The 119,157-nt window shown below is 38.4% G+C and overlaps 8 protein-coding genes, 2 long non-coding RNA genes and 1 pseudogene across 11 annotated transcripts; 6 read left to right on the top strand and 5 right to left on the bottom strand.

Annotated features, from left to right (window-relative positions):
* Positions 1–19,635: 19,635 nt before the first annotated feature.
* On the top strand, positions 19,636–23,079 carry LOC121764820 (annotated as a pseudogene).
* Positions 23,080–27,135: 4,056 nt separating this feature from the next.
* Positions 27,136–29,573, bottom strand: LOC121763552 (3-ketoacyl-CoA synthase 20-like). Its single transcript, XM_042159592.1, has 2 exons — positions 28,913–29,573; positions 27,136–28,033 (listed from the first exon to the last, which is right to left on the bottom strand). Exons 1-2 carry the CDS (start codon positions 29,570–29,572, stop codon positions 27,266–27,268), a joined length of 1,428 nt encoding a protein of 475 aa, XP_042015526.1. The 5' UTR covers position 29,573; the 3' UTR covers positions 27,136–27,265.
* Positions 29,574–32,393: 2,820 nt separating this feature from the next.
* Positions 32,394–32,984, bottom strand: LOC121764041 (aspartic proteinase CDR1-like). The gene has a single exon (XM_042160135.1). The coding sequence runs from the start codon at positions 32,982–32,984 to the stop codon at positions 32,394–32,396; it is 591 nt and encodes a 196-aa protein (XP_042016069.1).
* A 105-nt stretch (positions 32,985–33,089) lies between these two features.
* Positions 33,090–37,280, bottom strand: LOC121764970 (AUGMIN subunit 7-like). 2 transcript variants are annotated; one of them, XM_042161001.1, is made up of 9 exons: positions 36,873–37,280; positions 36,705–36,790; positions 36,311–36,372; positions 35,606–35,697; positions 35,374–35,514; positions 34,921–35,011; positions 34,688–34,795; positions 33,836–33,934; positions 33,090–33,534 (listed from the first exon to the last, which is right to left on the bottom strand). In XM_042161001.1, the coding sequence occupies exons 1-9, from the start codon at positions 37,004–37,006 to the stop codon at positions 33,337–33,339; spliced, it is 1,011 nt and encodes a 336-aa protein (XP_042016935.1). In that variant the 5' UTR covers positions 37,007–37,280; the 3' UTR covers positions 33,090–33,336. The 2 variants fall into 2 exon arrangements, with proteins under 2 accessions (XP_042016935.1, XP_042016937.1); XM_042161003.1 differs by having other exon boundaries at positions 35,374–35,499; positions 36,873–37,231.
* A 3,882-nt stretch (positions 37,281–41,162) lies between these two features.
* On the top strand, positions 41,163–42,791 carry LOC121765826 (xylulose 5-phosphate/phosphate translocator, chloroplastic-like). Its single transcript, XM_042162077.1, has one exon. It carries the CDS (start codon positions 41,345–41,347, stop codon positions 42,584–42,586), a length of 1,242 nt encoding a protein of 413 aa, XP_042018011.1. The 5' UTR covers positions 41,163–41,344; the 3' UTR covers positions 42,587–42,791.
* A 15,448-nt stretch (positions 42,792–58,239) lies between these two features.
* Positions 58,240–59,154, top strand: LOC121764040 (B3 domain-containing protein Os04g0386900-like). The gene is made up of 3 exons (XM_042160133.1): positions 58,240–58,373; positions 58,620–58,739; positions 58,846–59,154. The coding sequence occupies exons 1-3, from the start codon at positions 58,347–58,349 to the stop codon at positions 59,152–59,154; spliced, it is 456 nt and encodes a 151-aa protein (XP_042016067.1). The 5' UTR covers positions 58,240–58,346.
* A 1,882-nt stretch (positions 59,155–61,036) lies between these two features.
* On the top strand, positions 61,037–63,373 carry LOC121763680. The gene is made up of 4 exons (XR_006042462.1): positions 61,037–61,286; positions 61,363–61,423; positions 62,601–62,664; positions 63,129–63,373. It is a non-coding gene; the product is annotated as an uncharacterized LOC121763680 (long non-coding RNA).
* Positions 63,374–65,213: 1,840 nt separating this feature from the next.
* LOC121763873 lies at positions 65,214–66,383 on the top strand. The gene is made up of 2 exons (XR_006042510.1): positions 65,214–65,467; positions 65,544–66,383. It is a non-coding gene; the product is annotated as an uncharacterized LOC121763873 (long non-coding RNA).
* Positions 66,384–88,757: 22,374 nt separating this feature from the next.
* Positions 88,758–93,559, top strand: LOC121763370 (chromo domain protein LHP1-like). Its single transcript, XM_042159377.1, has 6 exons — positions 88,758–89,134; positions 89,241–89,266; positions 89,339–89,425; positions 91,614–92,396; positions 93,121–93,181; positions 93,270–93,559. Exons 1-6 carry the CDS (start codon positions 88,829–88,831, stop codon positions 93,321–93,323), a joined length of 1,317 nt encoding a protein of 438 aa, XP_042015311.1. The 5' UTR covers positions 88,758–88,828; the 3' UTR covers positions 93,324–93,559.
* A 668-nt stretch (positions 93,560–94,227) lies between these two features.
* LOC121763371 (non-specific lipid-transfer protein 8-like) lies at positions 94,228–95,023 on the bottom strand. The gene is made up of 2 exons (XM_042159378.1): positions 94,602–95,023; positions 94,228–94,488 (listed from the first exon to the last, which is right to left on the bottom strand). Exons 1-2 carry the CDS (start codon positions 94,934–94,936, stop codon positions 94,479–94,481), a joined length of 345 nt encoding a protein of 114 aa, XP_042015312.1. The 5' UTR covers positions 94,937–95,023; the 3' UTR covers positions 94,228–94,478.
* An 11,025-nt stretch (positions 95,024–106,048) lies between these two features.
* On the bottom strand, positions 106,049–112,208 carry LOC121765123. The gene is made up of 6 exons (XM_042161160.1): positions 112,099–112,208; positions 109,564–109,828; positions 108,526–109,041; positions 107,448–107,687; positions 107,268–107,359; positions 106,049–107,057 (listed from the first exon to the last, which is right to left on the bottom strand). Exons 2-6 carry the CDS (start codon positions 109,660–109,662, stop codon positions 106,286–106,288), a joined length of 1,719 nt encoding a protein of 572 aa, XP_042017094.1. The 5' UTR covers positions 109,663–109,828; positions 112,099–112,208; the 3' UTR covers positions 106,049–106,285.
* Between the last annotated feature and the right edge of the window lie 6,949 nt (positions 112,209–119,157).

Below are 119,157 nucleotides of genomic sequence, written 5' to 3'. Positions count from 1 at the left end.
AACTAGTTAGTCATGTCCTTAATGTTTACACTTGTACACTGTACACATCATGTCACATCAATAAATTTAAACATAAAGCATGCCCGCATTTTTTTTCTCATGGGTCAATCGATAAAAGTATCAAATTTATGATTTGATCGACTATTATTAAGATTGTGAAAAGGAATTTACTAAACTTGATGGTTTTTCAAAATTTGCAAAATATAAATTCATTTATCGACGGATATTTTTTTCTACGGTTTAATTTGTCCGTAAAAGAGTTTGTTAACTTAGAATTAGGTCTCTTACCAGCTTTTTGGTAATATATATATATTACATAGCCCATCATTTTTTAAACTTTATTATGTCTTTTTTTTCCTTTTCAGATCTATTTCAGTTAAATCAACTTGAGACCTTTAGCTTTAGGCATTAGTCAGTTTACAATTAAATCAACACGATCACACGCATTTGTCAATACTGGTCACATAATCATTTGTCTATGTTCTCAAACTCTTTCAGATGTGTAGAGAAAGTAATTAATGTCTAATGATTATAAATATATTCTCAATCCCATTATAGTGGTTCGATTTTATTTTTCATGCCAGAGAATAGAAAATAAATTTATTGTTCTTTTCCTTGAAGGAAAAGAATAGTTAAAAACGGATAATTTGACTCTCTGTTTTTTATTATCCAATTTGACCTTTTTTCTATTATCTCTTTTAACATAATTTGTGGGAGTGACAAATTTATTCATATATTTTAAACCCTTTTAAAATTACAGTTTGGTGGGCCCAGTAACAGGTAAGTATTCTGTCCACGCAATTTGGGCACTCTAACTAACTCAACTATAACAGCCATTAATTTTATAAAAATATACTCATAAATGACGGTTTTAAAGAAGTAGAAGATGAAGAAAACATACTCCGTATATCAATAAATTATTTCCGCTCCTCCAAAAACATTTCCGATTTAATCTGCAGACGTAAATCGTAAATGTGTTAACGCAAATACGCAATTAAGAAAATATAATAAAGTTCACTCACGCAAAGTTAGTGTGCAAGATTATCGTAAATTTTACCAAACCATTCACAAAAATTAGTCTTTGTAGTAGACGACACATATTTTAATGCAAATTAGTAAACTAGGAGAGAGAGACTAGAAGGGAAAAAATGGTTGAAACATTGTTAGTGAAAAATAGGTCGCGTCCAATTCGAGAAAATAACAAGAGTATCATAAATAGAAGGTAAATTGTCGAATAAATCACGAAATATGGTCAAATTCTAGTTTGTCCATACTTTTCAAAATTGGAATTACAAATCACCATGTTTCAAGATTTCGCAATTATCCATATGTCATTTTTTTGCGATGATGTGACAACTAGATTTAACTACGTGGACAAAACGACAATGACACATAACGATGCCGTGTGGTTTACAGTATACCTAGAAATGATGGTGAGATAGTCGCGTAATCTGGCAGTCATATCAACGCGGGCTTCATCGGAAAAATGACATATGAGATAGTTGCGAATTTTGGAAAACTTGGAGATTTATCATTCCAGTTTTGAAATGTACGAGGCAAATAAGAATTTGACTAATCATTGTGATTTTATTTAAACATTTGTTCTGATTAAATAGTGACAAACTATGGTACACAAACTAAAATGAAAAACACAAGATTATTTTTAGATTTAAATAGTATTGTTAACATCATAGCCTGATTACACATATAAAGTTCAAACCATATCAACATTACTATTATATCTTGATTTTTGATCACCAAAGATATCACCAAGTATGTTACTACAAAATAAATGTATACTCTAGCAAGTAGCAACTATATGTTCTTCTTTTAATCTAGGAAATAATAGTTGTGGTGATGAAATTCATTATAGAATTGACATTATTAGTTTTGGAATTGGTGTTATCATAATTTTGTTATTAGTTAGAACTGAAGCTTCTGCGATATATTTGGATAAGAAACGATCAATGATTGGATAAGGTTGTTCACACAAATGCTGTGGAGGCAAAACCAGCAGATTTGAAGGATTCTGTTTATCTCTAATCAAACATATACTATATGGTAGTAGTAATACTTTTTCTTTACGTTATTTCATTCATAATTTTATACTGCATCATTTTTACGACAGTGACTTTGTTTATACGTAATTTCTATACTTATTTAATTTATGATTTTTAGATGAATTGTATTCACATCAAATTTTGTATTGAGGGATTTTTTGATGAATTAGTATTCACATCAAATTTATGATTAAGATTCGCGTATTTTCGATGACCCGACTGGGTCACTTTGTGCCAAAAGTGACTTGGTCGAGCCTTGCTCTTTAAAGTCATTCGATTGGCCTCGTTGTCTCGACCTTGTTGCTTAGTAGCCTTCATTAACTTGGTCAAGTCACACTCTCAGTTCTCCAAAACTTGTCAAATGTGAATACTTCTTTTATTTCATCTATTTTGTTCTGTTTGTTGCTATAAAACTATGGTAAACTCGTTACAAACACTTTTTTTTCCCAAAAAATAGAAAGCAAACCAAGCTAAATTTTGACCTTAAAACACTAATTTATGAGGGCATAACCGGATCAGAGCGTCAGTATTTGATATGGGCTTAGAGTTTAGCAGTGATGGACCTACTTTGGCCTAATAGTCTCACACTTTTATACATAGAAACTAAATTTGATGAATAAGTGATACTACTTTTATAATTTGATGAATAACTGATACTATATATAAAAAAAACATATATATGAAATTATATAATATTTGCAGTGAGACCGTTTCTTGCAAGAGGTTGAGCAATGCTGAACATGCCTCCTAACCTAATTCAAGGTTGTTGGCTCTGAATCAATGGTTTAATTAGTTATAAAATCCAAATACGTAAAAGAAGAAATACTAATTAAAGCTATGTGAAATCATTATAGAAAATATGGTTTGTCTTTAAAACAATTTCCTTCCAAGAAAAAGGATCAACATCTCGTTTACAACTATAACACTAATTAAATTATAAGTGAGTTGTAATCAAAACATATCTTTGTTTTCTCTCTCATACTAAAATTGTTAAAACGATTGCTTAAGAAGGGGCATTGGAAGAGCTTCCACGCAGGTTTTGGGAAGTCTGATAGACAAAAGTTTTACAGTCTTGCATCAAACTGGACTCTTTTTAGGGAACAATATAATTGTGGGTTTCATCCATCTTTCTTCTACAACAATTAATCTCTCTCTCTCTTAGTCTCTATATATATATATATTGCGTGCAGCTTACTAATCAAAATTGCTAAAAATATGGGTAGTTTTGGGAGTACTAGATAAGGACTTGTAGGACACATCAGGTAATCAAGAAATACTACTAGCCATATATAATCTCACGAATAAAATAAAGATATGTTGTGGAAATCATGAGAAGCCATGACTCTTAAATCTTAATCATATAATTGGGATAGAGAAACAACTCTCGGTTGTTTTTCTAGAAAGTAATTCTTGTTTAATTTTTTATGGCAACGTTAGAATTTCCATATAATTTCACCTACTAAGTACAACTATTGTACAAATATTACATGCGTCTATTTCCTTACAAACTAAATGTTATTGCTACAATTTACTATAAAATATGTCCACAATCAAAGTGTAGTCAAAATTTGTAGCAATTATGTTGTTGGCAAAATTCTTTTTTGATAATATGGATCTAATAGGACGTGACAAAGCCAGTATTTTGACGTCAGAAGAAAAACTATGGGTCCACGTTAATTTTCCCAAAGTTAGAATTGTCATTGTTACAACGACTCATGCTGTTGAATATGAATATGAGTATGAGTATGAGTATGAACATGAATATGAATATGAATATGAATATGAATATGAATACATCATTCGTCCTCCTGTGCATGCATGCATGACAGAAGAAATCCTCCCGAATCAAATCGTATATATACATCAAAACACATACGTATATATACATCCAAAAATATAAATTTAAAAGAGACGGCGAGAGATAGGGAAAGGAGGGCAAAGGAAATTATTAAAGGAGGAGGAAGGAAAATAAATTAATGGAAGCAAATGAAGAAAGAAGTTTTATCATCCCATTGATCTGCACCTTCTTCTGCTTGTGCGTGACCATCGGCGGCCTTCTCCTCGTGGTCTACGTCTTTGTTCCGGACCTCTCTCGGCCGTGGCAGCCCGTTGCCGCCCTTGCCCTAATCTGCTCCACCTGGCTCTTTTGGCTCATGGCCTACATTTACGCCTGCATCAAGCACTGCCTCTTCCGCCCCAACGACAACGACCACAAGCACCCTGTCGCCGCCAGGAACGCTTCCATGTCTGTCTCCTCGGCCCACCAAGGCCGCTGCTCCGCATGATCATTTATACATACATATTTATATGATGATGACATGGTCAATCATTTAATTCCCTTTATTAATATTCATATAAATGTATGTATGTATGTGTTTTGATTAGAGAAAAAGATGATTTATCACTAATCGTAATACACATTTGTTGATGATCAAAGAGGGAAATTGAATTTAATCTAAGGAAAGGCATTTCTCTTTTTAATTTTGTTGGATTTTACTTTAATTTGAACACAAATTGAGCTTATACAAGCTATGCTATATATGTATCCAGTTTAACTTCAAGCTATGCTATATGTATATATGTATTGGCGGATCCAGGGAGTGGCAGGAGGGTGCGATTGCCCCTCCCTGGTGACCAGTTACCATGTTTCATAGCTGCTTCCTCCATTTGCTTCTGACGTCGCTCTGAAGAAAAGGGAAATCACCCGGTGCTATATTGGGTGACTTGTGGCAAGTCCAAGCCATATTAAATCTAAGCCTAGTACTTAAGAGCCCAAGTTTCCCAACTTGATATCCAAACCAAAATTCAAGCTCCGCATATTCTAAATATATAAAATGGACATCTATAATGGGACGGAGTGAGTACTATTTTAGAAAATATTTGGTTACAAATTGTGATTGAGTTGAATATAGTATATTGAAAAATGTCGTATATTTTAGTAGATACTGATAAGAATGTATAGCGAGATTGAGTGGTTTGGATGGAATATAGGGAGTATATAAAGTGCGGCACACATTTTCTTACATTTTTAACTTACATTTTTTTCACATTTCTTATATCTCGCGCTAAAAATTGGACTTTTGATTGTGGACGATGGGAGTATGATTTTATGTTAAAAATTGGACTTTTGATTGTGGACGATGGGAGTATGATTTTATGTTTTTACATAATATTATTTGAAGTATGTGTATTTATTTAATATTTTGATAATACTATTAATTTCATTGTTACTCTATTCAATTATCATATATACGAGTCATAAAAATGTGTCTTTCACTTCATTCCATTCTTATCTTATTTATTCCATTTTCAAATATACTTTTTCCCATCTAAACTAATTCATGCATATCAATTGTCACCTTATTAGTAGGATTAAATCTCACTTTAATAATAGCCAAATTCCAATCATAGACAGGTTGATTGTTTGAAGATCAAGTCAAATTAAGTAGTAGCAACAATTACTATGGTAAACAATCATCTATATACACGTGCTTTTTTTATTTTCCATCTATCATTAAATTAAATATTACCAAAATATATGCATTTTATTTTCTTATAAATTCTGAAAATGTTAAGCTTGAAGAAATCATAAACTGAAGGATCATAATTCTACACTTGGTTGAAGAAAACATAAATTGAAGGATCGTATTACTACACTCGATTGGTTGCAATGAAGAATATTTCTATTTTCATAACTCTCATGCTTTTTGTCATTCTTTTCGGTAAGTTCTCGACCATATGTTTATTATCAACCCTTATACTAGTAATATATTTTGTATAGCTTTCTCGATTTAAATTATTTTTCATAAGCCTATATCAAATTAAAAGTAATTATATCATGATTATGAAAAAAGTTCTAATTGCATATTTACGTATGAAGAAATCTGCACAATATAACTTGAATTATAACAATGTTCATTTTGTAATGAATATTATAATGCCTTAACTTATGCATATAGTGACATGAATTCAATGTTATAATGAAATATGTTTTCGAATTTGTAATTGTTGGGATTTACTCACACACAAGGCTTTCACACACTCAATAAGATCACACACACACTCACTGTTGTATGAGATCACACAATGCAGAAACACACACACTCACACTTTGAGTATTGAAGATGATAATCTTGGAGAGAAAAACTGGAAAACTCTTTTATTGATTAAACTCTATTCTAAACTACATACATGGTGAGCTATTTAAAGCTCTATAATCACGTAGCAACTGCTACTAACTAACTACAAGAAGAATCAAGAAAGCAAGAAGAATAACCGCTACATCTCAGCTAACTAACTGCTGCTCCAACGGCTAGTTCGGCTAGGTTGCTTCTATCTTCTCGGTTCAAGACCGAGCTCCTTCCTCGGCTCAATACCGAACTCATTCTCGGCTTACAACCGAACTCTTCCTTCTCGGCTCATTCCAGCTCAACGCCGAGCTTCCATACCGAGCTTCCATACCGAGCTTCCTTACCGCTGAGCTTACCGACTTCTGCCTTCTTCTTCTTCTTCTCGGCTAGTACCAGGCTAGTTCCAGCTCGGTAAGCCGAGCTTACCGAACTCCTTTCTAGCCGAGCTTCTTCCAACTGAAATGAGCACTCCATTATTACAATTCTCCACCTGAGGGCTCATCTCAGTTCTTGCACAAACATTGATCCATTTCTTGCAATGATCAAACTTGTCTCTACCTAGAGACTTTGTTAGCATGTCAGCCGGATTGTGCAAGGTGTTAATCTTAATCACCTTCACTCTCCCCTTTTCAATCTCATCTCTAATGAAATGCAACTTTATGTCTATGTGCTTGCTCCTTTCATGAAAGCCCGGATGTTTAGCCAAGCACATAGCTGAGCTGCTGTCACAATGAATCACCATTGTCTTTTGGTCAAAACCAAAGTCAGAAATCACTCCCTGAATCCAAAAACTCTCCTGTACAGCTGCAGTGAGAGCTATATACTCTGATTCTGTTGTTGAGAGAGCAACAACACTTTGCAACCCTGACTTCCAGCTGATTACAGTTCCAAACATGGTGAAAAGATAACCTGTTTGGGACTTTCTGTTGTCCAGGTTTGCAGCATAGTCTGCATCACAATAGCCCTGCACAACCTCCTCAGATTCACCTTCCCAGCCATTGAACACAATCCCCCAGTCCTTAGTTGACTTCATGTACCTCAATATCCACTTAAGAGCATTCCAATGCTCCTTCCCCGGGTCTGCCATGTATCTGCTAGTCACTGAGATAGCATGAGCCAAATCTGGTCTTGTACAAATCATAGTGTACATAACACTTCCAACCACACTAGCATAAGGGATAGCCTCCATCTCACCAGCCTCTTGCTTAGTTTTAGGGGCTTGTTCCTTTGATAGCTTAAAACTCTGGGACAGAGGAGTTGATGCAGCTTTTGCATTTTCCATTTTGAATCTCTGCAAAACTTTCTCAATATAGTCAGTTTGCAGCATCCACAGCTTCTTGCAGCCTCTATCTCTCTGAATATGTATGCCTAGGATCTTCCTTGACTCTCCTAGATCCTTCATTTCAAAGCTTGACTTCAGATCTTGTTTAACTTTCTGAATTTCTGTCATAGAAGGCCCTGCAAGTAGCATATCATCCACATAGAGTAATAGGTAGGCAACGGGAGTCCTGCCTGCCTTCTTGATGTAGATGCAATCATCATATTCTGACTTGGAGAAGCCAATCTTTTTCATCTGTGCATCAAACTTCTTATTCCACTGTCTAGGACTTTGCTTAAGTCCATAAAGACTTTTCTGTAACAGGCACACCTTGCCTTCTTCTCCAATCTTCACATAGCCCTCTGGCTGTTCCATGAAGATAGTTTCCTCTAGATCTCCATTGAGGAAGGCTGTCTTCACATCAAGCTGTTGTAGCTCCCAGTCAAGCTGATTCACCACAGCCAATAGAATCCTAATCGAAGTGTGCTTCACAACAGGTGCAAACACTTCATTGAAATCGATTCCCTCCTGCTGTGTAAAGCCTCTAGCCACCAGCCTTGCCTTGAACCTGATTCTGTCTTTATCAGTGGTTTCTACCTTCTTTTTAAACAACCACTTGCAACTGATCAGCTTCCTCTCCTCTCCATCTGTATTCAGCTTGGATTTGTCCACCAAAATCCATGTTTTGTTCTTGAGTAAAGACTCTATTTCCTCATTCATGGCTTCAATCCATCTTTCTCTATCTTTACTCTGCATAGCTTCTTTGTATGTGAGTGGATCTGCACCATCAATACCTTCAGCTGCACACAGAGCATAATACACAACATCAGAGAACTTTGTTGGTGGCCTTGTTTCTCTTCTAACTCTGTCCCTTGCAAGCTGATAGTTTCTGATGGAGTCTGATATAGACTCACCAGCCTGGTTGCCCTGAGTTGGAGCCTCTTCTTTATCTGAATCAGACTCACTCCCTGAGTCAATAACTCCACGTGCTCTTAGGCCAACCCCCACAGGCTCCACCTTGAAGAAATCACCCTCATCTTCATTGGAGTCCGGCTTATCTTTCAGGAATGGCATCTGATCCTCCAAGAACACCACATCCCTACTCACCAAGACCTTCTGCTTACCGGGCTCAATACACCAGAGCCTATACCCCTTAACACCCCTCTGATACCCCAGCAAGATACATTTCAGAGCCCTAGCTTCAAGCTTACTTTGCCTAGCATGAGCATAGGCCACACACCCAAACACCTTGTATTTTGAGTAGTCACTATGAGCTCCATACCACATGTAATCAGGAGTTTCAGATTTCAGGGCAGTAGATGGGCATTTATTGATGAGATAGGCTGCTGTATACACAGCCTCACCCCAGAATCTGCTGCTCAAACCAGACCCAAGAAGTAAGCACCTCACCCTCTCTAGGATTGTCCTATTCATCCTCTCCACAACACCATTTTGCTGAGGATTACCAGGAACAGTCCGGTGCCTCTTCATACCCTTCTCTTTACAGAACAGATCAAACTCAGCAGACAAGAACTCTAGGCCATTGTCTGTCCTTAAGCATTTAACACTTCTACCCTTCTCTAGCTCAACCTCCTTACACCATATCTTGAACTTTGTGAGTGTTTCAGATTTTTCTTTAAGAATATATACCCACAACTTTCTTGTATAGTCATCAATGATAGCTAGATAATACTTTCCTCCACCAATTGAACACACTGGTGAAGGCCTCCAAAGATCACTATGAATGTAGTCTAAAGGGGCTGTAGAAGAGTGAATACCTGTAGGATAGGGTGCCTTCTTAGCCTTTCCAAGTATACATTGCTCACAGGGGTCCATCTTGTTGAAATCTCCAGAGATCAGACCCTTCTTGATGAGTTCTTTCAAGCTTCCTTCGGCTGGGTGGCCCAATCTCTTGTGCCATAGCATTATGGAATCATCTGACACTGCATTGCTTTCTCCATCAACAGCCCTAGCCTTCAGATAATAGAGAATATGCTCTCTGTCAGCCTCCATCATCACTGCATCTCCAGATTTCACAAACAATTTTCCTTGACTCATCAATATGGTGAACCCTTTCTGTTCCAGCATTCCCAATGAGATGAGGTTCCTCTTTACTTCTGGAATATACCTCACCCCAGTTAGGATCTTTATAGAGCCATCTTGTAGGCTTAGCTTTACCTTCCCTATTCCTTTGATCTGACAAATGTGGTTATTACCAAGAACAACCGTACCCGATGCTTCTTGAAGATCATGAAACCAGCTTCTATTGGGGCACATATGGAAGCTGCACCCCGAATCCATAATCCACCTATGACTGACCCCACTGTCACTAATATTCATGAGTTGAGCCGGGGGATCAGCACTCTCCACACAATCAGATTGATTGTGTCCCTCTGAGGCCATCTTTCTCTTCCATGCATGACAATCTTTCTTCAAATGTCCAGGTTTCTTGCACCAATAGCAAGCTCTGGTTTCCTTCTGAGCATCTGAACTTGAGGGTTTAGGGCCCTCAAACTTCTTCTTGAAGTTCTGCTTCTTTAACTTCTTCACATTCAAGGCCTCTGCAGCTTGAACATTGGAGCTTGCAGAGCCTCTGTTGGCTGTCTTCTGGAGTTCTTTGGCCATCAAGGCTGAATAGACTTCTGCATAGGTGATAGGTTTATCTCTTCCATAGATAATTGCATCACTTAGCTGGTCATACGAGCTAGGTAAGGCATTCAATGTGAGAATGGCCTTATCCTCATCTGAGATCTTGACATCAACAGATCCCAGGTCATCAATGATCTTGTTGAACTCCTCTAGCTGCTCAATGATGGACCTATCTCCAGAAAAACTATAGGCATACAGCCTCTTCTTGAGATACAGCCGGTTAGCCAAGGATTTGGCCAAGTAAACTTCATCTAACTTGTCCAAGATCTCCACCGCAGTCTTGGCTTCTTGAACTTCCCTCAAGACCTTATCTCAAAGGCACAGAATCACTGCAGAATGTGCCTTGAGCTGCATCTCCTCCATCTTTGCCTGAGCTTTTTCATCAAGCACTGGAGCCTTTCCTTTCTCATCTGGTTTTGCAAGAACTGCCGCCAAGCCTTGTTGAATTAAAACCGCCTTCATCTTCATCTTCCACAGGCCATAATCATTCTTGCCTGTGAACTTCTCTGCATCAAGCCTTGCTGCCATCTCTGAAACCGTTTGATCCTCTGCAAATCAGCTTCAATATCCCTTTCCCACAGACGGCGCCACTTGTTGGGATTTACTCACACACAAGGCTTTCACACACTCAATAAGATCACACACACACTCACTGTTGTATGAGATCACACAATGCAGAAACACACACACTCACACTTTGAGTATTGAAGATGATAATCTTGGAGAGAAAAACTGGAAAACTCTTTTATTGATTAAACTCTATTCTAAACTACATACATGGTGAGCTATTTAAAGCTCTATAATCACGTAGCAACTGCTACTAACTAACTACAAGAAGAATCAAGAAAGCAAGAAGAATAACCGCTACATCTCAGCTAACTAACTGCTGCTCCAACGGCTAGTTCGGCTAGGTTGCTTCTACCTTCTCGGTTCAAGACCGAGCTCCTTCCTCGGCTCAATACCGAACTCATTCTCGGCTTACAACCGAACTCTTCCTTCTCGGCTCATTCCAGCTCAACGCCGAGCTTCCATACCGAGCTTCCTTACCGCTGAGCTTACCGACTTCTGCCTTCTTCTTCTTCTTCTCGGCTAGTTCCAGGCTAGTTCCAGCTCGGTAAGCCGAGCTTACCGAACTCCTTTCTAGCCGAGCTTCTTCCAACTGAAATGAGCACTCCATTATTACAGTAATGATGCAAATGAATACGATATCATGAAATAACTGATTCCTTAGTTTTTGAGCCTCCATGCAATAATTAGAAATAAGGTAATTAAGGATGTGACCTACTAAGGAGCATATGTATATGCATTTATAATAATGGATAAGTAATCAATCAAAATTCACACATAAGCCACATTAAATTAAGGTTCTTTGTTTTAATTGATTTCTCTATATTAGTTTTGTATTTTGATCAAAATTATTATATGAATATAATGATTTATGAATATGTTATAATTTGAGTAAATTCAGGCAGTGGGAGTGTAGATGGAGGTGGGAAATGTTGTAGGAATTTCCCAAGTGTTGGGAAATGCAGACCAAATGTAGATGATAATCCAGAAAATGATGGGAAATGTTGGCTTTACTGCATCAATGACTGTGAGAGAGGAGGTTTCTGCAAACTTGTTGGAAAAACTCATGTCTGTCATTGTTATTGTTGATCTTACAAATATTTAAAGTGTGACAATTTTATTCAACTAAATATGTAAGAGTGGGGCAGAATGTTACACTATAATGTTTTACCAATTAATAATGTTAATGCATTATATAAATTCTTATCCAAGTGGGTGTTATCTACTAATGTTAATGCATTTATATAAATTTTTATCCAAGTGGGTATATTCACTATAATCCTGTTTTAAATATTTATAACCACTTTAACGAAGTACGGTTACGTTTTTCTTCAACCAATAGATTGAGAATTCTAAGTATTACTTGGTGGAGTATTTTTTTTGTTACAACTCACACTCGCTCCATATGTCTTGAACTTCCAATCTATTGAAGATGAAGCGTCTTAACATCACGGCTGCACTTTGTTGTCGTGGATTTGAGTAATCTTCCATGCGTGAATGTTTTAACCAATGTTTTAAAAACTGGACCGGCAAGCGAACCGGCGTCGTTACTGGTTCACTGGTTCAACCGGTTCACTGGTCGAACCATTGGTTGAACCGGAATACTGTTTTTATATATATATATATGGTTTTGATCCATGCAAAACCATTCTTAATACAAAAATGCAGAACTAAGCATACAAAAGTCATTTTTAGGTCATTGTAAGCTTATTTTTACGTCATTATAGTAAGGATGACATGAAATGATCTTAACATGACCTCAAACCCAAAGTTTATAATATGACCTAAAACTGCTTTACAATGACCCTCCGTGTTTTTGTTTAATTATTGACCATTGGATTGTCAAATCTCATGGTCAGGATTTGGTCTGGATTTTGTATTGAGATCAAGTTTTGTATTGATCATTTTCCTATATATATATATATATATATATATAGGGATGTATTCATTTCCTTTTCCTATATTTCCTCCTTTTTCCTTCTTAATATCAGCCATTAGATTAGAGAAATGGACGCTCAAGATCAACATTGGGTAATTAATCACGTGTTGCATTATTTGTCCTATTTTGTGCATTATGGGGGTACAATAATAATCTAATAATGGCTGGAAACCGCTACGAATAATGCACCACATGGTCACGAGTAATGCATATAATTGTCTATATAATGCACAATATGTGAACTGCAATGCATACGAACAAGATGTGCTGTGTTATGATGTTTGACACACGTTTCTTGTTTCCCCTAAGGGTTTAATAAGCTTAGGGGCTAGGGTATAGTACGTAGACATGTATGTAATCTTCACATGGTAACGAGTAATGGATATAATTGACTATATAATGCACAATTTGTGAACTGCAATGCATACGAACAAGATGTGCTGTGTTATGATGTTTGACACACGTTTCTTGTTTCCCCTAAGGGTTTAATAAGCTTAGGGGCTAGGGTATAGTACGTACGCATTAATAACAAATTATAAAACGATACGAATAATTCACCAAATTGTCACGAGTAATGGATGTTATTAACTATATAATGCACAATATGTGAACTGCAATGCATACGAATAAGATGTACCATGTTATGATGTTTGACACACGTTTCTTGTTTCCCCTAAGGGTTTAATAAGCTTAGGGGCAAGGGTATAGTACGTAGACATTACTAAATGCACGTATGTAATCTTCAATCCGTTGATTAACTCATATACACAATACCTCTAATAATGCATAATATACTGAGATAATGACAATTAACAGCTACATAATGCACTACCTAAACCAAATAATGCACATACGTATATTCCAATAACAACAATTTGTTAGTAATGTCTACGTACTATGCCCTAGCCCCTAAGCTTATTAAACCCTTAGGGGAAACAAGAAACGTGTGTCAAACATCATAACATGGTACATCTTATTCGTATGCATTGCAGTTCACATGTTGTGCATTATATAGTTAATAACATCCATTACTCGTGACAATTTGGTGAATTATTCGTATCATTTTATAATTTGTTATTAATGCGTACGTACTATACCCTAGCCCCTAAGCTTATTAAACCCTTAGGGGAAACAAGAAACGTGTGTCAAACATCATAACACAGCACATCTTGTTCGTATGCATTGCAGTTCACAAATTGTGCATTATATAGTCAATTATATTCATTACTCGTTACCATGTGAAGATTACATACGTGTCTACGTACTATACCCTAGCCCCTAAGCTTATTAAACCCTTAGGGGAAACAAGAAACGTGTGTCCAAACATCATAACATGGTACATCTTATTCGTATGCATTGCAGTTCACATATTGTGCATTATATAGTCAATTATATGCATTACTCGTGACCATGTGGTGCATTATTCGCAGATACCAAAATGTGGCAGTTACTTTTCCGTCAAATGTCAATAATAACCCTGTAATGCATACAACCACCTTCTATAATGCAACACGGAACTAGTTTTATAGAATCAATCTGATCCGTTGATGCCTTAGATCTAACGCGTAATATTAAGAAGGAAAAAGGATCTAAGATGTGAAAAGGAGAATAACGCTCCCCTATATATATATATATATATATAGGGAGATGATCAAAATAAGTATGTGTTTAAATCCAGAAATGCAGACCAAATCTTGGCCCTAGGATTAGATGATCTAATGGTCAATAATTAACCAAAAACACGGAAGGTCATAATTAAGCAATTTTAGGTCATATTATAATATTTAGGTTTAATGTCATGCTAAGATCGTTTTAGGTCATGCTTTGTTAGCATGACCTAAAAATTACCTAATTATGACCTAAAAGTGTCCTAATTATGATATTGTTCTGCGTTTCTGTATTTAAATCTAGTTTTGCATAGATCAAAACCCTATATATATATATATATATATATATATATATATATTTATTTATTTATTTATTTAGTAGTAAATAATAAAATTTAATTAAATGTTTTATCAATAAATATTATAGTATTATACATTTAATAGTATTATTATAGAAAACAAGTATTGTACTAGTATATTAGAATATTTAACGACGTTAAGTTTAAATACAATAATAAATTGTAATACACAATATTAAAAACTAGTATTAAACTCTATGTATAATTATAAACTCCTATATTGTAAAATATTAGTGATTGTAAAAGTATAATTAAAATAAATGAAATATATTATAATTAACAATTTCTTAAAAGAATATAAAATTAAAATGAATTATTAGTTTCGGTGGAAAAAGAATTTCAGATTTAATGTATAAGGATAATTAATGTTCATAATATTTCAAAATGACCATGTGGTAGAGTGGTAAAGCAGTAGGTATTTAGAGATGAGGTCATGTGTTCAAGTCCTAGAAACAACAAACCTTAAAAAAATATTTTTGAAAAAGTGAAAAAACCGGTTTCCGGTTCACGGTCGGACCGGCCGGTTCCACTGGTTCGCGGCGATTCAATGTGCTAGTGGTTTTTAGGGGTGAACTGGACCGGACTACCTGCCGGTTTGCGGTTGAACCGGTCGAACCGGCAGGTCCGGTCCAGTTTTTAAAACACTGGTTTGAACTAATTTATGTAAATTTGAAGAAAAAAGTTGTGAACATTCTTATTAGTATTTGTTAGAGGGAATTAGTTTCTCAGTAAAGCAAGCAGTTTGTTATATATATTTATATGGAAAAGTTTCTACCTTTATTCATTATTTATCTAATTCTTTTAACACAATTTTTTCTTAAATTGTGTGTCGAAAATAAATGATTTCACTATTATGAAACGAAGGGAGTATTGTTGTTACGAGTTCTTGCTAGCATAGCTAGATTTAGTAGTACATAAACTGAGAATTTGATTTTGCTATTGAACGGGTCAAATCTGTAGGAAAAAAAATAAAAAGAGATGAAGAAAATGGGAGAACTAGACTTGGCTTGGGCCAAAACTGAGGTAATGAATTTCATTATTAACTAGAAAAAGGCCAAGTTCCACAATAAAAAATTATGAGTAAATAAGTCCGTAACGTTGCAACTATTGACACTGCTTTTGTTTATATTTTTACTCCAGTGAGTTCTATTCTGCTTCGTTAATACTTCATTCGTTCCACTTTTAAGTGAATCATTTTTTCTTTTTGGATGTCTCACTCTAAATGACACATTTCTAACAATAGAAACATTACCTTTTTTATTTTTTTTCTCTCTCTTATTTTATTCTCTCTTCTTTATACCACAAAACAACACTAAATAAAATCTTATATCGAATTAGAAATGATCTATTTAGAGTGGGAATGATGAAGTAACATTTATAAGTTAAATTTGACTATATTTTCTTTTCCAAAGTGTTAAATTTGACTAATTAATTTTAATCAAGACTATATTAATTAATCTAAAAGATGATACGAACAGTGCAAGGTCGTTTGACATAGACGGCCAGTTTGACACCATATTTTTGTACATTATCAACATAAGAAATAAACTAAATGCTGAAACTGTCATCCAGGTTTCGAGAAAGCATTAATAGAAAATGACAACATTAACCTTATTTTTAAATATTCAATTTTTCAATTTTGAATTTTGATCAATTTTTTTGCAGATTAAGATAAACACGTGTTTTTTTATGTTTTTAAGGCCTAGATTTGGCTCGTTCTAAATGTCAATCATGCAAATTATGTTTTTAAATTGCACATGTTATATATTTTGGTATTTTGACGTGTTTATTGATAAATGATAGAAAAAACTAAAAAATGTGTAAAAACATTGTCTTCTTCTTCGAAAGAACTTCATGTTGGTCCCTTGAACATCTAAATCAGAATTTTTTGAAGAAAGTTATGGTCATTCTATGTATGTTGCGCAGTGCAGTCAAAAGCTGACATAAATTAGATAAAAATTCAATGAATGAAAGAAATTATTGCCATGTGAAACCAAATCTATCCTCTCTCCTATTAATTTAAGGATACTTATTCAGAAGAATCCTTTTATTCTACAACTGAAAAATTAGACTATTGATTGTGGACTATGGGAGTATGATACTATAGTATAATCATATAAATTATACTACTACTATAAATTAGACTTTTGATTGTGGACGATGGAAGTATGATACAACTGAAAAATTATACTTTGATTTTATGCACGTGCTTTTTTATTTTCCATCTATCATTAAATATTTAATCAATAGTCATATAAATAATACTATAAGAATATTTATCCAAAATTGTTAACGACCTAACTCGTTAAATTATCCAACAAACTGAAGTAGCTACCTTGATTACTGACGAAACTATTAATTAATATCATAACTTTAAACTCTCTAAAACACGTCTTCCTATAGAAACTCCCTATTGAAAACTATCATTAGTCATCACGTCGAAATTCTTAATCTACTTTGATTAATTATATGTTAAGAACACCTCCAGATAACATAACAAATATTCTACAACTACTTATTCGGAAGAATACTTTTATTCTACAATAGAAAAATTAGACTTTTGATTGTGGACAATGGGAGTATGATTTTATGTTTTGATATAATATAATTTGAAGTATTTGTATGGATTTAATATTTTGATAACACTATTAATTTCATTGTTACTCTATTCAATCATCATATATACAAGTCCTAAAAATGTGTGTTTCACTTCATTCCATTCTCATATATAATTAATTATTCCATTTCCAAATTTATTAGTATTTCCCCATCTAAACTATAATTCACGCATATCAATTGTCACCTTATTAGTAGGATTAAATCTCACTTTAATTATAGCCAAATTCCAATCATAGGCAGGTTGATTGTTTAAAGATCAAGTCAAATTAAGTAGTAGCAACAATTACTATGGTAAGCAATCATCCATATATGCACATGCTTTTTTATTTTCCATCTATCATTAAATATTACCAAAATATATGCATTTCATTTTTTTTATAAATTCTGAAAATATTAAGTCTGAAGAAACCATAAACTGAAGGATCATAATTCTACACTTAGCTGAAGAAAACATAAATTAAAGGATCATATTTCTACACTCAATTGGTTGCAATGAAGAATATTTATGTTTTCATAACTCTCATGATTTTTGTCATTCTTTTTGGTAAGTTCTTGACCATATGTTTACTATTAAACCTTATAATTTATTTTGTATAGCTATCCGATTTAAATTATTTTTCATAAGCCTATATCAAATTAAAGTAATTATATTATAATTATGAAAAAAGTTCTAATTGCATATTTACATACGAAGAAATCTGCACAATATAACTTGAATTATAACAATGTTCATTTTGTAATGAATATTATAATGCCTTAACTTTATGCATATAGTGACATGAATTCAATGTTATAATGAAATATGTTTTCGAATGTGTAAAGATGCAAATGAATACGATATCATGAAATAACTGATTCCTTAGTTTTTGAGCCTCCATGCAATAATTAGAAATAAGGTAATTAAGGATGTGACCTACTAAGGAGTATATGTATATGCATTTATAATAATGGATAAGTAATCAATCAAAATTCACACATAAGCCACATTATATTAAGGTTCTTTGTTTTAATTGATTTCTCTATTTTAGCTTTGTATTTTGATCAAAATTATTATGTGACTATAATGATTTATGAATATGTTATATTTTGAGTAAATTCAGGCAGTGGGAGTGTAGATGGAGGTGGGAAATGTTGTAGGAATTTCCCAAGTGTTGGGAAATGCAGACCAAATGTAGATGATAATCCAGAAAATGATGGGAAATGTTGGCTTTACTGCATCAATGACTGTGAGCGAGGAGGTTTCTGCAAACTTGTTGGAAAAACTCATGTCTGTCATTGTTATTGTTGATCTTACAAATATTTTAAGTGTCACAATTTTATTCAACTAAATATGTAAGAGTGGGGCAGAATGTTACACTATAATGTTTTACCAATTAATAATGTTAATGCATTATATAAATTCTTATCCAAGTGGGTGTTATCTACTAATGTTAATGCATTTATATAAATTTTTATCCAAGTGGGTATATTCACTATAATCCTGTTTTAAATATTTATAACCACTTTAACGAAGTACGGTTACGTTTTTCTTCAACCAATAAATTGAGAATTCTAAATATTACTTAGTACTTTTTTTTTTGTAACTCACACAAACTTCGTTCTATATGTCTTGAACTTCCAACCTATTGATGATGAAGCGTCTTACCATCATGGTTGCACTTTATCGTTGTGGATTTGAGTAATCTTCTGTGCATGAATGTTTTAACTAATTAGTGTAAATTTGAAGAAAAAAAGTTGAGAACATTCTTATTAAATATTTTTGTGTATTTTACCTGTCATAACATGTGACATGTAAGAAAATTATTATCTCACACAAAATTTGAATATACCCCTACAATGACAATTTTCTGTGTCCGTCCCTGGTTGACTGCACCCTCCATGCGACTAATTTTCCTTATTCGGAAGTAAAATTTTCATGTCCACCTCTTTCGTTTGCTTCTGACGTCACCCCGAACACTAAAAAAACACCTTGTCTGCCACCCCTTCCATTTCCAAATCCCGGAATCGCCCTTGAATACGAAATGAGACCAATGTCTCTGTTTTTAGAAGACAGACGAAGTAATATAACAGAATTAGTGTATGGTTTGTAGGTTTTTTTTTTTATCCCTTTGTAGTTGGAGGTTGAGATTCGTAATGCAATCTATCAAACGATATAGGGAAACAACTAATCCACTGATTTAAAAATTATTTACATATTTTATAGTACACACTAAATAGTTAAGGGTTTATCCAATAATTTCCATGAAATATTAGTAACACTGACAATTTTTGTTATCTATTGAATTTACTCAAATATCCACCGAAATATCCTAAAAAATGAGACAAAATATTCCTTTTCCAACACACGTGACACGTTAGAGAAATAAGAGAATGACATATTGTTAGATAAAATTCTCTAATTCACAATTCATATCATATTATATATCCCACTACACGTACCAAAACTTAAACTAAAAGTCTAAAACAGAGGAAAGCAAGAAAAATTAAAATAAAACCTACTTTCCTCGTCATAGCAAGCAAATCGACAGACATTTGTTTGTATCAGTTGAAGGTTAACATTTTTCCTATACACTTTTGCAATATTTATTAGCCAAAAATGACGGTTGCATTTGTTCATGCAAAACCTACTCCACTTTGGCACATAAACTGGTCCAAAGACAATGCTTAAAAGGCGAGTAAAGTTGATTACCTTTTATGCTCATCAATCATTCTCATACAAGCTTTCCCACAAGAGCAGAAACAGCCTCCATGGAATCTGCAAAGAAGCACTGCAAAAACAAAGACATCGCAATCGATGGGAACGACTTGCAAACCGAGCCTGTCCTACTCCCCGGCTTGCCAAACCATCTAGCCTCCCTTTGTCTTGCAAATCTCCAACCTTCCCTCCTTTACCGAGTGTGCATTTCATGGCGCCGCTTCATCTATTCTCCCAACTTCCCTCCATTCTACGCTCTTTACGCTCTTCTAGCACCGACCTCCCCTGCACCCGACTCTGCATGCCAATTCCACTCGGCTAGTTTCTTCTGCTTCGACCCCGTTGCATGGAAGTGGAGATCCCTTCCAAGCCCTCCCACTTCTGGTGCACCTCTCTGCATGCTAAGCCGGCATCCTTCTTACATATCAAGGATTCTTCCAGTTCAATCTATAACGGCATCAGGCCATCTACTTCTTATAGCTGCCAACACTCACAATTTTCTCCCAGCACTTAGCCATCCATTAGTATTCAACCCTCTTTCCAGCAAGTGGAGCTTTGGGCCTCCGTTTACCTCCCCTAGGCGTTGGTGCGTCACTGGCTCAATGGACAGCTCAGTGTACGTGGCAAGTGGGACGGGCGCACAGTACCAACGAGATGTGGCAAGATCTCTTGAGAGATGGGACATGTCAAAGAAGGAAGCAGAGTGGATGTGGGAGACGAGGACAGCGTGTAAAGATGCAAAGTTTAGTAGAGAAGCCATTGAAGCGATCGGGTACAGAGGGAAACTCTGCATGGTAAACATAAAGGGGAGAGCGCTAAAACAGGGCGCAGTGTACAACATTTCGATGAATAAATGGGAGCAAATGCCGTGGGGGATGCTTGGGGGATGGACTGGACCAGCAGGAAACTGGTAGATCAGGAAACTGGAAGCCTGAGCAGGTATGATCCTGAAAATGATTGCTGGGAAGAGTTTGTTGGGCCTTCGAACCACCTGAAAGGGGCTCAGCATATATCTGCAGGACGTGGCAAAGTTTGCGCTGTTTCAGCTGATGGCGCCAAGATTTATGTGGTGGATGTTTCGGCATCTGCAATCGCAAGGCCTCCTAACTTTTGGATATTGGAGCCACCAGAAGGTATGGAAGTCATTGCAGTCCACATATTACCAAGGATGAGCATTCATCAATCTAGTTGTTGAATTCTCCCAACTCTGTACATAATCTGAAACTGTTTTAGATAAACACAAAAGCAGGAAAATATCATTTTTCAACTTCACTTGTAAAACAAACAAATGGTATCCTTCTCTTTGTTTACATTAGTTTCAAACCTTTTCTTTACTATTCCCAATTTGAACTTATGGAACTTATTTTCATGTCTACCGAGAGCTAGATCTTCCTATGTATCAGCAGCAACCAAGGAAAAACTACATAAATCATAGTGTCTTTTAATTTTGTATAACAGTAACAATGTTAATAAACATGAGTCCAAAGTCCCATGTCCAAAACAAGCCATCTAAAAGCATAAGTGAGATGCAACAGTAATCCAGTAATTAGTTCACTATATAGAGATAAAAAGTACAGAATATTGCTCATAGAGATATAAATTATGCTAACTAATCCTTGCACCAATCAAGGGTTAAGATGGTGAAGTTTTCAAAGATTCAACATCTCCCAGATATTACTGTGAAGCTTTCGAATCTCGCAAAATTGCAGGGACATGCATAAAGTAAAGAATTTAACTTCAGAATACAAGATTCATCAGATTCTTTTATCAGGATATTTGGTTTCTCAAACTTATTTCTATGGAATATCTACTAATATACAAATTGGGACTTTGAAGAAAATGGAATATAAAGGACATGCTTGCCTTCAGAATTTTTTTTAACTTTAGCCTAAAGCATGAATGTTCTAAACGAATCATAACCTTTAACATATGCTGTTGGAAAGAAGGTCCCCTGTTCAGTCAGAGTCTAGACATAATATCTACTTTTTGAGAAAAGCAAAATGCACCAAACATAGAAAATTTCCTGAAGGACAGTGATTATTTAGAATTCTTTGATGGTATAAAATAAAATAGACTTCAGCTATCAAGAAAATGCCAAGAAGAGACCTTCCAGTTGGAATTTTAAAGCTTGTTATTGTTTAATTCTATTTATCAGTCTTTGAACAACTTTAGTAAACTTTTGAACCACTAAATCAATAACCCCCAAACAACTCCACCATCTTCCTGTTAGGATAACTAGGATATTATACAACCAGAACTATGTGTTTGTCTTGTTCTCATCCACTAAAGATAGAAAGTCACCTAAATGTTCCAATTCTAGAATCCTAAAACTTATTAAAATAAGCATCTACAGAGGTTCTAATTGAAAGACATCCTAACTATCAAGCTGTCAAATGCCAGTTGGTGTGCATATGTAAGAAGTGGCCTAATCTTTGAAGTATATCAATAAATCAATAGTCATACTTCCATCCCTGCATAAGTTAGACAGATCATATGACAATTCTATCATATTTGCACCAATCTTCATAACTCTGTTTTCACTTGTACATGCATACAAAATCAATATTAGGGGCAATGGCTTTACATATATCACTAAAAGGACATTAGATTTTACATGAAGTGGAATGAGAACAGTGACCTCATACCTATTATCTGCATCCTTATATAGTTTCAATAAAGAATGTAAGCAGTGAAATAATTAAACAGAAAATTCCTCATAGAGAAATCAAAGAACTTGCAATGTTCCCCTTTTATTTAAAACCGAAATTCCTAGAATCAACATTCTTCATCGCCATTGCATCAAACAGTGCTCTACCCTCCCAAAAATTGACATATCATGAAATTATAGAGCACGCAACTTCTTCTTAGATTGGATAGATGAGTGAGTTAATTATTCCATAAAAATAAACATCTCACTTAGATTGAGAGACCAAAATAGATGGGAGTGTTAGATAATTAAAGTAGAGAAAGAGAGTAGAGTAAGAAAGGGAAGTCAGGGCCGTCGTCACCCTCTTGCTGCCAGAGCGCCGCCGCTGGAACAGTCGCCTGATTCCAGCAGAATCCCTCCACTTTTTTTTAACTTTAATAGCCCATATTATCTGATTATAATTAATTTGGTGAAATTAACATGCTTTTGTATTATTATTATTATTATTATTATTATACATCTGCATTATTTTGTGTTTATTAGTTTTAATGGTGTCTTGCATCATTGGCTGCTTATGTATTTTAAAGAATAAATTGGAGGTTTCATACCAAAAGTGGAGAGGAAGAGATTATTGGGTTTGAGGCCAGATTACCCAATTGCGTGCACCTCTTCTCATTTGATTAATAATTTGGAATGCTTGAAGGTTTCAATGTTTTGATGGTGGGGCAATCAAAAGTGTTAGAGCATGCGCACCGGTGGCGTCCGTCGCCACCGCCGTCCGCGCCGCTGGCACGGACGCCATCCGCCGCCGCTGCGCTCGCGCCCCTGGCACGGCGCTGCTCGATGTATCGAGCACGTCCGTGCCAGCGGACGCGCACGTGGCGGCCTCCCATTCGTCAACGGCTCGACCGTTGTGTTTAAAAATTTTTATTTTTTTTTTAAAAATCGGTTTTTTATTAAAAAAACTGATAAAAAATAAAAAAAAAAATTCACTTCCCAAAAAAATATATCCGTTTATAACCGTTTTTTACACCTTTTAATTTTTTTTTCATTTTTTTTACCCCAAAAATACACACTTTCATCTATAAATACCCTCAATTTCACCCCAAAAATTCACATCAAACTACACAACTCTCATCATCATTCTCCAATATCCATTCTCATCTCCATTCTCTCATATCAATTTCATCTTCATTCTCTCATACCCTACAACATCACTATGTCCGGCCAAGACGATAACCCTTCGGGCTCCCACGGTTGGAACCCCGAATGGTTCGGTTCACAACCGTTTCCTAGTCCGGAAACGGAATATTCGGCCCCTCCTCAAACCCAAGATTCGGCCGTTCCGGGTGGCTACCGTCCATACCCAATCGACGACCAAGGTGCCTCCGAAGGGCGCTACGGGTGGACACAGGAGCCTAGGCATCGCGCCCCTTCCCAAATGCCGATTCCTCCATCTCGCGCCGGTGTCCGCACACCGTACTCACCGGCGGAGATGGAAAGATTGTTCAAGGCGTACTTGGAAATCTCCAAAGATGCGGTGGTTGGAACGAACCAATCCGGCGATCACTTTTGGTGGCGCGTCTCTAGCCGGTACAATGCAAACCGGCCGCCCGGAACGATCGAGCGCAACGAGAGTATGGTGCGCAACTGCATCGGCCGAGCCAACGAAGAAATTGGCAAGTTCAACGGCTATTTCATCCAGGAGTCCCGGAATGCCGGGAGCGGCCGAAGCGAGGTCGACATCATCACCGCCGCGCTGAGCACCTACCAATCCATGAACGGTAAGTCGTTCAAATATCTTAACGTTTGGCAGGAGACGCGGACGCACCCGAAGTATAAGGGAGGCATAACATCCTCCTCTAGCGGCTCCTCCAAACGATCAAGGTCGGTAGCCCTATCCGACTCCGGCTCGAAAGAAGTGGCTAGCCAACTCGCCGGAGCTAACCTGGGTAGCCCCGACGCCGGACAGAGCGGTTCCCAACGCCGCCCCCAGGGAAGAAAGAAGGCGGCGGCCAACCGTCGTCGCGGCTCGACTCCCGAAGCCGCTCCCGCTCCCTATGTGCCACCTCCACCCCCGAACAACTCGCTGTGGATGCTCTTAAGCCAACTCAATACGGCCGATAGGTCATCTATGACCCCCACGCAACTTGAAACACACGAGACCATGATAAAAGGTCTCAAAAAACAATTGGGGTTGTTGCCGCCGGATGAGTAGTCTTCCTCGGGTAATATTAGCCAATAATTATGTAATTTTTAATTTTTAGTATTTTAATTATGTAATTTTTAATTTTTAGGATTTTAATTATGTCTTTTTTATTTTATTTGTATTTTGTAATATTTATTGTGATTTTTTAATGAATTTTAGTATTATGGAAATGTTTATGTTTAATTGAATATTAAATTAATTGTGCTCGTCCTTGCGGAAGAGCACAGTTGTGGGTGTTGTGCTCTTGCCAGAGAGCAGGCATGAATAGTACCGCCCTGGCCCACAATCGTGCCGCTGGCAAGAGCACGGTTGTGGATGCTCTTAGGTGTTTTGAATTGTGAAGAAAATTTATATTTAGGTGATTAAAAATAGAAACTTTTAAAATCATTCGGATTTTAATGCAATATTAGAAAAGTAAGAGAGATTTAAAAGAAAAATGTATTAGCAAAAAAATGGTCTCACCTTATTATAGAGAAAGAAAATTTATTGAATAGAAAATTTTCATTTTCAAAGAACGGACGAAAAAGGAAATAATTTCTAGTTTTATACTCCCGATCCGTCCCCAAAGAATATGCATTTTGGGTTCGGCACGGATTTTAATGCAAAATTGAGAAAGTAAGAAAGCGATAGAGAGAAAATGTAATTAAAGTATTGTTAGTGGAGAATGAGCCCCACCTTATTAGAGTGAATAGAGTTTCCAAAATTGGAAAGTGCATATTCTTATAGGACGGACTAAAAAAGAAATATTGCATATTCTTGTGGGACGGAAGGAGTAAGACGAAAGGAATATATATTATAGCAAAATTGTAGACCCTCTTCCTTGAGTCTTGTCAAATCTCTTCCACAGTAGGACGCCCTAGCAAATAGCCTACCACTGGAACTAACCAAAAACACATCATGACACATCACTAGGACTTCTCATAGCATGCCACATCATCAGGACTTCCCACAACCCAGTAATAGGCTAGCACTAGGACTAGCCGATGCCCTAGCCATGCAAACAAATTCGCATATACGGAATTAAAAATTCAACACAAATACGGAGAAAGTGCAACCATTTTATTTCATAAAAAAAATATACATAGTTCAAATTAAAAAAATATGATTAATTCATTTTAATTGTAGGTCAAATATTAAAAAAATGAAGTGCAATGAATTGTAAATATAGAGTATAAATAAAAAAATTTAAAAATTTAAAAAAATGGGCTAGCCAATCGCAATAGCGGACGAGCGATCGACGTAGTCCGCGGATGAGAGCTCGTCCTACTTCGGAACGTCCGTCGAGTTAACCTAACACAATAGTGGACATCCCCACATCCTTCCCGCTAGTCCGTGCTCTAGTATGCTATTGCATATGCTCTTAGCTTGATGCTAATCAAAATCGTTTTGGATTTCCAAATTCTTAAATAAGTTAGTAACTTAGTATTGCATTAAATACACATGTCTATTTTTTTGCCAAATAAATCTGTAGTACGTGCATTAAATGCACACCTCTCAACTCTGGAAACATTAAGTTGAGGGGATTCTATGCATATTTTTGAATCCATGTATCTATTACGTATATTTATAAGGTTTGGTTACAAATATGGATATAATATCTTCTAGATCCTTGCATTTATTGTAAGACCTAAATTACATTTACCCTCTCTCATGTAGGAATAGCACTTCGAAGACATTTGTGATGCTCGAAGGCTGTCATGTCTCTTACTTCCAATTGTAATAGATTAACATTTGATTGTTTTGTTTTTTTATCAAACTTTAATTTCCGTGTATCGGACAATACAACCCTTGTTTTGGAATATTTTTTCCAATCACAATTGGATATTCAAAACAATTTGTAGCTACAACTCAAACTTGTTTCTTAAAATAAAAGAACACAACCACGATTCTTATATAGCTCATCTCGATTTTTCTTGTAACTCCAACATGGACTTTCGTTAAATCTTGTGGTATCTCGAAGATTATAATTTAAAATTCATGCATTCAACTCATGACATACATTTTTATAAGTCTAAAAGTTTTCAAAGGTGAGGGTTTCACGTGGTTTCTGAATTACATTGAAATAAGGTTATTCACATCATGGCACTAGCATTAGTGCCTTTAAAACCAGCCCTTAATTAAAATCCATCTTTCACCTTTTTTTCCTTAGCACTTTAAATTTCAGCCACAACACCAGCGATAGTGCCAACACCAAATTCAGCCTCAACTTATTTCACCATTTCATCTTTTTTTAAGCATCGATAATTTATTTAAAAACACAAAAAATTATCTTTAAATGAATAAAAAGCGTAAAATAGAATTCATTATAGTAAATTTATTTTTGTTGTAGTTAATGCTAAATCAATCGTAAAATAAACTTTATTCCATCCCTCAAATATAAACTCATTTGCTCTATCCATGAGAGCAATATGCATTCACAAAATAGTAGACATAATATGAAACACTGGTTCAGGTTCCGGTTTCGGTTCAGTTAGGCAGAGAAATAGGATATTGATCGATAACGTGTAGCCACGGATTATCCACCTCATGAGGAGGAATAGTCCTCAACGCCCTCCACACTCCACTGGCGCACTTGAAACCCGACCCGAACCCGAGCTGCCAAACCCGGTCCCCCCTCCGAACCCGGCCCTTCGCCTCCGCATATGCCAGCTGATACCACACCGAGCTGCTCGACGTATTACAATACCTATAAAGCGTCATCCTCGCCGGCTCCATATCCCACGCCCTCAGCCTCAAACTCGCCTCCACCGCGTCCAGCACCGCCTTCCCGCCCGCGTGGACGCAGAAATGCTCGAACGCCGCCTTGAAATCCGGCACGTACGGTTCCAGCCCCTTCATGTGGAGCCATTTTCTGCGGATGAGCGTTGCGAGGAAGGTGAGTTTCTCGGAGACGGGGAGCACGAGTGGGCCCAGGGCGGTGATGTTGGCCTTGAGGGCTTCGCCGGCGACGGCGGGGAGGTCTTTGGAGATGGTGATGCCGAGGGCTCCGTCGTTGTCGGGTTGTTGGGAGACGCAGTTGTAGGAGCGGTCGTCGGCGCCGCGGTGGGTGCGGAGGGTGAGGGTCAGCTCGTATTTGGAAGTGCGGCGGTCGGAGGGGCGGTTGGAGAGGAGGAGGGCGGAGGCGCCCATGCGGAAGAGGCAGTTGGAGAGGAGCTTGGATTTGTCGGGGCCGAGGTAATGGCCGCTGGTTGGGCATTCCAGGCTAACGATTAGGGCGTAACTATTGCGTTGAACCTGCGTGCGTGCACTATCATTAGGGTTTGTTTATCAAGATAGTAGTATTAATTTTCATGGCATATGGACAATTCACAATTTTGTAACACTACAAGAATTTGTGTTTTTCACATATGATTGACGCAACAAACAACAAAAAATCTAAATTAGAAACACGTTCATATTGATTATAACCAAAATCACAATTGAAATTTTGAATACTGAAGTTAATTTTTTTTAAAGAGAATATTAGCTATTTAAACCACGAAGTTATGTTAAGTTTTGGTTAGCAAATATATACTAGGATATATATTGAATGCCAAAAGTTCACAGTCTAAATTGATTCGTCCGTGTACAATATGATGTTTTTTGGCAATGTTCATACGAAACGTACCACTTCAATAAAATAAGTAACGAGATATTGAGAAAAATTAAAATTTTAGATTTAATATTCGTTTTAGAAATTTAGATGGGATTGGCAAACTATGTGATTTAAATTGTCGAATAAATAATGGAAGATTCTCAAATTCTGGTACGTCCCATGCAGTTCAAAATCTGAAAAATAAATCACAACTTGAACTTTTTGCAATTATCCCATCTTACTCTTATCTGGCGAATTACGCGTTAATTTCATAATTGGTTTAAAACACGTTGACAAAATGTCATTTTAAACTTTATTAGACGCTTTCATTTTTTACAACGCCGGTTTCTCAACATGTTTTAAATCAGCTACCACATCAGCGCGTAATTCGCCTGAATGGAAAGGATGAGATTACTGCAAAACCTTTTATTTTCCACATTTTAAAAAGCTTAGGACAGATTAGAACATTACAATCTCTCGTGATTTATTTGGCAATTTATCCTTGTTTAAAAAACTAGTACAGTATGATAGTATAAAACCTGGAGGAGGCGTTTGGCGAGGTCGACGGCAATGAGGCCGGCGCTGCAGCCCATACCCCCCAAGTTGTAGGTGAGCACATCCTCCCTGAGCTTGTACCTATTCACGACCATGGCGGACAACGACGGCACTGGATTGAACGTCGATACATTCACCACAACCACCCCAATCCGAGCAGCCTCCACCCCAGTCTTGGCCATCAGATCATCCACGGCTCCGCACAGCACAATCTCCGCCTCCTCCCTCGCGCATTCGAACGACGATTTTGGCGGGAAGTCTCTGAGGCCGTAGACGAAGGTCTCGTCTCCGGCCCCTGACCTCTCCATGACCTTGGTCACGAAGGAGAGGCTCTCCGGGCTGAGCAGGGTTGACATCTTCTCCGTGATAACATCCCGGGCGGTCGAGAAGGCCGGGTCGTGCCGGTAGCATGCGAAATCCACCAAGTAAACCTTTCTCGGACGGAGGAAGTAGGACAGTGATATGCACAAGGACAAGATGGCGGCGGCGGCGGTTAAACTGTCGTTGTAGAGGTGGTTGAGGTTGATGATTGAGAGATGGTGGATTGCGGCGAAGAGGAGGGATGGGATGATGAGAAATAGGGCGTTGGTGGTGATGTGATGGTAGCATTGATTTGACAAGATTTTGAGGTTTTTTGGTGCCATCTTGTTTTGGGTTTGGGATTGAGAAAGGTGTTGCATGGATTATATAGGAGAGAATGAGTGATGTGTCTTTTCTTTGCATAGTGCAACTTAAATTAGATTATTGTTAGGGCATGTGATTTGGTTCCCCCTTCATTTTCAATTATGGTATGAGTTGGGACCGAAATTTTTTGTATCACATCAATGTGATAATAGTCATATCTTGTCCTTATATGATTGAAGGACACTGATATACAAATTTTAAATATTGTGCAAACTCCAAATTATGATCTGGACCATTAAAAAATGTTAACATATGACAAAATAACAACAAAAAATGTCAACACAACATCAACCGTTGATACTGTGTTGATATTTTTTGTCGTTGTTATTTTGTCATCCGTAGACATTTTCTAAAGGTCCAGATCATAGTTTAGAGTTTGCATTTGATTACATCCCTATGATTGAATAATCCCCTTTTTACAATGGCCTTCTAAAAATGTGAGTAACTCGTTTAATAATGTGTTATTAGTCAATGATGAGTTTCTTTGTTTCCCATGTGGAAATTCGATAATCATTTTAGTCCAAACGGACAATGATAACTAGGTTAATTTGATAAGTTGATAATTAATTAACACATTAACATTAATATGTCAACACAATGATATCAATGTATTTGGATTGGCATTTAAATATAAATATCAACCTAAACACATACGTATGTCAATTTAAATTTATGTTTACATTTGAGTATACAAAATTGACTAGTTATTAAAGTTAATAAATTAAGCTAGTTATCGTTTTATTATATCTATACCATTAAATAACTCTCTCTTGCTCTCAATCAATTTTAAGGGGTGAGTAGCATTTCAAAACTATCATTGTTCAAATCTATATAATTTCCAAATGTTTACTAAGTTCATTGGCGTGTAATATGCAGCATTTTGGTTATATCTTTTGACGTTTCCTCCGACAGAAAGTCAGAAACCGAGAGTGAAGATTACTCCTGCAGTTATATGGAGAATATGTTTTCGTTTATTTTCAATTTTCAGTATAAAAAGTTAAGTTTAAATATGGTTTGTTTCTATAGAAAATATCACAAAACTTTAGAAATTCCAATTATATAATTAATATCTATCAATCGTTAGTTATATAGGCATTATAATTTTAGTTTGTCCAACAAAAGATGTCACATTTCCTTTTATGGAAAAAACTCTCTCTCAAATTAATATAAATGTACTATTTTCTCTCTCCACATAACACACAAAATAACATCTACTAAAATCTCGTACCATTCTACAAGTATGTCATCTATTATGGAACGGATGGAGTACTAATGTTTTAAAAAAGTTCAAAAGACTGCATAAATATTATAATCATGAAATTACAAAGTTTTATTTCTACCACATGGCGTAATAGTCCATTTTAATAATTACTTTTACATAAATAAGTGGAGATTAAGTATAAATTTGGCTCATTTTTTAAAAGTCTAAATTATTGTTAAGTCATTTCTTAAAAGCGTAATGTATATTTGGACCCATAGAAAATTACAAGTCCTAAAGTTTAGGCGTCGATTATTTGTGAAGTGCGTATTTATTTGACGTGTGTTATATATTTTGATATTTTGTCCGCTAAATAGCGTTTTATTGTTAGTTGTTTCATCAAGTTTCTCTTTACCAAATAGTAGTATATAATATAATGCCCGAAAATTAGGCTTGATTAGAAAGTTGTATAAATTTTATAACCACTTTAACCAGATCTACTAGCATAGCATTCATTGCTGAACAATTTAAAAGATTAGGCTGTCTTGGTAAAGCATAAAAACATAGTGGTACCGACGTCGTTCAAAACCGGCAAGTATGGTTCCACGGGACATGGATTTGTGACCGGATAATGTAATCTTGTTTGTGAGTTTTGTACGCTGGGCATGCTTGCTCGCCGTTTTTAGCTTGAGCCTTTTTGATATATAAAAAAAATAAAGGAGAAAAATATATACTTTAAAACAAAATTTAGAAATTTCAGCCCCTGACGTCCGCCACTGATTACAAAACATATTGATTGGTGGTACAAATAATCTTATTTGAGATATTTCTAAAATAATGTTATCTCATTCGAAAGTATAATCCAAAAACCTAAGTTGGTGGAACGGTTCTAGGCTGAACCGGTGTGTTTTGAAGTCAATAGAATTTAAGATTTTGATTAGAAAAGTATGATTTACTACATATTTATTGTATTATTTATTGCACATGTCTTTTAATATATATTGAGTACATTCGAATTCATTAGAGATTTTTGTGTTTTAATACAGTTTTGCTGTGTAGTTTTTATGAAGTCGAGCCACTTTCTACCCTGCCAAGTGCCAATTCAGCATCAAGCTGCTATTAGTTATCCACTATTTTATGTCTCGTTTTGTATCCTACAATGAAAATAGTATACGTAAATTGGTCCAAAAATGTGTAAAACTACTAAAGATTCAAGGAGTAAAAGACGTATATGTAATTTGCTATGATTATAATACAAAATAATTAAGAAATACTGGTGATATATTTTTTTTCCCAGAGATAAGGTGTATGTTATGTAGGGTAGGGTGAGGCTCAACTCAGAAAATATTTTTAATCGTGAAAATTGTTTCATTGGATCTCAAAGATTTACACATTTTTGCACACATTATACGCGTTTAATGCAGTAATCTCACGTTCGTAGAATAAAATGTGTTTTTATTTCAACCATACCCTATATATTAATATGGTTCGAATTAATAGAAACCAAACCCCACCCAAGTTATGTAGGTTAACCAGATCCAACCCCTCTGGTCTCTGACAATTATAAATTTATAATCTCACGTCTACATCTCCATTCTTTCCCTAGAGGTTGGCGCACCTGAGGTGGTTTTCATGGTGATCGTGTCCGAGGAGAGGACTCCACGAGAGTGGTACTTCAGCTGGTACAACAAGGAGTACCTGCACAAGTTGTCTCCAGAGGTTGAAGGCGTCCCTCCAAGCGACTTGCAGGCCTTTGAATTACCAGCCACCACTTTGTAGGACGAGGATTTATTGGGCGTGAAGAGAGGCTGCTTCTGAGGGAAGCACTTGGTACATGGCGCGCACTGCGTCCACGAAAGAGCACTAGTTGTGTCAAGAATACCGCTTACCTCAAATGGCAGTGTACCAACTGATAGTTTCACCAGAAATTCTCCACCAGAAGGTAAGACATCAGCGGTGGGAGTACCCGATGCCAAATAATCAGCACGCCTCTTGGAGCGCTGTAGGGCACCGTATAAGAGGTTTCTGTTACTAGGTTTTGAGTTTTGCAGAGAAGAAACCAAGGAGTCTCTGTGAATCATATCAATGGTAAAGCCATCATAGTTTAGTAGTGACACATAACATGTAGCCAATAATGCTAAAAGCAAGAAGGATAAAACTGTATGCAACGACATGAAAATCGCCCGATTTATATTCTATGGTCTTGACATACAATGAACTAGGTAGCTTTATATAACACAATGAAAAGCTTATACAGAGAAATGGAAATCAAAGTATGATTATGAACAACCTCTATAATATTTATTTCCCAATATCTGCACTCATTGCTAGATCCTTACAGATAACAAAACATATCTGGATGGTTATATTGATATCTGGAGTTAATGTAGATATTTCAGTATGTTAGAACTTAGAATGGGCTAATTGATGAACTTTTCCAATACAATAACACAGCGAATACCACAACACATACTCAACCGAACAATGAGATGCACATTTAAAACATTGAACAACTCCTCTACACATTTATAAAGAGACGTCCTCGCCCTTTTCACGAGCAATAGATGCAGAGAGGATTCCAAGATCCCTGTTCAAGAATGTTAAAGCAGTTTCACACTCTGAAATTATTCGCATTACTGAGGACGGCTCTCCAGCAACTGTTTCAGAAGATCCAACTGCTACTGCTGCATGTGAATCCCGAAGATTCTTCAAGTTTCCCAAGAACTATCACAATAAAAGAAAAGTAATACTTCATTTACTTTGAACCGAAGTTTGAGCGATAAATGTAGTTAAGTTCAGATAGTTTTAAAATTTGAGGTCATAAATCGAAAAATGCTGAAGTTGAAGGTAGTAAACTACTATTAACCCAAAGTTTAATATAACCAAACGTGTCTCGAAGAATAAATCACAACTTGTGACAACCACTAAATTTGAAATTTTTAAACGCCTCATTGAGCTCAACAGCATTGTTGATGCTAAGAAACATTCCTTTTTTATGGGATGCAAGTATATTAGCATTAGGTACCTTCAAAAGCATTTTATATGCCTCCAACAATCTATTTGCAGCTGGTCCAAAACCATGAAGTTGGGGAACCTCCATCATATGTGTCCAAGGACGTATTTCCTACAGATAGTAAAGTAGTTAGAACAAGATTATAAACATAAATGGCATATAAACAGATTGATAGGACAAAATTGACCAGTGACCAGTACACTCGAAATTTACAAAACGTCATAAAGCAATGCAATCGATAACTCAGTGTTGACAAGAAATACTTATGATATGAACTAGTGTTCTAAAATTCATATATTTATAGCTCTAAGTTTGATAAGGTGCCTAAGAGCATAGATGTTTACATCAATATAGTAGAGCTAAATGTCAGCCATTCAGAGAAATATTACAGGTCCAGGTAAACATTGGGAAATCCGATTTCATATTCAAGGAACCAGTTTAATCAAGCTGAACTTTATTTTAGCTGATATTTAAATTTAGCAAAAACTACTTGGTAAAATACTAATCATAAGCACTCGATGCTCAGTACTCAACTGAAAGTTGATAAACTTAGAATTCTCAAATTATAATTTTTTGTCACCATTTTGACTCAGATCTCCCAGGCAAAGGAGTACAATACATGTACATACCATATTAGCTAGAATAGTAGAATTCAAAGGTCAGACACAATTAAGACATCAATCATCAGCATTGCTTATTTCATGCTTCGATAGTAGTCTTTAACTAAACTATAAAAACACTAGTCATTAAAATTAAAAAAACAATTGATCTCGTTTGCCACCAACAGAAACAATGCAGTAGGCATCTGAGTTGAGCCAAAAGAGGCAACTCAGAGAAGATTATATGAATTAATGAAAAAAACACCTTGGTGTAAATGGTGTTGAACGATCTTGCAGTTTCAAGGAAAGATTCTAGATGTTCCCGTAATTTTGCTTCAACGTCAATGTAATCTTCATCTGGATTATACGGATGCTACAGAGGTAACAACATAAATACTGTTAATTGATAGCATCAGTGCAGAGAAAGATGAAGCTAATGCCACAAGCAGGTGAAGCTTGTATTATTAGAGAATTAGAGTATAAAAGCATGATACGAACCTTAGAAGCTAGATCATCAACCATCTCCTGAAGGTTTAGAAGTCTGTTTGATTGATCTGAAAGCTGTTTCTCCAAATCAGATATATCTGGCCTACAAGTAAAGTTTGATTAAGGGAACAGAAGATAAATGGAAAACACTGAGTTCAAGTCTGATTGTGAAAAACAGGTAGACAATACTTCGTTCTAAAAGAATGTAACCGAGGGCCGTATTGCAGTAATAAAACGAGTAAGAATGCCAATCTTTTCCATAAGCAACAAGGAGAGAGCTCAAGCCAGTAAGTACGGCAATAGAGCATATTCATTTGTAAAACTGAGCTAGTTCACAAATCAACCATCCATTACTAAAAGGCTAAATGGAATTCAAATCAGTATTACTTCTTATTAACAACAAAGGGAATATGAAAAGAGGTTCAAAGAAGGGTACGCCATTAATCTAGAAAAAAAACTACTCACAATGGATATATTGATTGGATCTGCACATCTGCTGGAAACAATTTGCAATCTTCAGAAAAAATTTGAGCTTGTTTCTCAGCTATAGCATCAATGAGCTGAATATCTTTAGCTACTTGCTCATCTACACTGGAAAAATGAAGACTATACACATTAGCTGCATAAACATATCATGTAATGATCAATAAAAAGAGGATATACACATATTGATAATAGTTATACTAGACATAAACACCTCCACTCAGGATTATCTGCATGGATGCTTGCCTCCACAAGATCCACAATAAGATGCAACATTTCGGTACGATCATCATAACTTCCTCGACCCTGCAATATAAGTTGACATGTATTACCAGCAAGAAATATATATAAATAGTATATATACTGTATTTTATACATATACAGAAGCAGATGCAACCTTCATGGCCAGGCAGCCCAGGCCAGCAGAATTATATAAATGTCACTTGAAGAAAACACAAAAGATGAAAGAAACAACACTGGTGTCATGTAGTTACATATGTTTATTATAAATAGAAAACGAGACTGGAGAATTAAAACTTTGAGCATAAATAGCTGGTTCGCTAAAAGGTAAACATGAATGCTTCATAGATGCATTTACCCTTTTTTCATTCATCCAAATGCACAAGAACAGAAAATTAAATAAGCTTATTAAACCAAGCGACAAAGTTGTACGCTCGTGAAACAGTGAAAATTCTCTGGGGCTTATGAGGACTGGAAAAAGTAGGGATATCAGGATAATTGTTTCCCCTTGATCCCAAATTACTTCTATACATCAAAAATGAAAACATAAGAAGAGGATAGGCTTGACCTGGGGAGGTCCAACCACAGACCTCAAGACATGATATGAAACATCACGGCAGGACAAGACAGCATATTCAACCAAGACTCGGAAAATCAACATAACATAATTCGAACTCACTTGGATGGCTTCAGTGTCTATAGTAGTGGTGATACCCAAAAATTTTGCAATCTCTGCCAAATCTGTAATACGAACAAAAAATTGAAAAAAAATTGTATGTCACAGTATAGTTTAGATGTTCAATTCATAATTCAAATCAAGGATACTCCAAAAGATGCATGATATTGCAGCACAGATTCAAATTCTGCCAAGTAATCAATCTAAACACAATGTCGACAAAGCCTACATCAAATTATTCTCCGGACTAAAAAAAACAGAAAATGAAAAGGTAGGGCTTCAACAACAGTTAGTACAAAAATTGTTAAACACATTCAATCTGGAATATTACGCCGATGGACTAAAATATGGAACAAACAAAACAGGGCTTAACAGAGGTTCAGAAAAGTATAACTACATTGTATCCTGGAGGTCTCTTCATCTCGATCCACAGCATCTCCCTGTAGATTCTGCTGCGAAAAAGGAGATTTATCACCCAGTAATCTGCAAGATCATTCAAAATATACATCATCGAAATTCAAACACAATACACCGTGGTAAAATCAAAAAAGTGAAGTAAGCCAACTTGAAGAAGAGCCATTCAAGAAGGGCGTAGCGCTCCATGCCGGCAAAGAGGAGTGACTGCGCCGGCGTATTGGCTCTGGGGTAATTCAACATCGCCAATTTCTTCTGCACTTGTTCCATTTGCTTCGACGCCATGATGTGTGGCCCGATTCCAACGTGAGGCCGAATCGAACGGCGGGAATTGAGGTTCGGATTTGGGGAATTTTGCAGCAAGTGACAGTAGGAGAAGATGGTTTAAAAATTGTTTTGGGTTTTCTACAAAAGTGGATTTTCCTTGGTTCAAAACTTCAAATCCAGATTGTTATGTTATGTCAGTACTTCAATTATATTGAGGATTTGGTATGTTATGTTATGTCAGTACACACACATTTTGTATGTTATATCGTGTAATTTATGCTTAACTTCTTCAAAATACCAACATTAATATGGGAAATGTCTCAGCTGAATGCATAATAAAAAAATTTATCGATCTCATCATATTCACATTCTCTAAAAGATGTTTTAACACAAATAATTAAGACCATATGATATATTTCTTCATTCTTTATTACAAAATACATAGCATAAACAACACCACATAAAAACCGTGGTTGCTTCCTTCATGCTTGACTAATCATGTACAAACTTACCTTAGAATTACTCCAACTCTGTGAGCGCTTGGTACTGGATAAACCAAACAAGAAATACAATACTTACAAGATTACACAGTGTACATAAAGAATTGATAACTACACCGTGAGGAATAATTTTATATGTATGACATTGGATAGATGAATTTGACTTGCTCAAGACTTGTCTTATAGCCCAACAAAGGTAAAGAGATATATAAATAAAACTATGGTGAGGGTGTTTGAGTTAGTAATCCCACTTGGGAATATAAATAAAACTATGGTGAGGGTGTTTGAGTTAGTAATCCCACTTGGGACTTTTGGATCTCCTTAATGGAAAATGGAAATGAAGACAACCTAGTGAAAACTTTCACCAAACATTCTATCTAAATTGGCTCACCTATCTAGCAACACTCAGAGTTAGAAGAAATACATTTACATCTATTGAAAGATCAATTAAATGCAATCACAATCAAAGTTGAATTAATAGTGTTTAAACTTTCATCAAAATTTGATTTGAAAGAGAATACATTAGCTTTATACTAAGTAGATAACACCCAATACATAAAGTGAGACTTGATTGAAAAGTTAGGATCTGTCGGTCGCTATTTGACAGGATGCGCATAGGCACTCAAAAATACTCGGTCATGTATATAAACCTCTCTGTCTCAGCCGGTGTTTTATCCTGTCGAATAAAATAGGTGACACTAAGATCATCCAATCATGTAATACTCTCGGATTCCACAGTTCACGCATGGTTAGATGGTTTACTCGGCGTGGTGCCACCCTTTGACTCACATTCTTGACCCGAATGCTCAATCAGGACTATGTGCACCAACTTTATATTCAAAGCAAAGTTATAGTAGTATTAAGTATAAATATTACTCCCTCCGTCCCACAAGAATATGCACTCTTTCCTTTTTAGTCCATCCCACAAAAATATTCACTTTCTAATTATGAAAACTCTTTTCTCTCTAATGAGATGTGGCTCATTCTCCACTAACAATACTTTAATTACTTTTTCTATCTACCTCTCTCATACTTTACCAATTTTACATTAAAACTCATATTGAACCCAAAGTCCATATTCTTTTGGAACGGAAGGAGTATGATATTTGATATATACCTGAGTATGTAATTTATTTGAAATGGTACTTATTGCATGACAACACACTAACACACTCCGTCCGTTCCACAATAATTATCATTCTTATTATGGGTACATGTTTTAAGAAATGTAAAGAAAAATTGATTGGAAAAGTTAGTGGAATGTGAGATCCACTTTTTTATATTGGTTTTATAATAAAATATGAGTGAAGTGAGTTAGTGGAATGTGAGACCTACTTATCATTTATGGTAAAAATGAAGTGTGACATTATTGTGGGTTGGACCAAAATGGAAAAAAGTGTGATATTATTGTGGGACGGACCGAAATGGAAAAAAAAGTGACAATTATTGTGGACAGAGGGAGTAGCTTATTATTTTTACTTTATTATTGGAATCATTATTTTATCACCTTACTTTAGAAATGATTAAAGTCTTCTTTCCTCTCTTTCTTTAATGAAAATACACTTAACAAAAATTTTCTTTTTTTTAAAAAAATCTATTTTATGTTATACTGTATTTACACACTCGTCTGTATTTCGATAAGAGCATCCTCTAACCCTATCTCCATTTCAGACCCCAAGTCCCCTTCCACATCATCATTCCCCTAAATTTGAGTCTCAGGCCACAACTGCTCTAACCCTGCTGGCCCCATCCCGGGCCACAACTATTAAATTGCACTATTCACAATTTACAATCTATTTTACGCGTAAAATAAAAAACGCCGAAAATTTAAAACACGGAAAACTTATTCTTCATTCGGAAATTGAAAATTACAACATAGAAATTTAAAAATACAAAAAAACATTAAAACATAACGTCAATGCTGGAAAACGTTGGTGCGTGTCCAAATCTCTTCAATTAGATAGGCTTGGAGGCGAGTGTGTAGTTCGTCTTGGCGCATCGCAGCTGAACGGACCATGACATTGCGGATGTAGGGAGGAACGCCCTGCACGGGCGGGGCGGTGACAGTGTAGTTACTCCCTGTGCTGGAGAGCGGATCGTCGCTCCACAAAGTGACATTTTCTTCCTCGTCCTCAACGATCATGTTATGCATTATGATACATGCATACATGATGTCGGCGATTAGTGGACGCTGCCAACCACTGGCCGCTCCCTTCACAATAGCCCACCGTGCTTGGAGGACTCTGAATGCTCGCTCCACATCTTTCCGAGCCGCCTCTTGCCTTTTGGCAAACAATGCCCTCCGATCCGTTGTCAGACATGTGATAGTCTTCACGAACACGGGCCATGGAGGGTAGATCCCGTCTGCCAGATAGTACCCCATACTATACCGACTGTGGTTGGCCGTGAACTCTACGTTCGGCGCTCGCCTGGCACACAAGTCGTTGAACAATGGAGACTCGTTCAACACATTGAGGTCGTTGTTCGACCCCACGACACCGACCTCCAATACAATCGTGGGATGTGTGCCCTTGTGTCCACTAGCGTATTGTCATCTCCAAGCCATTGGACAATTCTTCCACTGCCAGTGCATACAGTTGATGCTGGCAAGCATCCCCGGGAAGCCGTGGGCCCACTCGTGCATGTTCACCAACTTCCTAACGTCGTCGGTCATTGGCTTTCTCAAGTATGTATCCTTGAATGCTTCGATGACTGCCTGACAGAATTTATCTAGGCAATCCCGTCCAGTATGCTCGCTTACATGGAGATACTCATCGAACATATTTGCTATAGTTCCGTAAGCGAGTTGACGTATGACAGATGTGCATTTCTGCAAAGTCGATATACTTTGCCGGCCCACAGCATCGGTGGTTTGACAGAAATACAAGTCACGAGCTACAACTGCGTTGACAATGCGCAGGAACAAAGGCCTCCGCATCCAGAATAGCGACAGAACATCTGATCACTCCATCGCGGATCTCTAGAGAAATAATCTGTGAAAAGCCGCAAACCAGCTTGTTCACGGTCTCGGTGAATATACATCCGAGTACGTGGTACCCGAACTTGTTGTTCGTTCAAAGCTTGAATAGCAGCTTGGTAGCGTTCCACTTCGTTGTTGATTTCTTCTTGGATTGCCGGTATCGCCGCCTCTAACATTCGGGCCATTTGAGCGTCCATTGGTCTTTGACAAGGAGGCATTTTTTTGAATTTTAGGGAGAGAAATGAAGTTAAATAGATATGAAAATAGATGGAGTGGTATTTTATAGATAAATTTTTGATTTTATAAAAAAAAATTGAAATTGCGGCCCAGACCGACCCGAACACCAATTAACGCTGAGCCAGACCCCGTCGCGGCACATCCCAATGCGCATAACCCTGAGCCTGGCCGGACCCCGGGCGCGTCCCCGGGACCGGCCCAGGCCGGAAAATCCTCCCCTCCATCGCTGCGTGACGCGGGCCGGGACCCAACTGCCGCCCGGCCCCATGCGTTAACGATGCTCTTATTGAAATAGAGATGAGTACAAAGACTGTCGCATTCGCACAAACAACATCCCCCAATTGTCCGTTATGGCGGCGACGGATGTACCGCCCACAAGCGGTGTTCTTCTTTACTTTGGTTGAGACACGTACTATTCATTTAAAGTTTAAACGAATCAAATCAAGATCCATCCTGTCAATATAGAAAAGAAAATTTAATTATTTTTCCCTACAGCATATGCGCCGAACCTAAACCCTGCTACTTTAATATTGGGGGTAGGTGCGCTGCGCCCCTCCTTCAAATTCAAGTTTTTCTACTCTCAAACCTATACTCCCCAGTTTCTCCCCAACTCCATTTGTCGAAAAATCTGCAGTAAAAATGCTATCTTTAAACCTTCTTCCGCCCTCAAATCTCACTCTCTCCAAACCCAGCATCAGACACCGCATTAACGGTTCCCTTCTGGATCGAAACAGAGCTCAATCAGTCAGAAATCCGGTCCATGGATTATCCCCCGCCGCCGCCGCCGCCGCCCCAATTTGCCGGATCCCTGAATCAAGATCGGATTTTGGGAGGTTTCCGGTGCTCCCTTTGGGAAACTTTTCAAGATTCCCATCTCAGAAGGCTGGGGCAGCAGCATCCGGAGCCCCGCAAGAATCGAGCCAGGATGGAGAAATCGGAGCCCCGAAGTCCGGGATGAACAAGAAGCTAGCTATCGTTTTCGGGCTGTGGTATTTTCAAAACATTGTTTTCAATATTTACAACAAGAAGGTTTTGAATATCTTCCCATATCCATGGCTTCTTGCATCGTTTCAGCTATTTTGTGGCTCTGTTTGGATGTTAATGCTGTGGTCTTCGAAGCTGCAGCCATGCCCCAAAATAGATAAATCTTTCATTATAGCACTTCTTGGACCTGCACTTTTCCACACTGTAGGCCACATTTCAGCTTGTGTTTCATTCTCTAAAGTTGCTGTGTCATTCACTCATGTCATTAAATCTGCTGAGCCTGTTTTCACGGTTATCTTTTCGTCGTTGATTGGTGATTCGTACCCGTTGAAAGTGTGGCTCTCGATCCTCCCTATCGTGTTTGGTTGCTCATTAGCTGCTGTGACTGAGGTTTCCTTCAATTTTGGGGGGCTGTGGGGTGCTATGATTAGCAATGTAGGGTTTGTGCTTCGTAATGTTTACTCTAAGAAGAGCTTGCATCGTTTTAAAGAGGTGAATGGGTTGAATTTGTATGGTTGGATCACAATACTCTCTCTGTTTTATCTGTTTCCGGTGGCCGTGTTTGTGGAAGGCTCTCAATGGGTTGCCGGGTATCATAAGGCTGTTGCAAGCGTTAATCCATCAACCTTTTACCTTTGGGTGTTGGTATCCGGGATATTCTATCACCTCTACAACCAGTCCTCGTATGAAGCCCTCGATGACATTAGCCCCCTCACCTTCTCTGTTGGGAACACAATGAAGAGAGTTGTGGTGATCATAGCTAGTGTCTTGGTGTTCAGGAATCCGGTCCGGCCACTGAATGCTCTCGGATCCGCCATTGCCATTTTCGGGACGTTCTTGTATTCGCAGGCGACAGCGAAGAAGCCAAAGATTGAAGGAGCTGAGAAGAAGGAGTAGAGGAGTTCCATGAGGAGGTGCTTTACTTGTTGCTACATTTTATGTTGGTTCAGAAGTTGGACTGTCTTTATTCTTGCTTGTTAGGAATTTTTGAATGAATAAAGCTTTTGACATTAATTCTAATTGTGTTTGGTGAAATGGTGAATGGTTTGGGATGATGGTTGAGTTAAAGCTTTCCAGATGATGAGTCTTTTATTTTTATCAATTCCTTGTGTGTTGAGATTTCTTGGATGTGGAAATTAGATGGATGCCTCCTCTTTAGACTTGTGGATCCTTGAACAATCTTTTTATTTTGCTTTTGCTTTGGTTGGAGCTCTTATGGAATTAGAGGATGTGAATTGTGATACCATCATTCTTTAAGTCTAGTCTTTGTCTGCTGCGTGTAGTGTTAGGTTTTTATGTTTGCCTCTATTTTGTGGAGAAAGTGATACAAGCTTGTATGTTTAGTTTAGGAGGATGTGTTAGATCAACAGTACTGATATCATATTGGCCATTTCACCACTTTTTTATTCATTATGAAGTTTATGAATCTCCAATTTCATACAATCTCAGTTTACAAAAGTAAAGCGTGTATAAAAATGATAACAATTAGTATAATCCTAATCCAATGCAATTTGAAAGACAAAAATCGCTAATATCTCAATTTTCTACATCTCTTAAATTTTGTTTTTTTTTCAAGACATTACACGTAGTTCAATATAATTAATAAAAGTCTTATTGTCTTTAGAAAATGATAAAATTAGATTAAGTCACAAAATAATTTTATTTTGATTGAAATTGATCATTGGGAGGAAAAAGAGAAAATTTTGTAGTTCATGTATTTAAGTTAGAAAAATGTAAGATTAGGAGGAAAATTGTAGGAAATTCGTATATTGACCGGAATTCTTTGTCGGGGGAAAATCCTAAGAATTCAAAGTTCATATATATATATATATATGGGGAGCACTTCAAAAATAAAATTCAGGAGAAAAATAAGAAATTATTGAAAATTCATAGAGTAATATATTAAAGATACATTATTACATAACTGAAAATATAAAAGAAGCACAACAACCGTTTTAATGTAACATCCGCAAGCATAACTTCAGACCCAAGTCCAATCCAACAACTATTACGTAGAGATTAATATTTTTATTTAAATTACGTTTCATTTCATTCACAAGAATATGCTCAAATTGTTGCAATGTATAATGGCCATTCAGTGAGAAAAAAATGATGAACGATATTCTGTGTTGTAGTAAGTCTCCCTTTAAATAATAGTAGTACTCTATCTTTTCCATAGTAGTGAGAGACATTTCTTTCCGATACAAAGTTTAAGAAAATGACGTGTAATGTATAAAATAAAAAGATAATACAGTAAGAGAGTGAAAAATAATGAGAAGAAATATATTGAATTTTAATAGAAATGTACTAAAATGACAAAGTAAGTAAGTTATTCTAATTATGATATTTTTTTCCCATCTTTTGACCCTAGAAATTGATCTTGAATTGATTCTTTCCATTCTAATATATCAATTGAGCAGATCACGTACAAGCCTTATCCATATTGACTGCCTAGTGCCTATACATATTCACAGCACAAGATGTCGTCCTCTGCAAAGGAGGTAAGGTCATCCACAACGCTGTGCCTAAACCGTTCTTTAAACTACTATTTGCGGGTCCCACTGTACTTTTTTACTCCATTCCTTAACTAAGGAACGGAACCTGCAACCCTTCGTCCTCTGCAAAGGAGGTAAGGCCATCCACAACGCCGTTCCTAAACCGTTCCTTAAACTACTATTTGCGGGCCCCACTTTACTTTTTTACTCCATTTCTTAACTAAGGAACGGAACCTGCAACCCTGCGTTTCTTATCCGTTCCTTAAATTACTATTCATTCAATTTCATTTCTTATTTTTATTTCCAACCCAATTCAATTAAAACAAACACACTTTATTAAAAAACACACAACATTAAAAAAAATTACAACTTAAACTTTAAAAAAATAAAAAACACACAATTAAAATCCTAAAAAAAACAAAAAAAAAACACACTTACATGGTCTCCCAATCGCCGAACGCGTTGAAATCCCACCCACCGGAGCCGCCACCGCCGTAGTTGCCGTCGCCGGATAATTTGTGAAGAGATTGAATATGAAAATTGGAGAGGAAATGAAGTTGATTTAGGAAGAATAGATGTGTAGTTGTGTGTGAAATGCGGATGAATTAGGAGTATTTATAGAATAAGAAAATAAAAATAAAAATAAATAAATAAATAAATAAATAAATAAACGGTATAAAAAAACGGTAATAATACCGTTAAATTTTTTTTTTATATAAAATCGAATTTTTTTTAAAAAGAATAATTATTGCATCAGCACGTGACGTCGCCCACTCGCGGGCCGGCGAGTGGGCGACACGCACGACGCGGGGAGAGCCACGTCGCCGAAGCGCGTGGCGGCACGGACCGTGCCGCGGGTCGTGCCGTCGGCACCCGGCACGACTTGGGAACGGCTCCTCGACGACACCATGCACTGCAACACGTTCCGCTGCGAAGTCGTTCCGGCGGAACGGCCCGAGGAACGCCGGCGGCCCGCGTTGCGGGTGCTCTAAGAGCGTCCAATGGTGGACGGACGGCGTCCGTCTGTTGGTGCCGCTGGTAAGGACGAGCTCCGCCGCCGCTGCGCTCTTGTCGCTCTGATTGGCCCGTTGATTTATTATTATTTTATTATTTTTTTAAAAAAATCGAAAAAATCTGAAAAATTCAAAATTAATAAAAAAAATATTTTCCCACTTCCTAATAAAATATATCCATTTTTTCCACACTTTTAATTTATTTTTTTCATTATTTTTACCACAAAATTCATACTTTCATCTATAAATAGTCTCATTTCAAACACAAAAAAATGACACTATACCAAACAACTCTCTCAATCTCAAATTTTAGGATTTTAATTATGTAATTTTTAATTTTTAGGAGTCTAATTATGTAATTTTTAATTTTTAGTATTTTAATTATGTAATTTTTAATTTTTAGGATTTTAATTATGCCGTTTTTATTTTATTTGTCATTTGTAATATTATTTAGGTTTTTTAATGAATTTTAATATTATGGAAATGTTTTTGTTTAATTGAATTTTAAATTGAATTGTGCTCGTCCTTGCGGAAGAACACAACTGTGGGTGTTGTACTCTTGCCAGAGAGCAGACAGAAAAAGTGGATCCGGGCCCACAACCGTGCTCGCTGGCAAGAACACGGTTGTGGATGCTCTAACACTAACATTGCCTGAAAATTACAAGCCAATTTCTTTTTTACCAAAATTCTACTCCTTTGATGGATAGTTCACATGTTTTTGCCGCTCTACACATCTTTCTCCTTTTTTTCAATTTTATTTCGCCCAAATATAACCTTGATGGACAATTTCTCAAAATTCAGGATTCCTTGTATCGCTCCGGCGAAATGTTGAGTTGATGGTAAGTGATGATTCCGCGAATTATTGATGATGATAAATGCTCGTAAAAATAAATCACGACACAGAGAATTTAACGTGGTTCGATTTACTGAGGTAAATCTACGTCCACGGGGAGAAATGGGGGCAGGTTTGTATTGCTTGATCTGCCAAATACAGCTTACAACACAGACTTGCTATATGATTGTTTCTCTAGAGAGATTCTAACCTCTTCTATCAGATCTAAGTTCTATTTATATAATGAACTCAGATCATGGCTTGCGTCACCACCCTAAGTCGTGGATGTCGTGTAGGTTATGGCCTAAGATCGTGGGTGAAGCGTAGGTCATGGCCTACGATCGTGGCCTGAACTGACATCACGTGGTAGTGGGTGTGTTGGACATCCGGTATGGGTCCACTAACTCCTTGTTCGGTCGAATACCGAGACCGAACTGCTTTGGTTGCCGATCTGAGAGTAGAGCTTGATGCCGACCTGAGAGCAGAGCTTGATTGGTTGGCTTTTACCGAGCTGTAGGCTGAGGCCGAACTCTTTGGTAATGCCGAACTGAACTCTTGGGCTTTGGGCTGGCCGAGCTGTCACTGCTATTGGGCTTGTTTAGTACGTACCCCATCACTACCCCCCCCGAAAAGCGAAGTGATTCATTTCGGCGAAGCGAGTCACTTCGGCATTCTGGAAAAGGGTACGGGGGAGGCTGAAGTCAGGGGACGTGCCCTGCGCGTGACTGCATTAAATGCGGCATTAAATGCGACAGTAAAATCCGGCCGTTGAATCCTGAAAAGGTGGGATATGAAACGGTGCGATGTTTTGAAATCTTTTCCAAATCTGATAAATACCGTCTTTCTTCATCATTTGAACACCTTTGCTATTGGCTTCTTCTGCACTCTCTATCTTCTGCGTGAAAAATTTCCTTCCGCTTTCAAAAATTTCTTCAGACTACCTTCACCTTCAAAAAGTAAGAAAAATGTCTTCTTCTTCTTCTTCGGAGTCGGGTAGCGTTAGGAAAGGGGGTAAGGGGTCTTCTAGCCGGAAAGAATCCGGGGAGAAGACCGTAGAGTATTTTCACAGTATCTTGAGTAAGGATACTGTGATATCCCTTTACGAAAAATACTCTTTTCCTGGGGGGAAGGCGGTGGTACCTGACGGTGATCACAGGGCTGACTCCCCGCCGGAGGGTTACGTCACCGTGTACGAGGCCTGCTTAGAATGCGGGCTTCGTTTCCCCCTCCCTTCTGCCTTTATAGATTTACTAGATTTTTTTCAGCTTCCTTTAGGCCAGGTGACTCCGAACTCTTGGAGGCACTTGTCGGCCTTCGCTGCCGAACTCCGTAGGTTAGGAAGGGATTTGTCTTTGAAGGCGATCCTTAAATTCTTTCAATTTAAGAGGAAGGGGTCTTGGTTTTACTTGATCCCTTTACAGCCCTTTAGGGCCTTTTGTAAAACGAAGTGGCCGAAGTGGCAAAATCGCTTCTTCTACTATGATAGGACCGCGGCTCCTAGTTTTCCCTGGAGAGGGCCGGAGTCCGTTATCCGTCACCCTCGGCCTGAACCGTTGGACGAGCTCGATGGCGAGCTCAACAAGATTCCCATAGTTAGGAAACAATACACGGAGTCTGAGCTCGTCAAGGGCGACGTCGTGTTCGACATCTCGTCTTCGGACGAAGAGGCCGAGGGTGAGGATTTCTCTTTATCTTTATGCTCTACTGCTTTAACGAAGAAAATCTGACTTTGCTTTCTTGCTTTTTGGCAGTGTTCATGTTGAATAAGGCTATCAGAAAGTCCTCCGAGCTTGTGGAGCCGGAGAGAGAGAAGGCTACCAGCTCGGCGCCTGATGCCGAGAAGAATCCGAAGAGGCAAAAGACCTCTTCGGGTCCAAAGAAGCCGGAGTCGACTTCGGCAAGCAAGAAGGGGAAGACCCAGAAGCCCCCAAGGGCGCCAGAGAAAGACGTGGTCTTGGCGCCTCCTTCGGAGCATATCTGTGAGCCATTTTTATGGCCCACGGACTTCGCCGAGGTGAATTGTCTTCTTGATTCCTTGGCTTGGCTTGTCTTGTATTTTTGGTGCCCTCTGTTAACTTTTTTCCTTATCCATTTTCAGAGGAATGATATGCTCTCCAAGCTCGTCGCCGTCGAACTCTCCAAAGCGTCCAACGACTATGCCGAGATGCAGAGGAAATTGGCGGCTGCTTGTCACCGGGCCGAGCAGGCTGAGGCAAACTTTGAGAAAGCCAGGGCTGCTAGGATTTCGGCCCAGGATGAAGCTCAGTTTGCCAAAAACCAGCTCGTCATCCAGCGAGAGCAGACGAAACGGAGGGATGCTGCCGCCGTGGTTGCCCAAGGAGAGGGTCTCCGTGCCTACACGGAGAGACTCTTTTTGAGCAGCCAGTTCTCGGCCTTTGTCGGTAGTCTGGTAAGGCTAATTGCCGAAAAGGGCGAGCAGGGGCCCGACGTCGTGCTGCCTCTGTACAGCCGAGAGATAGCTGCTCGGCTTCAGAATCTGCCGCTCCTTGAGGAGCTCGCTTCATCCTCGGTCCTGCTTTCTGCAGACCGAGTCCGGAGTTGTCGAGCTGATCGGGACGAGAACCTGGAGGCTATCTTTGCCTCCGTGGGACCCGTTTCACCCGCTTCGACTTACAACGGAGAGGGTGAGGCCGAGCCGCTGGAGCCGGAGGCCGAAGTCGAGCGGGCCGGGCATCCGGAGGAGGAAGCCGATCAGGAGGCGGAGGCGAGGCCGGCAGGAAGCGAGGCCGAGGCTGAGGTAGCCCAAGAGAAAGAAGCTGTACCAGACCGAGGAGCCGGAGACGAAGCTGGCGGAGTATGATTTCGTCTCCCTTCTCTTAGTCTAGTTTCTTCCTTGTAAAATGGCCTTGAAGCCCTAGTGTAAAAAATTTTCCTTGTGAATGAAAAATTCTCTACACTTGTCTTCGTATAGCTTTGCGTACTCGCCTTTACTCCTGTTGTATTTTACTATCTGCTCGGTACAGCTGCCGAACTAATATAGCTGCTTTGTACTCAAGGAGATGGAGATACTTCACTGGAAACGGCTGTACTCTTCGGCTTTAGACGAAGCTGAGAGAAGAGCTATAGCCGATCAGACGAAGAATGACGAGCTTCTGGCTCGTTTAGTGAAGCTGGAGGCCGATAATAAGGACTTAGAGTCCGATAAGAAGGATCTGGAGGCCGAGCTGAATACGACCATTGCTGAGAGGACTGCGTACGAGGATTACATCCGTGTGCGCGGGGGATTGACCATCTCAGATGTTCAGAGTCGAGTTGACGAACTGTGGGAGGAATATCTTGTACTCCGGAGGAACAATGCGCTGGAGAGCTCGGCTTGCCAACAAGTTGTGAAATCATTACGGCGCTGGGCTTCTCGGTACGACATTGTTCTTTCTCGGCGCCCCTCCATAGAAAGATTCCTTCGGCATATCGTGCCAACAGATGCTCGCACTCCAGATCAAACCTCTGGTTCCCTTGTTCAAAATCCTACTCCCAGCCAACAACGAACTCCGGAACAGCCGGAAACGTCAAGACGAGAACGGGCTCAGGAGCAACCGGAATCGTCAAGACGGGGACGGACTGAAATTCGCCGAGGAGTTGTGACTATGAGCGAGCAAGATCAGCAGATGCTCATTGCAGAGACTCTTCATCGCCGAGGTGTTAGGACTTCTCGGGCTCGGGGAAGAGGCGTTGGGTCGAGGATAGCATCTCGTCGACCTGCTTATTCTTCATCTGCTCGGAACAACCGAACTCGGCTTCCAGAGGATTTTGCAGATAGGTGGCTTAACTTCAGCAACCCTGGACGGTAGAATAGTCCTTTGTAATAGCGTAACGCCATTTTGTAGGGTAGCGGAGTTGTATGCCGAACAAGATTTGATAAATGAAATTTTGTTTTCGCTTCTAACACTGTATTTACAGCTTAGCGAAAAAATTTCATCGTACTTGTCCTCGGTCTTATGAAGTAAACTTCTTTGACCGGACTTGGTCCTTGGTCTGATGAAATAAACATCTTTGACCGGACTCGTCTTTGGTCTGATGAAATAAACACCTTTGACCGAACTCGTCTTTGGTCTGATGAAATAAACATCTTCGACCGGACTCGTCTTTGGTCTGATGAAATAAACATCTTTGACCGGACTTGGTTTGTGTTCTAATTTTGCGATTTTTGTCGCCGGGATCGAACTTTCCCTTGTCCTAATTCGGCGAGTTTTATCGCGTGGATCGGACTTTCCCAGTTAACCGAAGTGGTCTTATGCAGTAAACCTCTTTGACTAGACATGGTCATCCCCGGTCTTATGAGGTAAACTTCTTTGACCGAACTTGGTCGTCCTAATTCGGCGAGGTTTATCGCGTGGATCGGACTTTCCCTTATTGCAGTTCGTATCAGACGAAGTGCTTGTTAAGCTGAATTGCGGTCTTGTATCCTCCTTGGAAGCTTGGACTCACAATCGTTGGCTTATTGCAGTTCGTTTCAGACGGACTGCTTGTTAAGCTGAATTGTGGTCTTATATCCTCCTTAGAAGCTTGGACTCACAATAGTCTTTAATAATCGATCTAAAAAGGGGATCAGTCTTTAAAGAACGATATACCTTGGTACCATTTGTAAGAGACGACAAGCACATAGGGACAAAACACAGAGAAAAAATGAAAAAGACGAAAGAAAAAACTTTAAACTTTTTATAAAACGACAAGTAAAAGGTGCAAGTAAAAAACAAACACATAAAAACACATACCCCTATGACCGAACTAGACACGAGACGGACTGACCGGACTTGTCTCTTACAAGTGGAACTTCTTGAGGTTGGAGACGTGCCATGTTCGGGGTACTTGTTCTCCTGACATGTGAGTCAATTTATAAGACCCTTTGCCGAGGACTTCTGACACCCGATATGGACCCTCCCATGTGGGTTCGAGTTTGCCCAGCTTTTCTGCTCGGCTTACTTCGTTGTTTCTCAAGACGAGATCTCCCACTTGAAATTGAAGCTTTTTCACCCTTTGGTTATAATACCGGGCTACTTGCTCCTTATACTTGGCTGCTTTTATGCACGCCAATTCTCTTCTTTCTTCGGCGAGATCTAGTTCTGCTCTCAGTCCGTCGTCATTCATTTCTGAGGAGAAATTTAGAGTTCGGGGACTGGGTACGCCGATCTCCACCGGAATTACGGCTTCAGTGCCGTACACCAGACTATACGGAGTTTCACCGTTGGAGGTTTTGGGTGTAGTTCGGTAGGACCATAGGACTTGAGGGAGATTTTCTACCCATTGTCCTTTGGCTTGTTCTAACCGAGCTTTCAACCCTTTCACCAGAATCCGGTTCGTTACTTCCGTTTGTCCGTTTGCTTGGGGATGGGAGACCGAAGTGAACCGCTGTTGTATGTTCAGCTCTTGGCACCAATTCTTGAACGTCTTGTCGGTGAACTGAGTCCCATTATCCGAGATGAGGATGTGGGGTATGCCAAATCGGCACACTATGTTCTTCCAGACGAAGTCCAATGCCTTTGAGCTCGTTATCGTAGCTAATGGTTCAGCCTCCACCCACTTCGTGAAGTAGTCCACGGCAACGATAAGGAATTTCATTTGCCGAGGAGCTTGAGGAAGTGGTCCCACTATGTCTATGCCCCATTGCATGAAAGGCCAAGGGCTTTGCATAGTGTATAGATCGGTCTGCGGCATCCTTGGGACATTTGCATGAATTTGGCACTTCGTACACTTCTTGACGAGCTGCACTGCCTCTTGTACCATGGTTGGCCAATAATATCCCCATCTCAGAACTTTTTTAGCTAAAGCTCTGGCTCCGATGTGGCTACCGCACGATCCTTCATGAACTTCTCTGAGGATGTAGTCCGTCTCTTCTGGTCCTACGCACCGCAATAACGGCTGGAGGTAAGACTTTCTAAAGAGGACTCCTTCATGAAGTTCGTACCGAAGAGCTCGGCACGTGATCTTCCGAGCTTCTCTCTTATCCTCGGGCAATTGTCCTTGATCCAGATACTGCAAGATCGGCGTCATCCAGTTCGGCGAGCTGGATACAGAATGTACCTCGGCTTCATCAATGCTTCGATGCATTAATTCTTCCGCCTTTGAGCTCGGATCTGAGGCCAACTTACTTAAGGTATCTGCTCGGCTATTTTCCGCTCTGGGAATGCGGATTATCCGAAAATAGGAGAAACTTCGGCTGATGCTTTGCGCTTTGTCCAAATACTTCTTCATTCTCTCGTCACGGGCTTCACTTGTACCCAACATGTGATTTACTATGACTTGTGAATCACAATGGACTTTGAGAGATTTGACGAGTAGACTTTGCGCTAACTGGAGTCCGGCCAGGAGGGCTTCGTACTCGGCTTCATTATTAGTAGTGGGGAATAGGAAACGAAGTGAGTAGGTTACCTCGTGTCCGTCGGGAGCGACAAGTAAAATACCAGCTCCACTTCCCATCTTGTTTGAAGCTCCATCTACGAATCCGCTCCAGCAGTTCGGCGGCTCTACTTCGGATTCCAAGGGTTGTGCTAGTTCGGCATTGGCAGAATTCTTCTGTTCGGCAATAATAGGAATTGCTTGATCGAACTTCGCTTCTGCAAGAAAATCTGCCAAGGCTTGTCCCTTGATGGCTTTCCGAGGTAGATATTCAATTGTGTGCTCTCCCAACTCTATAGCCCACTTGGCGATTCTGCCCGATGCTTCTGGCTTGGTCAAAACTTGCCGAAGAGGTAGATCGGTTAAGACGCATACCTTGTGAGCATAGAAGTATGGCCGCAGTCTCCTTGCTGCATTTACTAACGCCAGAGCAATTTTTTCCAGAGGTTGATACCTTGTTTCTGGACCTCTTAATGCTCGGCTTGTAAAGTAGATGGGAAACTGCTTTAGGCCTTCTTCTCGTACAAGCACCGCGCTGATGGTTTGATCCGATGCCGCTAAGTATAAGAATAGTACTTCGGCTTCGGCTGGAGCAGAGAGAATAGGAAGCTCGGCTAGATAACTTTTGAGCTCGTCAAAGGCCTTTTTCTGCTCGGCTCCCCACTCGAACTTTGGTGCCTTTTTCAACACCTTGAAGAACGGCAGTTGCTTTTCGGCTGCTTGGGAAAGGAATCGACTCAGTGCGGCTAGACATCCGGTTAGCCTTTGCACGTCATGTATGGACTTCGGCATTGCCATGTTCTGAACGACTTGAACTTTTGAGGGGTTTGCCTTGAGTCCGTCTTTTGAAACCCAACAACCCAGAAACTTTCCCGAATCTACCAAAAAGGTACACTTTTGGGGATTAAGTTTGAGGTTGGCTTTCTTGAGCACGTTGAGAGTGGACTTGAGGTTGTGCTCGTACTCCGAGGTGCTTTTGCTCTTGACGACTATATCGTCAACATATACTTCGACTTCCTTTCCAATCAGGTGCCGAAAAAGCTTGTCTACCATCCTTTGATAAGTGGCTCCGGCATTCTTTAAACCGAATGGCATCTTTTTATAAGCGAAAATGCCGAAATCAGTAATGAAGGCCGTTTTTGAAGCGTCAATCTCATCCATTAAAACCTGATGGTATCCTTTGTATAGATCAAGAAAACAAAAAATTTCAAAGCCTACCAGAGCTTCTACTTTTTTATCTATGTTCGGAAGGGGATAGCAATCTTTGGGACAGTGCTTATTTAGATCGGTGAAATCTATGCACATCCGCCATCCTCCTTCCTTTTTCTTGATCATGACAGGATTGGCCACCCACGAAGGATACTTCACTTCGACTAACACATCCGCCTTCAATAATTGACGGACTTCGTCATGGATGACTTGACTTCGTTCTGCCGCAAAGAGTCTTTGCTTCTGTTTTATCGGCCGGACCGAAGGATCAATATTTAAACTATGAGTGATTACCTCGGGGGGCACTCCGGTCATGTCCAACGGAGACCATGCAAAGACGTCTTTGTACTCCTTGAGGAGCTGGATGGTTTTTTCCCGAAGTAGAGGCGTTCCCGCGAAGCCGATCTTAACCGTTCTGGATGGATCGTCTTCGTACAGCTGAACTGTCATCGAGTTCGGCTCCGGTATGACTTCGGTCATCGCCTCTGACTCCGGCTGCTGTGATTGCTATGCTTGGTGGTGCCGATCTGACTGCTCGGCACTTCTAAGCGCAATTTGCAGGCATTCCTTTGCTCTTTTTTGGTCACCTCGGATGACCGCTATCCCTCCTTTAGTAGGGATCTTGATGGTGAGGTGATAGGTGGAGCAAACGGCCCGAACTGTGTTGAGCCAGTCTCTTCCCAGGATGACGTTGTACGGGGACCGAGCTTTTACCACGAAAAACTCAATCATCGTACTGGAGCTAGTAGGCGCTTTCCCCACCGTGATCGGAAGGCTGATAATACCTTCAGGGCGGGTGTCCTCCTGGGCGAAGCTCTTCAGGGGAAGCGGAGCCGGGCTGAGCCGAGCTGGGTCCACTTCTAGTTTGTCGAAGCACTCTTTAAAAAGAATGCTGACTGACGCTCCTGTATCCACAAACACCCTGTGGATCAGTTTGTTTGCCACTCCGGCTTGGATGACAATGGCGTCTTGGTGAGGAGAGATGGCCGGGACGGGATCAGCATCCGAGAACGTAATCACTTCGTCCTGCTTCAGCCTTTTATGCGTTGGCTCCTCTCGATTGGAGCCCCTGCGCTCTGACTTCAGGGACGACTTGGTCTTCCCGGCAGGGAGAGCGTCAATAGTCAGGATTACTCCATCATATTGCGGCTCGTCATCGTCTTCGGGATCCGGCTGCCTTTTCGGATCCTGAGGAGCGCAGTTCGCACCTCTCTGCTTCTTATTCTTCTTTGACTGCTTGCTTTGGTATTTTTTCAATGTCCCTGCCCTCACAAGAACATCGATACCTGCAGCCAAGTTTCTGCACTCCTCGGTATCGTGACCGTGGTCTTGATGGTAGGAGCAGTAGTTATCCTGGGGTCGGCGCGCGGCAGATTTCGTCATCCGCTTTGGCTTTTCGAACAGGTCGGAGTGTAGTTCGAAAATTTCCGCTCTCGGCTTGTTCAGCGGTACGAACTGAGCGGGCGGCTTCTCGGGATTGAGACGGGGTCCCAATCTGTCTTGCACCGGAGTCCTTTGAATCCTTTCAAAAGGAGTTCGGCGAGGATGTCCCTGATCGCCAAAAGGAGTTCGGCGAGGATGTCCCTGATCGCTATGATCGGGCTTCCTCCTGTCTCCTCGGGACGATGAGCTGTCTAACGACCGTTTGCGACGGTCTGCCTCATCGGCCCGGGAGTACTGGTCCGCAATGTCCCACATTTCCTGAGCTGTCTGCGGACCGCACTCAACGAGCTTCCTGTAGAGAGCTCCGGGCAGGATTCCATTTTGGAATGCCGAGATGACAAGCAGATCGTTGAGATCGTCTACTTGCAGGCATTCCTTGTGGAATCTTGTCATAAAGTCGCTGATTTTTTCGTCGCGACCTTGACGAATGGAAAGCAGCTGAGCCGAAGTGATTCGGGCTTCCGCTTTCTGAAAGAACCTCCTGTGGAAGGCATCCATTAGATCTCGGTAAGATCTGATGCTGCCCTGGGGGAGGCTATCGAACCACCTTCTCGCGTTCCCGATGAGCAGCTCGGGAAATAGCTTGCACATGTGGACCTCGTTGAGACCCTGGTTCGCCATGTTATATTGATAGCGCCCCAGGAAATCGTGAGGGTCCACGAGCCCGTCGTAAGTCATCGACGGAGTTCGGTAGTTCTGTGGTAGGGGAGTTCGGGTGATGTCGTCCGAGAACGGAGTCTTCAGTGCTCCGTACACGGCGAATCCGATATCTCGTCGGTATGGAGGAGATTGAGTTCTCCTGTGATTCCGGTACCGAGGAAGATCAGGAATATGTCGGGGTTGAGGATTCTTCTTCCTGGAAGACACGGCACTACTGCGGTAGTGACTTTCATGTCTGGATGAGGAAGGAGAATCCTCCGTTTTCGTCTTCGGCTCTTGGCTCTTTTGCAGGAAGGCTAAGAACTCATCCTGCTTCTCAGCCAAGAACAGCTTGACAGCCTCATTCAGATCAGGCTGCTGGGAAGACTCAGTGGGACGATTTTTGGAGCGGCCTGTTCCTTCGCCATGAGAACTGGTGGTGGATTTATCCCTAGGCTGTTTTCCAGACCTATGGGATGGATTGGCTTCCTCCGGGTTCTCACGGGCAGGAATGCGGGTATTCTGCGATCTGGTATGCATTTTTTGGGTGGAAAAAATGGATCAAAAATTCGCTTTATCACAAATTTTGTTCTTCGTTTCCCACAGACGGCGCCAGTGATGATTCCGCGAATTATTGATGATGATAAATGCTCGTAAAAATAAATCACGACACAGAGAATTTAACGTGGTTCGATTTACTGAGGTAAATCTACGTCCACGGGGAGAAATGGGGGCAGGTTTGTATTGCTTGATCTGCCAAATACAGCTTACAACACAGACTTGCTATATGATTGTTTCTCTAGAGAGATTCTAACCTCTTCTATCAGATCTAAGTTCTATTTATATAATGAACTCAGATCATGGCTTGCGTCACCACCCTAAGTCGTGGATGTCGTGTAGGTTATGGCCTAAGATCGTGGGTGAAGCGTAGGTCATGGCCTACGATCGTGGCCTGAACTGACATCACGTGGTAGTGGGTGTGTTGGACATCCGGTATGGGTCCACTAACTCCTTGTTCGGTCGAATACCGAGACCGAACTGCTTTGGTTGCCGATCTGAGAGTAGAGCTTGATGCCGACCTGAGAGCAGAGCTTGATTGGTTGGCTTTTACCGAGCTGTAGGCTGAGGCCGAACTCTTTGGTAATGCCGAACTGAACTCTTGGGCTTTGGGCTGGCCGAGCTGTCACTGCTATTGGGCTTGTTTAGTACGTACCCCATCAGTAAGCAAACCCGGTCGACCGCCAATTTGGTAGCTTTCAGTTTAATTCGACAACAAATTGTGTACTACGTTTCATTCTTATATGACAATTAGGTCATAATAAAATTCACAATTCCACAAGAAAATTCGTAAATACTAAAAAATAATCTTTTTTTTAGCCTTTCAAAAAACTAGTCCCTATCTTATTAAGTTCTCCTTCTCTACAAAATGTGTCTCATTTTTTTATAAGAACACTTCAATCATTTTTTTCATCTACTACTCTATATAGTAGTAAAATATACTACTATTCACAAATAAGTCTATTTTTTATAAACGAATGAAATAGTTATGTGACTCTTTCTCATAAATTGAGTAAACAGAAAGTAAATAAGAGATATTTGTGTGGTAGTTATGATTGATAACAACTCAAAACGCCTTAAAGGCTAGAGCACTACCCCTCTTTCAGCGAATATGAGTTTTATCTCTTTTCGGCACGGATTTTAAGAAATATTAAGAAAAGTGGGCGGAAGAAAGTTAGTGGAATATGAGTCTCACTTGTATGAGTGTGCAGTGAATTAGTGGAGTGTGAGACCTTTTTATCATTCATAGTAATTATGAACCAGTATTCTTATTTGCGGACAAACCAAAATGCAAAAACAGAGTTCTTGTTCGCCGACAGAGGGAGTATTTGATATCCTTAAAATATAGTACTTGATCCGTCCTTCCAAAATAATCATGCTTTCGTCATTTTATATTTAAATTCATGTCTATCTTTAAGTCTCTATTTTAATAAATGGAAAGAGTATACCACTTTCCATAAGAATATAATTCAATATTCTATTTTGTACTCATTTCATTTCATTTGAAATGATAAGAATGTACTCCCTCCGTCCCACATGAATATGCAGTTTTAGTTGGGCATGAGTTTTAATACACAATTGGTAAAGTAAGAGAGTAGTAGAAAGAAAAAGTAATTAAATTATTGTTGGTAGAGAATCCGTCCCACTATAATAGAGACAAAAGAGTTCCAAAATTGGAAAGTGCACATTATTATGAGACGAACTAAAAAGAAAGAGCGCATATTCTTGTAGGACGGAGGGAGTAATACATTTGAAAATACAACTCTTTATTTTATTTTCTATAGTATTTTACCTTTTCACCATTTAATATAAAAAAAACAAACTATATAAAGAAATAAAATGCTGCACTATGTGAATGATAAAGTCTAAAAGAGGAAAGGCGTGGATGTGTGTATCTTTCTTAAAAAATGAAAGTTGACGTCCAATCCAAATCCAATGTGGATTGTAAATTGTGTGAGCTCACATGAGTTGATCACTACTATTACAACACACCGGATAAACCTAAGAACTCCATCACACCTTCCTTTCTTTCTTTCTTTCTTTCTTTCTTTCTATATAACTCTCCTTGGTTTCCATTGAGAGTAGCACTGCACATCACATTATCACAGCACAAGATGTCTTCCTCTACAAAGGATAAGGAGGTAACACTAACACTAACACTAACACCAACACTGCCTGAAAATTATACTACTATCCAATTTCTCTTTTTTTTACAAAAATTCTACTCATGTTTTAGGGTAAAGATCTTGTTCAAGCCAGCGATACGATTTTTTTGAGACGTGTGTTTTAATTTAAAAATAGTTTAAAAAGGATTTTAGAATAGAGTGTAGAAAAAGCAATCTTGTTAAATTTTTGCATAGATGATTGAATTTTAGATGTTTGTTTAGGTGTGTGACGGAAACAAAGGTGGTAATGGAGTTGGAGTTAGGTGCTGTCTCTCAGGGAATAAGGATTTCTTTGATGTTATACTGTCAAAGTCACATATCACCACCCTTCCTTATTATCTGGTTCATGATATTCAATTCTCTTGCTTTTTCATTACAACCTTTGAATTGATCTTAGTGTGTTGTGTGTGTAATAAATGGTGCATTTCCTTAATTTTGGTGGCAACAGCATCCACCAACACACATTCTTCCCAAACTTCCTGGTGCAAAGGTGCCTTTGGCTCTTAGGCATGGTGACAAGCAGTGGCAGATGATGTATCATGGAAACGACAGCAGGCCGAGGTTCGAGTGCGCTGGTTGGAAGAAATTCGTGAATGATAACAATCTGGCAGAGGGAGATGCTTGCATCTTCGAGGTGATGGAGTCGAGCCCTCAGATCCACAAGACAAGACACCAATTAACTAACCTAATTAACAGAGTAGAGAAGAGTAGAAAACATAAACAAGCTACAGTCCAGACTTTAATATGTAAAGCATAATAGTGAAGCTAGAGCTCTATAGCTGTCTCCGGCAGCAGTGCCGGCGGCAGATCCATGGTGTTCCTGAGGTTGATGACGTCGAGCAGCTAGTTTTTTTATATTAAATGGTGAAAAGGTAAAATACTATAGAAAATAAAAACTAGCTGCTCGACGTCATCAACCTCAGGAACACCATGGATCTGCCGCCGGCACTGCTGCCGGAGACAGCTATAGAGCTCTAGCTTCACTATTATGCTTTACATATTAAAGTCTGGACTGTAGCTTGTTTATGTTTTCTACTCTTCTCTACTCTGTTAATTAGGTTAGTTAATTGGTGTCTTGTGTTGTGGAACTGTGGAAGGTGGATTTAATCTGCATGCTTCATCATCCTTTAATGCAATTAGTTTATCGTGCTAGTATTTCTTGGTCAGTGGATTGTAGGTCATGGGTTGAAATTTTATTCTAGATTATGCTGAATGCCACGTGATTATATATTTTCTGGTTTTTCATTTTGATGAATGTATTAAAATAACGAAAATAGTTTATCGTTCATCTAAGTTGTGAATGTCCAACATTTAAGGATAGTATAACATTTAAGGATTTTAATTTTATCTATTACTTATAATCCTACATAAATCAATTATGATGTCGATATATAATTAAATGCAGATGGTTAATAGCAGGTATTCTCAATTCTGTAGTAAACTGTGAAACTCATACTAGAATATAATTAAGTTCGAACCTTGAGGATAACATTTATTTATCACACTTTTTGTTCATGTTTAGAAGTTTATGGAGTTCTTTACCTTTTTTTAATTTCTATTTATACTCTCTCCGTCTCTTAAAAATATAAACTTTTCAAGGAGCACGAAACATATAAGTTCTTCGAATTGTGGAATATGTCTAAGCATAATCAAGTGCTCGGAACTATTTCATCTCAAGTATTCACTAGTGACCCGAGCACTATAACGCTCGCAAAATGGATACCAAGCACCTTAGGTGCTCGAGAAGTGTTCGGTATATGTTGTTTCACCAAGCACATTGGTACTCAATAAACATTGATTTTGTTGAGAAATACTCCCTTGGTCCCATTTAAAATGAAACGCTTTTCTGTTTGGATTGTCCCACTAAAAATGAAACGTTTCTTAAAAAGAAACAACACCCTCTCTATTTTTTCTTCTCTATTACTTTACTTTCTCTTTATTAACTCACAAAAAGACATTGCATAAAATCTCGTGCCAGAACTCAAATGTTTCATATTTATTGGAACGGAGGGAATATAAGATTTATCATTAGAAGCTTTCATTTTTTAACCTTAAAAACATATCTAATTTACTAAACAATCACACATTTTCTGTGTAATATAATCTATGCAAATTAATCAAACCGCATTTCCAACTAGTATTTTATTAACCATGTCATTCATCTAAATTAATTAATTTATTGGTAATAAAGAATTATCTATTCTTTTTCTATATTAAAATATATAACTACTTTTTTTTTACTTTAATTTACTTAGCAATTCCACCTAAGATTGAAATTATGCGTTCGGAAATTTTCAAAAGTGTCTAATAAGAAATTAAAAAATTTCATTGACATTATTTGTCACGACCGCCCTTTCTAGGTTCAATAAATGCGGGAGGTCGCGACCAAAGGGACTTTATGAAATGAGGGTTTTCTAGGGTTTCAATAAAGAGTTTGACCAAAATATTTAATTGTAACGCCCGACTTTTCCCTATTCCTTTAAGTTGCTTTTGGATTACTGTCGAATTTCTTTTTTTAGCCAACTATCGTTCCGTTTTATTTTGAGAGCCTATGGAATATTTTTTTTTAAGAAGCCAAAATATTAAATAAAGATTCTATAGAGATTTTCCTGCTCCGTGGTGAGATATTCACCCTCCGTGATCTGCAAATAAATATTAGATAAATTCAAATTTATCCAACACATATAAAAAAAAAAGAGAAAAGAAAGCAGATTATAAAATTCTCTCATTCCCCACGTTGGAGAAAAAACGTTCCCCTCTCTCCCTAAAATCTCTCCCACATCTTTAACCACCTCTCTCCCTAATTTAATCACCAAATTAGTTCATTCTTCTTCATATTCACTCTCTGCAATCAAGAAACCAGACGTCCTCTTTCAACTTCTATTCAAGGTAAACTCTACTGAATTTCTTCCTCTACTTTACATGATTTGAAATTCAAGTCAACTTATTCAATTATTCCGGTCAGAAATTGAGAACTAAGGAGAGGGAGTTCCTGTTCCGTCCAGTTGCAAATCTGCAAATTTAAGGTATACACCTCTCCCACCCAAATTTCCAATGGCATACTACTGCATCCATATATATTTCCCCTACTGTTGCCACAATCTGCGATATATCTCCTAATCGAATGAATCGAAGCAAACTAAACTAAAGAAACAAGCTTTAACTCACGAAACCAAATTAAGAACTTAACTCAGCGGGGTGAAATCGGGGCGGAATCAGGGCTGCACGACCACCGACGGAGCAGCGGCTCCCGGCGGCGGCAGCAGCCTGACCCGGCGGACCGCAGCGGCTGGCGAAGCTACGGCAGCGCCGTTAACTCCGTCGAGCAGTAGCCGGCGGCTTTGTGCAGCGGCGTCGGAGCTACTGATGAGGCGAAGGTTGGACAACGGCAGCGACGAATCAGCGACGGCGACGGTGGGTACGCGACAGCAGCGGCGGCTGGCGGCGTGGAGTGAATCGGAGATTCAACGGTTTCTGTTTTGGGGCTTTCTCTTTAATTGGGAGTTTTCGTTTTCTTGTGAGAAAAATCGAAAGAGAGGGAGGTGAAGTTGGAACTTCGTTTCGTCAGTAGCTGCAAGTTGGGGAAGAATACAGTAGAGAGAGAGAGGGAGGGAAGCCGACGTTTTGTTTAGAGAAGGAGAGTTGATATGTTTTGTTACTTTTGCAGTAAGGTGGATAAATTGTTGTTGGTGTATGTGGGGCCATTAGGGAGGGAGTATACGTGTAAAAAAAAAAGGATTTCTTGGGCCTGCCCTTTGTTTTTAAAAGCTAATTGGACAACATTAATAAATTGGATGTTTTGTTAGTTGGGCTCCCTTATATTTTTGGGTTTGGGGCTTTAAAATTTTAATTTGAAAATATTAAGTCTTGGGCTTTTAAATAAATCCTTGGGCCGATAATTAATAGTGGCGAATTATTTAATTAATTCCAAAATATTTCAACGAATGAATAATTATATCCTAAGTCCGAAATAAATATAGTTCGAGGAGAAAAATGCTTGCGATAATTTAATTACTTTTTATTATTTTGGAAATTTTTATTTCGATATCGTGGAGAAAAATACGAGGAGCTAACAGAGGAATTAAGGGTGTAAGCGGCCGCCGAATAATCAAAAATCGAGATAAAAGACTTCGCTTAGGATGCATGCATTTTATTGATTTGATTGGAAAGTATGTTGATATATGTATTATTTAAATTCTAAAGGTGAGATTTCGCAAGGGAATCGAGATACCAAAGGGAAGGAAGTGTAGAGAATTAATCAATTGAGGTGGGCTTTCTTTTAAATAAGGGCAATGCCCTAAGTATATTTTTATGTGAAAATAATATGAATATTTGTCATGCCGTGGTTTGTTTTATTCTATGGAACCTATCTGATGTGGCTTTTGCCATCAATGGATAATCGAATTCGGGTCTGTCTAGGGAGTGAGCCCCTATTCAGGCTAGTGTACACCTATGGAGATCGTGAGCCGTCTTTTGGGTCGGCCGGTCTAGTGACTTGGAATGTGGCCACGTTCCTTGTCATCAATGGATCAGATATGGGAGATAGCTATGGGAAAATGGTTGATCAACCGAATTTTACAATGGAAATGATTTTAGTGTCTCGGGCATTTTCAAAGTTAAACCCGAGGTCACTCAATGGTGGCATGATAAATACTTTTTATAAAATGATTTCGGCATGAGTCCACTGAGTGCATCAAGTACTCAGCCCTGCTTTTCTTTTAAAAATTGCAGGTTGAGCGTGACGGGTGCGGTGGGTGTTGAGCAAGACCGTTGAAGAAATTTAAGTGTGTAGAATGTGTCATGTCTTCATACGTGGCATATTCATTCTCTCAAATGTTTCCGCTAAGTAGGTGTTCTTCTTTTGAGTTCTTGTATCGTTGGGATAGTATTCATTCTTGAGTTGTTGATTGTTGAGATACTCTGATTTTTATTCGAGCTATTCCCATTTGTTTCGAGCTATGGTCGAGTTGCGTTGTTTTCCCCCTTTCTTCCCCGCTTCTTTAATCCTCCCCTAGTCGCGATAAACCGTGTTTTCTATCCTTAGAAAATGCGGGCGTGACAGAGTGGTATCAGAGCAATTTTTCTTTCCGCTCTGGACCCGAGAGTCTTTTTCAGTCTTAGTCTAGACTTGTTTCGCTAGACTAAAATAATAGTGATAATAATAATAATGATAATAATAATAATTATGCATTGAAGGCTCAACATCCCGCTTCGCCACGCTCAATCAAGAAAGAGGTAATTTAATTTTATGAAAAAAAAAAATTTATGAGAAAGTTTTCAGGAAATGAGAAGAGAAACTATGGTTAGGAAAAACAAAGTATGTTTTACAATGGGATATATGAGCTATGGTTATGAAAACAAAGTATGTTTTACAATGGGATATATGAGCTATGGTTATGAAAACAAAGTTTGTTTTACAATGGGATAGAAGAGCTATGGTTATGAAATCAAAGTATGTTTTACAATGGAATAGATGAACTATGGTTAAATAAAAAAATATATGTGTGTTTTGATGTATGTTATGCAATGGGGTGATTTATCTTTTATGAAAAAAATTGATCAATGGAAATACTGTGTTTATGAATTATTCGAAAATTTTTGAGTTTCGAGAAATATAGTTTTAACTTTTTCGTTTGGAAATTTGAGCTATGGAAGTATGATGATATTTATGTTATGAGGTGCAAAGTATGATGCGTTATTCTATGGAGTGTTTTATACGATGGATGAAAGTTTATGCGAAAGTATATTTTAGTTTTGAGTCAAAACTTTTACTTTAAAAGTGAGATGTGGAAATTTTAGGAAAGTGTGAAAGAGTTTGAAGAAAGCTTTTGTGTCAAAATTTTATGAATGCAAATGTGAGGTGCGAAAGTGTTTAGCTATAAGATGTGAAAAGGTGGTGTGTTTATCTTGTGGTATGAATGACGTTAATTGTGGTAGATGTTGAGATGAGAGATGATGAAGTATGTGGCGAACATAGAGTGTTTATGTTGTAGGCTAGATTGAATACGCGCACACCGTAGTTTTAAGTTGAAATAATCTATCACTTTCCCGAGTGACACAAACGAACGAGAATCTGAAAGTTTGGGGTGAACCCCTAATTTGTCAAGGCACGACGAGGCAAGGAGATCGAGAGTGCAAATGGAGGCCGATGGACCATGAAACTTTTTCTTGGAATTGCGTGAAACGTTGGAGCAAGCTTGATGTGTGAACTATTTTACTATTTCCTACGTTTTCCCTGAACGACAAGAACAAAAAGAATACGAGGAAGATTTCAAGAAGTGAAAGATAGCGAAGATGAAATGAAGTTCAAACGCAAAGGAGGGTGCAAGATAAGGAGGGATGATGCAGAGTGCACGATTTAATTTAATATAGTCTAATCTCGCGTAATTTATTAAAAGTGGCAATATGATGGAGATAACCTTCGTAGCAGGCAGAGAAGCACGCGGATTATTACAATGTTTTGCTAGAATGACGTTTACGACATGCCAGAGGTATTACGTTTATACGACTTTTAACTACAATGTTAATTAAACGACATGAGGAAGCTGCTTGGAAGACAAGATGATGGAGAAATTCTTTATTCGAAGGACGCAAGCAAATTTCGGGACGAAATTTTTGTTAAGATGGGTAGATTGTAACGCCCGACTTTTCCCTATTCCTTTAAGTTGCTTTTGGATTACTGTCGAATTTCTTTTTTTAGCCAACTATCGTTCCGTTTTATTTTGAGAGCCTATGGAATATTTTTTTTTAAGAAGCCAAAATATTAAATAAAGATTCTATAGAGATTTTCCTGCTCCGTGGTGAGATATTCACCCTCCGTGATCTGCAAATAAATATTAGATAAATTCAAATTTATCCAACACATATAAAAAAAAAAGAGAAAAGAAAGCAGATTATAAAATTCTCTCATTCCCCACGTTGGAGAAAAAACGTTCCCCTCTCTCCCTAAAATCTCTCCCACATCTTTAACCACCTCTCTCCCTAATTTAATCACCAAATTAGTTCATTCTTCTTCATATTCACTCTCTGCAATCAAGAAACCAGACGTCCTCTTTCAACTTCTATTCAAGGTAAACTCTACTGAATTTCTTCCTCTACTTTACATGATTTGAAATTCAAGTCAACTTATTCAATTATTCCGGTCAGAAATTGAGAACTAAGGAGAGGGAGTTCCTGTTCCGTCCAGTTGCAAATCTGCAAATTTAAGGTATACACCTCTCCCACCCAAATTTCCAATGGCATACTACTGCATCCATATATATTTCCCCTACTGTTGCCACAATCTGCGATATATCTCCTAATCGAATGAATCGAAGCAAACTAAACTAAAGAAACAAGCTTTAACTCACGAAACCAAATTAAGAACTTAACTCAGCGGGGTGAAATCGGGGCGGAATCAGGGCTGCACGACCACCGACGGAGCAGCGGCTCCCGGCGGCGGCAGCAGCCTGACCCGGCGGACCGCAGCGGCTGGCGAAGCTACGGCAGCGCCGTTAACTCCGTCGAGCAGTAGCCGGCGGCTTTGTGCAGCGGCGTCGGAGCTACTGATGAGGCGAAGGTTGGACAACGGCAGCGACGAATCAGCGACGGCGACGGTGGGTACGCGACAGCAGCGGCGGCTGGCGGCGTGGAGTGAATCGGAGATTCAACGGTTTCTGTTTTGGGGCTTTCTCTTTAATTGGGAGTTTTCGTTTTCTTGTGAGAAAAATCGAAAGAGAGGGAGGTGAAGTTGGAACTTCGTTTCGTCAGTAGCTGCAAGTTGGGGAAGAATACAGTAGAGAGAGAGAGGGAGGGAAGCCGACGTTTTGTTTAGAGAAGGAGAGTTGATATGTTTTGTTACTTTTGCAGTAAGGTGGATAAATTGTTGTTGGTGTATGTGGGGCCATTAGGGAGGGAGTATACGTGTAAAAAAAAAAGGATTTCTTGGGCCTGCCCTTTGTTTTTAAAAGCTAATTGGACAACATTAATAAATTGGATGTTTTGTTAGTTGGGCTCCCTTATATTTTTGGGTTTGGGGCTTTAAAATTTTAATTTGAAAATATTAAGTCTTGGGCTTTTAAATAAATCCTTGGGCCGATAATTAATAGTGGCGAATTATTTAATTAATTCCAAAATATTTCAACGAATGAATAATTATATCCTAAGTCCGAAATAAATATAGATCGAGGAGAAAAATGCTTGCGATAATTTAATTACTTTTTATTATTTTGGAAATTTTTATTTCGATATCGTGGAGAAAAATACGAGGAGCTAACAGAGGAATTAAGGGTGTAAGCGGCCGCCGAATAATCAAAAATCGAGATAAAAGACTTCGCTTAGGATGCATGCATTTTATTGATTTGATTGGAAAGTATGTTGATATATGTATTATTTAAATTCTAAAGGTGAGACTTCGCAAGGGAATCGAGATACCAAAGGAAATGAAGTGTAGAGAATTAATCAATTGAGGTGGGCTTTCTTTTAAATAAGGGCAATGCCCTAAGTATATTTTTATGTGAAAATAATATGAATATTTGTCATGCCGTGGTTTGTTTTATTCTATGGAACCTATCTGATGTGGCTTTTGCCATCAATGGATAATCGAATTCGGGTCTGTCTAGGGAGTGAGCCCCTATTCAGGCTAGTGTACACCTATGGAGATCGTGAGCCGTCTTTTGGGTCGGCCGGTCTAGTGACTTGGAATGTGGCCACGTTCCTTGTCATCAATGGATCAGATATGGGAGATAGCTATGGGAAAATGGTTGATCAACCGAATTTTACAATGGAAATGATTTTAGTGTCTCGGGCATTTTCAAAGTTAAACCCGAGGTCACTCAATGGTGGCATGATAAATACTTTTTATAAAATGATTTCGGCATGAGTCCACTGAGTGCATCAAGTACTCAGCCCTGCTTTTCTTTTAAAAATTGCAGGTTGAGCGTGACGGGTGCGGTGGGTGTTGAGCAAGACCGTTGAAGAAATTTAAGTGTGTAGAATGTGTCATGTCTTCATACGTGGCATATTCATTCTCTCAAATGCTTCCGCTAAGTAGGTGTTCTTCTTTTGAGTTCTTGTATCGTTGGGATAGTATTCATTCTTGAGTTGTTGATTGTTGAGATACTCTGATTTTTATTCGAGCTATTCCCATTTGTTTCGAGCTATGGTCGAGTTGCGTTGTTTTCCCCCTTTCTTCCCCGCTTCTTTAATCCTCCCCTAGTCGCGATAAACCGTGTTTTCTATCCTTAGAAAATGCGGGCGTGACATTAATATTCAATAACAAGGAAAAATCAGAGTAAACTCTTACATTTGAATCCGGAGTCAACAATTATCAAAATTAATAGTCCAAGAATGGAAGAGGGTTCAGTAACATAATTGAGAAAGAAACAGTCATAATTCAGCGGAAGCATTCAAGAGTAAGAGTGACGCCATGTATGAAGACACGACGCCCCTCGGAGTTCAAAATAAATCCAACGAGACTTCAATTTAAGCTCAACACCACCCAGCTCATCATCGCTCAACCTGCACATAGGGAAAACACATGCAGGGATGAGTACTTGATGCACTCAGTGGACTTATGCCGAAAACAAGTTATCAAAATATTTATATTTTATCATGCCGTTGTTAGGTAACCATCGGGGTTTTAGTTTTTGAAAGGCCCGAGGCACCAAAATATTCCATTGTTCAAAATTACGACTGCGCAGTCATTTTCCCATAGACGTCAACCATATCTGCTCATACATAACTTGGAATGTGGCCACAAACCAAGTCACTAGACCGGCCAGCCCGTACTCTAGCACACAGTCTACCATAGGTGTACACTAATCCAAGTAGGGTTTGCGGCCCTACGAGGACCCGAATTCGATTTAAATAATAGTGGAAAAAGCCACATCAGATAGGCACGTTAAAATCAAACACGGCATGATAAACATAGTTGCATTTCCATCGATAAAATATTTAGGACATTGTCCTTATTTTAAAGAAAGCTCACTTCGCTTGCTTATACCACACAATCACGACTTTACGCAACCTTTTGCTCTTGGTACCCTCGTAAGTACAACAACCCTTGTCATTATCACCACACAATCAGGTTTTCCATTATTACGATTATCATGCATGTCCCATCGTTTCCTTTCATCGTTTTCTTAGATTGTCCATCCCCAAACGTTCATCAACAAAACGAAACGAACACTCAAGCATACATCAACGTGTAACATATAGCCACATCATATGATACGTTTCTTATTCACACATGTATCATTTATTCACTCAAAACTTGACAACAAGTATTATTTTAACATGACAGAAATCTGGTGGAACTGCGCAGTCGTTTTGTAGAAATCATTAAAAATCCATCCGACCTCCGTTGGGGCTGAAATTTTATAACAACACAGTAGACACATCAAAGATCATCCAGTTAAAATTTCACATCAAAATCACATCTTTAGGTCGGTCAAATCAAAAACGAAACTCACTGGACGAGGATACAAATTCTGACAGAACTGCGCAGTTAACTTCAAAAATTCATTAAAAATTCATCTGTCGTCAAAAGAGGCTGAAATTTATAAACCACACAGAAGACATCTCAAATTTTACTCAGTTAAAAATTCGTGCCAAAATAAGATTGTTTGGTCGGTCAATTTCACGTCGGAATCTACTGTCCGAACACCACAGTTTTCGTACTTCACAAGTTCGAATTAGAGTTTATCTAACATTCATCCAAACACATATATTCATGCTCCCAACAAATAATCATGCTTCAAAAAGTTCTCACCACCAAGTTCTCATATATTCACATAACATTCACCAACAAATCATCCACAACCTCACACACACACATACACACACGCCGACACACACACACACATGCTGTAACGCCCCACTTTCGAACCCTAATTTTGGAACCCTAAGACGTTGCATTTATTGCTTTGATTGTCACGAATTAAATGATGAATCGTTATGTGATTGATTCGATGACCTAATTTAGATTTGACCTAGTCAATTTCGTTGATTTTATGGCGTGACTTAAATTAATTGATGTGGAATGAAATATATTGCGGTGAATTATATTTTTAAGGGGAGTGAGATTTAAGATAGAATCATAAATAATTACCTTGTCCTTTTATTGTGGAAATATTGGCCACTACCAAATTATTGGAGAGGAATTCTATTTCTTGGATTTAATTATTTGTTTTGGGATAATTAACCAAATTAAATCCTAAAGCCTAATTACCTTACTTCCTTCTTGATAAAAATCGACCCCTATTATTTTCTTAGGGGATTCAAAATCTCCTAATTTGTAGGAGAAAGGAAATTATTAATTATTTATTTTGATCCCTTAATTATTTCTTTCCATGTTTTAATTGGAATGTCCTAGCAAATCTTTCCTTGCTCTATTTTATTAAAGATTTGGAAATTATTCCTTGTGGGAGGAATATTTCACACGCCTATTATCATATTATTTGGGAGGATTTTTATTAATTTTCCTGCTCCGTATTATTTTATTTTGCTCCGTGAAAACACCAAATTTAAATCAAAGGCTAATTAAATAGCCATGATTTTCGAAATATCCTCCTTATTTCTCCATCAATTACACGCCAATTACCTCCATCAAATCTCCCCAAATCTCTCCCATCTTTATTGTGATTATTCTCCAATTATTCTCTAATTAATTGGGAGATATTCTATTCCCTAAACTCTATAAATAAAAGACTCCTAAACCATACCTCAAATCACACGCCTCCCACCTCAATCACACGCCCCCTCCCTCTTCTCCACTCTCTCACACTTGTTCTTCTACTCTACTCAAGATCCTTTCGAATTTTCCAAGAGATTGTTGAATAAGCAAGGTTTTTATTCGTTCCTACCGTTTGTTTCGTCCAAGAGAGGTAAAAATCAGACCCTATTCTTCATTCCTCCCCATCTAAACATTCTTTGACTCCCTCATGCATGTAGAGAGTGTAGGGATTTCAAATCTAAGGGATTCAATCGGTGGGAATTTGTGTGTGTATGTTTGATTGCGCTTTGAATGAATTTTTTTGATGAATTAATGAATCTATGGTGAATGATGTATGATGTTATGAGAGCATGAGTATAAGGACCCTTTTGAGCATGTTTGTGTGTTAAACCCATGAAAATGTTGATTTTTGAATAAATAGGGATAAACCCTAATTCGAATTTTTAAAGGCATGAAAAGCTGTAAGTTCGGACAGTATGTTCCGACATGCATTTTACCGACCAAATGAACTCCGATTTGATCAATTTTTTTTCCTGAGTAAATTTCTTGATGTCTTCTATGTTGTGTGTGAATTTCAACTCATTTGGATAAAACATAGATTTTTAGTGAATTTTTAAATTTGACTGCGCATTTCTGGCAGAAAATGTTTTCTCGACCAGTAGGTTACGTTGTCCTTTTTGACAGACCAAAAAGGGGTATTTTGATATGAAATTTAATCTGGAAGTTAGTTGATGAGTCTACTGCATTGTGGTAAAGTTTTAGCCCCAACGGAAGTCGGGTGAAATTTTAATAATTTTTATAAAATGGTTGCGCAGTGTTGCCAGATTTCTATCTTGACAAAAACACTATGTTGTTATAAGTGAATTACTTGATTGATATATGTGATGACATGATGCGCTGTTCAAAGGGGTGGAAAAGGGAAAACGATAGAGACATGCATAATATTAAGTCGATGGTTGTGACTGATAAGATATATATATTATCTAAAGGTAATAACTCGTGCGCGAAGCGTGATAACAAAGGGAAAGCAGTAGTCGAAATCTAAACGGTCGAGGTGGGCTTCTTTTCTACCCTACATTTTTGTGGGTTTTCTTTTACTAAAATCTTTTACGTATGACTGTGGAGCTATAAGGGTGGTTTAAAGCGATTATCATGCCGTGATTTGTTTTAACGTGCCTATCTGATGTGGCTGTTGCCACTGTTATATAAATCGAATTCGGGTCCTCGTAGGGCCGCAAACCCTACTTGGATTAGTGTACACCTATGGTAGACTGTGTGCTAGCGTACGGGCTGGCCGGTCTAGTGACCTGGTTTGCGGCCGCATTCCTTGTCATGTATTGGCAGATATGGTTGATGACGATAGAAAAAAATGACTGCGCAGTCGCTATTTTGAACAATGGAAAATATTTTGGTGTCTCGGGCCTTTATAAAGCTCAAACCCCGATGGTTACCTACGTATGACATGATAATATGTACTCTTATTTAAAATGTTTTCGGCATGAGCCACTGAGTATTTTCAAAAGTACTCAGCCCTGCATATGTTTTTTTCTATGTGCAGGTTGAGCAGCGACGAGCGGTTGGTGGTGTTGAGCAGGAATTAATAATAAACTATGGTCGTTTGGAAACTCCGAGTGTCGTCGTGTCTTCACACATGACGTCACTCTTCTCTTGGATGCTTCCGCTGTGATGTTTGCTTTACATACTTTTTATTTAAATTCAAAAACTGTTTCATTTGGGATATTTGCAAACTCGTTACTTATTTTGAATAAATGCTAAACCCTTAGTCATTTACTTGTTGAACATAAATACTTTTGGTTGTTTTATTTATTAAACTTAAATTCTTGGTCAAACTTTTGTTGAAAACCCTAGTCTTCTATGTATGTCCATTAAGCCCCTTTAAGTCGCGACCGCCCGCTTTTATTAACCCTAGGGGCGGTCGTGACAGTTTGGTATCAGAGCCTCAGTTCTTTCCGCTCTAGACCCAAGAGTCTTTTTGAGTCAAAATATGTGCATGTGTAATTTGGCTAAATGATAAACATCGGAAGCTCAACACCACAACTCGTCCCTGCCCAACCACGAGGATGAGGTAACAATATGTTGATGGAATTTTGATATGAACTGTGAAGTGTTGGGAATATCGATGGGAATATTACTCTTGCATGAATGAACGTACTTCTATAGGGATTTGAGATTATATATCATGTTGAAAATTTTGATTGGAATATGGGTTGATGAATTGATATGATGTGAAATTGATATTTGCGCTTATTCCGAGATGACAAATGTTGTTATGAAAATAAACTTGTATATGTTACTCGAATATGCGTTAAACCAATGAGTTGGATGAAATTTTATGATGATGCTTATGCGATTACATTGTGAAACAATATCTATGATGGTGAACTTGAGCATGCTACTATACCTAGTTATAAATTGGTGCAATGAATGCAAAACTTTGCGATAATAATAAACGTAGAGATGTGAAATGTTTAGTGCAAGGCAAGTAGCCTATGGGGAAGTCGGCATGCTACGACTCGACGAAACGCGAAAACACACGAACCAATAACCTTGGAATATTCAAAACTTTGACATGATGCTACTTACATACCTAAATCTCTTGCTATACATAGCCATCTTCATAGGCATCATGTTCTCAGCATCTCTTTTTGAAACTTAAACCCCATTGCTTCCTTCTATCGTTGGACTGATGCTGAGTTTTCCTTGTTGTCCCTTTAGATGGTCCATCAGTATTATGCCCCGATGCGAAATCGTTACTCCAGCAATAGGGACCACCCAGTTGAGCGCTACCAAGACTACGAGTGGGATGGGAAGCTTTTCCTTATGTCCTATGTCATCGGATTTTATGATAAGTGGATGAACGCCTATGCGTATGGGGGAGCCACCCATCACGAGGGGATCCAAAAGCTCATCCACACTTTACCACCGCCTTGGGACGAGTGGACCGCTCAGGCATCTCGGTTTTTCATATGGTATAGCCCGCCTGACTACACCGCGCGGGGTGATTTGGTTGGCCTTATAGATGTGCTACCTCCGGCTAAGACAACTGCTTTTGACGGACCGCCACGTGCTCCACCTCCACATATCTATCCGCCTATTCAAGCCCGCATGCGAAGGAATCGCTGCGACAGGGAGCCACATATCTCCCGTGTTCCTAAGAGAATGAGACTCGGGATGCGCGTTTCAGCCCCTCTAAGAATCGACAGAGAGGTCGATGGGATGCCCGGGATAGTACCTCCACCCGTAGGTGTCGAGGAAGAAAGTGAGGAAGAGGATCCAGAGGAGGATCCCGAGGAGGAGGACCCAAATAGAGAGAGCGTTGGAGAGACCGAGGCGAAGGAGGATACGGATGGAAAAGATTAAACATAATAATTCTGGAATATTTTATTTCGATTTCCCACGTTTTTGATACTTTACCTTTTTGCTTGACTCTAGTTTTTCTCTTTCCACGTTGTTTTACCCTTTTGTTTTGATGATGATGGAACTAAGACCTCTTGGAGGCAACGTTTGATAATTCTATGGAAATTTTTGTCGTTTGTGCAATAACTTGATATCACTTCTTATTGTTCAAACTGTGCGATTACCTTTTGCTATACTACATTGTAATCGTCTTTTTCCTAATTGCACAATTATTTGTGACATACTATCTTTGCTACTCGATGGTACAATTGTTTCTTGCCATAATTTGAAACCATCCTAACCATCTCATTATACAACTGTCTTTTGTTGTCCTATTGCACAATCATATCCTACTATCGTTGTCTTTTACCATTCTATTGGAAGCCTATGATTGCCACTCTATTGTACAAATTGTCTCATATCCTTTACTATCTTGTTGAGCAATCACTCATTTGCTACCTTGCGACGCAATTGCCTCTTGCTACACCATTCGGTGATTGCTCTCTTGCTATCATTTTATGCAGTTATATTCGATACAGTGTCTTGCAAAAGCTCCTTATTATTCTATGATGCAATTTCCCTTTGATTTCCACCTTTCAACTATACCACACAAGTGTTCTTGGGATTCGAATAAATACAATAATAATTCTTGTGATAAATCAGAATGCCGCCAAGACGTAACATAAGACGTGGGAACCCCGAACCTACCCCTCAGGCGATGGAGGAGAGTGTGACGCAACCCATCCCTCCACCACCACCTTCTCCACCTCCGGTTGACCGTGAGATCGTGAAGTTGTTCTTAGGTCAGAAACCTCCCGTCTTTGATGGAATGGGAGAGCCGGCCAAGGTCGAATCATGGATACGCTCATTGGAGCGCATTTTCGCAATCTTGGGGTGCAATGACAAAGAACGGTTGAGTTGTGTGACCTACCAACTAACCGAGTCTGCTGACTTCTGGTGGGACACACGGATGAAGACAATGCCCCGAGAGTAAGTAACGGGGATGACATGGGAAGGTTTCAAGGCCGAGATGTATAATGAGTATGTGCCCAAGAGCTATCGGAAAGCAAAGGAGGCAGAATTCGACCCAAGGACACATGACTGTGACCGAGTACGACCGTGCACTCAACAACATGACCCGGTACGCACCTGAACAAGTTGATACCGACGAGAAGCTGGCCGAGAAGTTCCGTGAGGGACTACGGCCAGAGATAAGGATGTCGTTGGCTAGTCGTGGGAGACTTCCCTATGTGGAAGCACTGGCCCTTGCGCTAGACATTGAGGCAGCTATGCCCAAGGAGAAAGCGAAGGAAAACACTACTTTGGCACTACCTCCACCACACCACTCCCGAGAGAAGCGGAAGTGGGAGGGAAACAGAATCCCATATGACAACAAGAGGTATCAACACACCCAGAACCAACTGCAATATGGGGGAGGAAAAACTCATCTAACCAGAGAGGCGACTTCCGACCCAAGCCACCCCAATGCAACGTGTGCTCCAAGTACCACTTTGGAGAGTGTAGAATCCAGAGCACCCCTAAGTGCTTTAACTGTGGAGGAAACAGTCACTTCTCTAGAGAGTGTCCGAGTAAGAGGGTAACAATGGAGTCGAGACAGAACACTCAAGGACCCCGCATGCAGCCAAGAGCACCAAAAACAGAGTCAAGGGGAAATCGCGATCAACCTCCGCGACAGCAACAACCCTACCGCCCAAGACTTCCTCCTCAGGCTAGAGCATATGTCTTGAGTCGGAAACAACCCAAGATCGAACAAAGGAACCAGGAGAACGGAAACCTGGCAGGTATGGGTAAAATCCTCGACACTTCTATCATTGTGTTGTTTGATACGGGCGCATCGCATTCCTTCATATCTGACTTATGTGTGGATACTTTGAGCTTACCTGTTAACAAATCTGAACATAAGATGATAGTGTCTTCACCAGTGGGTGGGACAATAGAAATCTCACGAACATGCCCGAACGTAGAAATTATGATGGAAAGCCTTAAGATAGTCGCTCATGATCTGCAAGTTATGGCGATTGGAGACTTTGACGTAATTTTAGGAATGGATTAGTTGACCTCGAATTTTGTGACGATTCGTTGTAAGGAGAGACAGATATCTCTACAAGCCCCGGGCAAGGAACCCACCTTATGCTATGGAATCTCGATGAACCGGCGAACCTCTGTCATTTCCGCGCTCCAAGCTAGTACGATGATGAGGAAAGGACGTTCTGCTTATCTTGTCTATCTACAAGGAGGGGAGAAAGAAGAAAGGAAAATGGAAGACGTAGCCGTCGTACGGGAATTTCCGGACGTTTTTCCCGAAGCCTTACCTGGACCACCGCCAGATCGACAATTGGAGTTCACCATCGATCTAGCACCAGGGTCGGCACCTGTGTCTAAGGCACCATACAGAATGGCGCCTAAGGAGTTAGAAGAACTCAAGATACAGTGTTTCACCATGGGGCGTGCCTGTGCTTTTTGTAAAGAAAAATGACGGATCAATGAGAATGTGTATCGATTATAGGGAGCTGAACAAGATGACTCTCAAGAACAAATATCCACTGCCAAGGATAGATGACCTATTCGATCAACTTCGAGGAGCCGGTGTATTCTCGAAGATGGACTTAAGGTCCGGATATCATCAGTTGAGAGTCCGACGAGAAGATGTACCAAAGACGGCCTTTCGAACGAGATATGGTCACTATGAATTTGTCGTAAAGCCGTTCGGTTTGACGAATGCACCTGCGGTATTCATGGACTTGATGAACCGAGTGTTTCATCCCTACTTGGATAAGTTTGTCTTGGTGTTCATTGATGACGTGCTAGTTTACTCAAAGAATGAGAAGGAGCACGAGGAACATCTGCGAATCACCTTGGAGACCTTGAGGAGCGAGAAGTTGTACGCCAAATTCAGCAAGTGTGAGTTTTAGCTTAAGGAAGTAAATTTCCTTGGTCACATCGTGTCGAAAGAAGGAATTCGAGTAGATCCCGCTAAGGTTGAGGCGGTGCAACAGTGGAAAGCACCTTCAACACCAAACAAGATTTGGAGTTTCCTAGGTTTGGCGGGGTACTACCGAAGGTTTATAGAAGGGTTCTCCAAGATAGCAAGGCCCATGACACAACAACTCAAGAAGGGAGTGAAAGTCAATTGGACTCCCGAGTGCGAGGCTAGTTTTCAACTTTTGAAGGAAAAGCTAACTAGTGCACCAATCTTAGCTGTACCAGAACCTGGAGTGAACTACGTGGTATACACGGACGCTTCGAAGGTGGGACTTGGATGTGTGTTGATGCAAAACAACAAGGTGATTGCTTATGCATCCCGACAATTGAGACCGCACGAGTTGAACTATCCAACCCACGATTTGGAGTTAGCAGCAGTGGTACACGCCTTAAAGATTTGGAGACATCATCTCTACGGAGTTCGATGTGAGATCTTTACGGACCACAAAAGCCTAAAATATTTCTTCGAGCAAAAGGATTTAAACATGCGACAACGAAGGTGGCTCGAATTGGTGAAGGACTACGATTGTGGCATCAACTACCACCCTGTTAAGGCAAATGTAGTGGCAGATGCCTTGAGCCAGAAGAGTCATTCCCAATTGGCCACTTTGCTCACCAAAGAAGAAAGCCTGGTCCGCGAGTTTAGTAAAATGCGTTTGGAAGTGGTGAGAGCACCAGAAACAGTGGAAGCGCAAATCGCCACTTTAGTTGTTGAACCTGACCTAAGGTCGAGAATTATAGAAGCACAACGAACGGATGCGAAACTAGAGGAAATTCGAGTCGAAGTAAGAACTGGCGAATCGGGGGATTTTCACGAGGAATCCGACAACGCCCTTACCTTCAAAGGGAGACTTTGCATACCAAGTGACGAAGAACTCAAAAACGAAGTGATGAGTGAAGCACATGAGACTCCTTACACCGCCCACCCAGGAAGTACGAAGATGTATCAAGACTTGAAGAAGTCCTTCTGGTGGAATGGTATGAAGAGGGATATAGCGGCATTTGTGGAGCGCTGCTTAGCCTGCCAACAGGTGAAGGCTCTACATCAACGACCTTACGGGAAGTTGCAACCACTAGAAATCCCCGAGTGGAAATGGGAGCACATTGCCATGGACTTTGCGACAGCACTGCCAAAAACGCAAAGAGGGAATACTGCCATATGGGTAGTTATAGACCGACTCACCAAGAGTGCACACTTCATACCGATACCCATAACCTATGGATCAAACAAGCTAGCTCAAGTGTATATAAAAGAAACAGTGCGACTGCATGGAGTCCCCGTGACGATCACGTCTGACCGTGACCCGAAATTCACATCGAGATTCTGGATCAGCCTACAACGTGAGCTAGGCACTTGACTGAACTTCAGCACTGCTTTTCACCCGCAGACAGACGGGCAATCCAAAAGAACGATCCAAACCCTCGAGGATATGTTAAGAGCCGTGGTGTTGGACCGAGGAGGGAGTTGGGAGTCCGCACTCCCATTGATCGAATTCGCCTACAACAACAGTTTCCAGGCAATGATAAACATGGCTCCGTACGAAGCCTTGTACGGGAGAAAGTGTAGATCCCCGCTCTACTGGGACGAAGTTGGTGAGAGAAGGGTACTCGGGCCCGACGCAGTCGAAGAAATGGTTAGAATCGTTCGACAAATTCGTGCGAGGATAAAAGAAGCTCAAGACAGACAAAAGTCATACGCAGATGTACGACGAACCGACTTACAATTTCAAGCTGGCGACAAGGTTTTTCTCAAAGTATCCCCATCGAAAGGGATAACGCGTTTTGGTGTCAAGGGAAAGTTGAAACCGCGATTTATTGGACCTTATGAAATCCTCGAAGGAGTGGGTCCTGTTGCTTACCGTTTGGCGCTACCCCCGAGCCTCGGGAACGTGCACAACGTCTTTCATGTGTCACAGTTGCGGAAATACGTGTTTGACCCAAAGCACGTGATTCACTACCAAGAAGTCGCGTTGAACCCAGACTTGAGCTACGAGGAGAGACCCCAAACGATTCTAGACCGAAGGGTCGAGAACGTGAGGAATAGACCAGTTGCGTACGTGAAAGTGCAGCGGAGAAACCACGGGCACGAAGAAGCCACGTGGGAGCTTGAGGACAAGATGATGGATCTATACCCAGAACTCTTCTCATGAGAGTACCAAATTTCGGGACGAAATTTCTTTTAAGAGTGGTAGGATGTAACGCCCCACTTTTCGAACCCTAATTTTGGAACCGTAAGACGTTGCATTTATTGCTTTGATTGTCACGAATTAAATGATGAATCGTTATGTGATTGATTCGATGACCTAATTTTGATTTGACCTAGTCAATTTCGTTGATTTTATGGCGTAGCTTAAATTAATTGATGTGGAATGAAATATGTTGCGGTGAATTATATTTTTAAGGGGAGTGAGATTTAAGATAGAATCATAAATAATTACCTTGTCCTTTTATTGTGGAAATATTGGCCACTACCAAATTATTGGAGAGGAATTCTATTTCTTGGATTTAATTATTTGTTTTGGGATAATTATCCAAATTAAATCCTAAAGCCTAATTACCTTAATCCTTCTTGATAAAAATCGGCCCCTATTATTTTCTTAGGGGGATTCGAAATCTCCTAATTTGTAGGAGAAAGGAAATTATTCATTATTTATTTTGATCCCTTAATTATTTCTTTCCATGTTTTAATTGGAATGTCCTAGCAAATCTTTCCCTACTCTGTTTTATTAAAGATTTGGAAATTATTCCTTGTGGGAGGAATATTTCACACGCCTACTATCATATTATTTGGGAGGATTTTATTAATTTTCCTGCTCCGTATTATTTTATTCTGCTCCGTGAAAACACCAAATTTAAATCAAAGGCTAATTAAATAGCCATGATTTTTGAAATATCCTCCTTATTTCTCCATCAATTACACGCCAATTACCTCCATCAAATCTCCCCAAATCTCTCCCATCTTTATTGTGATTATTCTCCAATTATTCTCTAATTAATTGGGAGATATTCTATTCCCTAAACTCTATAAATAAAAGACTCCTAAACCCTAACTCAAATCACACGCCTCCCACCTCAATCACACGCCCCCTCCCTCTTCTCCACTCTCCCACACTTGTTCTTCTCTCTACTCAAGATCCTTTCGAATTTTCCAAGAGATTGTTGAATAAGCAAGGTTTTTATTCGTTCCTACCGTTTGTTTCGTCCAAGAGAGGTAAAAATCAGACCCTATTTTTCATTCCTCCCCATCTAAACATTCTTTGACTCCCTCATGCATGTAGAGAGTGTAGGGATTTCAAATCTAAGGGATTCAATCGGTGGGAATTTGTGTGTGTATGTTTGATTGCGCATTGAATGAATTTTTTTGATGAATTAATGAATCTATGGTGAATGATGTATGATGTTATGAGAGCATGAGTATAAGGACCCTTTTGAGCATGTTTGTGTGTTAAACCCATGAAAAGGTTGATTTTGAATAAATAGGGATAAACCCTAATTCGAATTTTTAAAGGCATGAAAAGCTGTAAGTTCGGACAGTATATTCCGACATGCATTTTACCGACCAAATGAACTCCGATTTGATCGATTTTTTTTCCTGAGTAAATGTCTTGATGTCGTCTATGTTGTGTGTGAATTTCAACTCATTTGGATAAAACATAGATTTTTAGTGAATTTTTAAATTTGACTGCGCATTTCTGGCAGAAAATGTTTTCTCGACCAGTAGGTTACGTTGTCCTTTTTGACAGACCAAAAAGGGGTATTTTGATATGAAATTTAATCTGGAAGTTAGTTGATGAGTCTACTGCATTGTGGTAAAGTTTTAGCCCCAACGGAAGTCGGGTGAAATTTTAATAATTTTTATAAAATGGTTGCGCAGTGCTGCCAGATTTCTATCTTGACAAAAACACTATGTTGTTATAAGTGAATTACTTGATTGATATATGTGATGACATGATGCGCTGTTCAAAGGGGTGGAAAAGGGAAAACGATAGAGACATGCATAATATTAAGTCGATGGTTGTGACTGATAAGATATATATATTATCTAAAGGTAATAACTCGTGCGCGAAGCGTGATAACAAAGGGAAAGCAGTAGTCGAAATCTAAACGGTCGAGGTGGGCTTCTTTTCTACCCTACATTTTTGTGGGTTTTCTTTTACTAAAATCTTTTACGTATGACTGTGGAGCTATAAGGGTGGTTTAAAGCGATTATCATGCCGTGATTTGTTTTAACGTGCCTATCTGATGTGGCTGTTGCCACTGTTATATAAATCGAATTCGGGTCCTCGTAGGGCCGCAAACCCTACTTGGATTAGTGTACACCTATGGTAGACTGTGTGCTAGCGTACGGGCTGGCCGGTCTAGTGACCTGGTTTGCGGCCGCATTCCTTGTCATGTATTGGCAGATATGGTTGATGACGATGGGAAAAAAATGACTGCGCAGTCGCTATTTTGAACAATGGAAAATATTTTGGTGCCTCGGGCCTTTATAAAGCTCAAACCCCGATGGTTACCTACGTATGGCATGATAATATGTACTCTTATTTAAAATGTTTTCGGCATGAGCCACTGAGTATTTTCAAAAATACTCAGCCCTGCATATGTTTTCTCTATGTGCAGGTTGAGCAGCGACGAGCGGTTGGTGGTGTTGAGCAGGAATTAATAATAAACTATGGTCGTTTTGAAACTCCGAGTGTCGTCGTGTCTTCACACATGACGTCACTCTTCTCTTGGGTGCTTCCGCTGTGATGTTTGCTTTACATACTTTTTATTTAAATTCAAAAACTGTTTCATTTGGGATATTTGCAAACTCGTTACTTATTTTGAATAAATGCTAAACCCTTAGTCATTTACTTGTTGAACATAAATACTTTTGGTTGTTTTATTTATTAAACTTAAATTCTTGGTCAAACTTTTGTTGAAAACCCTAGTCTTCTATGCCTGTCCATTAAGCCCCTTTAAGTCGCGATCGCCCGCTTTTATTAACCCTAGGGGCGGTCGTGACACATGCTCCCCTTTCATCAGTTGTTTTCCCCCCTTTCACTCGATCTATATGCATGAGGGTTCAAGAACACCGATTGATCGGTTAGATGAGAAAAGATAGATCTAAAATACCTTTTCTTGATAGAACAAATGGTTGAACAAAGTAATAGCCTTGATTCTTCAACAATTCTTGAGTTTCAACTTCAATTCTTTGCAAAGAATGAAGAGATCTTGAATGAAATAGAAAACAAGTTGACGAAGAGTAGAAGAGAGAAAAGTGGCGTGTGGGAGTGAGGGAGGCGTGTAGTTTGGCTAAGGTTTATAGAGTTCAAGAATATAATCCCACAATTAAATAAATAAAGATTTGGGAAGATATGGGGGAGGGAGGTTGGCGTGACTTTTGGGGAGAATTAAGGAGGTTTCAAATTCTATGCTAATTAATTAGCATATGAAATCATTCTCACGGAGTGAAATAAAATATCACCAAGCAGGAGAAAATAATAAAATCCCACTATTAAAATAGGGAGTAGGTGATTTTTTTGCCTATTAAATATGGGTAGGATTTATTTAGATTTTCACGGAGAACAAGATATCACGGAGCAGAATAAAATAATAATTCCCTCAATAAAAAAATAGGGAAGTGGCGTGAATTATGCTTCTTCCACAAGGAATCAATTTCAAATCTTTAATTTGAATAAGATAAGGCAAGATTTGCTAGGATATTTGAATTTATTCATGGGAGGGAATAAATAATGGATCAAATAATATAATCAATAATTTCTTCTCCCCATAAATAGGTGATTTTCGAAATCTCCCTAGGAACAAGCATGGGGTCGATTTTCTCATGAAGAAAATAAAGAATAATTGGGTTTTGGATTTAATTTGGATAAATATCCCTAACAATTAATTAAATCCAAGAAAATAGGATTCCTCTCCAATAAGTAGTCATGGTCGAAATTTCCAAAAATATGGGTAAAACAATTATCGATGAACCTATTCAATCTCACTCACCCTTAAGAATATTTCACCACAATAAATTTCACCTCGCATCAATTATTCACAGAGCCACGTCATAAAACTCAACCAGATTGACTATTCCACCTCCACGTCACATATTCAACGATATAGACCATTCAACCCAAAATCATAACTACGAACTAAAATTAGCTCACCAAAGGATTCACATGACAATTCCACTCGTCATTTAATTCACTGCATTAAAAGAAATAAATGCAATCGTCTTAGGGTTCGAAATTTATGCTTCAAAAAGTGGGGCGTTACATTATTCGTCCGGAAACTTTTTGAAAAGCTAATCATAGGTTCTTCTCTCCATCGGAAGTCAGAACAATAGGCCACCGATTAAGACAAAATGTGAAGAAATACTAAATTAGTAAAAAGTGTCATTTCTATTTTCACATGTTAATTTGAATATAAATTCTGAAAAAGGATATGTGTAATTCAAAAATATGGATGTTGCAGTCAAGTAATGGAGAAATGTGAGCCACCACTAGTTCCAACACGGGTCTCCAACACGAATATTCATTTCTTTTCGGCACGGAGTTAAAGAATAATGTGTTAAATGGATGGTGGGAAAAGTAAGAGAGAATAAAGTATGAAAGATGGAGAGAGAATAAAGTAAAAGTGAGAATTTCTTTTTGCTAAAATTAGAAATAACTCGATAAATTTGGAACTTGCTAAAATAGAAAAATGACTCTGTTAACATGGAACGGAGAGAATAGTAGAGTATAAATCCCTCCGTCCAATAAAAATATGGGTGGATGAGATGTGACGGAAATTAAGACAAAAAGGTAACGTAAGAGAGATGGGAAGAATGGTATGGTAAAGTAAAAGAGGAGGAGAATGGTAGTTAAAGTAGAGTTAGTGGACAGTGAGACCTACATTATTAAATTGGTATTACTTTCTAAAAATGGAATGCACATAATTCTGTGAGATGGACGAAAATGGAAAGTGCACATATTTTTATGGGACGGAGGGAGAAAAAGATTATGGGATTCTAGTGAGGGAAGAATATCACACTATCTCAGCACAAGATGTCTCTCCCTACTGTAGTCAACAAGGAGGTAACACTTCTATCCGACTTCTTTTTGACAAAAATTCTAGATACTTTATATTTTTGGTGCGGGTGATGGATCTCATGCTTTTTGCCACTCTCACCATTTTCCTTTTCCTTTTCAAGCCACTGAACATGTTTTTTTTTGCTAAAATAAAATTAGTTAACAAAGGAAATTAGTACATGTAGTGTTTTAATTTGTTAAATTTTTGGTGTTACTGCATAGATGGTTGGATTTGAGTTGTTTGTTTAGGTTGAATGAAGGTGGTGATGGAGATGGAGTTGGGTGTTGTCTCTCAGGAAGTAAGGATATTTTTGATGTTCTTCTGTCAAAGTCACATATCACCCGCCCTCGCTGCCTGGTACATCATATTCTCTTGTTTTTCATTACATATTCCCACAAATTGAATCACATCAGAATGTGGAGGTGGACTAGCCGGCACGGATTGACGTCAATTTGACCAAGTCTAAACAACCTCGTTTTATGAGTTAGTTGTTGCTCATAAATTCGTGGAAGAAACTCATATTTCGAATAGTTACCTGATATTAGGTAGTTTTTTCTAGCATACAACTGTAGGAGTATAAACATATGCACAACTAAGTTTGAACAAAATGAGCGACGAAACATATAGTATATTAATTTAAGGCACATTCCCTGTATCGATAGGATTGAAGTGATCTTCACCGACCCGCTCATTTACCAAGGCTTACAAAAAATTGGAAATTAGCACCTCATCCTTGCTAGAATTGAGGAGAAGATGAAGAAGATGCAATGAAGAAAGATAAGTTGAGTACGTAAAAAAGAAGAAGTTAGAAGAAGAATAAGAAAGTGAAGAGTGATCACATTCCTAATGGAGAAGCCAGCAAAGGTCAGCTTGTCCACCAAGCATTAGGGTGTCCACTATAAGCGGACACCCCAATAGCCCCGCCCCAGTTTTTGTCCATAGCCTTAGTTTTTTTTCCATAGCCCCAAATTTTGTTTCCGCCACTATGATAGACACTTCCAATAGCCCACAAATTTTATAATCAATTTTCATTTTAGTTTCAATCAAGTATAATTAAAATCATCGCAATGTAAATAATTAGAAAACGAGGTAATTGGACCCGAATATTCGTTGTATTACAAAAGGGTAAAATTATACAACGAATATTTAAAATAAAATACAACTAAAAACTCCGCCACTTTTCTACTCGGTGTCGGAGTCGGCTTCCTCGTCTTCTTCTTCTTCTTCTTCTTCTTCTTCTTCTTCTTCTTCTTCTTCTTCTTCTTCTTCTTCTTCTTCTTCTCCTCGCTGCTGCCGGCCGCGGTTTCCCCAGGAGCATCATCAACCAACCCCAGCCGACTCTCAATCCGAGTGATGAGCCTCCTGTAGACGTTTCTGACGTACGGGTCAGATTCCGCTGCGTATTGCTGCATACGTCTTGCAGTTGTTGCATCAATTGTTATCTCTCAAGACCTCGTGGGGAGCTTGCACCATGTGCTGTGGAATTGGGGCGGGCTGGGGGATGAGAGATCCAGACGCGGCCGATGTTTGGCGGGAGGCACTTCTAGCCCCTCTGGCGCTGCAGATAGAGGCATGTTGTCCCGGGGGCCGTCCTCGCCTAGTGTGTGTAGCGGCTGGTTCTTCGACTTGCTCGCCGGGCTGATCGAACGAGTGCGAGCCGCTTCCGCTGCTGTAGTCCCCGGCAAGGTTGTGCCTTGTACGCTTCGGCCCAAGAGCTGTGTTGACCTCTCGCGCCACGATGGACTTGAATTTCGGACAATCCGCGAGGACCAGATACTCCTCCCACAGGGTTAACTTCGGCCAGCCCTCCGTGTTGTATTGGCCCATCGACAGGGCCATCACGTCTGTTTCGCTGCGGCCACTCTCAGCGTGTAGAAGGTTGTTCTGGTATATGGACGGGAACCGCTTGGTAGCCCACAGAATCCTGCTCCACTTTTTTCGGAGCTGTTCTGGGTCACGCTTATCGGCGCCGTCGGGTTTGAACTCTTCGTACGCCATCATGACGCGCCTCCAAAAGCTCCCCTCGGGCTGATCGGTGCCCACCACGGGGTCCGATGTGATGGCATCCCACGCCCTCGTCACGGCAATGCTCTCCTGTTTGGTGTAGAGCTTGCCCCGGTTCGCGCCACCGGTACCGCCGACGTTGGAGCTCTCGCCACCGCCACTGCCGACGCCGCTGCCCGAGCCCCGGCTACCACCATTGCCGCCGCCACCGCCGCCCCCGAGCCCCGGCTACCGCCATTGCCGCCTCCGACCCTACCTCCACATCCTCCGCCCCTACCGCCCCGTTCTGTCGGCGTATCCGGGACGACGGAACTGAGCAGACCCATCATAGTATCCAGCGCGTCTTGATCTGCTTCGGTGAAAAGAGATTGGCTGGATTGGAAAGGGGACTCCGAACGCGGCTGGTTAAGCGCGTCAAGGTTGGGTCTGTAATCTCCAAATGCGGAGCGACTCAAATTCCGCTGAATAGGTGCAGGCATTGGAGAAGACCTCCACGACTGAGATGGAGGTAGGTTTGGGCTAGATGCCGACGGCGGGGGAGATTGACTCCACATCCACGGCTGAGCCGGAGACCCGCCATATCCCGTCGGCTGAGAAGGATATCCGCCATACCCCGATGGCTGTGAAGGATAGCCCGCCGACGGCTGTGAAGGATCGCCGCCATAGCCCGATTCTTGCGAGCCGGGTGATTCGTCGTCTCCACCGTGCATTTTATAGAGAGTGAAAGTGTAGAGATTGAATGGAGGGATTTTGTGAAAATGGTGAAAAATAGGGGGTGGAGAGTGGTATTTATAGAGGTAAGTAATAAAATAAAATAAAATAAAATTTTCGAGTTGACCGTCGGCGCGCCGATCGCCGGTCACTATGGCCGGCGCGCCTATAGGCGCGGCGAACGGACAGCCCGGCGCGTCCTCGCCCTCCCATCGCCTGTCCGCTGTCCGCCCCCCACCGCCCCAAAATCATCGTCCGCCCCTGGGGCGGACACCTCCCCCACTATAAACCGCCCCGGGACCGCCCCCGCCGGGGCTATAGGCGGGGAGGTCCCATAGTGGATGCTCTTAGTGTCTAACATGTTAGATCTAAATACTACTGTATTAGTTTCTGTTTCACTATTTTGTTTCCATGTAAAACTAGGATTTGCAAGTAGACATAGCTAGGTTGAAATATGTTTTGTGTCTTGCATTTTCTATCCTATTACTTTGCTAAGATTATGAATTTTTGTATATGTTCTTACATGTAATTTTGAGCAAGAATATGTAGATGGGTAGACTGTTTCTTTCATTCTTTTAAATAGTTGTAGCTGAAAATTCAAAGAAGATTAGTGTCCCCGCACACGCGCACAACCTTCACTTCCAAACATCATTTTGGTAACTTTATAGAATCCAAAACATAGGAAATGGGTACCATTTGAAAGCTGTGTGTACCTTTCCAATTGTATACATCAGGATTTTGTTTCTTAACAATGGAGTTATGAACCCTATGAATGATTCCTGCAAACTTCCATCAGGATTTTAATTCTCATTGTGATTCCAACGTCAAAATTTGAAATAGTTTTAGGGCTTTCAAGTTCTAGGGTAAGGGCTATTTGTTGATATCTCCAATTTCAATCAGACACCCAACAATGGAGTTATGAGCCTATGAAGAGAGTGTGTTCGAGAATCCTGCGAACTTCAACCTCAACTTTAATTGTTATTGTGATATTGCGATTTCGAATGTTGAAATCTGAAATAGTTTGAGGGTTTTCGAACTCTAGGGTAAAGCCTACTTGTCCATATCTCCAATTTCGGGGCCGGTTATTCAATGAAGGAGTAATTAAGTCATATGATATCCGAGCATGAATTTCGTAATAGCTTGAGTTTAAACTTAGTCTATTTAGTTATATGGCCTGTATTATATGAATTACAAGTCTGTAAAAGTTCATATTAGCTTAAAACCTACCTGTAAAGTTATTAAGTTAAGTTGCTTATTAAAATTTCTTTGCCACAATTAATATTTGGAAAAACTATTTCTATTTCAAGCAAAGGGAAATAAGTACCTCATTACGGTAAAGTGATGTAAGTGCTGATAATGAAAGGCTCAAATCTCGAAAATAACATTGCAAAATTGAAAAAGAAGATTACTACTAGTCTACTCCCTTCATCCCATAATAAATGACATATTTTGATAATCACATGAGGTTTTAGGAGATCTTATTTTGTATGTTAAACAGAGAAAGAAAATGTTAATCTATATTAACGTGAGAGAATTTTTTCTAAAAAAATAAAATATGACATCTTTTGTAGAACAAATTAAAAAGGGAAGTGTGATATCTATAATAGAACGAATGGAGTACTTGTTTTCAATCTATACAACTATTTCATCTACATCCAATAATGTAGTTATGGCCTATGAGGAGAGTGTGTTCGAGATTCCTGCGAACTTCCACCTCAACTTTAATTATCATTGCGATATTGCAATTTCGAACGTCGAAATCTAAAATAGTTCGAGGATTTTCGAACTCTAGAGTAAAGGCGTACTTGTTGGTATCCTCAATTTTGTTGTCGGTTATTCATTGAAGGAGTAAATAAATCATGATATCAAAGAGTGAATTTCATAATAGCTTGAGTTAATACTTACTCCGTATTTATTTATATTGATTAGGGCTTCCGAAATCTAGGGTAAGGGTTATTTTTCCATATCTACAATTCCGATCTGACACCCAATAATGGTATTATGAGCCTGTCAAGTTAGAGTATGTTCGAGATCCTGCGAACTGCGAACTGCTACCTCAACTTTAATTATCAGATATTTTAATTTTAAACATCAAAATTTGAAATAGTTTGAGGGTTTTCGAACTCTAGGATAAGACCTACTTGCCGTTATCTACAATTTCGTGGCTGGTTATTCAATGTAGGAGTAATTAAGTCATATGATATCCGAGCATTAATTTCGTAATAACATGAGTTTAAACTTAGCATACGGACTTTATTATATGGATTATAACTCTGTAAAGTACATATATTAAGTTAAAGCATATCTGTATAGCGATGTTGTTACTTAAATTTTCTTTTCCACAATTAATATTTGGAAAACTAGTTCTATTTTAGGCAAATAGAAATAAGTACCCTAATGGGTAAAGTGAGTAATAAAAGGCTATAATCTCGAAAATAACATTGCAGAATTGAAAAAATAAGCTGGAAACCCGAGGTGGACTCTAGAGAGAGAAATCCGCTTTGTAGTGTGAGAGAGAGAGAGAGAGATGAAAACAGGGAAAAAGAGGATTACCAATTCTGACCCCGTTGAGTCGTCACCACCTCCATCCTCCGACCTCCCCACCGCCGACGCCGGCGATGAGGACAGCCTGAAAACTTCAGCTGACAGCTGGAAGCGCGACGATGCGGAGGAGCCCGTCGAAGAGGACGAAGCAGACGAGGAAGATTCCGAAGGTGAGAGAGAGTACGAGCAGGACGAAAACGTTCCAATTGAGGAGGCTGGAGGCGAGAGGACGAAGCTCGCCGATGGATTCTACGAGCTTGAGGCCGTGCGCAGGAAGCGAGTGAGGAAGGTGAATTGTTGCTTGTTGTTGTCAATTAAAGAATGCATTTTTTTCAAATTTGAGCGATGAAATCGAGCTTGATTTGTTGATTGATTGGAATGTGGAAAAATTGCAGGGTCAATTGCAGTATCTGATTAAATGGTGAGTGGTTTGGAACTTGAAATGGCAGTCTTTTTTTATATAAAACGGCTAATTGTGTGTTTTTTTTAAAAGGCGAGGCTGGTCGGAGGCAGCGAATACTTGGGAGCCGGTGGAGAATTTGTCGCAGTGCTCCGATGTTATTGATGCATTTGAAGAAAGGTTTTGTTTTTTTTTTCTATTTTTCTGAATTGTTTTATTTTCTGTTGTATCACTGTATGTTTTATCCTTTCAGTGCTAGCTAGCTAATATATTGTGAATCAGATGATAAATGTAGTAATCTGTGAGACTAGGATCAAAGTCTTGTTTTCGGTGATTTTGAAAAAAAAGGTTTCCGGGAGCTTATAGTTGTATTTTATGAAAGGGTAAAGCGTCCTAATGGCATGTTTAAAGAGAAAAACGACATCTTTGATGGCCCGTGTTTCATTGAAAATTTGAACAAATTGTAGAATAGGCGCGCGTTTCGTTGAAATTGCTACTGACGTGTAAGCCTCCGTCTTCTCTTTGAATATGGCCTTAGCAGTGGTGTATTTCTCTTAAAACACGCCATTAGAATTGTGTGTTTCCCTTGAATACAAAAAAGGTTCCTGATCAGGGAATCTATTTTCTAAAATCACCTAAAACGAGTCCCTAACTAGTGCTTTTATTTTCTTGCTTTTTTCTTTATGGTTTTGAATTTGTCAAAGTGCTGGGATGTTATTGATGTATTTAAGAAAGGTTTTCTTTTTTATTTTTTCTGAATTGTTTTAGTTTCTGTTCTATCACTGGGTGTATTACCCTTTCAGTGCTAGCTTATGTGTTTGTGAATAAAATGATAAAATGAATACATAATAATTTGTCAAAATGTGGTCGGTGTTATTGGTGCATTTGAAAAAATGTTTTCTTTTTAAATTTTTTCTGAATTGTTTTATTTTCTGTTTTGTCACTGTATGTTATATCCTTTCAGTGCTAGCTAATGTGTTTTTGAGTCGGATGATAAAATGAATATCTTGTAGTATTTTTTTTTTTGAGTCCCTGACTAGGATCAAATTCTCGTTTTTGCTGATTTTAGCAATCACCCAAAACGAGCCCCGGACTAGTGCTTTCTTTTCCTGTTTTGTTCTTTCTGATTTTGAATTTTTCGTAGTGTTCGGATGTTATTAATGTCTTTGAAGAAAGGTTTTCTTTTTCAATTTTTTCTGAATTATTTTATTTTCTGTTCTATCACTGTATGTTTTACCCTTTGAGTGCTAGCTAATGTGTTTGTGAATAAAATGAGTAGTTAATAATTTGTCAGAGTGTTCGGTGTTATTGATGCATTTGAAAAAAGGTTTTGTTTTAATTTTTTTCTAAATTGTTTAATTTTCTGTTGTCACTGTATGTTAGTATATCCTTTCAGTGCTAGCTAATGTGTTTGTGAATTGGACATAAAATGAAAACTTCATTTAGTAATTTTTGAGTCCCTAACTATGATCAAATTTTCGTTTTCGTTGATTTTAGAAAAAAGTTTCCGTATATGGGAACTTTTGATGGCAAGTTTAAAGAGAAATACGCCATCTTTGATGGCACGTGTTTCATTGCAAATTTGAACACACTGTAGAATTGGCATGTGTTTCATTGAAGTTTCTACTGACGTGTAAGCAGCCTCCGTCTTCTCTTTAAACACTATTAGCATTGGTGTGATTCTCTGTAAACACACCATTAGAATTGGCATGTTTGCCTTTAATACCAAAAAGTGCTTTTCTTTTCCCGTTTTTTCCTTGTGGTTTTGAATTTGTTGCAGTGTTCAGATGTTAACGATGCATTTGAAGAAAGGTTTTCTTTTTACAAAATTTTTGAATTGTTTTATTCTCTGTTTTGTCACTGTATGTTTTATCCTTTCAGTGCTAGCTAATTAATGTGTGTTTGTCTATTAGATGATAAAATGAATATTTAGTACTTTTTTAGTCTGACTAGGATCAAATCTCGTTTTCGGTGATTTTAGAAAAAAAAGGTTTCCTAAATGGGATATTTTTTGTATTTTATGAAAGGGAAACACGTCACTAATGGCATGTTCAAAGAGAAACACGCCATATTTGATGGCACGTGTTTATTTGAAAATTTGAAGACGTCGTAGAATTGGCACGTGCTTCATTGAAAATTCAACTGACGTGTAAGCCTTTGTCTTCTCTTTAAACATGCCATTAGCATTGATGTATTTCTCTTTAAACATGCCATTAGAATTGTCGTGTTTCCCTTTGATACAACAAAAGGTTCCATTCAGGGAACCTAATCTATAAAATCACCCAAAACAAGCCCCTGACTAGTGCTTTTCTTTTCCTGCTTTTTTCTTTCTGGTTTTGAATTGTTGAATTTTCTGTTGGATCCGTAGCCTGCAAACTGGGAAGAGTAAGTCGGCACGAAAGAGAAAGCGCAAGGCTGGTGTAGCTACCGTTCAAACCAAGAAAAAGCTGCCTCATAATCATCATCAACAGCAGCAGCAGAGGTCTTCTACATCTGCCAATTATAATGTGCCTCCTCGTGTGATCAGGATTGTGGAGGAGCCCATCTCCTTTCCCTCACTCAATGAATCGAGTTTTACGAATGGGAATGACGAGAATAATGTCAGTGTCACAAAGAGTGTAGAAACCTCCAAGCAAGTAAATGAGAATGGTGGGGGAACGGGTTCTGTTACAAGAGAAGAAGATCATGCGCAAAATGAGTTGGATATGAAACTGTGTGAACTGAAAGGAGCGATGGTGGTAAATTCAGAAGATGCTGACAGAGTTGCTATAGCATCCCGAGAAGTCCAACAAACAGGAGGGGATACCTTGGCGAACGGATTAAAGAAGATGGATATAGTGGATGCAGTGCCAGTCCATTTAGGTCGTGTTACTGGAGCTAAAAAGAGGAAATCTGGTGTCGTCAAGAGGTTCATAAAAGATCCAGTATCATGCTCTGTGGATGGTGCACCAAATGGACCCCCGGCAAGTGCTGCACTCATCCCAATAAATGTTCAAAAATCGGAGTTTCCCGTATCCATCATGAGTTGCAAGAGTAAATATGAGGATTCCAAAAGCTTATGTACCATCATCGAAATTGTCAAGCCTGTAAGCTATAAGGCTTCCATATCTGAGAATGACCAAGAAGTCCTGGTAGCCTTTGAGGCCATAAGGTTCGTGATCCAATACCCATTGTTCACTTCATTTTCTTCTGATGAATTGTAGTATAATTTTGTTTATTTGTTTAGTTCAAGGAGATAATGCACAAAAGATGATAATAATTTTAAAACAAAATAGCTATGAAGCTACGGCCTTCATCACTTTTTTACAAATTTGACGTGACTCTTGAATATTAGCAAAATAAAGTCACAAACTTTTCATGATTGTGCAATTTCACTCGAGGATCAAATATCTGAGTAAGGTAAATTCTTTGCACTACTTTCAGTTTCTTGTCATGTTTTGCCACTTCATTTCCTTTTACTTTATAAAGTTATCAAATTGCTTCTGTTATAGAGGAAACCCATTTCTCACTGCACATTTATTTTATTTCATCTAAAATTGCAAAAAGGGGGGGGGGGGGGGGGGGGGGGGGGGGGGGAACTCAGGTTTAATTGTTTTAGTTTAGCCATGGTTGATTTCTAAGAGGAAGAGATAGCATAACTTGCTCTATATTCCTTTTATAGTATGTTGTATTAATGAGTCATCTTGGGTGGGACGGAGGGAGTATCACTTTGTGTTATCATTATATTACTCTCTCCTTATACATACTTAATATATGGTTGCTCATTGCTAGTTTTTCATCAACAATGACTAGATTAGTGACAAGAGACATTGTTCCAGAAATGAGTCTAACTTCATACATGTTTCTTCTGTTACATTGATTTCATTCTGGTGCAGGGCTGATGGAACCAAATTAATAGTGGATAACAAATTTTTGAAAGCGAACAATCCACTTTTGGTAAGTTTTCTAGTTGCTTTGTTGCATTTTTCATTGTGAAACATGAATCTGATCACTTTCTATTTTTCTTTCTCCAATTATCACGCAGCTGATAGACTTTTATGAGAAACATTTACGCTACAACCCGACTTCACCAAAATGATTAAACGGCCGAGTGTACACAATCAGAAGCAACATCGTTTCATGTTTCTCTTTGTTCATTGCTGTAGTTTGTTGCAAAAAAAACCACAGTTTTAAGACATTTAGCAGAGTGCCTATAGGAAGGGTGGTAAATAATGTTGGATTTGTATAAAATCTAAACTGTTCTTATTGCGGGTTTAGTTTATAAATATGTTCTTTACAGAAATCTTCGGAATTATGAAGTATCATTTTTTTTTCTTTATAGTTTCTTGTTTGCTTTATCTATAATGTTGTAAATCTAGCCTTTTAACTTGGTTAGTATTTTTTGTTTGACTCGAACTATTTTTAGGAATTTTTGTTCATAGTTTGTTGTTCGTACAATTCTACGTTACTTGTGATTGTTTTACACGAATGTTTGAAAAATATTTTGTTTACTGTAATAAATGAAGTCTAACTAGAAAGTAATACTACTAAATTCAATAATTAGGATTCTTGGAGGTCGATTTAATTAATTTAATTGATTGGATTTATTTGATGTGGATAAAAATGAATCCACAAATGTTTGGGGTGCAATTTACCATTTTGATTGGATTTATTTAATATGGATAGAATTGAATCCAAACAATAGTTTGGTAATGTATGCATACCTTATTTGACAAATAGTACTACTACATAGTTAGTCTTCTTGTCTTGATTAAAATTTGTGTTAAAAGTATTTAGATATTTTGTCAGTGAGCTTCTATTGATTTAATATAAATGTAACTTTGAAGTTATTTTATTTTCAAAAACACTGATTGTGGTGCCTCTGTTTTGAGTTTAATAGATAAAAAAAAATTATAAGAAAGACCTCAAGTTTATTGTCTTGTCCATCCTGACAATGATCAATTCCTAGATCCGTCACTAAATTTAACATTAACACAATCATGTATCTATAATCCCTATACATATAATCATATCACGTCCATGAATATAACTTCTGTTGCACATATATATAAATATTATTAGTCCAAGATTAAAGAAAAACCTCACGAACATATATAGAAATACATGTGCATGCATACTCAGAAAGAGCATACAAGAAGAGTACAATAAGAGAAAAGTTACATCTTATTCCTCATACACTTACATCATCATAAATCCATGCATCATCACACCCATTAATTTCCTTCCATCCATCTTAACTTATCCTACAAAAATCAAATCAAATCAAATCAAATCACAATAGGTTAATCAATTAGTCACCAAAGGTCCAAAACACACAAACAACCCCAACTAAAAAAATCCATCAACAAATACTCACTTAGAGCAATCAACATTAGGAGAGATTTGAAAGGGCATCGAGATCCCACAGTTTCCGGGAAGAGCCTTGGCGAGCTCCGGCTTGATAGTGATGCTCTTAGCAGCATTCTTGATGCAGTTGCAGGCGGTTTGCTTGTCGGCCGTGGTCGTGGCGGCTGAAGCCAGGCTGGAGGCGCCGGTGCAGCAGGGGGAGGGCGGCGTCCCGCTCCCGCTCTTGAGGTAGTTGATGCACGGCCTCAAGTCCTTCATCACGTCGCTGCATGTGATCGCACGTGATGGCGCGACCACGGCCGCAAGCACGGCTAGGAAGAGAAGTGCTTGAGTGAAAGAAGGCATGCTTGATTGTAATTGCAAGTTGAGATGGTGTGTGTGTTGCTTTGTTGATTATGGAGATTTTATAAGGAGGAAATTTAATTAAATAATGTTTAGGGTTTTCGTGTAAGAGATTTGATGGAAAGTCAAGTGAAGGAGAGATTTAAGAGGGAAGGTGAGAGGTTTAAGCTAATGCAGCTGTGATGGTTAACTTGAGGGTTTGAGTATATACCTACTCCACTTTTTGGGAAATTTCAAGTTTGTTTGAGTGAAAATTGGAGGGGTTCAATTAACTTTTAGTTTTTTGTTGGAGTTATTAGATAGCTTATGTAAGGTGGATACTAGACTTTTCGCCCCTTTTGATTTAAAATGCTTAATTTGAATGATTTAGTTGAATTTTGTATCACGGTGTTTAGTGTATTCCACCGAATTAGGATATATAGTTATTTTTATTATTTAATTTCGATAAACATTATATTAGGGTTGTTAAATTCGAAACTAGAATATTTAATATATATATATATATATATATATATATATATAGGATTGTGATCAATATCGAACCACTCTTAAACCTTAAACGCCGAACAACATCATTATATGATAACATGGAGTTCATTATAATGAACTAATAACAAACATATAATGAACTTCAGATTTCTAAATTATGCATGATGATGTCATTGTTTTTAAATCTTAGAATTCCCTATAATGAACTTCAGATTTCTAAATTATGCATGATGATGTCATTGTTTTTAAATCTTAGAATTCCCTATAATGAACTACAAATAAAGTTGTAATGAACTCCACATTATTATATAATGATGTGTTTGGCGTTTAGTGTTTAAAACTAGTTTGGTATATAATACAACCATATATATATATATATATATATATATATATATAGGTTAGTGATCAAAATATAACTAATCTTAAGTGTATAACTAGAGAACAAATCTCAGCCACACAAATAAATGGAACAAATATTATTTATTTTAATAATATAAAATAGGTCCAAGGTATTTTTGGAAATTACATTATGGAAAGTAACATAATTAAGGCGGCAATTGATATCCGAAATGGGCGGATTCGAAATCGCCGGGGATTCTGCATCCTGGATTTTCCGGTGCTGATGTTGAGCTCGGTGACGCCGGCCATCAACGAGGAGGACAGGGCGATCGCGGACAAGAAATTCTACTTCCATCCGTCGCCACGGACCGCGCCGCAGCTGCTGCCGCTGTTTCCGGTGACCTCGCCTCGTCTCTCCTCTTGTGCAATTCATTTTTAATCTTTCGTATTTAGCCATAAATGGATTAATTAACGAAAAATTTGGGGAGAAAGCGAATGATTTTTTAACATTTTTAATCATCACTCTTAGCATGATTTTACTTCACTCTTGTTTAGAAAATGCATCACTCTTAGCATGATTTTACTTCACTCTTGTTTAGAAAACACATCACTCTTAGCATGATTTTACTCCACTCTTGTTTACAAAACACATCACTCTTAGCATGATTTTACTCCACTCTTGTTTACAAAACGCATCACTCTTAGCATGATTTTACTTCACTCTTCTTTACAAAACACATCACTCTTAGCATGATTTTACTTCACTCTTGTTTAGAAAACGCATCACTCTTAGCATGATTTTACTTCACTCTTGTTTAGAAAACGCATCACTCTTAGCATGATTTTACTTCACTCTTGTTTAGAAAACGCACCACTCTTAGCATGATTTTACTTCACTCTTGTTTAGAAAACACATCACTCTTAGCATGATTTTACTCCACTCTTGTTTAGAAAACACATCACTCTTAGCATGATTTTACTTCACTCTTGTTTACAAAACGCATCACTCTTAGCATGATTTTAAAATATCACTTAGCATACTTGTATTTTTCCACATGTTAAGACGTTTCCTCGAATCTTCCAATATCAAAACATTTAAAATAAAAAACTATTCCATCTGTGATTAATATATTAATAATTATTCCTAATTAATCAAATTAACAAAGTAATAAACCGTATGCTAATCACCCTTCGTTGGTCGTCTCTCTCTCTCACACACACAACACGCTATTCGTCTCCATTTTCAGCTCTATTCAATGTGTAGCATTTCCATTTTCAGCAATTCAACATTCGTTTAAGGTATAAGCTTGAAGAGTTTCTGAGATTTTGATTTTTTTTTTCTGCGTGTTGACGATTTGGTGCTGCCTCATTCACATATCCCTGCCTCCGTCGACTCCATCGCGGAGCCCCCCTCCGCCGCGATGTTGTAGCTATTTGTTCCACAAAGCAGTGGATGTTGACGACTGGATACCGACGGCGACGACGGTGGCGATGGCTTGAATGCGGTTTAATCGGTGATGACGATGGCAAGCAGAGAAGAGGAGAAAAGAGAAGAAGACGTTGTTTTCAAATGAATTTAATTTTTCACACCTAACCTGATTTTGGAGTTAATTCAATTGGCTATGCAATGGCCATAATACCCCTATATTGTTATTATAGAGTAAATTTGTGATTGAGGGAATTAATATCTTATTAAATTCAAAAATTAATACTAGCCCTTGATTTTTTTGATCTTGTGGCTATGATTTGTTCTCTAGTTATTTGGTTAAGTGGCATTTGCCATAGATCACTACTATATATATATATATATATATATATATATATATAGGAAAATGATCAATACAAAACTTGATCTCAATACAAAATCCAGACCAAATCCTGACCATGAGATTTGACAATCCAATGGTCAATAATTAAACAAAAACACGGAGGGTCATTGTAAAGCAGTTTTAGGTCATATTATAAACTTTGGGTTTGAGGTCATGTTAAGATCATTTCATGTCATCCTTACTATAATGACGTAAAAATAAGCTTACAATGACCAAAAAATGACTTTTGTATGTCTGGTTCTGCATTTTTGTATTAAGAATGGTTTTGCATAGATCAAAACCATATATATATATATATATATATATATATGGAGTAGTGATCTAGGGCAAGAGCCTCTTAAACCTATAACTAGAGAACAAATCACAGCCACAAGATCAAGAAAATCAAGGGCTATTATTAATACATGCAATTTTCGAATTTAAGGAGAAATTAGTTCTCTCAATCATAAATTTACTCCACAATAACAAGGCGGGGTATAATGGTCATTCCATCTTCATTGAACCTCGAGGAATCGCCACTTGAGAGAAAGCGCAGACTCTCTACATTGTTGATCAGGAGGGCTACGTTTCATTTGATTGAATGTTGTTCAGTTCACCAACGTTTTTGATTGAATGTTGTTCATTCAATCGCACTTTGCTACGACGAGGGGCGGGGCGAGCAAGAGCTTGACGGAGCTGGAGGTGGAGGAGCTGAAGGGGTTTATGGATCTAGGGTTTGTGTTTTCGGATAAGGATCGGGATTCCAATTCGAGATTGGCGTCGATCATTCCCGGGCTGATAGGGAAGGGGGAAGTGAGGAGAGGAGGAGGAATTCGGTGATGGGGTGGAGGATTCCGGCTTTCGGTAACGAGATGGAGCTCAAGGATCATCTCAGATTCTGGGCTCATTATGTTGCTTCTACTGTTAGATGACGATTTGTGTGTGTTTTTGGTTGATCACTTTTGATTTCTTGGAGATTTTGTTATAGTGATTTTGTTGAGAAGTTATGAGAAAAATGTTTGGTGGGGATTGATACAAAGTTTGTATATATAGATTGGATTATTGGAATCATAATAAGAGTGATGTGTTTTGTAAACAAGAGTGAAGTAAAATCAGAATAAGAGTGCTGTGTTTTGTAAACAAGAGTGAAGTAAAATCAGAATAAGAGTGATGTGTTTTGTAAACAACAGTGAAGTAAAATCATGCTAAGAGTGATGTGTTTTGTAAACAAGAGTGAAGTAAAATCAGAGTAAGAGTGATGTGTTTTGTAAACAACAGTGAAGTAAAATCATGCTAAGAGTGATGTGTTTTGTAAACAACAGTGAAGTAAAATCATAATAAGAGTGATGTGTTTTGTAAACAAGAGCGAAGTAAAATCAGAATAAGAGCGATGTGTTTTGTAAACAAGAGTGAAGTAAAATCAGAATAAGAGTGATGTGTTTTGTAAACAAGAGTGAAGTAAAATCAGAATAAGAGTGATGTGTTTTGTAAACAACAGTGAAGTAAAATCATGCTAAGAGTGATGTGTTTTGTAAACAACAGTGAAGTAAAATCATAATAACAGTGATGTGTTTTGTAAACAAGAGTGAAGTAAAATCATAATAAGAGTGATGTGTTTTGTAAACAAGAGTGAAGTAAAATCATGCTAAGAGTGATGTGTTTTGTAAACAATAGTGAAGTAAAATCATGCTAAGAGTGATGTGTTTTGTAAACAACAGTGAAGTAAAAACATAATAAGAGTGATGTGTTTTGTAAACAAGAGTGAAGTAAAATCAGAATAAGAGTGATGTGTTTTGTGAACAAGAGTGAAGTAAAATCAGAGTAAGAGTGATGTGTTTTGTGAACAAGAGTGAAGTAAAATCAGAATAAGAGTGATGTGTTTTGTGAACAAGAGTGAAGTAAAATCATGCTAAGAGTGATGTGTTTTGTAAACAACAGTGAAGTAAAAACATAATAAGAGTGATGTGTTTTGTAAACAAGAGTGAAGTAAAATCATGCTAAGAGTGATGTGTTTTGTAAACAATAGTGAAGTAAAATCATAATAAAAGTGATATGTGATGCACTATTTATTAGCACTAAAAATACCTGCAAGCATACAGGGTAGATCTAGTATAGCTAAAGGTCAGTACCGGATATCGAACACAGGGAATAAGATTGCAACTGGCTATCATATACTAAGCGTCATATACTATTTAGAGACACGGAGAATTTTGTTTTTGATTTTATAAACTTGACATAAATATGAACAAATATAAAAATAAAATAAAATAGACAAAGCAGGCTAAAGAATGTAGAGTTTTAGGATACGACTACTACGACCTAGTGATGATTGATCTCACAAAACCTTTACCTATAAGTGTCTCCAGGATTATTAGGAAAGTCGTGATTCTAAGATAAGCCCTCTCTCGAGTGCACTTATCCAGTAGATTAGACTCTAACTATCAAAGTCTCCTTCCAATAGATTAGATTCTAAGTCCTTATGGTTCCTAAGACTCAAGCCCTCACAAAGGGTCCCCTCTCTCGAGTGCAGATAAACCTATGTGTTGTACTCGTTCCTTTTACCACGTAAAACTAGCTATCTCTCGATTAATCTAGTTAACGAACATAGTTCTAAAGTTGGCCAGACAAAAGAACAATAAAAGCACAAGAACAAGCAAAATAATCACAAGAGCTAGGAAAAGGTTCAATTCAATCAATCAAAACATATTCATAATAATTTTCACCAAACAAATCTACAAATGATGTTTAACTACTCATAGACAAGTAGTAAAAACAAGAATAATAGCACTAGATATGAAAGAAATCGATAGAACCCAAGGTTGAATCTTCAATCTTCAATCGTTTCTTGCCTGGATCTGCAGAGCTCCGCTCCAATGGAAGATGGATGAGTTATGTGTGAGAGATGGAGTGGAAGAATGTGTAGAGGGAGGAGGATTGGGGCTCTGAGATGTGGGAGACGAAAACCCTCGGTCTCTTTTATACCCGGGGCGGAAATACAGACGTAAAGCCTCGCAGAACACATCGCCCGGTCGGGCGATTTTAAGTCGCCAAAATGCCCGGTCGGGCAAATTTTCTGGAGTTCGCGACTAAAACGCCCGGTCGGGCGTTTTCCCCATAAAAATCGCCCGGTCGGGCGTTTCCTCTGAAATCCTCCAAAAGCATTGTCTTCGTCTTCGAAAGGGCTTCGCGTGAGTATCTTGCACGCCCCCATCGGAGTCCGGATGAGAGAGTTATGGCTATTATACGAAAGTCGCGCATTGAAGCGCGGATGACTTGAATAATATAGTGGGCGATTCTTCCTTCAAGCTCGTTTTCAAGTCATTTTCACCTGTTTTAGCTCCAAACACTCGACAAACTCGTCAAAACACTAATTAGTGTATGTGTGGATAAAAACCTAAATTAAACACCTTAAATCATCAAAATCACCATCTCATTACCCACAACACCATCCTAAATTATGAGTTTGTCAACTCCCCCAAACTTGCATATTTGTTTGTCCTCAAACAAAACAAGAGAAAAACTAATAAAGAAACACGGATGCTAAGAACTAGACTTCATAGTTGCCTCAAAAATTGTAACAAGAAATAAAGAGTTTGACAAGAATACAAATCAAATCAAGCAAAGCTTATTAGTGCATTTTCATTACTAGCTCGTTGATCACCTTGAAGTACATGCGCTCACAAGTGTTTAGAAGTGTGTTTATCACTCACTCACAAAGTGTATATTGGAAAAAGTATATGCTCTCAGATCATGCAACATGCAAAGTTTACCATAGGCTTGCTCGAAGTCTAATCTCTCCTCTACTTTATGTGATTAAAATCAAAAATCCGAAAGGTCTTTATTTAAGGTTATAATGTAGGCTTTTTGGTGAGGTGAGGAAATATGGCTAAAAAGTGACTAAACCCAAACATAACAAAAGTGATCAATTTCTACTACATCAAACTTAGCACCCCACCAACAATTCATATCTCAGTAAATTCTAGACTTAGTCTAAATTTCTTCTCACTTCCCAAATTCCTTTGATTTTTTTTTTATTTTCCCTTTTTTTTTCTTTTGCACATCCTCTCTTTTTTTTCTTGTGCACGGCCAATTATCTTATTCAAACCACAGATGTCTATGCACTTTTCACAAGTAAGCACACTACTTTTCTTTCTACCTTATCTCTCCGACTCTTTTCACTAGATATGAACTAACTTTCTTCAAGAGTGTATGAATATTCCCCTTTATTTAGCTTTCAAAGAAAAAGGCTTTAAAGGCTCAAAATGGTTAGCTAGGAAAAATATTTTGAGTAAGGTCAATAATTTGGATATATAAAGTAGCTAAGAAGGATGGCCTAACGTCCTCTTTTATCATTTAAACACTTTGCAGACTTAAGCAGACTATGAGCAAATTCTAGAAACAAATACATGAATACAGATAAATCACACAAGAAAGAAATCTATGGCTCAAGTCTCACAAGGTTTATGCAAGATTCAAGGCAAACAAGCAATTCATTATTTATGCACATTTTCACTAAACCTTCAAATCAATGCATCAAGTCAACTCAATCAACACAAACATTTAATCGTAGGCAACTCGGTCTGATGTTCCTAAACATGAGTATTTCTAAATTTTCTTTGTTATGCTCATGACAAGATTCACCCCGGGATTATTAAAAAAATTAACAAAAACAAGCAAAAACAACTAAACTCACGGTCCACCACTTCATCCCCCCAAACTTATTCAAAATTAAATTAAGAATAAGTTTGTAAAGTCGGTATGGACATGAGTAAACTAAGAAAACACATTAAACTAAAACAAAAAAGATAAAAATGATACCGATGTTGGGTTGCCTCCCAACAAGCGCTTGGTTAACGTCTTTAGCTTGACGTTCTTTGAAGCTCAAAAGTTAACCCCCATTCTCGGGATTTCCTTTAGGATGCCTTTTGTACAGGAGCGGAGGGTAATCCATTATTGTGCTCCGTGCTCTCCTCAAATAGCAACCCTTGTAAAAACAGATAAAGAGAAAAAAAAATCACAATAAAACTATACAAGATATTAAACTCTAAATTAGTATTATCAACCGTTCTACAATATCAGCTTAAAGCAATAATATTCCCCGGCAACGGCGCCAAAAACTTGATGCACTATTTATTAGCACTAAAAATACCTGCAAGCATACAGGGTAGATCTAGTATAGCTAAAGGTCAGTACCGGATATCGAACACAGGGAATAAGATTGCAACTGGCTATCATATACTAAGCGTCATATACTATTTAGAGACACGGAGAATTTTGTTTTTGATTTTATAAACTTGACATAAATATGAACAAATATAAAAATAAATAAAATAGACAAAGCAGGCTAAAGAATGTAGAGTTTTAGGATACGACTACTACGACCTAGTGATGATTGATCTCACAAAACCTTTACCTATAAGTGTCTCCAGGATTATTAGGAAAGTCGTGATTCTAAGATAAGCCCTCTCTCGAGTGCACTTATCCAGTAGATTAGACTCTAACTATCAAAGTCTCCTTCCAATAGATTAGATTCTAAGTCCTTATGGTTCCTAAGACTCAAGCCCTCACAAAGGGTCCCCTCTCTCGAGTGCAGATAAACCTATGTGTTGTACTCGTTCCTTTTACCACGTAAAACTAGCTATCTCTCGATTAATCTAGTTAACGAACATAGTTCTAAAGTTGGCCAGACAAAAGAACAATAAAAGCACAAGAACAAGCAAAATAATCACAAGAGCTAGGAAAAGGTTCAATTCAATCAATCAAAACATATTCATAATAATTTTCACCAAACAAATCTACAAATGATGTTTAACTACTCATAGACAAGTAGTAAAAACAAGAATAATAGCACTAGATATGAAAGAAATCGATAGAACCCAAGGTTGAATCTTCAATCTTCAATCGTTTCTTGCCTGGATCTGCAGAGCTCCGCTCCAATGGAAGATGGATGAGTTATGTGTGAGAGATGGAGTGGAAGAATGTGTAGAGGGAGGAGGATTGGGGCTCTGAGATGTGGGAGACGAAAACCCTCGGTCTCTTTTATACCCGGGGCGGAAATACAGACGTAAAGCCTCGCAGAACACATCGCCCGGTCGGGCGATTTTAAGTCGCCAAAATGCCCGGTCGGGCAAATTTTCTGGAGTTCGCGACTAAAACGCCCGGTCGGGCGTTTTCCCCATAAAAATCGCCCGGTCGGGCGTTTCCTCTGAAATCCTCCAAAAGCATTGTCTTCGTCTTCGAAAGGGCTTCGCGTGAGTATCTTGCACGCCCCCATCGGAGTCCGGATGAGAGAGTTATGGCTATTATACGAAAGTCGCGCATTGAAGCGCGGATGACTTGAATAATATAGTGGGCGATTCTTCCTTCAAGCTCGTTTTCAAGTCATTTTCACCTGTTTTAGCTCCAAACACTCGACAAACTCGTCAAAACACTAATTAGTGTATGTGTGGATAAAAACCTAAATTAAACACCTTAAATCATCAAAATCACCATCTCATTACCCACAACACCATCCTAAATTATGAGTTTGTCAATATGTTTTGTAAACAACAGTTGTAAACAACAGTGAAGTAAAAGCACTACCTTTAATTACTGTTAATGGTCAATATATTGCTTCATTATATAAATACAATCATTACACACAAGATTAAAATCAACTGATTAAGACTAACACAGTGTGAATATTGAATAAAATTAATTTACAAGGAAACCCTTCTAGACTTTAACGAATATATCAAAATGTTTCTTCTCGGAATGTTCATTTGTTGACCAATTTTAGTAAAACCAAATTATAGTGACATAATCGAGTTTAATACAGTATTTATCATTCCGCCCACCAACTTGGAAAAAAATAAACTCAAGTCAACAAAACCCCCCAATTTATATAAATTCCTTAACATTTTTTGTATTGAATTCCAGATTTGATCTAAAATTAGATGGCAGCAGCCATGAATTCTGCAGTGTCGAGAAATCCGACAGTTCGATTCAGCAGAATAAATGAGGAATTCGGCTACAGCGCCGGCGCGAGGAGCAGTGGCTGGAGAATTTTTTCGACGCGGCGGAGCGGGCATAATCTGATGAGTTCGTGGAGCTATCGGCGAGTTCGTGGAGCTATCGGCGAGATCGGGTAAACTGAAGTGACGGCGGAGCTGAAGAAGGTGGTGGAAAAGAAGATATCGGAGAATGACGCGGAGGTGAACAAGGCTCAGGGTGATTTTGCGGCGGCGATCGACGGGGAAGAGAAACAAAAAGACAATAATCACTATAATTTCCAACGAGATTTGGAAATTGAAACTGCATAATTTCATTTTAAATTTCATAATGTAATTGCCAAATATACCCTTGGCCTATTTTATATTATTAAAATAAATAATATTTGTTCTAATAAGATGTGTGGCTGAGATTTGTTCTCTAGTTATACACTTAAGATTAGTTATATCTTGATCACTAAACTATAGGTATATATGAGAAATTGAGAAATACCACTATATAACAAATACTATAATAGTGGGATATTAGTACTCTATAACATACGAAATTTGGAGCACTAGATCCAGTATTGTAGAGAATTTTATAAGATTATGGTTTTTAGTTCTATTTCTGACTGACATTTATACATTTTTCATTAATTCAATCTTCTAGCTAAATTTAACCATTCTTATTTTTTCCACATTTAGAACATAGAACAATTCTCCTGCATTGGATTAACAACGCATATGAATACCGAAAGTAGTGATTTTACCATGCGCTTTTTGATCAATAGTGGAAACCAAACTACGCAAGAAGTAAATTCTTTAAGTAAATATAATGTTCAACATCCAATATTAATTAGTATGAAGCAAGATTTGCTTTCTATCCTCATTTTCCACTCATTTCATTATTCTATAACACGGAACAATAAATCTAATGCGAGTAGAAAAAAATATCAGAATTCTAGGCTGCACGTCAAATTCAGTTCATCGATTCCGACTATTATATGAAAATGAAAATAAATATATATTTATAAATTTAAGCTAAAATACCAACATGAGGCTCTCATGATGAGAGCTAAGTTCAAACTATAATTTAAGAATAACCTTTTAGATGAATTAAAACGGGTTAAATATTTTAATTAATACTACGAAAACATTATACGAAGAACTGAAAGCAAGTGACAATTGTTTGTGTCTCAAACGTTTGATTATGTTCAATAAAGCATATCCAGCTGTTATACAAACACTCAATTAGCTCGATTTTTTGGTAATTAAGAATGAGGTTTCTTGCCGTTTTTAACACGTACTTACTCAGAAAAAATGGGAAAGAATTCAAATTGTGTCAACTGAAATAAGTGTGCAAATGGAAAAATTGGTGACAACGAATATCCTATTCAACTTTGTGTGTTCTTTGTAAGGAGCATCCAAGAACCATCATATCTTATTCACTTGCAAAGTTTCTAAGAGCCATTGATACCACTATTGCAAATTATAGGGAGAGAGAGAGGTATAAAACTAAGAATTTTGAAATCTAGCATCTTTGGTCTTGTTGGAGCAAGAACAACACTCTATACAACTATTTCATCTACTCTCAACCTAAAGCTAATATTAGCTGATTTGAAACTGAATAATTGGAGTCCAGAAAGTAAAACCTGGACACACAGCAGATCTAAACTAAACGCAATCCGGTTCAGCAACGGATGCAGCTGTAACTCGACTAGGTCAACCGTATGTTAAGCACTGCACTACTTGTTAGAGACTGCCGAATCAACGTTGTCAAGAATAAACCGATATAGCTCTTTCCTCAGCTTCTCTATCCTCTCATCATCTTTCTCTCCTCTAAATGCACCATCCAGCCACTGGTTCACTCGTTTCAGTTGCCCAAGAAGGATTCCCATCTGCCAACTCCCGTCCCTTCTCAAGCCAAAACCACGGCTTAGGGAAGCTTCCAAGTAATCCAAGAACCAGGAACGTGAGAACGAGAGCAGATTTTCAGCTAATTTAGCCACATGTTTTAGTCCCGGTGGTCTACCTTCGCGTTCAGCATCCCTTTCTTTGGTGGTGGTGCCATGTCTTTTTGTATGAGACATGTGAGAAGTCTCGTTTTTCAGTCTTGATACTGGTTTGCTTGAGCTCCGGGGGCTTATCTTGGGTTTGGTAGAACAGTTCTCCGTGTCAGATTTCTCTGGATTGTTTTCTATCACAACATAATGGCATTTCTCACCATTTGTAATCCCGTTTTCGCTTCCCTTTCTGTATAAAGAGAATTTGGAAAGATCGGTCTCGACTGCAGCTTGAACCCATAAAGAGGCATTTTTACTCACGGGAATGGAGCAAGTCCCTGCTTCGGAACCTTGAGTGCAATCTGTACTATCATTTGCATCAGAAGATCTCACATTTATAAGGGTTCTAATCACCTCAGCGGCCTTTTTGATGCTCTCGTGGATGCTCAAAAATTGTTCCACTAATGGACCAGATGTATCTTTCTCCGATAACTCACATAGCTCTGCAAACATGCTACAAAAAAAAGTGAAGAAATTTCAGCAAACGGAATACGTTCAGGTAATGATTGCCAAAATATAAACTGCTTGAATGCTGGATATCATGAGTAACTGCTTTGCATATCAGTCAATACCGAGTAGTGCGATATTCAGTCAATATCATGTGTAACGGCCTTATACATCACAAACTACATACTGAAGCAAGAAGACGAAGAGAACTATGTACCTCATGCACCTAATGACACACTCAGATAAAGATGCTTCTTCTAATGCACGAACTGCAGAGGTGCAAGCGGAGTTCCTGTGGCTTCTAACTTCCTAAAAGCATTCAAAACAGATATTAGTATATGTTAAAGAAAGGGACTGAGCCTTCTTGTATGTGTCTGTTGCTTTTGGTAAAATGTACCTTTCCAAGGTCACATATGGTAGGAGGAAGAGCGTCCCACAAGATTCTTAGATCAGATCTTTTTTTGGAACCGAGAACAACCTTATTGAAATCAACGGGGAAGCTAGTGTCATTTGATAACTTCATACTCTTCACTGGCTTGATCAGAAGATTAGGTGAGACAATGATGTTCTTGCTTTTAAGAGGTGAAACATCCAACTTCTTTGGTGAATCCTTTGGGAGGGCCTTCTTTACGACAACCTGCATCTCACATGAGAAAACAAGTACGCATCATTCAGGGAAATGAACAAAATAGATACGAAGAAGAAGGTTTGTCCAGCCCCAGTTCTTGCCTCTATCAAAGAAATTTAGTTGGTCTATCTCCTTTAGACAAAAAAAATCAACTAAAATAATGCATTTTCGAAAGAGAATATGCATTTCCATTAGAAAGCTCGGATGCACGTAAATTCAGAAAGATCAGAGTACTAACCATGAACATACTTGTATAGTTGTATAATAGACTATGTACATAAGTGATTGAGAAAAGCTTGTATTTGTTGAGTTTGCCCTCGATTAAATCGAGCTTGACTATGTATAAATTCAAAGACTTGACAGCGCAGCGCAGTAATTCAGATCAGAGCAAGAAATGAGTTCAAAATTATTGAGTTTGCCATGGATTTATTAGTCTTTACTGCTTATAGTTGCCATTTCTCAGTGGCTGTATTTATTTCTCTACCAACAATCCTTCTTCCACAATAAGCTACTTCTTCAGCCTATCCAACAAACAAGCTTTACTAAAAACATCTTCGAAGAAATAAAAATGATATCTTAATTAAGAAGTAAGTAAAGATTCTTAATTAATTTAACTATAGCTCCTTTGCAATCCAGAAAAAAACCATGAAAGAAATATCAGAATGCAATCTTCGAATGGCATAACAAGAACCATGGGGTTAACATCCTTTGAAGAACAAGATTCGAGCAACCAGTTTCAGCAATCGCCCTTAACGAACTCAAATGAATCAAAACCGAGGATTACATGACGTTCAGACATTACCAAGAAAATGGAACATGTGCATTAATAACAAGAAAACAAACTTACAGAATGTGAAGGTGAAGAACTGTCCTTTTGCTTAGACTTTGATAGACCTTTGCTCCCATTTTTACTATGTAAACCGGAATCCCATCCTCTTCGTGCTGAATCCAAGCTCAGTCTTCTACTCTCCACAGCTCCTCCAGCCTTGCCACTCCCAAATGATAGCCTCCGGAGACCTCCCTCTTCGTTCCCTATCACTTTCTTGACTTTCCCCTTCGATTTCGCCTTTGTTTCCACTTTCTTAGCATTCAAGAAATCACTAGAGATCAAGTCCTTAGGATCTCCCACACAAGGCCGCCTCTTGGTGATCGGCTTGATGCCACGTAGCACCGGGACAGGGGAGCCGTAGTCGAGCCAAGTCACGTAGATGAACTGCCCCAGCTGGACCATGTCACTCAGTATCAGCTCCACATCTTCATCGGACACAGACACATAGGCCGAGTGCAGTGAATCCGAAACCCTCAAATAGTAACCCCTGCTCTTCCATGGATCATCTTCTAAAGAGGGTACAATACCAATCACCTATATATATGCAAAAAACATCACTCACATAAGTGGAAGCAACAAACATAACATCTAGGGGTAAAATTTCTGGTACAACAACAAAAAAAATTCCACATTCACCCTAAAAACCAGAATCTCAGGTAAAAGAACCTATTTTTCCTAATTCATAAGCCCAGAAAGAGGAACACAAAGAAAGCAAGAGAAGAAACCAACAAAAAACCGTCAAGTTTACAAGTAAAAATAATGTAGAGGGGAGAAAACCTCAACCCCAAACACAAATGCAATATTCAACCCAAAAATCAGAATCACAAGCTAAAGAAGGGTTTATTTTTACAAGTATCTCATAAGCCCAGAAAAAAAAAGCAAACAAACACTGCATTCTAAATACAGCAGTGGAGAATAGGAGCAGAAAATCAAAAAGCAGAAAGAAGTCACAATAATGGGTCCGACTCCGACCGAATCTTCTCCCTTTGTTCTTGTCATTTATTTTCTAAGATTCAAATTATTAAAAAAAAAGATTGAAGTTTGTTGAAGAGTTGCCTGGAGAAGAGCGGAACGGTGTTCACCAGCGACCCTGAATTCCTTATCACCAACATTTTGCAAGAGTTTTTGAAGTGTGCCTGGACTTAGCGAGACCATTTTCCTTCAAAGCAAATAAAAATGTATTCTTGGAAGAAATCCATACAAAGAGGAAGAGGCTGAGAGAGTGGGGCAGAGGAATCTGAATGCTGAGGAAGAGGAACAGAACGAATCTCAAAAAGGGACACGTGGCGAATTGGGATGTGGATGGCGCAGGTGACGAGGTCTGTGAGGTAAAACAACAATTGTATCATGGGAAAGCTAATAAAAACAAGATCTTGAAATGTGACGATTCAGAGAAATGAAAAATCTTGATAGCTACATGCTCATGTAAACTTTCAATGCTTTTCTATATATCTCTTCTTATGTGCTTGCCTATTCTAGTTGATGGAACGGACATCCAATCAAATCGACCTTTCTATTTATTTTTTTCGAACTGGTTTTTTGTTTTTTATTTTGGTTTTGGTTTTGGCAGTCAATAAAGTTAATATTGGAGTTGGAGACTCACGAGGTTTAATTCTAATATCCAGATTCGCCTGCACATAAAAGGCATCACATTAAACTATTGCAGACGCGATTTTGACGTCTTCTTTTTAGAGCTTCGTTTGCACATAAAAATTAGTCCATCTTTATTCCTGAAATTTTCTCATAATTTATTATTTTATACATTTACTTATTTTAATACAGTAATTTGTATTTTATACATTTACTTATTCATGAAGGATTATGTATTAAAACTCATGCTATCTACTATTACGACTATTTTTCATAAATGAAATGAGTATTACTTTTAAGGGAAATGTGAGTTAAGTGAACTAATAGAATATGTAACTTAATTATCTAATATGGTTAAAATTAAAAAGTGAACTAAAAAAAAGTCCCTAGACAATATGATTTTCACATTTTCGATATTTGATAAAAAAATATATTTCACCAGAGGTCTCTGGACAAAGACTTAATTTCATTTGCGGTACTTTTTGTACCACGTCGTTATGAAGGTATTCCCTCCGTCTGCGAATAGGTCCCGTTTTATCATTTTGGTCCGTCCGCGAATAGGAGTTTCAGTTCATTATTTCTATAAATGGTAAAAGGTCTCACTTTTCTTAACATTTCTTAAAATTTGTGTCGAAAAGAAATGATACTCGATCCTATTCGCAGACGGAGGGAGCATTATCAGTAACATTTTAGCGCACTCGGATTTTACATTGGCTTACGAAGAACGTCACAGTCTTCGTATGCAGGGACGGACCTAGTGTGGGCCAAGCCGCCGCTCCAGCGGGGGCTTGGCCGGTGCTGGTCACAATAACCCCACCATGGCTACCGTGCTTGTGTCGTTGCTGCATCTTTCCCGTTTTTGTTTTTACAGAGAAGGATGGAAGAGGGAGGACGGAGGGGAAAAACGAGAGATTATTTATGAGCATTGATTTTACAGCTCTGTGGGGTCCACTTTGATTGTTTACATTTTACTGTTCATGTGTTTTATTATTTGGGGAATGCATATAATTGTATGTATGTTCCAATAGATTTGGGAATATACTTTTATTTAATAATAGTATAATCTAGTTTGCTCTCTTATTATTTGTTGAATAATACGGTATACTATTTTTTTTCATTATAGTTTAACACTAGGTTTATATTTAACACAGGAGTATTGTTTACATATCTTCGTTATATCATATTTTTTTGTGTATCTATTTTAATAATACTGTATAAAATATTAGTAGTCATTTAAATTAATTTAGTAAAATTCTACTTCATTTATTTAAAATCAAATAATAAAGCACTATCATGATAAATATCACAAAAAATGACAATTTGTAATCAGTGTGATAATAGAAAAAAGTTTAAAAGTTTGTGGCGTAATATTCTGATTGGAAACGTTACGAAACTGATCAAAATTTAAATAAACTTTATAACTCGAATACTATTATCTCATAGGGTTTTAAAATATACTATTAAATTTTGTATTGGAAATTTATTATGTACTTGTGTTTTCATCCTTTTATACATCTGTGGTAATAAATAAAGAAGGTAAGAATATTGAAATATATTATTTTTTTATAATTTCAGCACCGGCTTATTCAATTTTCTAGTTCCGTCTCTGTTCGTATGAACTTTTAGTAGACCTCTTCTGCATAAATGTCACTCACTTTGTCTGCAATTAAAAGTTTCGGTTGAGTTTACCATGGATTTTTAAAACATAAATGGAAAGTATGTACTAAAAAAAATAGTGGAATGTGATAAGTTAATAGAATTTGAAACATACTTACCACCATTTATAATAAAAGTGAAACAAAACTACTAATAAAAAAAATAGTGGAATGTGATAAGTTAATAGAATTTGAAACATACTTACCACCATTTATAATAAAAGTGAAACAAAACTACTAATGTCGGACGAACTGAAAGTAAACTAAGACTCCTAATTGCAAACTCAAAGAGTAATACTACTGACTAAGGTGTAAAATCAATTGAGTCAAAGTTAAATCTACTTACCTTATAATAAAAGAGAATCGAAACTCCTAATTGCGAACCAACTAAAAGTAAATCGGGACTCTAATCGCAAGTTTACCCACCCCATGACATCAACTAATATGTTGATCCAGTTTTCAGTAATTTTCTTTGATTTTGTAGTGGGCATTTATTGTAGCGTTTATATTATTGGTGGTGTAAATCAAAATATGATAGTGGGTGGCATCTACCACCCGGTTAATGTGAGCTGAACAAAGAGCGTGATCGCCTTGTGTTTCATATGTAGGTCACGAGTTCAATGTGTATTACTAAAATAATTTTGTCAATATCCATGTTCTTGTGTTTCATACTACTACAGTACATCTTTTTTTAATGTATTTCTTAAAAAGCGAGTGTATCACGAAAACAAAGTTTTTTATTTATAAAATTATTTATAAATAATGCTAAAAATTTACAATGGCCCATACTTCAAAATTAGGCCTATATATTTGTGGAAGACTATGTTTGGTCGTTCTCTTTTACTAAGTCATTAGTATTATACATATTACTATTGCAGCGGCTCTCAAGCAGGGGCTTGGCCAGGCCGCGACTCCCTATAACTGAGGACAACGAAGGCCGGGGCGGGGTGAACCATAGGCGCGCCAGCGTTTTAATTTTTTTTATATTTTAATATTTTCGGAAAAAATTATAAATACTATATTTAACACATTTTCACCTCACACACATTTTACACTCTAATTTTCACTCTCTATATTTTTTTATAGATTATGCGTTTTTTTTTCTAATTATTATAGTTCAATAATTTTTATTCTAATTAAATTAAAATATACCAAGAATTGAAAAAATAATTAGATTTGTGGCTTGGGCTTGTCCACTAATAGGGTGGATAAGTTTTTTTGTGGCCCAGGCAAGTTTTCTTGGCCCTAGACAAGTTTTTGTGGCTTGGGCTTGGGCATGGTCTTTTTATTGCGGACACCCTTATTGTTATAGTACATACTGGTACTATTTATCTTCTCTATTTTTCAATGTGGAACAAAACTCTTTATTTTATAGCTGTAGTTAACAAAGAAGTTTGCTTTACTTTTCAATGTAAGACAAAGTTGGCTTTGTAAATATATTCATTTGTTTTGTTATGACTATCAAGACTAAAGTCCCAAAATGGTCCTTAACATATTGCGTTTTTTTTTATTATTTTGGTCCAAAACATTATCTTTTGAATTATTCGGTCCATCACATTTGAAATCGGATCACATTTGGTCTATTTTGGACGATTCCGTCAAATTTTTGACGGTTTTAATTACCGGGTCACAAATCCGTCACTAATCCGTCACTAATTGGGAGTCACAAATCCGTCACTAATCCGTCACTAATTCTTTTAAATTGTTTTATCTCCTTATAAAATATTGTCTTTTGACAATATTCAAAACAATATTATTTCATCTAAATAAATATTTACTTTAGTGAAATCATATAAGTTAAAACGTAAAAGACAATATTTTAAATAAACAATTGGAATGGCTAATTAATACTACGAATTTAGTATGATGATAATTACATATGAGAATTTGTGACGAATTTGTGACAGATTTGTGACGGATTAGTGACTGATCAGTTCCAATTAGTGACGGATTAGTGACTCGGTAATTAAAACCGTCAAAAATTTGACGGAACCGTCCAAAATGGACCAAATGTGATCCGATTTCAAATGTGAGGGACCGGATAATTCAAAAGATAATGTTTTGGACCAAAATCAAAAAAACGCAATATGTTAAGGACTATTTTGGGACTTTAGTCGACTATCAATATTATATGTTTTGTTTGAGTTTTTTGTCCTTTAATAAGAAGGTCGAAGTAGTATTTGTCTTACATAGAGAAAATAACACACGCTTTAAATTTTAGTTGATATATAAACAGGAGTATGTGTATACGAAATATACAAACCCTCCATAGTTATGCAATAATAATACCAATTGAAATGTTACATATATGAATATACAAATAGATCTCCAAACTATTATACAGATTGATTACATTTACATTTGTTTCATTACATTGCATTTTTATTTTAGTTATTTTAATTGTAATTTACTTTTAAGTTGTGCTGATTTTAATTACTCTTTATTTTTAGTTAAATAGTTGCATTTTTATAATTTTTAATACTAAATTTAAAATAAAATAAAATAAAAATGTGAATTGAGTTGTGGCTCAAAAATGAGACTAAAATAATTAAGGCAGAATGTTGAAGTTGTTATTGCTGAAATATAATAAAAAATACTGACATATGCCAATTGAGAAGTTGAGGATGAAATATGGCTAATTATTTGGCTTACAACGTGGATGTTTTTAATTAGTACTGTATTGTCGATTTTTTATACTATTATTTACTTATTAGTATGTGTACAGTGTGTGTTGTTTAAGTTGCACTTGTGTATCTAACTTTACACTGAAATCTCAATATGAGATCTAGAAATGCTTAATTAATTATTTCAAATTATACCCCAAAGTTTGGCTGAACCCCAGTTTCAGCGCTAGTAGAGTAATTGATTTAGGTACAACTAATTTCATTTTTAAGCATAGATTAGATATATAATGATCTTAACTAAACTTTGATTTTCCCCAGTAATCAATTATCATTATCTAGCAATCATGATTTTAATAGTACAACAAATTGGTTAAAACCCCAACAGTTGAAACTCTAAAGTTGAGCCAACAAACAATCTAGTAGCAAATCAACATTTAATTATACAGGGATTGTATATAGAAAGAGAAACATGATAATAAGTTTTTGAAACGCTATTGTCTCTTAAAAAATAAGCCATTCATATAGTGATGGAAGAACAACCTTTTCCTCTCTAATGCCTACATCTTATTTGAGAGCTCAGAGAATTATGATAGAATCACTATAACTATAAATTACATATAAAAGGTGTTATGATATAATTTTACTAGTATGAATTATTATTATTTTTACTATGATTTATTATTTACAAAAACTAGCTGGAGTATATGAAATGACGGGAATACATTAATTTTAAAAATCATAATTTCTCAAGACTTAGTAATTTTAAGACAACCAATTACATACAAAAGAAGGATAAATACAACCTACAAAAACTTGAAACAAACAATAATTAAATGGAAGACTAGATAGGAAATGGAAAAACGAAGTCTTGAAAGGTGAATCTGTTGGAATCGTATTTGGTCAATGGACTTTGACCAATAATAAATGTGATGAGACATTTAATTTTTTAAAATTAAATGCAATGGCGACGATCTACTTTCGGAGTAAATGACCGTGGTATATTCATTTTCTCCAAACCGATTTCCGGTGAGTGAGAAATTATGAATTAAAGTTTGTCACGATTGTAAGCTATAAATGAGCTATGAGATAAAACCAAGGGAATAATTAAAAGAGTTAATTATCCCACATTGGTGGAGAGAACTTTATTAAATATGTACTCCCTCCGTTTCGCCATAGTTGAGTCATTTTACCATTTCGGGAAGTTTCTTCATAGTTGAGTCATTTCCAAAAAAGGAAAGAATTAGGAGATTTAATGGTGATTTAGGCATTTTATTTAACTTCCCTAATGACACTTAATTAGTGTAATTAAATGGAGAAACAAATCGCCTATTTTGGTGTGGGTCATTTACGCGTCTGCTTTCTCTCTCTCATCTAAACTACTCCTCCTTCTCTCTTCCCCAATTCTCAAACCCTAGATCCGCCGCTTTCATCCTCGCTGATTTCGCCGACACACACAATGGACCGATTGAACCACCCCGATGGCGAGGGATGGATTAACCCTCGCATCACCCGCGTTCCAGCTGGGTCGCGCGGGAGAGGGTTGATTTCGTCCGCTTCCCGGAGAAGAGGTCGTATCTCGGCGAGTTCCCGGGGGAGAGGTCGTATTTTGAGCAATTCCCGCCGTAGATCTCGACAATCGGCCTGAGATGATGAAGGCTTAATCCACCATCTATTCTCGTTCATATACCGTTCCCACATCGGCGAACTCGCCGAGACTCCGGCCGTTCCCACGTCGGTGAAGGCCTCTCCCCTAACCGGAGGCCTTGCTGGTGGTGTCGACGGCAACCGAACTCCGGTCGGTTGCAAATTTGGAGGTGTAGGTAGCGCCTCCCAGACTGGTGGCGTACCTGGCGGTGAAGGTCGCGCCTCCCTTACCGGAGGTGTTGCTGGTGGTGAAGACGAAGCCTCACCGACTGGTTGCGTATCTGGAGGTGAAGGCCGCGCCACCCCGACCGGAGTTCTTGCTAGTGGTGAAGGCGACACCTCATATGAGGTGACTGACAGCCCGGTAATGTCTGATGAAGAGTTTGTAAGGCGATATGTCATCACCGAGGCTGACAAGGAAGCATGGGAGAGAAACAAGGCCGAGGCAGAAAGGGAGGTGAAGGCACTCTTCGGTGAAAATTGCTTGGATCCGTAATTTGGTTGGAGAGATCTTTGTGTATGCTGACTATAGTAAGTGGGCTGTCATTTGTGTTTTGATATGTGATCTTTTGTTATGTTTGCGTGATCTGTGATTTGTCTTTGGTTGTTGATGGACCTGTTGATGTTGTGCATAATGGTTGGTGATGGTTATGGGGTGGTTTTGATGTTGTGAATTTGGTGGTGATGGGGTTGTTGTTTGTGGTGGTGATGGGGCTGTTGTTTGTGGTGGTGATGGTGTTGTTGATTTTGGTGGTGATGGTGCTGTTGCGATAGTTACATGCATTTAGATAAACAGCATCCATGATTTATGCACAGATACAACATTGTTCAAACACAAAATGCATCATTTCAGCCTATTGACTGCCTATTCAAAACACTAGCATGATATGGGCATTCATGTGTATTCACTGAATGCATCATTCATGCACAAAGGCAGCCTATCCAAAAAACAAAAAAGCTTCTACTATACCTTCATAATCCTAATGACTGAGCAATCAGCTCCAATCCCTCGTTGCTCCCTTGGTCCCGCAGGTAAGCAATTGTTTGCATAGCCAGCTCCACTGGAACTTCTAGATCCTTTGGAAGTTGATTAGTCCTCCTTAAATGTGTTTTCCCCATGTGGGGCAGTTTGTATGTGTTATGCCCCTAAACTTTCATGATTTCCATGAAACATCCTTGAAGACTTAGGAAAACATTGTCCAAAGTCTGTGGCTGTAATTCATTGAATGATTGCACCACTGCATTCACTAAATCATCCACATTTTTGCATGCAGTCTGAGTTTGCAGTGATTGTATTGCTCGGAACCAACCCAAATCATTGACACTAGTATGTAATGGCTGATGTGCACAAATTAATTGCATTAAAGAGATGCAAACATTACCTTGTTGATCAAGCAGTCCCTGGTCACATCTTTTGTGATACTCTCTATGGGTTTTGTCTCCAAAGTGCCTGCCATTTTGTTCTTGCTTGACCTTTTGGCAGGAACTTGTTTGGTAAATGGAAAAATTCCAATTTTTCCATCAAACAAGACTTCACCATTAACACCAAACAAGGGCTTACACACTGCACACATGAACATAATTTTTGATATGAACTGCTTATTTTTACATGTTCTATGAGGTTCTTCCTCTCCTGGAGCAAGATAGAATCTTTGAGCTCCTTTTGTCATGTAGAACCACTTTTCATCAATGTGTATGGTGTTGTACATGTTCCTGAACTTGATCTTGTTCAAGATCCTGTCTAGCTGTAAAGATTCAACTGTGAATCTCAGTCTCAACAACTTATTTGCAGCTGTTAAGCTGGGCTTAATGGCTGATGTGTGTGGCCTAATTAGGCCAGCCTTAACCCACCTCCAAACTGTGGCTTTTTGAACAACCTAAACCGGCTCCCACACTTAAGAGGTTGCATCTCTTTGAGAAATGCATACTCTTGAGTACCTCAACATCAAGATGCAACCTTTTGGGGTAAGTTCTCACTTTTTTTAGACTTACCAATTGCATTGATTGTCCTCTTTGTTGTTGTTTCTTTGCAGCATTCCACCATCGTGTACATGTTTGACGGGAGATTCTGAATTTGAGTTGTGCCTCCTTAAGTGTGCCGCGAGGAGGAACAATGCCGACGCACCTTCCAATGATGAATTGAACCACTTGGTTCTTGAATTCTGAGGAGTACTCTTGATGCCCCATTATGAGCATTCAATGCAGTGGTGGAGCAGTTGCTGTGGTTGTAGCTGTGTATAGAGCATTCAAGCCATTTTTGGAAAGAGAGCATTTACTCCATTTGGTTGGGAATGGCAGTGGTTGGGAATGGCAGTGGTTGGGAATGGACTTTTATTAATGTGAATAGAAAGTGACGCCACATTTAAATGAAAAGTGGCGCCTCATTTTGGAGTAAAAATTTTGTTAAGTGTTTGAAAAGTGTAACTCCTCATGCTTTGATTAAGGAACTTGTTTGATTACTTCAATGTGAATGAATAAAGGAACTTGTTTGATTATTCAGTGCTTTTTTATTGTATTGCTCGAAAATTTACAGAATTCAATTTCCATGTCTATTTCTTTTTTATTTACAGAATTTAAATATTTATTGTGAATAATTAGCAAATAAATAAATCATTTAAAAAAAGAATTATGTAAGTTGAGTTCAAATAATAAATCAAATCAAAATTGAAATTCACATTTAAAAAGTCCACCTACTTCATCTACTTTATTATCTACCCACTTAATCCACTAAACATCCATTTCTTAGACTCCGTGCCGAAAAGTTCCGCCTCAACTATAGTGAAACGGAGGGAGTATTTAATAAGATGAATTATTATGTGTAATAATTATAGTGGACTAAGATGGGCAGTGATGTGAATCAAATTGTACATTTTTATTCCCCTAACTTTACATGATTTATATAGTTTGATGCTTGCAAAAGTAGGTTTTGTGGCGTAGGAAGAGGAATAAATGGTGAAACAAAGAATGAAGCTCGGATGGTGAAAAAGTTGTGCGAAAAGCTCTCAAAATTGGCCACCCGACCGGGTGTATTTTATGCCTAATAATTCACCCGGCCGGGTGTGATGTTTAGAACACGAAAATTCCAGAAAGTGGTCAAAATGAGGTGCCCGGCCGGGTGAATTTTCAGCTGTAAAATA

This window comes from Salvia splendens, chromosome 14 (genome assembly GCF_004379255.2).
Source record: "Salvia splendens isolate huo1 chromosome 14, SspV2, whole genome shotgun sequence".
NCBI lineage: Eukaryota > Viridiplantae > Streptophyta > Magnoliopsida > Lamiales > Lamiaceae > Salvia > Salvia splendens.
Note: the sequence above shows the minus strand (reverse complement) of the source record. Positions and strands in the feature narration are given on the sequence as shown.

What these genes read in the sequence shown, in the direction of transcription:
- LOC121763552 (XM_042159592.1), bottom strand. Translation starts at nt 29,572, where the DNA reads ATGGCACCAAAAAACCTCAAAATCTTGTCAAATCAATGCTACCATCAC. An exon ending in TCGCCAAACGCCTCCTCCAG is followed by an intron (nt 28,034 to 28,912) that starts GTTTTATACTAT and finishes GCACGCACGCAG; the next exon opens with GTTCAACGCAATAGTTACGC.
- LOC121764041 (XM_042160135.1), bottom strand. Translation starts at nt 32,984, where the DNA reads ATGTCGTTGCATACAGTTTTATCCTTCTTGCTTTTAGCATTATTGGCT.
- LOC121764970 (XM_042161001.1), bottom strand. Translation starts at nt 37,006, where the DNA reads ATGGCGTCGAAGCAAATGGAACAAGTGCAGAAGAAATTGGCGATGTTG. An exon ending in AGAGACCTCCAGGATACAAT is followed by an intron (nt 36,373 to 36,704) that starts GTAGTTATACTT and finishes TTCGTATTACAG; the next exon opens with ATTTGGCAGAGATTGCAAAA. An exon ending in TTGATGATCTAGCTTCTAAG is followed by an intron (nt 34,796 to 34,920) that starts GTTCGTATCATG and finishes TTACCTCTGTAG; the next exon opens with CATCCGTATAATCCAGATGA.
- LOC121765826 (XM_042162077.1), top strand. Translation starts at nt 41,345, where the DNA reads ATGCTATCTTTAAACCTTCTTCCGCCCTCAAATCTCACTCTCTCCAAA.
- LOC121764040 (XM_042160133.1), top strand. Translation starts at nt 58,347, where the DNA reads ATGTCTTCCTCTACAAAGGATAAGGAG. An exon ending in CCTCTACAAAGGATAAGGAG is followed by an intron (nt 58,374 to 58,619) that starts GTAACACTAACA and finishes ATGTTTGTTTAG; the next exon opens with GTGTGTGACGGAAACAAAGG. An exon ending in CCACCCTTCCTTATTATCTG is followed by an intron (nt 58,740 to 58,845) that starts GTTCATGATATT and finishes TGGTGGCAACAG; the next exon opens with CATCCACCAACACACATTCT.
- LOC121763370 (XM_042159377.1), top strand. Translation starts at nt 88,829, where the DNA reads ATGAAAACAGGGAAAAAGAGGATTACCAATTCTGACCCCGTTGAGTCG. An exon ending in TTGCAGTATCTGATTAAATG is followed by an intron (nt 89,267 to 89,338) that starts GTGAGTGGTTTG and finishes TTTTTTTAAAAG; the next exon opens with GCGAGGCTGGTCGGAGGCAG. An exon ending in AAGCGAACAATCCACTTTTG is followed by an intron (nt 93,182 to 93,269) that starts GTAAGTTTTCTA and finishes ATTATCACGCAG; the next exon opens with CTGATAGACTTTTATGAGAA.
- LOC121763371 (XM_042159378.1), bottom strand. Translation starts at nt 94,936, where the DNA reads ATGCCTTCTTTCACTCAAGCACTTCTCTTCCTAGCCGTGCTTGCGGCC.
- LOC121765123 (XM_042161160.1), bottom strand. Translation starts at nt 109,662, where the DNA reads ATGGTCTCGCTAAGTCCAGGCACACTTCAAAAACTCTTGCAAAATGTT. An exon ending in GTTCTTCACCTTCACATTCT is followed by an intron (nt 107,688 to 108,525) that starts GTAAGTTTGTTT and finishes TGTGAGATGCAG; the next exon opens with GTTGTCGTAAAGAAGGCCCT. An exon ending in TGTGTCATTAGGTGCATGAG is followed by an intron (nt 107,058 to 107,267) that starts GTACATAGTTCT and finishes TTTTTTTTGTAG; the next exon opens with CATGTTTGCAGAGCTATGTG.